Below are 144,179 nucleotides of genomic sequence, written 5' to 3'. Positions count from 1 at the left end.
ATTTTTCAATGAAAGTTTTGTGATAAAATACATTGTTCTTTATGTACTGTAATTTTCAAAACAAATTTCCAGCTTGTTCATTTTGAAAAAAGTAAGCAATCTTAACTATTTCGCTATGCCCCACATTCCCCTAATTGAGGAATGATGAACTTCAAACTCTTCCTAAATTGGTAAGTTTTAGCGCTGCAAAAAGTTTTGAACTTTAATTGTTACCCTATCTAATTTAACATTCCATTGAGTAACCTCTAGGAGCGGTACTTGGGAAAAACTTGTTCTTTAAAAAATATGATTCAAATAATTGAATATATAGTAGGTAATTAATCAAAGAACATCAAAAAAAGTTTAAATTGTGATTAAAAATTGTACATTAAATTAATGCAAAACATCAGTAGCTTGTGCTTCTGTTGCCATCTACCACTGCATTATGAATGATGACTAGGGTGTGTTTCACAAAGATTGTCGAATTCTCGCCACATTAATGCTATCTGTATTGCCATTCAATATTCATTTCTTTATAAGCTTTATTTAATTAATAACTAGATTGTCTACTACATGTATGTTATTAGTTTTCCGATTTTTTTTTTTTTTTTTTCTTTTTTTTTGATTCGAAGAACTTCCAGAGATGCATAGCGATACTTTTAGGTGTTTAAATCCTTCTTCTAGGAATACCATCCGCGTTAGAACGTAATGTAGTCCGAATTTCAGTTGGAGTTGCTATTCATTAATATTCATGACGTTTCATTACGAATTTGACTCGATCAATAACAGGTAGTTTTGACTTTAAGAGAAACCTGACAATAAGTTATCTCCTAAAGTTCTCATTATAGTAGGATCATTTGCGGTTAAAAGAAACAGGATAAATGAAAACAAATTCCACTACCACACTTGTGGCAATTTTTGAAACTGAACTCTTGATGAGCGAAAACTAGATTACTTGTAGAAGACATTCAGAGAACTTCGCTTGTTTTCAAACAATTCTATAGGCTTTGTCATTGTTTGAAGATAACAATGTGAAAAAAGTTGGGTTTTAAAGTTTAGTGATCTTACATTTTAATCCTCATTAGGTCTGCAAATACGAAGTAACTGGTTTAAACTAGTTACACTTGTCATATGGAAGGATATTGAAAAAGCTTTTTTTTTCCCCTTCCCAGCTACTTTTGAGGAGCTGTTTAAACCAGGGGTTCTCAATTATTTTCGATTCGTGGCACCCTTTGAAGAATTTTAATTTTTTCACGGAACCCTAACCTATCCCTGTCATGTTATATGTATTTATAATGTTGACATTTTGCGACACCCCCACCTTTCTCTGCGGGAGCCCAGGGGCCGCGGCACCCTTTTTGAGAACCCCCTAGTTTAAGCGTTTCCATTTACCTCATCATCATTTATATAATGGCGAAAGATCGAGTAACGCTGACGTCACCAACAATGAAACTCGCGCCACTGCGTGATAATTTGATAATAATTTTGATAATGTTTCGAATGCAGGGAAATTCTTTATCTTGACAAGGCTGAACTGGATCCGGTAACTTAACCGTTTTATTGGTAAGACTGTAATTTCAGAGGGATGAAGAAGTGAAAAAGAGGTCAACAATGAACGTTATCTGCTGGTGTTTAGTGTTAATCGATTGAAGTTAGGGTTTAAATTTCAACTGTCATAATATCACCAAACAGGAAATTGCTCCGTTCAAATGTAGGAGCAATTTTCACGCGTCATACCATGACGGGCGATTTTCTAATAAATAATAAACTCTGGGGTAAATTGAAACAACTATGATTTTTTATTTTTTATATCTTGATAGATGATTGAAATTCGATGTAAATTACACTTTCGTGTGTGTGTGTGTGTGTGTGTGTAGGGTTAAATCTTATGCGTATTTTGAACAAACATTAGTTCAAAACTGTTTTATAAAAAATGCCTAGTAGAAAAACTCCATCAATTAGTGTAATCCATGGATTGTCTTTAGCAGCTTTTTATAGAACATTTTTAGGAACATTATTTTCAAGTACTTTCTCACCATTAACGTATATACATCTGAGTAAAAAAAAATTCAAGTTATTGTTTTGTGTCATCAACCTAATTAATTCAACACAGCAGAATACGGGGCAGTTGGGAGGAATAGGATGGCAGGTGGAATGGGACAACTGCCTTTATTCCAAAATAAAATTCATCATCATTCGCTTGGCGTTTCTGGATGGACCCTGGCTTTCTCAAGAAGACGAGGCCATTCCTTCCACAACTTTCCAGTCCCTGACATTGATTGAAGCAAAGTATTTTTTGGAGGTAGTCCGCCCACTTCACTCCCGATTTCAAGCTTCTCCAGTGGATGCAGCATCTTTACTCTTGTCTGGTTCTAACCTGATTTACCAAAGCCCCTGATTTACGAAAAAAAAATTCTTGGATGTGTACTTAGCTGATAAAAATTTAATTAAAATACAAATCTGATTAAAACAAAAACAAAAAGCCAATGTGATTTATTTGTCTTAAATCATTGTAAATAATGTAATTTGAACTAGACACGTGTAAAATTTACAACTATTACTCCAAATCAATGTACTTGTATAAATTGCTAAGCCAAGCTGACGAACTAGAATTAGGAAAAAGTAGCTGAGTTAATAACTTGCTGTGGGAGCTAACTGATGCTACCAGGAATCATGAATTTGTACTAGTGACGGGATGGGATGGTAGAAATTCAAGTTTCTCTTACTGATTTTTTCCCCGCATTTCCTTTTGTTTGCATAAGTACGGTTATGGAAAGAGTTGAACCTTATACATTGAACATTAGAGGTGTGTTCTGTATTACATTTTATACATCTTTTCCCATTAATCTTTTTTTATATATATTTTTTTTAATTTTCCAATTTTTGACTTTTTTATTTAGTTTAAAATTTGTTTTCGGAAACATTGCTCAATATTTTACCTGACTGTTGAATTCAAGTGAAATATTTCCGAAATTTTTGAAATTGTATGACTAATTACCGAAATTAGTTGGGGGATCGTTGTTTAAAAATGGTTACTGAATTTAATTTTATGAAATTGACGTAGGGGAGACCGGGACAAGATGACGAGCCGGGCAAGATGACGAATACCTTAATTTTTCCGTTTTCCACTAGGTAACAGCATCAACTGCATACTACTGGCTCGCCTATCCGCTGTTCGTTCAGCAATAGTTTTGAGACGCTGAAATCGTCATACTTGTGTTAGTTCTGAAGCTTTGATTGTTCACCGTTGCCACGATATAACTTTTATGCATTTGTAAATAAGCTCTGCTACAGATACAGATAAGATATATCGTGTCTCTTTAGTATTTATGAGTAACTTAGTTTAAATTCTACCTATTACCATGAATAAATATCAATTAATCGCCTTCTTTTATGGCAATGGAGAAAAATTCGTTCAAACAGGCAGTCCGGGGCAAGATGACGAGCCGAAACGCGGGGCAAGATGACGAACTCTTCATCTTGCCACGTGTTTCGGAATTCATTAAACTAACTATGCTGTCCATTTTATTAAATCCTGTAAACGCTTATTTGTCTGTGTGTTTGTCCACGCGACCTTGCGTTTATATCTCCTCTGGGGCTAAAGGACGCATCGAATCAAGGGAGGGGTCGTTCGAAAGCGGGTGACCAGAGGCTATTTACAAACTAGTTACTCTAATGACTAGTTGCCTGAATTAAACAAAGCAAAGAATCTCCTGCTCTGTTGATTATTGACAATAATAAATCTCACATAACTTTACAGGCTATCTTATATTGTAGTGAAAATACATTATCATCGCTGGGTTGCCACCCCACACATCGGACCGTCTCTAGCTCCTGATGCGTTATTTTTCTGCTCATTAAAAACCTAATATAGTCAAGCATGTGACAACTTTATGGTCATTCATCTAAGACAAGCTATCACAGACTAAAATAACGGTGAGCTTTTGAGCACCGCTTACTTCAAAGCAATTACAGTTGGAAATGCCGATAAAGGATTTAAAGAATGAGGGATGAGACTCATTCTCTTGTTTTTAGCGAACTATGATGTTGTTGAGAATGAAACTGAGAATAATAGTGCTATATATGTATATATATATATATATATATATATATATATATATATATATATATATATATATATATATATATATATATATATATATATATATATATATATATATATATATATATATATATATATATATATATATATATTAGGAAGATGCTTAAAAATGAACATTGTAAATTATCATCGCTCACCCCTTAAAATTGTTCTTTGACCCAAAATAAATCAGCAGAATTTTTTTCAAATTTATAAAAAAATATTTAGGGGGCGCTACCACGTGTTAAAAAATCGAATAAATAAACAATTTAAAAAAAACCCTGAAATTATTAACGCATTGCAAATGCTACTATTTTGGATGAAGATTTGCTTTTTATGTCTTTTAAGCTATTTGGCTGTGTATACAATCGACATATAACCTCTACTTGACTGTCTGTCCAGCAGTGTGTGGACTGTGTAGTAGGGTGGGTCGAAATAAGCCGAAAAAAAATTTTTTTCGAAATCAATTTTTGGATAGCGCGCAAAAGTTGCGTAGTGAGCTAGTTAGCACTCACAAAAAATTTCTTGGATATTAAAAAATATCTAGCCGGCGCTATTTGACACTAAAAAACCGAAAAAAATGAGAAAAATGAATTTTTGTCGAAATTTTTTTTAAAAAACTAAATTCCAAATATTTTGCTGGAATGCACCGAAAATGTTATATAATGAGCCAGTTCGAGCCCATAAAATGTTTCATTGATTTTAATGAGCATTTAACCGCTCCTTTCCGACATCAAAAATTGGAGAAAAATGAAAAAATATTGAATTTCTTTAAAAACCAATGTGAAAATTATTTTTCAAAATTAAATCATAGACTAATTAATTAAATAGCACTATTAATCATAGTAATTATTATCACGCAATAGTATCATACATTTTCTAGAATTACATATAAAGATAATAAAATTTTGAAAAAGAAATCTTCAAATTTGATTTATAATACCTCATGCATAATGAATATTATTTTTTGGAATAATATTGTCCCTTGTTATCAAATGATGGAAGTTCTTTCCTAGCTTGAAGTTTGGCACGAATGTATCCATCTTGTGCAGTTTCACCACGAACTTATATTGCAGCTTCGGTTATTAGTTTCACACAACGTTTCACAGCTTCCGTGTGACAGGGAAATTTCTCGAAACACTCTGTAGGCTGTTCTTTGCACATTTCTTTCAATTGTTGGTCTTTTAGATGCATTGTAAGAGGTGGCTCTGTTGCAACACAGTTTGCCCAATGAACTAAATCAACATAATCAACGGCTTCAAAATTGAGTTTAGGACGCTTAAAAAATCGTACACCATCCGAGCTCTTCGTCTTCTTATTTCTAGAGTTCAGAATGCACCTAACAGCTAATTCCCGAATGTATTTTCTTGAGTCAAACAACATTGTCAACAGTAGCTGCTCAGGATGAGCGAAATATGCATTATTTGTTACCTTATCCACTTTTCCAATAGCCATTTTTCTTACTGTCCTTTGATCAATTAGAAATTGTTTTTCTCTATCAGGGACTTTTGCTTTTTTTCTGCAATTACACGAATATAAATCTGCGCATTTGCAGGCACAAACGTCAAACAAAGTCGTAGCCTCTGCTTTAAATTTGCCTAGCTTTGATTGTAAAAGTTGCGTCTTTATATTCTTAGCATTTTTTGTTGCGCTATTATATTTAGAATAATAAGATAAAATCATAGCAATCACTCTTCTTATGGAAACAAGGGGAAGGGAAGCACGTCCCCAAATATCAATAATTTTTTTGCAACTACAGCGGCCACACTTGCAGGAGATGGTTGCTTACTTCCTTCTCAATTTATTTGCATCTTAGTGATTTGATAACATCTGATAATGTCCTCATATGTTGGAAGAAATAAAGCATCGGGAGGAGGCAAATCTTTTCCAGGTCCAAATAGAAGACTACTTGTACTTGCTCGCGTTGCTTTCTTTTTGGCGCGTTTCTACATAACAGTCGTGTTGTATACCAAAACAAAGATAATAATGCAAGGACATTCGAAATGTCCGGCTTTCGTTTAAAAGACTTCAGAGGATTCACATTTTTTTTAATCTCAAGGGATCTATTTGTCAAACATATATAAAATAGTTATAACATAATCTTAGGAATAATAGAAGCAGTTGAGCGAAGTTTATTATCCAGGAGAAACAATTGGAACCGAAGATTAAAAAAATAGCATCTTATGTAACTATTTTTTATTTGAGTGTGTGCATTTTTTAAAATTGACGTACAGATGTCGCATAGAATTGATTGAATTTTCACTGTTTTTTCTAAGTAACGTGTTGCGTAACATTTCAGTATTTACTTATTTTGAAACTACTTTTAAACTTTTTTTTTTTTTTTCATTTTTCCCATGTGTCAGTCTTAAAGGAGCGTAGCTAAATATTCTACGAAATGTATAAAAGTCTTTGAGGATTTCAACTAATTCACTGACAGATACTTCTAATGTTTGCTGAAACTAGCTTCAAACTTTTATTTTTACCCCCCCCCCCCTTTTTTTTTTGAAAAAAGTGCATTTTTGCCCTTTTTTTCAGTTTTTCAAGGTCAAATAGCGCCGGCTAAATATTAAACAAATTTAGCGAAATTTTTTATGGGTAATAACGGGCCCATATAGCAACTTTTCCGCACTATCCAAAAACAGATTTCCAAAAAAAGTTTTTTCGGCCCACCCTACTGTGTAGCCTGTCTGTCTGAGCTTGCTTTGCTTGTTGCAACGCGCTCGCTAGCCCCTCCCTCTTCCCACGCCATTCAGTCTGCACTCCAGTCTCACTCATATCAGTTGTGTATTGAGTATCCTGTTTCAATATTTAAAATTAACTCTCTTTTATCAGTCTGTATTACCAGCTCATTTTTATTCGTTATAAAACTATGTTCATTTTTGGTTTGTGTTATTTTTTTTTTTTAAGTTAGGTTAGATTAACTCTTTTTGACTATTTTTCAGGATGGCTAAATGTGGTACTCAGGCTGTTTTGACAAGAAAGAAAACTGAAATATGGTTAATAGGTCCAGTTGCCTCTCAATTTAATGAAACAAAACTACCAACCATCAGGGAGGCCCTTTCCGTCCTTTTTCATTACAAACAAGAACAAAACCAGACAATTAAGGAATCTACTTATTCTACAGTGAATGATATTCTGCTAATCTGGGATAAAGCTAGAATACCTACTAGGCAAAAGATTCATGTCGTACAGAAGCTGGAAAAAATATTCAACGAATGGCAAAATTTGAAAAAGAATAAGGAAAATAAAGCAAAGAGGTCAGAGAGTTTGAAACAACGTGAAACCCAATGGCAAGATAAAATCGATGCATTATTTGACATAGCACATGCAAATGCTCTTGACATGATTCGAATAGATGAAGATCGACAGTTTTTAATAGCTCAACGTCAAGCAGGCCGTCCAGGAAAAATGGGTAGTGTTGACAAAAAACTTGCCAAAAAAGAGACTGAAATTGAGCTGAAAAAAGCTCGCTTGGAAATTCGACGGGAAAAGGAGTTACAACATATTAAAACTATGATAGATAAAAATCCAGCTGAGGACAATCTTACCGACAGTGATACTAACAGTGAAACAGAACTACCCGAAAAAACTGTGACATGTATGCCGGGGCGGGGGCATTCATCAAATTCTCTACCTAAAAAGAGGGGGAGAAAACAAATAGTCGGTGAAAAAGTTGCAGTAAGCTTGGATGTTACCAAGCTGAGTGATAGAAATGCAGCTTTGGTTCTCACATCTACCATTAAAGAGTTAGGATGTGATCCTGCCGATTACAGTGTTAACTATTCATCGATAAGGCGACAACGAATCAAAACACGACAGTCTTTGGCAGAAAATTTGAAAAAAGAGTTTTCTCCTGACGTTCCTTTAACTGTACACTGGGACGGAAAAATGCTAGAAGATATAAGTGGTCATAAAGTTGTTGATCGTCTTCCAATCCTTGTGTCTGGAGAAAATGTAGACCAACTCCTTAATGTACCGAAACTAGAATCTGGGTCAGGAGAATTGACAGCTACAGCGGTTTACGACACTGTTTTGTCCTGGGGACTATCGGATAAAGTTAAATCTTTGTGTTTTGATACGACAGCTGTCAACACAGGTTCTCGTAATGGTGCGTGCGTTCTAATTGAACAAAAATTTGACAAAAAAATGCTCTGGTTAGCATGTCGCCATCACGTTCTAGAGATCATGCTGGAAACTATAGTAGTTTCTGGACTAGGACCTTCAACAGGCCCTGAAATCTTATTGTTCAAAAGATTCAAAAATGTCTGGTCAGAAATGAAACTCCAAGACTTTCAGAGTGTAAAAACAGATCCATTAGGCTATGGTATTGTGAAAAATCTTGCACCAGAAATCGTTGAGTTTTCAAAGGATCAGCTGAAACAATACCAACCCCGAGATGACTACAGAGAGCTTCTTGAGCTCAGTATAATTTTTCTAGGAGATGTTCCAGAGAAGGGAGTATCCTTTAAAGCGCCTGGAGGAATGCATAGAGCTAGATGGATGGCAAAGGCTATTTATTCGTTGAAAATTTATCTCTTCAGAGGCCAGTTCAACATTACTAAGCGAGAAGAGCATGGAATCAGGGATATATGTATTTTCACAGTTGTGATATATATAAAGAATTGGTTTCAATCAGCTGTAGCCAACTACGCTCCTCTAAATGATCTCAATCTTTTGAAAGATTTGGTAAACTACAAAACAGTGAACGAAATCTTTGCTGACAAGGCGTTGAAGAAAATAAAGAATCATCTCTGGTATCTGTCTGAAACACTGGTTGGCCTAGCTTTTTTTGATGAACGTGTCTCAGATGAAACCAAAACTCAAATGGTGAGTGCTTTACAAAATGATGGACAGAAACATTTGAAAAAAAGAACTACCGTTGACCTAGAAGTCATATCTACAAAACGTTTGGACAACTTTGTCACGTCCAACACCATGGACTTTTTCAGAACTCTTGAACTTGATACAACTTTTTTAAGAAATCCAGTTCAAACATGGAAACAAGATGAAGTCTTCAAGAAGAATAAGGCTACTGTTAAGTCTTTAAGAGTTGTGAACGACATTGCTGAGCGGGGAGTAGCTCTCATCGAAGAGTTCAACAAACTTATTACTGCTCAGGAAGAACAGAAACAGTTCCTGTTACTTGTAGTGAAAAATTTCAGGAAGCAATTTCCAGACAGAAACAAACAAACATTGATTAAAATGTAGTTTCAAAGCTGTGTTTTTGAAAGTATCATAAACATTAAACAATCAAATAATTTAGCATGTAAGAATTATCTAAGTCTTACTGAATTTCGTCAAAGGTTGAATGAGAACAAATGTTATTGTTAATGGTATATTGTATATGTTATGTTAATGTATATTATTGTTGTCATACTTATCTATTATCTATGTAATACTATTTTCACATGTATTTTAAACCTAATTTTGATGAAAAGTTAACATGTCAAGATTATTATGTTTAAAATAATAAAGGAAGTTGAAATCCAGTTTTGAGGTTTTTTTTTTGAAAACCCCATAAGTTTAACCAATGGTAGCAACCCCTAAATATTGATCAAAAATTCTGAAAAAAATTACACATTCTTCCTTAGGTACAAAGACTAAAATAAGGGGGTGAGCCAAAAGAAATCTGACAAAAAAAATTTTATGGTAATGATAAGCATCACCCCTATATATATATATATATAATCCTCAGACCTAGGGAGTAGAAAACCAACATATAAACCCTAAGCAGAAGTTATGGCAAATGCTGATTCCGATGCACCAAAGAAGTCTGTTAGTCTTTCTGATTTCAATGCATTGTCTAAAGCAACACAATGTGAGAACCCAAAAAGGATAAGCAGAAAACTGAGCTCAAACATTCTCACAAGCACACCCATAAAAGAAATGTCAGAAGAAGGAGCAAAACGGAAGCAAAAAATGAATTATTAAAAAAAAAACAAGGAAATTAAGCTCGTGAAGCTCAAAATGGAGTAAAAAAACTCAAACTGAGTTCCTGTAGGCCGAAGTCTATACTATTCATGCCAAGCAATCCAGTTGAAACAACTTCAAATAATGGTGTTATAAAATGCCCTGCTTGTAAAGAGGAATATTGTGACCCTCCAACAGAAGAATGGATCCAGTGCTGTAAAAGACAAGAGTGGGGGCATGAGGAATATTCCAGTTATGAAAATAGCATTTTCATTTGTTAGCTGCACAACTTAACGGTTCAACATTACGCTACAATGTATTACGCTTAAATTGATACTTTGTAAGATGTAAAAACACAGTAATGATTTGTAAAGCTAAGTAACATATTCAAAACATACAGTATGTTCAACTTTTTTCAACGTCGTCATCTTGCCCCTAGGTCAAAGTCATCTTGCCCCAGTACTGGGACAAGATGATGATTTGTTAGGGTTATGAAAAAATAAAAATATTCTTCGTTATTTTTATTTGAAAAATTAAATGGTAATATATTTAATAGTTTAAAGGACTACTCTAACATCTCATGTAAAGTTAATTTTACTATCCTAAAAAATAAATTAATAAACAACAAAAACTGTTAACATAGTCATATTGCCCCGGTCTCCCCTATACAAACTTTTGTCAGTCCTTTTTTCAAAAACATTGTTTAAGAACAAAAATGGTTAACTATGGACATGGCAAAAATTAGTACAAAGTTCAGAAACTAATGAAAGTTGAAATACAGAGAAATAATTAGCTTTTTGCATTAATTTCCGAAAATGATTGATTTTTGTAATTGATTATGCTGATCTTTTTTTTTTTTTTTTTTTCATAACTAAACCTTTCATTTCCAGAATACTGAAATGTCAATATTTAACGTATTTTTCTCCTGAATCAAGCGCCTAGATATTATATTTGAAGTTGCATATTGACTAAGCCTCCAACTCCAAATCCTTCATTTTGTGTTTGACTTTGAAATAATACCAAATAGCAAGAAAATGAAATTCAACTGCAAATAAAATACATATATGACTCCTGACTACTGAATGAAACAACTGCTGCTCTTTTAATTTATTTAAAAAAATAATAAAGAAGTCGGAAATTACGAAGGTGAAATATACAATGTCGATTAAAGGAAGGGACAGCAGAAATAACGATAAAAGGGACATGAAAGAGAATTAGAGTTACGGCACCAGTAACTGACATGCTTCAGACATTGCTCTCAGGTTAACTCAAGTTTCTGAGCCTTTTAATGTATTTAGATTTCTTGAACTATTTTTCTCTCATGCAGTTACATCTCATCTAACGTTTGGCTGCTTCTGAATCCTCTGAATTCGTTAATTCTGTTTTTATTTGCTAAAATTCGAAAAAAGGTCGACCCCCAGTAACAGACCCCGAAAAATCTGACGATACCCATTAACAGATAGGATGAGGAAAGGCTGAGTAATAGACAAAATTCCCTTTTTCTCTTCAAAATGCGCATAAGTTCTTTATTTTTAGAACTAAAGCCTTATTAGTAAATTCAAATGAACGTGAAACGCCAGCTGACCTCGCGGTAGCTGTATTTTTCCACTACTGCCTTGTAAATACGAACTGGCTCATAAATTCACTCTGATAACACTATATGGTTGCACCGCATTCATGGGACACAGTAACATCAGTTTTACCCGCCTAAAATTCTTATTATTTAAATCCAAATAATTTTTATTTGTCTGTTAATGGTGCAGTTACTTTGTTATAGTTACACAGTTGACAAAGAAAAGACAAATTAACGATAAGTAAGAATCAAGAATGGTATTAAATGGCTATAATATAGTTAATTACCGTAATATCACTCACTTATGGAGAAAGTAGGCCAGGGTGGTCTGATTTGCCTTTGCTAAAGCGCTTAACTCATTACTAGATAATACTGAGTTCAATTCCAACCAGTTGAACATCCTCTGTGTTCGCTAATGGTGACGGGGACAGGTTAAATATATCGTGGTCACAAAGTTCGCCGAGCTCAAATTTCAAATCAATACTTCTCAGGGTTCTGAATAATGGGTTTCTCGGATCCAGGTCTAGACTGTATTCAGGACCGCACACATCCGGCTAAACCACGTATAGTGATAGATACGCAGGACCCTGGATTGTAGTGCTTTGTAGTGTAATAATACACAATGTTATGCTACTGTCAAACAATTTACGTAGCGATAAAAGTAACGCTAAAGGGTGGTTAATTAATAAGAGGGAAATATTAAAGTTAATTAGAATAAATCCTCAATTAAACAAGAATAAACAACTTTAATTTGATGAGAAAATTCGGTATTTTTTATTTTGTGTACAACAAAATATTTTTCATGATATGCAAATTGTCATCACTGCGATAATTATCGGAATTTGTTCATAAAAAAACAATATTAACTGAATTTCAGAATTCAGATACTTATTAAGAGTTCTAAAGCATAAATATATATATAAAACTCCTTTTTTATGAATGTGAACATTAGGTTAAGTTAATGAGTAAAATATTTCCTCTAATTGTAAAGTAATTTGGAGTTTTTTGAGAGCAAAGTAAGCCCATTCTTTAGCTAAGTCAATTTGCATTTACCCTGTTCAATTCTCTATAAAGCACACTTTTTACCAGAAAACCTTCAATCCTGATAACAATAACTTCTGATGTAAACTTTACTTATAACATTTTGATGTAATTAAGTTACTACACTGACAAAATTAACTTCTGTTTTTATCTAAAATTGAAGTTCGTTTTATATTTCATATCTTAATGAAAAGGCATTAGGCATAATTGACTCTCTATAAAATCTATTTTTTAAGCTAAAAGAACAAACTATGCTTAATTAGTGCATAACCAAAAAAAAAACTAAATCCATTCTTTTTTCTTCGGGAATGCTGTATTTCCTAATGGATTTCAAGATATTATAAGCTAAAGCAATGAATTTTACTCATTTTCATAATTAGAAACATTTCAAGACATATAGAACTTTTTCCCCTGATTATTAAGAGCAGTTAAAAAAGGAAAAAATGGTTCCTCAGCGATAAAAAGTGAAGGAGAAGCTTTTATGGAAATTGATTTTATTTGAGCGCCAAAAACTAATCTACTGATATCGGAGTGCAAATTTTTTCTTCGGCTCTTTATTTAAATTCCATTTTATCGAACAGTATGTTCCACTACATCCCCAGTATAGTAATTAGGTTAACATTCACATTTAGTACCAAGGATAATGTTTGTTTCTTCTCGTGACAGTTTTTTTATGAAGCAATTTAGTTATTGTACAGATTTCTTTTTCTAAAAAGATAATCTATGTTCGTGTATTTTTGTCGTTTCTTTCATACCATAACACAGAAAAGAAAAGGAAAACTCGTCAAGCAAAAAGCTGTATAGTGACGATAAAAAAAATGCTTTTAATTACAATATCAAGACATATTTCAAATATAAATCAGTAAAAATCAAAGCAAATAACGCGAGACGTTTATTTAAATCTAAGAAAACCTATTTAGTGGTAAATTTCCACTCCTAAGTCGGAGCAAAGAACTACGTGAAATATGCCGACTGCTCAGTTATCCCATCTGGAGACTGCAGTTTCATCCTTGTTTGGACTCATCAGTCAGGAATAGTAAATAACCGAGCTGGAGGCACATGCCATCTCATTGAAGTTGAGAGCGTCAACAAACTGGTAGGTAAAGTATCAAAAGGTTTTTCTTTGAAGCATAGAATAAGAAAATGCGTCTGTTAGATCAGTGGTTCCCTAACTTTTCCCGACTGATCTCTTGGTACCCTTCTAAATCCTAAAAGGACCACATACGATAGAAATAATTTCACAACAATTATATTAAGTAAAATGAGATAAATCCAACTGTTTTCTCTAATAAATTTAGTTACAACTATAAAAATGATCAATTTTCACTTGGATTCAAGGATTTAATTCTTTTTTTTTTTTTTTTTTTTTTGTAATAAAACCATGGGTTTTAATCTGTTCAATAACGGCTGAAAAAATGTTCAAACCAAAAAGTGAAACTCGGAACTGTAATGTACAGTTTTTATCGAATGCTATCACTTCCTTAAAAGTTGATACGGAAGGCAATAGATACACACACAGAACTAGACACACCTATTTCCTGCCTCTTGTAATTTTATTCCGTTTTCTAATTTTAAAGATTTATTCGGGTTTTTTTTTTTTTTTTTTTTTTTTTTTTACATGGGGTAAGTGACTACTTATGGATACACAACCATGAGCATGTTTGTCTTCTATTGTCAATATCAAGCTTTTAATCGATAATTCGATTCCTTCTTTTACAAAAAAGGAAGTATTGTATTCGCGAAAAAATTTTCACTCAAAAATCGACCTTAATTTCCATTTACTCATCCCCGAATTAATGTTGAGTTTTTGTTTCGACTCGACCACACGCGGATAAGTATAGAAACGCGATATATCCATTTTGACGATTCCCGAGTTAATTACAACGAGTTTTCTCGTGACGTCTGTATGTACGTATGTATGTGCATATGTGCGGATGTGCGTATGTATGTCACGTAACTCAAGAAAGGTATGTCCTAGAAAGTTGAAATTTGGTACGTAGACTCATGGTGGGGTCTAGTTGTGAACTTCCTTTTTTGCTTGCATTCGGGTGTTTTTAAAGGGGTCTTTTGCCCCTTGGGGGAAATCATTGTTAATTTCGATGTAAACTCAAGTGGTGTTATCATTTGGCGGACACTTGGCGATATATCGCCAGTCTTTTGGTCGCCAAGTTTCTTGGCGACAAATTTAACGATTTTTTTTTAAATCTGATTTTAATTTGGCCACTGTTGGTGATATTTAGAGAGTAAACTTTTGAATCACATTAAAATTGCCAGTAATGGGGAAATTACATTAAATTGGGGTAAAAGGAAGTCATGTGATGCAACACATCAGCCGGTTATTTTAAGCGAGCTGTCGGTATACTGCATACAAAAACTCTGTTTTTTACGAATGAGGAACATAGAATTCGTATGTAAAATTGAACGGTTATTGCGTAAATAATTTTCACAATGACTAGCCATCGCTTGCATTGATTATTTAACCAAACTATCTTTAGAAATGAATGTTTACTCCACTACTAGCAAAATATGTTAGCAATGAATGATTATGCAATGAATGATATTAGCAATGATGTTAGCAATGAATGATATTAGCAATGAATGTTTCCTCCACTATTTACTGCTTTCCCTTCCGTATATTTTCTTAATATAATGAGGGGAGACATTTTCACCGCAGGTCAATAATATTTAATTTCTCACAACAAAAACAGAACCACACGCATGAAGTTAAAAAATCTGTCAATGAGACTTAATGTTATTTTTTTTTTTTTCTAATACGAGTATAGGGTTCTTTTTTTTCTCGAAAATTTGTAAAAGAACTTCTCAAACTTTTGTACACTAAAGAAAAAAACGTAATACAATACAACTAAAATTTGAATACGTATAAAAACCTGAATCAATTTGAAATGAAACTTTTGAATATGATAATTTGTAGATTGAAATATTTTTAAAGTATGTTTTGTTATTGGAAAGAAACTTGCTTAAAGAGCAAAATAAAACTGAATTTAAACTAGCTACAGTAAAAAAAAAATCGAATAATTTGTTTATTGGGGCAATCTAATTTTCTTTTAAGATGGGAGAGGTGAAATTTCCTTCTCTTTTTATTTTAAACCAGCTGAAAACACTGAAAACAGCTTGAAAAAGTATTTACTTGCGAAGCAAAATTCCAAGCTTTTGATTGGGCTCAATTTTATTCGTTTTATTTATTTCCTTGACGCAAAAGCGAACTAAATCCGATTATGCTTTCAAAAAATTCGGAATGAATATACTATAGGTTTTATTTAAAGAAATCGAATTTTGTGCGCAAACTTTAAATAGGAGTTTTCTTAATTCAATTGAATAAATTTATAAAACAAAGTTAATGGAAATTTTCTTTTCGGGAATCCAACTTTTCTTTCTCGGGTACTTTTTAAAAGTACGCAGTAAATAACACTTCTCAAACTCAATTATCATAACTAAAGAAAAGGTGGTAAGATTCTTAAACTGCTCAAATGTTATTTGTATTGTTACCCATGATGTAACCATATTGTTTCTGCTAGCTTCGATAGTACATTAAACTCTTACAAAAAGGTACAGCTTTATAAAAACAATTATAGCTACATTAAGATAAAAAACACAGAGTAAACTTCTTAGGTAACAAGTAATATTCCTTTACCTTTGTTTGGAAATTAAATGTACAGAAAACGACATTGTGATTGGAAAACAATTCTTTCAAAAGTTGTTAAAAGAGAAGCAGGGTAGTGACAGTCACGGAAAAACGAAAATAACTAGCCAAATTGAAGCAAAGAAAAACAATATTTTTTAACGATGTATTATTCCAAAGCTTAAGAAACAGTTTGCGATCAAATAATTTCCCTAGAAGTTTTATGAACTTTTTTTTGAGCAATCACGATTGCTTATTGTTCTCACTTGACTGTTTTGAGTTCCTATGATTTTATTTTCCCCCCGCCTCCCTCTGCAGCACCACCGTCGGCCGGCCGCCTCACGATGCTGCTCCTATAGCGAAAGCCGTCTCCAGGTTGCGTCACTTACTCGCCTACACTTACACACACACATATACATACAAACACCTACACATACACGTACCCCCCCACACACACAAACACACAACTGCCCACACACACATAAACAAACATACACATACCCCCCCCCCCCACACACACACACAAACATACCCTCCCACACACACAGACAAACACACACGCCTACATACACACAATCGTGATTGCGAAAAACATAATTTGAGTTCAAAATGTCAAAGTTCAAATTATTTTTTTTTATTTTTTTTTAAATAATCCATTCTATGGTAATCCCGTTATCGTAGAGTGATTCCCATCGTAAAGTACAAGTTTGGGTACAACATTTAAGTACGAAAAAAGACACTTACGCAGTTGTATGGGCATATTCAAACCCCTTCATATGTGTGTTTCACGACCACTTTCTACATATTGTAGCCACATTATCCGCGTTCACGTGAGACTTTTGTACCTCGCATTTCCCCACTCCAGCTTCGAAAAAAAAAACAGTTGGGAAATTCACCGTTTACATGCGAAAAATGTTAGTACCCTGTATTCGAGAAACCGATTTTACCCAGCATCCATAGCGGCTATACCCAGTTAGTAAACAAACTTTTTTCACGAAGGGCATTCTGCTTTAAAATAAAAATAAAATAAAAAAAAAAACAAATATTTACTCCAGTTGATAGCAAGAAAAAGAAAGATCCACATTTACCCGAGAAACGACCAGAATGTGATTTAAAGTAGGTTTTCTCCGGGGCAGAAAAAGTCCATGTGAACAGGGCTATGAATGCTGCAAGCTCACGTATTGTTACTTTTTCCGAATTCCTCGCAAAAACAACGGATTTCTGCTTACATGTTCTATTTGATTGGAAGCAAATCATCTTGACCTTCCTCATCATGAAGTTGAGACTCATCAAATTTTTTTGTGTAATCAAATGGAAATATACTTTAGGACATAAATGATTTTTTAAAAGGGTTTTTCTTCGCCTTTCTTCATTGGTATTTTTTTTTTATTCGTGGGATCCACATTGAAGATTTGACATACATTTGAGGGTAGTATATCTATTAATACATTGAATGTAATGGGGACTGTTTTGAAAAGAATTATTAACATTTGGAGGATTAGTGCACAAAATCATTTTCGATTAATTAATGATCAATATTTTTTGATCAGTCGTTGTCGCATTCCCATTTAACAAGGATAACAGTTGAGTATGCGGCTCCCCTCGAAGAAACTAGTAGTTTTAATAACGAATCAGAGTTCCCCATCACATCGAGATCAATTCTGCACCTCAGAGCCAGAGGAACGTAAGTCATATTATGAATTATTTTACAATAGAGAGGGAAAACTTTTTTTTTTTTTTTTTGAGCAATCAAGCTTGCTTATTGCTTTCATTTGACCGTCCTTGATATCCGGTTCCTTTTTCAGAATGAATCAGGGGGCTCTGCAGCACCGCCGTCCACCGGAGGACGGAGCTGCTCCTCTGGTCCTAGCCTCGACTAGCAGCACTGTCCACCGGAATCCCCTCCTCCTAGGCGGTGGCGTCCATGTCCTGCATACACACACTCCTACATACACACACGTTTACACACAAACAAGTCCTTACACACTTACACACACGTAACCGCACAGGAGGAAGGGCGGGCTTGGGAGGACATAAGTTGTTTCTAGAAACAATAGCCTGCAATGAGTAGGTTCCTGTCGCAACTCGTGATTGCGAAAAACATAATTCGAATTCAAAGTGTCAGAATTCAAATTAGATATAAACAGTCGAACCTGTCTATCTCAAAAAACTGCAAATCTCGATTTTTTTATTTATTTATTTTTATTTTTTATTATTATTATTTTTTTAATTTATTTATTTAATTTTTTTTATTTTCATCTATGCAAAGGATGGGAAGCGCGCTCTTTTAACCCTGTTAAGAAATTTAAAAGGATATTTTTTTAAGAATGACTTTCACATGGCTCGACGCGGAATAGACTTCTACATACAATGCACTAATAAATAGAAAATCGCAATTTTTGGGCTTACGTCCTTCTGACTCTGAGGTACAGAAATTTACAGAGTGTCTCAGGCAAACCGCATAACCTCTGAAAAGTCAGATTCGTCTCTTAGAATACACCGAAAATTCTCCAAATTTATTTGCCTCAGTACGCCCTGTACGGCATATAGTTTAAGAGAAAATGCGACAGAAGAGTTTTTCACATCCGGTGCAACAAAGAAAACGTGTTCATAGTCTTAGCGTAAGTTTAATATGCATACGCACTGTGACCAGTTTTAACATCTTATGTGCAACATACGAGCAATACTTATTTGCAGTACGAATGTTCATGTTTCTAATAATATCTTTTTTTTTTGAGCAATCACGATTGCTTATTGTTCTCATTTGACTGTTTTGATGTCCTATCTTTTTATTTTCCCACCGCCAGCAATCACGATTGCTTATTGTTCTCATTTGACTGTTTTGATGTCCTATCTTTTTATTTTCCCACCGCCACCCTCCGCACCCTGTCACCGTCGTCACACACATACACATACCCCCACCCTCCGCACCCTTGCTCCTCACGATGCTGCTCCTATAGCGAAAGCCGTCTCCAGGTTACATCCATGTCCTACACACACGTGCATACATACGCAGCTACACACACACACGCACGCACACACACATACACACAACTACCCACACATTCATGCCTGCACACTGACACAAACACATATGCCTACACACACATACACATACCCCCCCCCACACACACACATACGCACATTCATATACACAACTACCCACACACTTATGCCAGCACACAGATAAACACACATGCCATACACATACCCCTACACACAAACACACATACCCCCACACACAAACACACATACCCCCACACACAAACACACACGCCTACATACACACACTTATGATTGCGAAAAACATAATTTGAATTCAAGATGTCAAAATTCAATTTTTTTTTTTTTTTTGAGCAATCACGATTGCTTATTGCTTTCATTTGACTCTTTTGATGTCCTATCATTTTATTTTCCCACCGCCACCCTCCGCACCATCACCGTCTGTCGACCGGGTCCTCACGATGCTGCTCCTATAGCGAAAGCCGTCTCCAGGTTGCATCCATGTCCTACACACAGGCGCACACATACACAACTACACACACACATACACAAAAACACATTCACATACACGACCATACACAAACACATACACACACACATACACACACGCATACATACGGACACCTACACGTACACATAAACACATATGCGTACACACAACTACCCACACACTTATGCCAGCACACAGACCCAAACACACATGCCTACACACATACACATACCTTCTACACACATACCCCCACACACACACTCGTGATTGCGAAAAACAGAATTTAAATTCAAGATGTCAAAACTCAAATTTTTTTTTTCTTTTTTGAGCAATCACGATTGCTTATTGTTCTCATTTGACTGTTTTGATGTCCTATCTTTTTATTTTCCCACCGCCACCCTCCGCACCCTGTCACCGTCGACCAGCTCCTCACGATGCTGCTCCTATAGCGAAAGCCGTCTCCAGGTTACATCCATGTCCTACACACACGCGCATACATACACAGCTACACACACACACGCACGCACACACACATACACACAACTACCCACACATTCATGCCTGCACACTGACACAAACACATATGCCTACACACACACATACACATACCCCCCACACACACACATACGCTCATTCATATACACAACTACCCACACACTTATGCCAGCACACAGATAAACACACATGCCTACACACACATACACATACCCCTACACACAAACACACATACCCCCACACACAAACACACACGCCTACATACACACACTTGTGATTGCGAAAAACATAATTTGAATTCAAGATGTCAAAATTCAAATAATTTTTTTTTTTTTTTTTTTTTTTGAGCAATCACGATTGCTTATTGCTTTCATTTGACTGTTTTGATGTCCTATCATTTTATTTTCCCACCGCCACCCTCCGCACCATCACCGTCTGTCGACCGGGTCCTCACGATGCTGCTCCTATAGCGAAAGCCGTCTCCAGGTTGCATCCATGTCCTACACACAGGCGCACACATACACAACTACACACACACACATACACAAAAACACATTCACATACACAAACACATACACACACACATACACACACGCATACATACGGACACCAACACATACACATAAACACATATGCGTACACACAACTACCCACACACTTATGCCAGCACACAGACCCAAAACACACAAGCCTACACACATACACATACCCCTACACACAAACACACATACCCCCCACACACAAACACATACGATTGCATACACACACTCGTGATTGCGAAAAACAGAATTTGAATTCAAGATGTCAAAATTCAAATTTTTTTTTTCTTTTTTGAGCAATCACGATTGCTTATTGTTCTCATTTGACTGTTTTGATGTCCTATCTTTTATTTTCCCACCGCCACCCTCCGCATCCTGTCACCGTCGTCACACACATACACATACCCCCACCCTCCGCACCCCTGCTCCTCACGATGCTGCTCCTATAGCGAAAGCCGTCTCCAGGTTACATCCATGTCCTACACACACGTGCATACATACGCAGCTACACACACACACACGCACGCATACACACATACACACAACTACCCACACATTCATGCCTGCACACTGACACAAACACATATGCCTACACACACATACACATACCCCCCCCCCACACACATACGCACATTCATATACACAACTACCCACACACTTATGCCAGCACACAGATAAACACACATGCCTACACACATACACATACCCCTACACACAAACACACATACCCCCACACACAAACACACATACCCCCACACACAAACACACACGCCTACATACACACACTTGTGATTGCGAAAAACATAATTTGAATTCAAGATACCGAAATTCAATTTTTTTTTTTTTTTTTTTTTTTTTGAGCAATCACGATTGCTTATTGCTTTCATTTGACTCTTTTGATGTCCTATCATTTTATATTCCCACCGCCACCCTCCGCACCATCACCGTCTGTCGACCCGGTCCTCACGATGCTGCTCCTATGGCGAAAGCCGTCTCCAGGTTGCATCCATGCCCTACACACAGGCGCACACATACACAACTACACACACACACATACACAAAAACACATTCACATACACACATATACACAAACACATACACACACATACACACACGCATACATACGGACACCTAGACGTACACATAAACACATATGCGTACACACAACTACCCACACACTTATGCCAGCACACAGACCCAAACACACATGCCTACACACATACACATACCCCCTACACACAAACACACATACCCCCTACACACATACCCCCACACACAAACACATACGATTGCATACACACACTCGTGATTGCGAAAAACAGAATTTGAATTCAAGATGTCAAAATTCAAATTTTTTTTTAATTATTTTTTTTCTTTTTTGAACAATCACGATTGCTTATTGTTCTCACTTGACTGTTTTGATGTCCTATCTTTTTATTTTCCCACCGCCACCCTCCGCACCCTGTCACCGTCGTCACACACATACACATACCCCCACCCTCCGCAGCCTGCTCCTCACGATGCTGCTCCTATAGCGAAAGCCGTCTCCAGGTTACATCCATGTCCTACACACACGTGCATACGTACGCAGCTACACACACACACGCACGCACACACACATACACACAACTACCCACACATTCACTCCTGCACACTGACACAAACACATATGCCTACACACACATACACATACTTCCCCCCCCCCACACACACATACGCACATTCATGTACACAACTACCCACACACTTATGCCAGCACACAGATAAACACACATGCCTACACACACATACACATACCCCTACGCACAAACACACATACCCCCACACACAAACACACATACCCCCACACACAAACACACATACCCCCACACACAAACACACACGCCTACATACACACACTTGTGATTGCGAAAAACATAATTTTAATTCAAGATGTCAAAATTCAATTTTTTTTTTTTTTTAATAGCAATCACGATTGCTTATTGCTTTCATTTGACTGTTTTGATGTCCTATCATTTTATTTTCCCACCGCCACCCTCCGCACCATCACCGTCTGTCGACCGGGTCCTCACGATGCTGCTCCTATAGCGAAAGCCGGACAGGTTGCATCCATGTCCTACACACAGGCGCACACATACACAACTACACACACACACATACACAAAAACACATTCACATACACACACATACACAAACACATACACACACGCATACATACGGACACCTACACATACACATAAACACATATGCGTACACACAACTACCCACACACTTATGCCAGCACACAGACCCAAACACACAGCCTACACACATACACATACCCCTACACACAAACACACATACCCCCTACACACAAACACACATACCCCCACACACAAACACATACGATTGCATACACACACTCGTGATTGCGAAAAACAGAATTTGAATTCAAGATGTCAAAATTCAAATTTTTTTTTTCCTTTTTTGAGCAATCACGATTGCTTATTGTTCTCATTTGACTGTTTTGATGTCCTATCTTTTTATTTTCCCACCGCCACCCTCCGCACCCTGTCACCGTCGAACAGCTCCTCACGATGCTGCTCCTATAGCGAAAGCCGTCTCCAGGTTGCATCCATGTCCTACACACACGCGCATATATACACAACTACACACACACACACACACAAACAAATACACACACATACACACACGCATACATACAGACATCTACACTTACACACGCACAAAAACATACACACATATACACACAACTACCCACACATTCATGCCTGCACACAGACACAAACACATATGCCTACACACACATACACATACAAAGCCCCCACGTACACACATTCATACACACAACTACCCACACACTTATGCCAGCACACAGACACAAACACACATGCCTACATGTGTACACACACATGGTATGTGTATGTGTGACACACACACATACACATACCATGTGTCACCATACACACACAGGGTGTCACACATACACATGGTATGTGTATATGTGACACAAACACACATACACATACCCCCTACACACAAGCACACATACCCCCACACACAAACACACACACCTACATACGCACACTGGTGATTGCGAAAAAAATAATTTGAATTCAAAATGTCAAAATTCAATTTTTTTTTTTTTTTTTTTTTTTTGGCAATCACGATTGCCTATTGTTCTCACTTGACCGTTGAATGACGTCCGTGCCTTTTTCAGTTTCGACCAGTAACTTCTGCAGCACCACCGACCATCGTCCTCTGCAGGCGCGGCCGGCTCCTCTGGTCCTGATGACCACTGTCTCGCGGAAACCGCTTCTCCTGCTCGGTGGCGTCCATGTTCTACACACACATGCTCACACACGCCTTCACACACATACACACACGCCCATGAGCATACACACAGGTCTACGCGCACATACAACTACACATGTAACCGCCCAGGAGGTGGGGCAGACTTGGGGGTACAGAAGCGGTCTGTAGAAACAATAACGCCAATGAGTAGGATCCTGTCGCAACTCGTGATTGCGAAACACATGATGTAAAATCAAAATTTCAGAAAAGTCATAAATTTAAAAATTTTGTTTACATTTTTGATTAATGGGGTCGTTTCCGAAATTTTGAAAGCATTTTTTTCCCCGAAACAGCTTGCTTAAAAACATAGTATTTGACTATTTTTTAAACAATTTGACAAAGTTTAGTATTTTGTAACAATTATTTTTTTTGGTGCACAGATTCAATTTCATTTTTTACGCTTCTGCACATGACATCACAATTGATGAAATGCCATTCAGTGATGCCATTAGCACAGAGCGCGATAGTTAATTCGCTCCTTTACTCATATGCAGTGGCAACGATATGGTTGATAGCAAGCGTAGAGCGCAATATTTGATTCCCTTCAGAATTTTTATAACCTGGAAACGCGGTAGACAGCCAGCGTAAACATTCTGCGCGCCAGTGGATTGAGTGTCAAAATACATTACTTGTGACTTCCTAAAGACCACGCCTTGTCTGAAAAATTGGACAGTTTAAAAAATTAATTAAAAATTAAATCTTTGGAAAATAAAAGTAAGTTCTGGGTCAATGTTTTTTTTTTCCTCATTCTATCAACTTCAGTGACTAAAAGTAGTACTTTTGACTGAAAGAAACAACCGTCTTGTAATATTCTTTTATCTATACTTTTAATGTTCGTTCGCTTAACCAAGAAATTACAGACATTTTTTTGTCATAAAAATGTATAAGACATAATAAAAAAAATAAAAAAATTCAATTCACAGATGCTATGAAACACATCAGCTAGATCAGTAATAAGTGGAGGTGCAAGAAAATTTACTTGAAAAGAAATCGATTACATTTCCTTATATATAATCATAGAGTGTAAAATGGTTGCTTTGCCTTTCCCTCTGCTTTTGCGGGCTCCCACAAAATGTTCATTCATTATCAGTCCAACAATGGAACTGAAAATCCCGATAAATGGTTTCGTAATCCACTTGAGTTTTTCTTCTTTGTAAAAGAAGTATGCGCGACTTTCAATGAAGATTGAAAAAGAAGTATTGGATTTTGGAGATTTAAAGTCTCCCTACAATGTTTGTGGTAAAATTATTCAATTTTGAAAGTAGTCATTCACTCGGAAAATTCGAAAAGAAAATCAAATGGGATAAGTTTTGAATCAAAAAGTTGCGTAGATGTATTAGAATTACCGAAAGAAGAGGATAAAATCTGCTCGATCGTGCAGAAGGTTTTCTATTATTTATTTTTTATTTATTTTTCTTTAATATGTTTTAGCATTGAACGTCGTTCAAGCTTCAAATAATATCAATGAAGTAAACACACTTTTTTAAATTAACAGTTTACAGCATAATTTTATTTTCTTTGAAACTACTACAGTGATGGCGAAAATTATAATGAGAAAAGCAAACTCTATAAATCTTGACTGCATTTGGTTGAAAAGTTGCGCAAATTTTATGACTGGAAACTAATGGGGAAAAAAACTTTTTTTTTTTTTTTGTTGCTTTTACTGAAAATACATAGGAATTTCATATTCATAGAATGAAGTTTGAATTTATAGATTCTTGTTCCACGGACAAAATTATAAGAACAATTAGACTTGTCTGTTCTAAAAAGCAAAATTTGCTTGTTTTTTGTTCTGCACACTGCACTACATAACGATATAAATGCTTAGTAAACGATTTGGAACGTCGCGTTCTATTTTTGCAGTCCTGCCGTTAAGTACTAAACTTAAAGAATTTGAGAAAAGGAAAGTATAGTTGCTTGAAAAACTTCACGACTTACTCTACGTTAAAGAGCAACAAACCTGAATAGATGGAGATCGGTCATTTAGAGCATTCTCAAAAATCCTGGCAAATAAAGACCACAAAGACGAACAGGCGGGAAATCTTCGATTTCTGTACGTGTGAGTTGATAATGATATGGAAAAAGAGCTTGCTCCAAAAAACAAACATCAAAAGATATTAGATGGGAATTCAAGTTACGATGCAGTTCTCGAAATATTCAACATGTTTTAGTAGAAGAGAAAAAGTTTCACGATGTGAAACTCATGTCACGACTGACTCTTAAAAAAGGCCATAAGAGACCAAGGGTTGAGTGTGCAAAAAACGCGTTGATATGGGTAAAAAGTGAGGATAATGTTATTTTTTTTAAGAGAAAAAATTCAATGTGAATGGACCAGATGCTTTTTGCTACTTCTGGTACGATCATTGTGAAGAAAAAAAAATCTCAAAGCGTACATTTGGAGGCGGCTCAGTAATGGTTTGAGGAAGTTTCGCAATGGACGGAAACTATGCCTGTATTTTTTGTCCAAGGAAGAATGAATTCTGAGAATAATGATGATGTACTGAGCAACATTTTTCAAAACCAAAAACACCGTTAAGTAACGAGTTTAAACATCTTGTTCCTGCAGGATAATGACTGATTACACGTTTCTCAAATCCCAAAATCATTGTTTGATGCTTATTTCGTGAAATTACTGTACTAACTGAACAAAAGGCTCGATCTAAGTTTAATGGAAACGTTGTGAGGCATTTTGGCACCCGAAGTATGAAAAAATGGTATTCAATATCGAAACAAGCAAGAACTCATTTTCTCCATCGAAAAAAAACAGGATAAAATTTCCAAGAACGTTCTTCAACTTCCATGAACTAAAAACTGATAAAAGTGGTCGAAAAAAGGGATATTATTCATTACTAGGGTTTTTCAGTGCAAAACGCTCGTTGTCCTTATATTTTGACTAGTTTAAAAAAACACATTTTCAAATTAATCACGGTAAAACATTTTTATTTTGTATTTTCAAATGTTCTACATTCCACATAGATTTCTAGTATTAAAAGGCATTTTGTGTATATAAACTTCACCGAATTATTTCAGAATTTTTTTTTCTGCAATTTTCTGCTGTCCTGAAAATTCTGACCACCACTGTACGACCCTTTACCTTCCCACAGTACTTCAGGCCTCTTTATAGCGGTCTACTGCTCAACACGTTGAGAATGAAAACGGTGCGTAGAACCACGGAACTCGCATAAAAATCGTGCTTCGCGTATTTTACGAGCAATAAAGCCAGTTAACACACGGCATTTTGTTCTAAATATAATATATTTATTCAATAAATGTTTGGAGAGCAATTTGGAGCGTCTGTTGTCCAAATTTCATGTCATTATGACCCATATAACGCTTTGCTCAACTTTCGGAAATGTAAAGTTAACTGTCAATGGAGTGCCAGAGTTATTAATTTCAGGTGGTAAAGGAAAAAAAGTTTGGAAACAGAAGACGACAACAAATATTTTACAGAAATCACTGCTAAGTTTAATTTTTGGCTTAAGTTTCTGTGCAGTGAAGTAGAAGAAAACGAAAACAGTCTCGCAGAAGAAAAGTGAGTTTAAACAGTGACATTGATAGCAATAGTAAAGATGAAAATCATAAGAATTCAAAGATGAATTTAGGGAAGAAAGTTAGATTTAGTTTTCAAGTTATGGCAATAATTCTCTATCAAGATGCTTTTTGTGCAACAAATATTGTGGTGGCAGAAAATTATCTATAATATTTTGGGCATTTACATCGCTTGTATTTGGTGCCTGAGTTTAATTGCATTACTCAAACTGGTATACCCTGCTGATTGGAACGATGAGTTTTTCTAATAATCATCCAATTTCTTAATTTTTCGTCAAGTATTTTGACATTTAAATGACATGCTAAGTTGCTTGATCATTAACTAGTTTAAGCCACTGGTATAGCATCACAATAACTACTTCTCGTATGGATTGTTATAATCTTATGTGCATTGTATTTAAAGATCCTGGTACAGTACAAGCTTTCAATGATACGTGATATGAATTAGTGTTTTGTTCCTAATGTAGGGGTTTACGTATGGATCAAATACTACAGTTTACGTATTCAAGAAATTACCTATTGATTTTTTTTTCTTTTTTTCTTTAAGTGAAGTAGAAAAGTAAGACAAAGGATTAAATAATCTTTTACAAGGAAAAAAAGTTAATGCACTTTAAATCCCATTTTTGAAAACTATTCAATGAGCTTAGGAAAAAGCTTAGCTTGTAATCTCACCATTATTTCTAATGAAACTTAAATATTTTTCTTTAATGCAACTGAGAATATCAAAATCAAATAAACTGGAAAATGAATTTACATATTTAAGTAGTAAAATGTTCAATAAAATACGAGATGGATCAATAATATGAAATCTGCTGTCTTAGAGTTAGTTTATTTTAATTATTATTAAAGGAATTAATTAGAATAGGAATTAATCATTTATGTTATCGCAGACAATGCACTTTCAAAAGTATTATTTATTTTTCCTACAAAGTTACAAAGCTAAGTTTAAAATCCTATGCCTCTGGGACTTCATTAATCATGTTTCCACCGTTCTAAACTACGTCCTGAACTTCTGATATGGTATCAACGGAAGTTTAAATCGGTTTCGCCGCAAAATAATGTTTCCTTTTGTAATTAACAGAATTTTCCCTGTTGTAAGGCTGGGCAGATTCTGTACAGCCAAATTTATAAAAGTCACTCTCATATCTTGGCCGTATTTGCTCATTGTGTTCATTACTTCCTTTTGCCGCCGGGCATTTAAATTTCCTACCGTTTGGGTTTTCAATGTGCTGCGCTGTTCCTTTTAAGCCTTGGAAAATTCGAAACAAAAGAATTGAAATAGAATCAATGAATGATTAAATATTATTTAAACAAAGTGTCACATTGAGAGATATTAATTAAAGTTTTAAGGCTGTTATTCTGAGCAAAGAGTTTGAAAGTACATGAAGACATAGCGGTACTATTTTATAAATATCTTATAGTAGAAAATCGCCCGTTGAGGTACGAAGGGGGAAAATTGCTTCTACATTTGAGCAAAGTAATTGTCTATTTGGTGATATTTTGATGGTTGAAATTTTAACCCTACTCCAGTAGATAGCGTTCATTGTCGAACACTTTTTCGTTTCTTCATTCTCGTAAAATGAGTCTTACCGGTAAAACAGTTAAGATACCGGATCCAGTTCAGCCTCGTCAAAAAAAAAAAGCCTTTCCCTGCATGTCAAACATTACCAAAATTTTAGTACCAAATTATCATGCTATGCCGCGAGTTTCATTGTTGGGGACTTCAGGAGCGTTACTCGATCCTTCGCAATTATATATATATGAGGATATACATACACAGGTTTCAACAAATACCTAGTGACATCTTGGCGACTAGTTTTTTCAGAACAAGAACCTTTCAAAAGTAATACTATACTTAATTCTTCTATAAGCGGTAAGAAATAATTTGCCTGTTACCTACAATTTTTTTCTAGCCTCCTAAGATTTTACAGCTTTTGCTAGTCTCTGTACGCTAGATAGATAGATAGATAGATAGACAGATATATAGATAGATAGATTGATTGATTGATAGATAGATAGACAGACAGATAGATAGATATATAGATAGGTTGCTAGATAGACAGATAGATCGATGGATATTCAATATATATACAAAGAAATATTAATAAAAGAAAAAATCCGATAAATTACAACAAAAAGAACACTTAAAATGAAGAACAAACAGAAGGATTGTTGTATCATCAAGGGGAAGAACCAGACCCATTTTCACAAGGTTCTTTCTGCTTTGGAAGTGAGAACGTGCCAAAACTTTGCCATCTCCCCCCCCCCCCGCCCTCGTGAGCTTAAAAAAATCAGAACAATCAAGTAAATGAACTAATCTGTAAACAGAACAGGAAAAAATGGAATACAACCAAACAACCCCAAGTGACGGCAACAATATGAAGTAGCAATGCCAGATGACGGATGCGAAAGTCAGAATAAAAAAAATATATAAACGCATATATAGAAGGGAGGAAATAACTTAAAATAGTTAAATAGGTGAAAAAAAGTGAATAAAAACAACAAACAGTTTTCTGAATTGTTCTTATTGTACCTTAATAGCTTGAGTGTTCCTACTGAAGTTAACTGCTTCATACTTCGTTTTAGTAAGCAAATCCCTATTTGTCCAGTGTAGAGTAAATAAAATAAGAATGGAACAATTTTAACATAGAATAATTTTCAAAAATTAAAACAGTTTTTTAATACATTCCTTCTTACAACAAACTATTTTAATTCTATTTCTTTCAATTAATAATTTCAAATTTTAATAGAATTAAAAAAACTGTAGCAGGACGGATTTTGTTCATAAATAGTTTGAATCACTAAGAATTTCTATAGATTCTACTGACTTGCCTCTCTCATTTACTTAACTACCTGAGACAAGTAGGGAATTGCTTACTGCTGTGGAGTATATAGTGTAGTTGCGTAATAGTGCAAGAGCCCATGAGTGCCAGATCTACGTCATAGGCCAAATTTTTTTCTGTGAAAGGATATCACAGTAGAAACTGCTGAAAAAACTAAACATCATAGAATCATTCTATTTCACGTGACCTGGTGGTCCCCGTCCAACCATCTCCGATTGGGAGGACATTCTAGAGAGGTGCATACATGCCTTTGAAACTAACCTATACAAGTTTTCAGTTTCCAAGACACAAATAATAAGGATCTAGTGTACCTTAAAAAGAGAAGAAAAAAAGGGCTCCAAAATGGTCTACAATGGGGGAACCGTACTAAAAGTGGTAATTCATTTCACAAAGCTAATCCACCCTTTTGGAGCCCTTTTCTTTATCAATCCTAAATCCCCAGGATTTGGGTCTAGGAAGCTGAAAATTTGTGTACATGAGTTTCATAGGCATATCTACATCTCTATAAAATTTCGATCAAATTGGATATATTCAGTGAGTGACAACGAAGTTACTTGATATGGAGTGACTCAGTTTTTGGCTCATCTTTTGCTAAAAGTTACCTATGCGACTATTCTTAATTAATAACGAACCTTTTTTACCTGCTATGATGTGCTTACGCAGAAATATTTTGGGCCTTTATACTACAACGTAGGCCTGGCTCTATAATTGCTGGTCACATAAGCTATCATGGTCTAGAGAGATCTGTCCTAAAAAGTGTTCAACTTTTGGTTACGTAATTTCTCCCTTACAAATATATTTTGTTTAACTTGACTTTTATAACCAACGCATGTTTGTTTTCTTTAATATCTACAGTTTTCCATTACTTATGTCCCAAATTACTGAAAACATAACCTCGATAAATATTTCCGCATTTGTAATGTTTGGGAATTTCTAATCATTTCATCATTTCAACACAGTTCAGTGGGAATTACATAGGATAGTTATTGAGCCCCAAGTTTTTACTTTTCAACGTTTTCCAAGTTTTCATAGGCACCTGGTACAGAGGGCAATTGGGACAGCTGCTCTTTTCTTCTAAATGCTTAAGAACCTCGCCCCTGCCCTTTTCTAAGTTCAAAATTAACTATCGATCGAAAAATTATTATGTTGATTTATTCAGATATTTAAAGAAAGAAGGATTTACATAATAAGTCTGTGTTCTACATTTTTTTTCAAGCGAACAAAAATATAAATGACACTTTGAATTTTAAGAGAAAGTCGACTGTTGTGGCAGCGTTCTGAATTTTTTAGCGATGGTCATTTAGTTAAGAATGAAGTTAAAATCCAATAATGTATCACAGTTTTCCGAAAGAAAAGTTCACTTTAGAGAGTCTTCGAACGTATTCCTCCCTCCCTCACCCCAGCCCCCGGTTTTAGTGCACCAGCTGCCTATGCTACTTTGACCAATACGCTGAGCGTTATGTGCATGCCATTGATACTGTATTCAACTTTCAGAAGAATCCTGAGGGAAAGGTCTATGTTTTTATCTGAATGTTAGCCAGTATAATAATTTATCCATCTTAAACCTCATAAACATATTTTCGCCATTATATTTCATAGACAAAGAGTATATTGAACAAAATGGTAATCATAAAGTGCACGGAAAGGATTTGACTGTGAAGAGAGCGACTATTTACAGTAGACCTGCCAGAAAAAGAAAAGGAGAATACAGAGCAGGAATGAGCGCTCAAAAGCGACGACAAGTTTTCAACTGAAGATCTGCAAATTTTCTGCTGAAAGAAGTAAATCTAAATTTCCAGAAAATAACTTTTTTCGGCTCAAACCTCAGCATTTCCAACCAAAATAATTTATGTAATGTTTATGCAAAGTCGCTAATAACTCGGGTATGGTTTCGATAATTGTCTAACCCTGATTAGTCATTTTGCATATTCTTCGTTTGCACGAAATGAATAACTTTGCGCCAAATAAGCATCATGAATACCTGATTAATGCACGGTCGTACAGACCCCTGGACCTGTGCACCTCAATTTTAGTGTCACCAATCTGGGGTAGATTTCTTTTTTCTTCCCTCCATTGGGAACAACAACTTCGAAAATGAACGAATTTTCTTGTGAGAGGGGCGCCAAAGTTTTAAAAGGACCTGGGCACCTCTTTGGCTTGATCAGACCTTGAGCGCGAATTCAGGTTTATTTTAAATTGAAAAAATTCCCCATAGCTTCTGCAGAATTTCTGCAGTCCTTCTTGACTGCCCGCACCCGCTTTATGTCTCTTCGCTCATCCCCTGACAGATAAAGCACTCAATTATTGGCTTTATAAATTAGAGGTGGGCAATGTCGTTCTTTTTAATGATCCGTTCATCAGAGCATCGTTCATTTTTTCATCCGTTCATTTAACTCGTTCATTTGAATGACTTCGTTCATTTAAAAAAGTTCAAATGTACGACATATTCACGTACATTTGATAGGTTTCATTCGATCAGTAACATTCTTTGAAGGAACGATAGCTAAAATTATCTTAAAGTAGGAAAATATACACATGAAAATGAATTAAAAAAACGTCATTAAGGTTTAGACGCATAAAGCAATTATAGTTCATTTTGTAAGATATTTCCATGGATATAGGAATAAATACTCCTACCTCCATGGATATTTCTCAGTTGCCGAATGGTAAAATATATTTTCCATTGCAAAAATATCAGGTTTTTCATAATATCATCCCAGAATTAGGTTCATATAGAATGTAAATGAATAGAATGCAAATGAATGGTAGTTGATAGGGATGTTACAGAATTTCAAAACCAGATCACCAGAAAAGTGGTAAAAAGTATTTTTAGAAATAATTTTGGCAACAGAAAGCTTGAGAAGGATTTTTGCAGTTGCGTGGGAGAGGGAGTGGAAAGTCCAATGTTAGTAGCCCAAACAAGTTACACAAAACATTACTAATGGATACATTGGAAAATTGCAAATAAACTGCAACGTTGAAAGAGAAATGATAAATAAAAAACAGAAAGTAAAAAGGTTCAAAATGAATATATTGTACTGCACTGAGAAAAAGGAAATTAGATTGATTAAGAGTAAAAAATTTGAAAATGAGTGGGTTTTTTTTTTTGCAAGTGCATCAATACAATGTTCCAAACTACTCACCGTTCAAAAGAACGGTCGTTCATTTTTTAAGTGAACGAACGGATCCTTTCATTTTTGTTGTTTTTGACCCGTTCGTTCATGAACGACATACCTCTACTATGAATGCACTCTTCTGTGAGGATAAAACGTTTCTTGTACCAAATAATCAAAATTTTTGCTTAGCCAGCTCTTGGTCATCTACGTTATACAGTCGGACCCCGATATAAACGAACCTCCATTTAACGAATTTCGTGATTTAACGAATTTTTCTTCTTCCCCTACTAAAATAAAGGCAAAAACCCCTATTTACGAATAATAAACCCAGAATTGACGAATTATTTTAACAGCCGAAAAAAATTTGTTGATTTGAGTTAGAAAATGCTGGATTGTTTTCCAAATGTTTTATCCAATAGAAAAAAACTCTTCTTGGAATTAGCAATTTTTGACGGGCGAGGGGGCAACCAACGAATATTGATTTTGATACAGAAAGCTATGATGAAACTCCTATTAAAACTTACTTTTTCAAATTTTTTACATGGCCTGGTAACTATAAAAATATTTCTCATGCTGCAGACTGCAAATGACTTAGTATTTTCTATTTTCCATATAGTCGAAAGAGAGCTATTTCCAATGAAGTATAAGGAAATTGTCAAACATCTATTACTCATTAGTTTAAAATATCAAATTAACTAGTGTGTGTTGCAGTCGTGAAATGCTGAATAAAAAGTGTGCACATTCAAATTATGGATATTTTTGCGAAGTTGCTTATTAGGGGTTTTAAGTAAGGTAAGTGCAGTTTAAAAAAAAAAAAATTCATACCCCGATATTACGAATAACTCCGATTGAACGTATAAAAGTTTCGGTCCCGATGAATTTGTTAAATTGGAGTCCGACTGTATTCCATTCACATCTATGATCTACTTGAAAATGCCATTGCATTTCACGCAGCTTCTTCGGCATTTAAGCTCAAGAACTATAGGTTCTAAGTTATACTGATAGTTTCATTCCATAATAAGCTTCTTTTTAATTTAAAATTTTTATAATTTCATTTCCCGTTAATTTTGTCGTTTTGTGAAAAGGATTTCCACTGTCTTGTTTATTAGTTACCTGTGAGCAGGGTTGGCAAGTTTTTGCCGGGGGCGGAAAAAACCACGGTTTTTACCGCCCGGGCAAAATAGGTTTTTACCAGTTTTTTTTCCTTTTATATAAAAGTATAAGCATGAAAAGATTTTGGTAAAAGGCTTTGCCATTTTCCGTAGAGTGAGCTAGTATTACTAAAGAGTAGAGTGAATATAGAATGCACATATTGATCAGCTTTTTTTTTCTTCTTTTTAAATTCTTCTCTTGGCTATCCATTTTCCCAGTAAGTGAGAAAAAATGCATTATTTCTTTAGTGAGGAAAAGTTAATATTTTTCTATATTCAAGTAAATATTCTGTTATTAATTAAATAACTTAAAAATCTTAGTGGGATAAAAAAAGTGATTAATTAAATATATGTATATATATATATATATAGAATTATCTTTTAATTAATTTACTAAGCTTAAGTAAACATTCTTTGTTTTAGCATTGAAGGAATTGGCTCATTCTGAAAAAATTGTTTTAGCAAACATTTAAAATCTTAAGTTTTGCAATCCCAACATTTGTTTTTTATTTATTTTTCACCTTATAAATTAGAAGTAACATGGAGAGACATAACTAAAATATTAAAGTACATTATTTATATTATATTGTCACTATATCTTGATTAACATTATAATGCTACTTTATTTGCAATTAGGTTTTCGCCGTTTTTACCATTTTTGCCGGTTTTTTCCATTTTTTGCCATGGTTTTTTCCACTGTCCCGGCAAAAATACCTTTTTGCCGGCAAAAAACCCAACCCTGCCTGTGAGTGATGTAAATCATTTCCTATGAACTGTTTACCTTTACTAATAATAGAACCTATAGTATAGTCTAAGAAATCTCCGTTTACTGCATTCCTGGTTGCATATATGCTATAATTTTTATCGTACGGTAAAAAAATATTCAGCACTCTCCGAATAGAGAAAATGAAAAACTTAGTTGAAAATCTTTTAATTAATTCATTCCAAAGTAATTACATTTTTGGGTATAGAAAACTAAGTAATTTCATTTACTCATTTGATTTTTCCTTCTCCGTGATTATTCTTTTGGTTTCCTCTCTGTGCGAATTAAACCATGAAATTTTTCAGTTGTCTTTTTCTGTTCTTTTTCTCTAATTAATAGCAGAACTTCTCTACATATTTTTATCTTATTTTCAAAATGAAATAGGAGAAAGAAAGGACAGTTCCAATTAGGAAATTATATGGCGATCAATGCTAAGTGTTTTAGGCTCAACTGCAAATATTGTAATTTGATATTTTTCATCTTTAAATCATTTAACTTTGATGAATATTACTTTTATCAACTTTGTTTTTCTCAGTTCCCGTAAAATAATTACATTATTGGCACTGCAGTGCAAAAGTAATTATTCTTAATTGCATTACAATTTATTGCACCTTTGAAAGAACAATGAAATATTATTTTGTAAGTATAAAATTTAATCAACTGCTTTTCCAAAAGTAAATTCATTGACGTTAATTTTTTTTAAACTTTAGTACATTTTTATATTTTGTTAATAGTAAAAAATTTAAATTAAAATTAATTAAAAAAGCGAGTACTGTAGCAAACGCACCAGCACCTTCTTATGCACTGCTTGACAATTGCTAAGGAACAAGTGATTTATGCAAATTTATACCTCAACCAGCTGGCCAATGGAAACAAATTCAAGTTCAGATGGCGTACTAGATCAAGACTCGTTATCTGTATAAAAGACAGTGCACACACGCTCAAGTTTCGTACGAAAATTCACGCTGTTTGGTTTTTAACAAAAATAGTGCTGGATGTTTAAAAAGACTTTTCTCTGAAATTCTGTTTGATTCTTGAAATATTTAAGAGTAAAATGTCAGCAAGACATCATTTGATCGTGGACGAGCGGTTGGACTACTGGAAGTAGGTCAAAGTGTCACCACTGTGACTGCTGCTATGGGTGTATCAAAACGTGCCATCTCCGGATTAAAGAAGGCCGCGGAAGGTGGAAATATTTTGCAAAAGCATGCCGGGGGTCGTGGTAGGAACACCACACCTTCAGTGGATCGCTATGTAGCCCTCATGGTAAAAAGGAACAGAAATTTCACTCCTGGACAGATAGCTGCAAATCTTACAACCGCTAATAGTACGCATGTTTCTGTAAGAACCATCTCATGGCGAGTAAATAATGTGGGTTTGTATGCACGGAAGCCCGTACGTTGCATCCAAGTTCAACCACGCCATCGTCGAGAGAGAGATTACGCTGGTGTAGACATGTTGGTTGTGATCGTCAAAATTGGTCTAGAGTGATGTCCTCTGACGAATCTCGTTTATGTGTGACAAGTGATTCTGGTCATCAACTACTGTGGAGAGAGCGTGGAACACGTTATGCACAAAAATTTGTTTGCGAACGTGATCGGTACGGCCCAGGCGTGATGGTGTGGGCAGGCATCATGCACAATGGCAGAACACCGCTTCACATTTTTGAACAAGAAAGCGTTACGTCGCAAATGTATTGCAGAGAAAATATGCTGAACCATGTTCGTCTTCTTAGGGGGGGCTGTAGGTCCGGACGACGATACACTGCCACACAAGAGCATTGAAGTGTCAGACACACTGCAAAGTGAAAACATTCTCCGTATGCAGTAGCCTGCTTACTTTCCCGACTTAAATCCAATTGAACTTGCCTGGAAGGACCTTGGCAGACGTGTTGCGCGAAGAACCGTCCCTCCCAGAACAGTACAAGAACTCTAATCCGCCTTGAGAGAGGAGTGGGAAAACATCCCCCAAGCACTCCTCAATAATTAGTGGGGAGTATGGAAAACAAATGTAAAATGTGCATTAGTGTCCCCGTTAATCATACATCATATTAAGGTACTCATGTTTCCATCATTCTGACCTAGATCATTTTTTGTGGTTGTTTGAAAATCATCTAAGTAGGATTATTTTTTTATTTTTAAGTTTTTACTTCATTGATGCAGTCTATCTGTATCTATCCATCTGTATTATTTTGTACTTATAATAAAGGCACATCATCCCTACTAACTATATACTTCGTTCTGTTTCTTTAATTATTATCTATTCTTAAGTATTCCAAAAAACGTAATTGTTCCTTAGCAATTGTCAAGCAGTGTATATATAATATCCGATGATCAAGTAACCCGCGTGTTTTAACAGTGAAACTCGCACCACGGCATGATAATTTGATTTTTTTTTTTTTTTTTTTTTTTGGTAATGCTTACCATGCAGGGAAAGGCTTTATCGTGACAAGGCTGAAGTCGATCCGGTAACTTAACTTTTTACTGGTAACACTATCATTTCAGGGGAATGAAGAAACGAAAAAATGGTCACCAATAAACGCTATCTACTGGAGTTTAGAGTTAATATACTGGAGACAGGGTTACAATTTCAACTATCAAAATATTACCAGACAGGCAATGGCTGCATTCAAATGTAGAAGCCATTTTCACCCGTCATACCTCGACGGGCGACTTTCTACTACCTATATAAATTTCGAATATTAGTTGCATAAAAATAAAAGAGTAACAACACACTGGAGTAGTCATTAAATTATTTTCAGAAGAAAAACAATCAAAAAATGAATCTTCATAGTTGTGGGGCAATTCCCCTCCACTGGGCACATAGTGAAATCAAATAAGTTTGAATACTGATTTCAGAAGATCACTTTTTCAGTTTTATCCCTCAAAATGTGCTGCTCTTAGCAATATACTTTGAAAAAAGTATTTTACCGTCTATTTACATTTCTTTAAAAAAATAGAAACAGCACAAAATATTTGTTTCATGAGAGAGGCAATCTAAACATGCAATCAGTCACTTGGCTCCTAGTTCACTTAAATATAGTACGCCATCTGGGAACTAAATGAATAACTACGCATATGGATCGTCTACTTCATTTGTTCTGAAAATAGTTTTATTTGCTTCCCTTTCTGAAAATTTGCCTCTTACTCTACTCGAAGTTTTATTTCCAGCTCAATTTTCATTCAATAAGTAAAAACCTAACCAAATTTTAAACTTAGCTTTACATTTTCAAAAGGAGTGTTATCCCCTTTTTCTAGTGCGGAAGGAAGTTTTAGCATTACCCATGAGTTTAGAAATTAGTTTTATAGACTGTAATTTCATGCTCATTAATTTAAATGAATCGTATGTATAAATACGCCTATAGTTAATAATGAATTTCTCGTGAAAATACTAGGTATGAATGCATTTTAAAAGCCTATTGTTTCATTTTACTGAATACAGATGCTTAAACCTTTTAGGGAATAAACGTGATTACCAATGTGTTTTGTTTGCTTTTAATCTATAATGTTTTGTGCTAACAACAAATTTAAAAGAAAATCAGACGTTCTGAAAATCGGTGAGATTTAAAAAGTTAAGTAAATTATTTTCGTAGGATACTAAGTTATATGCTCAGGTATTACATAAAAAATGCTTACTTATGAAATAATTCGTTACTCTGCATAACACATAAGAGAAATTTTTAAGCATTTGACTAAATTCCCTTTTACATTTTTTCACATTCAAAGCAAAAAAAAATCCAGTATAATCCAAAAACGAGTAACATCAATACGAAATTAATTTAAAATACAAATGAGTACATTCAATTACGCCATAATTCTTTCTTTTACTTGTTTTTTTCCCTCTTCCTAATTACCATTTTTTAATTAAAAAAATCTGTGTTTATCAGCTAAATCGGATACGAAAAAGAAAATAGTTTTACTTCTAGACGTATTAAGCTCTTTCGTTTTTTTACCTAAGGAAGTATAAAAATATATCTAAAACAGTATCATCATTTCCTTAAGAAAAACAAGACAATTTACATTAGGTATTAAACTACCATGACTAATAAAAAACGGTGTTGAAGTAAAAATTAAATACTTTCGCTAAAATAACGCCACATTTTTATGTGTGTCGATCTAAATGCTCCCGTTATTATCTATTAGCATAATCAAAGAAGAACGCGCAATTTTTGCAAAAAACATAATTCTTCCTTTACATTTTAAGAAATTTTATAAGTTTTAAAAACTTTACTTCATGCATATGTATTAACCTACTTGGAATGTACAGTACCAAAATTATGGGAAGAATATAAATATTTATTATAGTCATAGTAATAAAATATAGAGGTTTATGAATATTAAGTCCTCTATACTATTTAAATTATTCTTATTGTCTTAATTCATGTCTGCTTAAAGCCGTTTCAAAGAAGAAATTCAATATTGTGAAATAATTATTCAGTTTTTGTTAAGTTCTTTTAGTAAAAAAAAGCATTAACTTTTCACTTTACGCTGAAAAGATTTTTCATTCATGCAGCCGAGACGATATGATTTCTTTAAACAGGATATTTTTGGAAAGAAAATATTCCCTGCTTTTCTATTCCTGAAGTGAAAGACTTTTTGTTAAATGACGTTTCGGAAAAATGTATTGTACAGTAAAGGAATAAATTTTATTTCAAGTACTTAAAACTTTTGAAAATGCTCGAGACTTCATATCCTCGTTTCAGCGAACGAAGTGCTAGCATATGCCAGTGACAAATTTCGTTCTTTGAGGGATTTCCTTTTTTAAATCATTCAGATATCGTAGCTGAATTTCGAAAAAGATGATTTAAACATAATGCGGCTGGCAGTATAAAACGAAAATACAACACAAGAAAATCTTAGATATCAGGTTCTTCCAGGGAAATAAAAGAGCAAAAGGATTTTCGTTATTTGCTTTTTACTTCCTTTTACAAAAAAGAAAGTATTGTATTCGCGAAAAAATTTTCACTCAAAAATCAGCCTTAATTTCCATTTTTCTCACCCCCGAATGAATGTTGAGTTTTTTTTCGACCCGACCACACGTGGCCTCGGAACCTACAGACACCCGAAATATCCATTTTGACAACCCCCGAGTTAATTACAACGAATTTTCTCGTTGCGTCCGTATGTACGTATGTATGTGCGTATGTGTGTATGTATCTCGCATAACTCACAAAAACAGTATATCCTAGAAAGTTGAAATTTAGTACGTAGACTCCTAGTGGATCCTAGTTGTACACCTTTCCTTTTGGTTGCATTCGGGAGTTGCTTTTGGTTGTCAACTCAAGTGGTGTTATAATTTGTCGGACACTTGGCGATATATCGCCAGTCTTTAGGGCGACAAATTTGGTGATTTTTTTTTTTTTTTTAGTTTTAAATTTGGTTTCAATTTGGCTACTGTTGGTGATATTTATAAAATAAAGAATTGAATCACATTAAAATTGCCAATAATGGGGAAATGACATTAAATTGGAGTAAAAGGAAGTCATGTGATGCACACATCAGCTCGTTAGTTTTAAAGCGAACAATTTAATTTTATTATTTGTTGTCATACAGTCTTCATGTTACTGGCAATCACACGTTTTTCATTGTTACATTTTAAATTGTTACACCCTGAGGTACTTCTTAATCTTGTGTTATTCGGTTCTGCTTGTTCTAGCGGCTGTGGTATATCGGTGATTTAAACATGCAGCGATCAAGGCGTTCCATGTTAAATCGGATTTATGAATTACGTTATAAGGATTTACACTGCTTCATTTATCGTTATTGTTTATTAATCTAACGTGGATGCAATGGTCAGTGCATTCCTATTTGAATCAGATTTGAAAGATTTAAGTACTCAATTTATACTTTTAACCGGGAGTAGTCGCGCCTCCTTATATTACGTAAGTGATCGCTTTTCGGCCTTTTCCCTGCCCTAGCAATCCGTGAGAGTTTTAGGGCTTGCTTCAGCTAATAGAATAGATACTATTTACTATGCAAAAGTATGTGATGAAGAACAGTATTTACAGTGTACGCTGAAAGAATAAAAAGTTACAGTTGAACTCACTTTTAATGAGCACGAAGGGCTCCCGATATTTGCTCGTTATAGACGAGTACTCGTAAAAACGGGTTCATAAAAAAATCATAATTGTTTCTATATTTCTGTATAGTACCAAAGAAGTTGGTTATTTGCTTTGAACTCTCTTTTTTTTCTCTTTTTTTGTTGTTGGAACGTGCAGCCCGAAAAGCATCGTCATTTGCGTCCGTGGCTTCAAAATAGTCGAGGGCTATTGTTCTCAAGATTTATGTCTTATTTATAACTTTCGGCAGAATTCAAAACGTTTATGGAATTTTTCCAAAAATAGGATAATGTTTTCCGAGGTGGAAATCAGCAGAAATTTTACGAAATGCAAAAATTTTGCTCGCTTTAAGCGGGGTTTGCTTGTTAAAAGCGAGTTATGTTCTTATAGACTTAACATTGTACCAACCAAATATCTTTCATTTTCTCGCTGAAACCGAGTTTTCGTTAAATCAGGGCTTGTTATAAGCGAATTCAAGAAAACTACGCTAACTCGCTTGTCGCGCTGTTGGTCTAAATGACAAACATACATTTCCGAAAGCTAAGCAAACTTAAAATACCGAAAGAAATTCACAGAATTATGTGTGAGGGTTGATGAGTTACTCCGGATTAGATACACAGATGGGCCCCATTATCAATATAAGGGGTGGTGGAATAGAGCGAAATATAAGAAAACGTGCGGGGAACGACTACTTAAAGGTTAACTCACTGATCTAATGAAGATCCAATAATTGTTGCACTTCAAGTAAAATCGGGTTAAGTTACAGCATTTCATTTCTCTCAATAGAACAGTGATGTAGAATAGAATAGCATACAGCTATTATAGCACTCATGGTTGAATCAGAATCAATAACCGGATTATAAAGAAGATAGGGGGCGCAGCTTCCTGCTCTCGCCAAACCCCGTTCTCCACCTACGGTTGCCCAGTGCCGCTTGTGGCGTATGACAAGTGATGATTTTAATGTTTTTACCCCTTGATGCCCTGAAAACATCCTCAGAACTGGATGTCCGGTCTCTTATCTCCTGCCTTTTTAGGTTTAGAAGAGTGAGACAAAGCGAAATAGCCTCCCCTGGATGTCGTACATCGTACGGTGCCTTTGCACCGTTGCCTGGTATTGACTTCGTAAGCATTGCCAGTCCGAAGGAGATAGGGTTACAGACACACACACACACACACAGACTAGAGTTTTGAGAACAGAGTGGCGACAACAGCGGTGTTTTTTCCCCCCGGACAAGCGCGGCCGCAACTTTCGTCCAGATGCGACGAGAGAAAATTTTGACCGTTTGGCGATTTGCCACCAAGTGTGAATCGTTATCGCGGTTTTGGCAGCAGACGTGACTTCAGTTTTTGAAGCGTTTCGCAGAGGCTACTGAGTTTCTCTCCATTCTTTCTTTTCACTTATCCACCAAAAACAAATACATACATAAAATTTCTTAGAAAAACGAACTGAAAATGGTAAGCGACATCACCATTTTCTTTACATATTATGTGTGCGTGAATGAAAACAAGGTAAATGACAAATTTCAACTTTCACAAGAGAAACGAATCAGAGAAGAAGACCATTACTATAAAAATTAAAAATTTTAAAAAACCCCGCTTGAGTCGCAACTTTAGAATCAAGAGGGAAAATTGAAAATCCTTTTAAAAGCCTTATATTATTAAAAATCAATGTCACGTATTTTATTTGCTATTGAATAGAAACTGGCAACATATTAAAATATCATTTTAAATCATTGCTTTTAATTTCCTTGTCGGCCAACAATGAATTCGTTTATCAATCGCGTGAATAAAGGCTTAGTAGTTATTAAAATCTGCTTTTAAAAACGTTATAATTCGAATTCTATGAAATACGGAAGTTCCAAACACATTCTATCAGACGTGGGAAAAAAATTCTCTTTATTTTAGTAATAAATTAAAAAATTTTTAAACTATGTTTTCACTTCAAAAATTGCGAAAAACCTTTTAGACGGGTTTAATTAATATCTTCCTTAATTAATGTCATCCAAAGATGCAACCTTGCTAAGAACACTCTCGATCAGCTCTCCTTTCGAACAAGTTTTTTTTTTTTTCAAAATCTTTCCATCCGTTTAGGCGCTAGAGTGCCACTGACAGACACACAGATACACAAATACACAGACACGTCAAACTTATAGCCCCCTTCCATTGTTTGTCGGGGGTTAAAAATGAGTCTTCTTGAAGAAAAAAAAAAGCTATGATAATTGTTTTACAACGAGAGAAAATTCGAAAAATAAATAATGAATTTCCACTGCTTATTGTAACGTGCAATAAAAAAAGTTCCTCTTGAAGCAAATTAGGAAACATAATATATCTATAGCTGGGCGATTCAAGGCAAATCACCCGATTCAAGATCGAGACTTTTGCACTATCTTACTCAACATTTTAAAATCTATTTAGAAGTTCAAGAGAAATTATATGCGAAGATTTCAATGAACTAATTTTCATCCTATAAGCTCATAAATGGCAATCCAATCGAGTAATAAAAATTATCAGAAAAGAAAAATTTCTAACTCGTCTCTTGGCTTTGTTTTTGTGACTAAATTCCCTCTCCCTCCCAGGTACAGATACATGCATACGAATAAGTTTAATTAATTTCTGCTATATCCAATTTTTACGAAAATAAGAATTGTCAAGATCATAACAAACTATTAGCTATAGATAACTGAAATGTACTGTTTTAAAAATGTTGAATTGAGAATTCTTGATAAAATAATTTATTTATAGTTTTCCGCTGTATAAATGCAGACAAATTCTAAACAAAATAAACAATTCACTTCGAATGGTTATCGCAACGTATATTTAAAAAAAAAAAAAAACTTTTATTTCCGAAGAAATTAGAAAAAAATAAAAAGTACATCGTCAGCTGAATGCTATAACTAGATAACTGCAAATTTGCGGAAAGTTGAATGTTTTACGAAATGGTGGTTTAATGATACATTAAATTCGTGAAAAGATACTAATTCCTTGAGTTTTTTTCGAAACAGTATGAAAAATACTGAGTTGAATTTGCGTACTTTAAGATATACCCCACACTATGAATATGAATGATTTAAATTAATTTTAAACTTATTTAATTTGAACATTTACACTGCGAGTTATTGGAATCGAGTTTCACATCCCCCCCCCTTTATGGTTTCTGTGTGTAAACAATAAAAATGTGCACCAGTTTCAATTTTCTCTATAATGAATCATAAATAATAAGCAGCTTCATAGAATAAACTTTAAATAGTTTCCATATAATAACTAATATATATTTCTTTTTCTTACAAACAAGATGCATTTTATTCTCAGATAATTATTTCATTTGAGTAAAAATATTACGGGATGAAACCCATTTACAAGCAAAACTAACTTCTAAAACCCGAAAATCAAACGCTCCTGAAGCGGAGAATGGTTGCCGCAACGTTAGTGAAGCCAAAAAGCCTGCCAACACTATCGTAATCCAAAATCCCAAGATCAATGCTCTATAATTAAATCAATATCTCGCTTAGAGTTCCAAAAATGATAAAAAGTGATGGCCTATACATTTATGCACTTGAGACATAAGGTGAAATGTCACTACAAAACTGATTATTCACAAATAAAGCGTTTTTCTGAGACCCATCCAATCTTCCTATGTTAAGTCTACCAGACTTTCGTCAAGATGCCCTCCGGTGGACAGAGGCACTTCCCCGCTTCTCAGGGGGGATGTGCTTGTCGTCACTCTGATCATTCAACAAGAGGGTGGCGGAAGGCCAGGGCTATCGAAAAAAAGTTCCCTGACTTTTCCCTGATTTCCCTGATTAAGTTCTCCAAATTTCCCTGATTTACGTTGCCAATGATAATGGTTTTCTTTCTTTGCTCTGCTTGAAATCCATTGTATGTTTGCATTAAATGCAGTATTTTAAACGTTTTAAGTTGTGTAAAGTTGTTGAACTAAAGATATATTTTAAAAAGATGCTACTTTTTTAATAAAATGGTTAAAAAAAAACAAGACAATTTTTTTGGAAGGAAAGAAAAACCAACAAAAGAGTATATTAAATTTTTATACATGGAAAGATTATAGAAAATTCAAAAAAAAAAAAAAACTTTACTTCTAGAAACCACTTAGCATAAGAAATTTCAGAAACTATTAAAATTACTCTTAAAAACATATGTGTATTTATGATAGAACTAAAAAGTAATTGAAATTATTTTGAACTAAATTTTCAAACAGTGTAATAATTGTTGCAAGAATAAAAAGTAATAGTGAAAGAATAGAAGTAATGTAGTTATTCTTATCTAACTAATTGACATATTTATGAAAAACAGATCAAACCATTTGACATCCATTCATAGGGAGCTTTTCTATAATCAAGAATATAGGTTTTAATGAATGAATACATCATTTTAACAATAAAAAAATTAAAATATTTACTTAAGTTCACAAGTTAACTCTATTTCAAATGATTTTAGTAGGTATGTAACGAAAAAAAAAATCTTAGATTGCTTTCGTAACAAACAACTTTGAATGCAAGAAAAAAAAAGCAATTAGTTAATATCAAAATATATAAAAGAATACAACTTGGTTATAAAATTAAAAAATTACTTAAGTCTGAAGAAAAGAAAACCTTTACAATCTGCGGTGACAACAAATAGTATAACGGCAAAAAACAAAGTTTTTTTAATTGAAAGTACTATTTTAGCAATTAAATTAAAAACTCAAAGAAGTAATAACTTTTAAGCTTTTATAGTATTAATTCAAAAACCAAAGATTTCTTCTTGAAATCGTGATTACAATACTTAATTACTTCGAGACAATGGAATAAAGGCAAAGGAGCTAAGGCATTAATGAAGGCTTCCTCTTTGCCTGTATGGTTGTTTATTTTACGTAGCATTGAAAGCGTAAAAGGAAATTTCAAGCTAGGTAAAATAAACAACCTAACAGACACAGAAGAAATCTTAAAGTTCATCTGTGGTTAATAAGTAAAATTCAATACTTTGACGTTGAGGAAAAAAAATGCACAAATATGCGGCAGTGCATAATCGCACCTCATTAATTTTACTTTTTTGAACAGATAATTGGCGGAAAATGCGTAGGGAATTAGAGTATTTAATTTTGTAAAGCAAAAAAAAAAAAAAATTCTTCATAAAATGAATTTTCCCTGATTTTTTGTTATTTTTTCAAAATTCCCTGATATTTCCCTGATTTTTCCCTGGTTAATAAAGTTCCCTGACTTTTCCCTGATCTCCCTGATTTCCCTGATCTGTCGCCACCCTGTTCAAGGCACTCTAGAAGGACGTAAGTCACATTATGGTACTTTTATAGGAGAGAGGAAAAACTTTTTTCTGGCACATGCAAAGGATAGGACGTAAGCTCTTTCAACCCTCGTAAAAAATTGAAAAGGATTTTTTAAAATAAGAATTGCATTCACATAACTCAATACTGAATGGGCTTCTACATACAATGCACTAATGAACAGAAAATCGCAATTTTTTGACTTACGTTAGTCTGGCTCTGAGGTACAGAATTGTACTATCCATGATCTACTTTCAAATATAGTTAGGCAACTACTGGATTAATATTTTATGTTCATGCTGAAGTTGACAATTTTATTTTTCTCTGGTAAGAGTACAAAAATTCCCTTTACTTTCATTAATTTATGGAAATATTGAGGTTATACAAGCTATACAATAGGAGAAGAATGATTCCTGAAGTAATTGGTTTAAGTAACATTTAATTTGCATTAAAATATAGTAGGACAATTTCTTTATGTTTAGGCTGAATTGAAGTTACTAATATTTTGCCTTTTTTGTTTGTAAAAATACTATCTACCTGAACTAATTTATGAAATTACTATAGAGATTTTACAAACTATGCAATAATACAAAAAGTATAATGCAATTTCAAAAAACCTTTCATACTTTATAAAATGAAATCATTTAAATTGCACTCAATCAGTTATCCACTCTCAAATATTGGCGGTTACTTCCATCGATCCAGAACGTGTTCCACTCTCGGAATTGAAGCTGTCACACGACGCATGACGTCATCTTTCCGAAGTTTCTTACTTTGAAGTGTTTGGAATATTTCAACTTCAGTAATTTGCTTCGGAAAAGGGTTAAAAATTACCGACAGCAAAATATGTCTCTGAATTTCCGTTCCGATGCCGAATAGATTAGTTTCATACATCTGCTATCACGAAGAGAGCTACATTTTTGATTTAAATATATTATAAATTGTTCGGTACATCGTTTCAGCAACTTTTTGCATAAATTGAATTATGATTGTACATTTAGAGGGTTGATATTGCAAAGTGAATCAGGTAACAAATTTAAATATACTTGAAAAATTTTAAAAACTGAAATATTTTTGGTAAAAAAGTTTTTGAAATAATTTTATGAAATAAAAAAAAAATTACACGAATTACAGTGTTGTAGGCTATGTGACCAACCTCCAATGAAGGTTTGAACCTCTTTTTAGTTGTATCAGTGCATGTTACAGATTCATCTCCATGATTATTCATCAAAAAAAAAAAAAAAAAGATAGGAAAAAAAGAAAGAAAAAGTTAAGGAAAATAATTTAAAAAAAAAATTATAAATGGCGGAAAACAACTTGAAAAGTATTTTGACTTTTGTAAAGCATTAACGAATTTATTTTAAAAAAAACTCGTATAAAAGTTAAACATTTATGCTTCCACTTTCTAACTAAAATATATTAAATCAGTTTTATCTGTGTGAAATCAAGAACAATATGCACATATTTCTTACTAACATTATTGGCAATAAAGGAGAGCTCCAAAAACTTGGCACTCAATAACCAGGCTGAATCCAGAAAACTCTGCCACCATAGGACAGAAAATTCCCTGCCAAAGAACCTGTTGCATGTGCATTCTTGATAACCCAGCGTTTTCCTAAACTTGGTCACTTTTTGGTCCATATTAAGCCGAGTTTTCAGGACTTTACTGTATTAAAATTGTATAAATAAAAATTGCAGGCATGTGTTTCCAGATTACGAGAAACCACTTCTTGCAAACATTTTTGGTTTTAATGAAAAGACTGATTGTTACTTGCTCAATTGTAACGTTGTTATTATATGTTGTAACTTAATGTGCAAAAGTAAACATTTTAGTTGTCTATTATTTTCTTATTCTACGTTTTAGTTTTTGTAAAATCTGAAAGCTAAAAACTTGACATTATCAAGACCAGGTCTTAAAACCAGAAATTTTGAAAAATAAATAAATAAATAAATAAAAGAATAAAAGAAACTCAAAATGTTTACAGAATAATTTTCATTTGAAACTACAGCGTGAAATCCTGGGTTTTGTGTGATATATTTCCTAAAATAATTTGAAACAGGGGTGCCACCAGGGGGGGGGGGTCATGGCGCAGACTGCAGAATCGAAATTTTTAGGAAGTTGTTATTTTCTTCTTTTTAGGAGGGGCTGCAGATTTGAAATGGTCATCTTTTTTTTTTTTTGGGGGGGGGGGGTGCATTTGCTCTTAAAGGTATGGGCACCTCTGCTTAAAACCCGATTTTATATTTCAATTTTTAAATTTATTTCCCACTAAAATTGCACCCATGGCTGAATGGTATGAATGTATGCAGTTTTATTTTTTTGTAGGTACATATGAAAGGGCAATTTTATGAGTAAAAAGCTTTAGTTATGATTTATGCTAATACATTTGGCAGCATCCCAAATGCAAAATAACTGAGCAGCAGACACATTGTCTACTGAGTCAGTGGAGCTTTGTATCTTTTTGTTAATTTGTTTTTGTAGATAGATAGAAATAATAATAATAATAACAATAAAAGAGATAAAAGAGTCCCTGTTGGAGTTTTTTAGCAGGAAAATAAAGGAGTAGAATGTAAATATTGTTCCTTAGTGTTCCAATATTTTAAAGCTAGTAAAATGACAAAACAAATAGAATGATTGGAGTGTTCTCTGTTCTGTCGATATGATTTCCGGCGGGTTTTTTTTTTTTTTTTTTTTGTTAGCCCTTTTTCACCAGTCAGATAGCATTTCATTGAAAATAAATCAAAATGGATCGTTATTGAAACATTTGTCGACAGTATGAAGTTGGGAAAAAAATTAAATACATCACGGAATAAAATCAATAAAATCGTAATATCTCTTTATCAAATCTTCAATGTTAGAAGTTAACACTAGTGCAAGTAATAATATTAAATAGTGCATCGATTACGATGAGTCAGAATTTCAAAATACGGCTATTTCTTTTTTTGTTTGCGTCGTTGTACACGAAATAATTTACTGACCCCCAGTTTCGTTTTCAATATTTTTCATCGTATATTATAGCTATAAGTCCAAGTTATCAAAATAGTACAAAAATCAAAATATAAGTAAGAAGTTGTTTAGTTAATCAATAAGCAATACATTATCACAACAAAAAATAAATATTCGCTCCACTGACAGATTTTGTGCTCCATATTCATTAAAATGCATTGTATTAAATACGGAAGTAGTTTTTTTTTCTTTTTTTTTTTTTCAAATTTCAGACAAATTAAATGAACAACAAATTTAAAACTATAATATCGTATGAAATTCACCACTAACATTTGAGTACAGCTGTTTGGCAAACACTAAATATATGTATGATTTAGCCTTGGTTATCAAAGTATACTCGTAAGAAATATTAAAAGAACTTATTTTTTGGCGCTTCGTTGCTATGTGACTAATTTCAATCTTTTAATACTATGTTGCTGGAACACTTTCTTCCAGCAAAGTACAGATGACAAGGCGAAAACTAAAACGGCGTTAGTAAACAAGACGTAAAAATTGAAGACGCTCTGCGATTGGTTGAATCTTGTCCGGTACCGAAAAAATCGGGCAACCTTGCCCCCAGATGTCTCAAAAATACTCCGTCGGAAATTCTGGTGCGTTTGTAGTAAGCTTACGGTTTGCTCTTGGAATGCTGCTTCGGAAACGCGGTGTTCCAGTACCAGAACGCTACCGACTCGGAAGAAATCACGTATAGATGGAAGTAACCACCAGTCAGGCAACAACATTAATATTTTTATGGAAGCTGAAGATAAAACTACCATTTTTACACCATTTTTTTTACAAATTAAAACATGCAAACTGCTGAAAAATTGCAACACATTTAGTACAAAAATTTAAAAGCATTATTTCCTCAAATGAAAAACAACTTTTAAACTGTTATACATAAGATTATGGAAAATTCTGAATATTTTAAAAGTAGAGAAATATAAATCAAGAAAATAAAGCATGCAACAACTATCTTGAAAACAAAAATGAAGGAAAAAATTGCATTCCACATAAATACTGAAAATTTTCTAGCAATTACTTATAGGCATAAATCACAGCAAATAAGTAAAAGTTAAAAGCCATTTTTTATATTTCAAACAATATAGAGCATTCAAATCAATGTAAAACATGCACATCCGAGAACATTCCAAATGTAAATCTAGAACGAAAACAAGCAATGACTGCTTAAATTCACATATAAAAATAAAAGACTACATTTAGCACAACAGCTCTGGGAATTAATTTGTAGACAACTTGACTGAAATGAGTTCAGCAAGCTCTACAAAAAAATCTGACCAGAATTTCAATTGGATTCATGCTACAGACATCAGAAGAACAAAAAAAAAAAATCGACGTTGAAAGAATCAAATGAGACTAGAAAATGTTTATACCTATGATGGAGCTTTCTGAGGGCTGAATATTGCCAAAATCGAATCTTGAAGAATTTGAGCCATTAATGAAATTGTATGATTCTGTTGTACTGCTGGTGGCAACATGAACATCACTGTCTTGCGAAACCGTAGAGGTGGAAGAAAGAGGATAACTCACAGTGATGGCAACATTAACATTCCCGCCTTGTGAAACAGAGGTAGTAGACAGAGCATAATTCTCAGTGACAGAAGTGTTCAAATGTTCTAAATAGAAAGATATTTATGAAGAAAAACTTCTCCACACAACTAGGAAAATGATCTGCATATAAACATACTGATTAGTTTTCAATAACTTAGTTATCAGTAACATATTGATTAGTTATCTGCACCTGATGCAAATTTCTGAATCAGATTTCAAACTGTTTATGTTGACTCAGTGCTACTTTGCTAAAAATTATTCAGTATCAAGTCAAAAGAAGCAAACAACCAATTTTTTCCCTTTTTGAGTTTTTCTTTAAAAAAAAAGAAAAAGAAAAACACTTTTACCTACTTCAATGTAAAAGACTATCTTAACATTAGACGAATCCACATTTTTAAAAACACTCGTTTATTTTGATGCATGAATACTTAAATTATGACACCCAACTTGTGAATAGTTTGTAAAATAGGGTTAACATTTTATTTGAAAACTGAGGTAGTGAGAAGCAAAAATATGTAAGTGGACTTGTTAAAATTTTGAAAAAAAGCGCATGCAAAGTTCAAACTGTAGATAGGCTTTCATACAGAGGTTTGTTTGTTTTTTTTTTCAATAGGAGCACCTACAGTCTATTCATGGATTATATGGAATTGGCAAAAGTCCAATTCAGACAAGTCTATCTGAATGAGGGAGCAAAGTGAAAATTTGATGCGCATGCTCCGTTGATTTCAATATGACTCTGCTTAATTTAGAGGCTAACATACAATGTGCAAAAGCTGGCATCTCTGAAACCTCAACAGATGCATCCATTTCTGCCTCTAAACCCAATGTTTACCTTTCCATCTCATTGGTGGTCAGACTGTATCAGGGCTATTAATACCATCTCTTGCTCCAAAACAGAGGAGGATTTCATCTGCCAGTTGTACTAGTTATCTTCAAATTTTTAATTTTGACACTTACAACCCTTTTCTTCCATGTGTTTCAGTTCCATTTCACTTTTTTAATACACAATACACCATAATCCCCGAATAATATAATAACCTATATCAATATTTAACAGCATCTATTTCTAGTATAACATATCATGTCCATAAAAATGACATTCAAGAAGTATTTCAATCAGATCTGGCTACATCCTCATATATATAATAGCCGATGATCGAGTAATGTACGTGTTTCAACAATGAAACTCGTGCCATGATAATTTGATAATATTTTTTGGTAATGTTTAACATGCAGGGAAAGGCTTTATCCTGACAAGGCAGAACTCGATCCGGTAACTTAACTCTTTTACTAATAAGACTGTCATTTCAGGGGAATGAAGGAACGAAAAAATAGTCAACAATGAACACTATCCACTGGGGTTTAGGGTTAATCCACTGGAGTTAGGGTTACAATTTCAACAATCAAAATATCACCACACAGGCAATAGCAATGTAGAAGCGATTTTCATCTGTCATACCTTGACGGGCCATTTTCTAGTTTATTGGATATTGAGGCATTTAGTATCAAAACCAGCTCAAAGCATTTTTTAAAGGAGAGAAAAAAAAAAGCATTCCCTGATTGAGCTGTTGTCAAATCAACCTAAGCTGTTCTTAAAATCTGTTTCTGGCAACTATTTTCAACCTCATTGAGCTAGATGCTTCGTAGCATAATTTCATGTATCTACAAAGAAGTGCATGATTACAAAAGAAAAAAAAAACTTCCGAAAATTGATGTGGTGAGCTAATTTTTATACTGGACACCTTATATTCCACCTGATCTAAAATAAAGTAATGGATAGGTTAAAAAAAAAATTGCATTCATTAATCTACTTCAGAGTTCAAATTCTGTTCTTTCCACAAAAGCGATGTTTTTCATCATTTTGATCTACAACGGAGAATGCTTAACATGGGAAACATCAACTATTTCTTTGTGAATTTCAAAGCCGTTGCTGGTTGGTTTTTAAAACCATTATACAGTTGAGATAGTATTTTGATAAGACATGCAATTTCCATTAATATTTTGGTTTTAAGTAAACCACCATGTGATTTCTTTCATTTTACATAAGTTGAAAAAGAAATTATTTTGCAGATAGCTTCTTGGATCGAAATGACTCTTCTATGTACGTCTACACATTTTTAAAAAAAATTGTTAATGATCAATTCCATTTAATAAGAATAAATGGACAAATTGAGATATTATGTTCCCTTTAATTTGATACCAGTGAGCTGAATGTATTCTGCCGCTTTGGCCTCCCCCTCCAGTGTTACTTCTTTAGCAAAACAAAAATGCTTTTATTCAAATATGCTTTGTGTTTGTTGAGCTCTTTTTAAATAACTGTAAAGAAAATTCTTTACGTTATAGAGAAGTTGATTGAAAAATAAAAAATAAAATAGTTAAATTATCTCTAATGGCACTTTAGGGTCACCTTCATCTAAAGTTTGAAAATGTGAAGAAAAAGAAAGTTTTTGATAAAAAAATTTAAAAAGGCTGAGATTCTCGATATACTTGAACAATTACAAAACGTCGAAGGTAGCGCGACAATAAGTATGAATGAATCTTCCATATGTACAATTAAAAGTCAAAACAAAAAGATGTCTGTAGAAGTTTTGAACTTAATTTCAATATTGAAGCTTGCAGAGCTGTCTAGCAAAGTAAAAATTATGAAAATGGAAGCTGCGTGCACTCTTGCATTGTGGATTAATAAAAAGATCAGGTAGAGGAGATGTAGCCACAAATTGAAATGTTTTAAATAAAAGTTAAAGCGTATTTAAAAATGTATTGGATAAGAATAACGATCTGATCTTGGAGCATAAATCATCACTAGTATCCTCATTTTTTAACTCTTAAATATTACTACTGTATCTATTGTACAGTACTATTTTGTGCATCATTTTAATTTTACTGCATGCAGTGGTGATTTATTTTGTGCATCTTAAGTATTTCATGTTGAATAACATTTTTTTTTTTTAAATATAGTTAAAGTTCAGTTCTTTATGGAAGAAACTGTAATGGTTAAGGAATGCTTTAGAGCAGTTTGAGAGGTGTTTATAAGTGCCTAAAAGTATTTGGTATGCTTTAAAATATTTGTATGCGTATATTTTTCCACAACTTGAAATTTCAACTTACGCGAGGAGTCTTGGATCGCATCCCTCGCGTAAGTCGGGACTCGATTGTATATCTGTGTAATACTGGTGAAATAGATGTTTTTAAGAGCTACCATATAGAAGCATAAATACAAAATTCAGCAACTCCTTTCTAAACATGAAGCAAAGAACTTACCTTGGGTGATGCAGGTAGTATGATCATGGGCAAGCTCCATGCCATTTGGACAAGCACATGTATAACGAGGAGAGTTATCATTAATATGTGGAGTAGGTAAGCATAGATGTGAGCAGTGACCATTCATCTCACCACAATAATTCTTTCCTATAGAAAAATTGAAACAAATTTTAAAGTTTACTAAATCTTTAAAAAGCATTCAATGCAATAAAATATGAAAAACTCCTATTGTTAAAAAACTAAAAATACATCTTATATGCGAGGCAGTGAGAAGCAAAAGGATGCAAGTGGCAAAACTAAAAATTTGGAGATATCCAGTACAAATGGTAGGTGAACCCCTCCTCTATCTTGGGGCAAGATATAGTACTAGTAGGTTCCATTATACAGCTTGATTTAGAAAAAAAAATTCATTGAAAGCCTACCTAGGTTCTGATCTTTAAATGTGTTTTACTCAAAACTTCAAAATGTCAACTTGCATCCTTTTGCTTTTCACTGCCTCATATGGAAATGTAGCTAAAATAACAATCGATGCATAATAAGCTGTGATTATGGCCCCAAGCCAAGCTTAATGCAAAACTCCATGTATGTAGCAACAGCTCAGTTACAGCCTGCAGACAATGTAGTTTCATTCTTTTTAGAGAAAATCAGTTGGGGGAAATAACCATTGGGTAAAGTTTATAACCCAATCTTTTACCTTGGTTTTACGAGATGAGCCATAATATACTTGTGGACTCTCGCTACTGTGCTCAATCAGTTTTACATACCATTATGAACGCAATCTTAACGTCAATGACAGGATATCTGCCCCCAGTTTGGTACATTGTAATCTGGCTGTCAGTATATACTTGAACTAATATGTTAGTATTTTCACCCATGTGAATATTTCACTGAAATACTGTTGATGATATTTCAAAACACACAACTGATCAAGTTTTCAGGCCAGTATATCTCATTTATTGAATTAAATTCCACTGTGAAACATGGTACGCCCAATTACATATCATACAGTTAACTTTGATGTGAATATGACTAAAATCAGTTTCAAAATATTTAAACACAAAAATTGAATTCTCTGCTTCAATAATGAATTTAAAAAAATAATTCAGTTCAAATATTGTTAAGTGAAAATACAAACCTGCAGGTTGTTTGTAGGGATGATAAATGTGAATGTCCATAGGTGAGAAAATTCCAGTAGCAATATTAGTTATTTCACCACCAGTGAATTTATTCATTCTGTGAATTGCTTCAGACTCCCAATCTGTCCAGTAGATCCAGTCCTACATTTGAAATACAGAAAGTACATTAGAAATAACATATTTACAATTTAACTGTATAACATAAAACTATATCCTACTGTTGGAATTCTCTTCATCTTAAAAAGTACTTACATGTTATGATTGCTTATATGCAATAAAAAAGAGGGGTTAGGTAGCAATTTGATGGAAAAAGAAATTTTAGTGACCAGAAGGGGGGGGGACTTTTAGTGATTAAAGGCCTCTCGATCCTAAAGAAAATGAAGTCTGATATTTAGACAGGGTTCATACTCAACTTTGAAAATCAAAAGTAAGGAGTTTTTAAGGAGTTTCGCAGGAGTTCATTTTATTTTTTAAGGACTAGTTTCCTGTTTAAAGATGTATTTTTTAAAACTTATCTCAGAAAAAATATGTACAACTCTAAAAAATTTTATTTATTTTTTCATACAAAACATTGAACGCACAAACATACTACATAAATTTATAGTAAAATATGCATTTACTGCATTTTCTTTGACGTCAGCAGCCTCGGAATCAAATTCAAATACAAGGGGGGGGGGAGGTAAATAAAAGAATTTATAGAAGCAAAAAAAAAAAAAAAAAAAAACTTGAAAATGGTACTTTAAAAAATCTACAAGATGTTATTTTACAAATAGCTATCTACATAATCGTCATAAATTTGGAAAAAAAATTTTAGATGTGGGGAAGAAATTTGTCTAACGAAAAAATCGGATTTCCGGTATTAGCAGACGAATAAATAGCGGAATTTTGGTAAAATTAGGTACAACGTAATCACTCATATCGGATTGGAAATAGAAAAACATTTTTAAGGTCATGTAGAATAAAAAAAATAAGGAGTTTTTAAGGAGATAATAGCAAAATTCAGGAGTTTTAAGGGCCCTTATTTTCTTTTCTTAAAAAGCAGGAGTTTATAAGGAGTTTGTAAGGAGCGTACGAACCCTGTTAGAATTAAAGTTAAGTTTTTGCTTTGAGAAAAATCTTAATGCATACTTCAAAAACATCAATGGAGAAAGGATGTTTCAGAACTACAGGATTTGACAGAATTACTCTTCGGTTGTCACCATTGTAGTCAGCACTGCTCAGAATATGATTTTTGGCATCAGCCCAATAGATCTTCTTGGTAACAAAATCTAAAAGCAGGCAAATGTGCAATAGCATTATTAATCATTGAATCAAAGACATGAGATTAAAAGTAATATGTACCAATCAAAAATTAAGGAATTAATTGCTATTTCAAAAAAGTTTTATATGTTTCCAAATAACTATTATCAGCAATGTCATTTTTAGTTGGAACCAAGTTAAACCATTTTCAACAGAAAAAACAAGATTAATTTAAGAGTTAGTAATCTTTTTAAGGAGAACAAGAGGCACATAAAAGAATATACATGTAAGGTAGTTAACTATATTAATAATATTAATAATTTGCACAATAGTTACAGGGTTCATACTCTATTTGGATGAAAAAATTCCCTGACTTTTCCAAGACTTTTTCATGACTTCAATGAAATTTTTCATGACCTCGTTACACGAAGAGAATAGCCCTATTTAATCTCAAACTTGGTAATATTTGGAAATGAGCATTAGCAAAATGTCTATATGAATGCCTCAGCCTCATTGAAGCACTTACTCGTAATGGAAAAAATATAAGTGCACACTTAAAAAACTAAACACTATTCTTATTTGTCTTCATCATATAAATTTAAGTAAAGTAAAAATGCAGTGAAGCGAATATGATGATGCTTAGTTTGTCAGATATTTTTTTTAAAACAGGCAGAATGATATTGAATGGGACAAAGGTTGAATGAGTCATCACTAAGTTTCAATAAATTTGCTTCAAACGTTACCTTTTAGTGTCAACAGTGCCTTTAATCATCCACGTAACTTGACAGTATTTTGGTTCTTTAAAGTAAAAAGCTACATAGTTTAATTCTTTATGTTTCTAAACCAGATCTTTTTTGAAAAAAACCATTCAGTAATGAATCAATCTTCTGATTCAAAAGTATATTTGTTTTGTTTACAAATTTGCAAATTTTCAAATGCATAGAAATTAATAGGTTCAGAAATACCAGAACAAGTTTAATTCCCGACATTGAACGTAGCAGTGGGACGCATGGATTAGTTTAGTGTGCAGTATGTTGGGCACTACTGTTTTAGAGCATTAGAATTCCTCTTTTTATGTATTCTATCGCCTGACTTAAGATCTTTATTTTCTAAAACATTCAACAAATTAAGATAAACTCTGATAAATTTAATAATACAGTCCTTACGAGTGATGGAATCGAACTTGCATGCGATTGAATTACTTTTTTTGAGTGAGCGTGGGAAAACTAAGAAAGTGAAATTTTGCTACTACAGAATATGAAACATAAGAAGTGTTGAAAATAACAGAAAATTCAAAATAAGTGATGTCCAGGCAGTAAAATCACATTGCAAACTAGTATGTTGTGGCCATCACGAAACTTTCTTCTATATTTTTCTTTTTTTTTTTCTGATCCCTCCCCATGCTTGACGAGGAAGCAATATTCCCAACAAAAACAAAATTACACATGCAAAAACTTGACGACCATCCCCATATTTGAATTATTGATAAAAAAGCAAAGCAAAGAGTGAAAATTGAAAGTTATTTTAAAAGCCTTGCTTGAATTAATTACAAATATTTTATTTGTTAACAAACATAAGATGGCAACAGTTAAAAATTTTAAATCATTGAGATAATATTTCCAATCATTTCCATACAATTAAAATCACGAGAAATAAGCAGACGACAATCTATTACGATTTATCATTCTTATTGTTGCATTAATAAAGCTATTTTTATTCGCTAAAAAATAATGATAATAAAAATAAATCAGCACCTCTTGGCGCGATTAGCGCCAAAATTGAACCAAAGCCTGTTTACATATGGATTCACATATATTCCAAATTTCAACCAGAACGTAGCATTACTTCTTGATATAGGGCACTCACAATGGAAAAAAAGAACGGGCGATTGCGCTACCCCCTTTTTAGCTGTTAACACCAAAATAAAATCAGCTTTTATACCCACTAAGGGCTACTTGCCCATAAATTTTTCTTTCATTCCGTTCATTATTTCTTGAGATACAGCAGTCACAATTGACGACAAAAAACGTTCTATAGCTCAACCCCCGTTTGAGTTATTGACACCAAAATTGAATCAGCACCTGTTCCTGTTACTGGCAACATATGGACCAAATTTTGTTTGATTCCGCCAGTTACTTCCTGAGGAATAGCAATCACGCGTGACTCAAAAAACGTCCCATTGCTCCACCCCCCTTGGAGGGATTTGCGCCAAAAACCAATGGGCACAAGTTCAAATAGGGGCACATATGTGTATCAAATTTTGTTCGATTTCATGCGGTAGTTTTTGCTATAGAGCGGCCACAAAAAACTGGTCACACACAGACATGACACACATACACACACACATACACACACACACACACAGACATTTTCCAAAAACAGTCGAAATGGACTCAGCACACTTCAAAACGTTCAAATTCGTCAAAATTCGAAATTCGAAAATTTGCACGAATCCAATACTTTCTTCTATATCTTAGATATAGAATGGCAAGCGGCTGCGACAGAAGTGGATGCAATTAGATTACAAAATTCAGATTTGATTTTTGGATAGTTCAATTTTCCACTTTTAATAGCTTTTATGCGCTATACTGTTAAATCACTTAAGAGTTGTAATGCTCCTTTAGATACTGTCCCTTTCTCTTAGTCCAGGACATTTTTCCATGACTTGAAATAAATTTTCATGACTTTCAATGAAAATTTCAATTTTCCATGACTTTTCCAGGTCTGAAATTCTGTTATTTTTTTTCCATGACTTTCCAGGATTTCCATGACCCGTATGAACCCTGTAGTTAACACAAAGCCCAGCATTACTCTGCTTGCTGTACCACATACATTTTTACAACAGCACTTTAATATTTCAAACTTTTAACTAGTTAAAGGAAAATCTCCTACTAAGAATGATCAACTACCTAGCGCAATGCAACTCCATTGGAGCTGTTATTAACAGTTTTAAAAACAACTAGAGGAAATCCCTCATTAGAGTAAGATCCCACTTATAAGAAATTGCTAAAGCTGTGGTCTGATTGAAAAAAAAAAGCATTGCAAACCACAACAGATTTGCAATGAAAATTAAAATTGTCATAATTTTAGTAAGTTACCAACCTATGGCCAGGGCTAAGGCAGGAATACATGAAATACACGGCCAGCTCAGTTATTCCAGCCGAGGACTGCAGTTTTGTGCTTATGAGCACTCATCAGCCTGGCATAGGAAGTGACTGAGCTGGAGGTGGAAAACCTCTTAAGGAAGCCAAGAGTGCCAACAAACAAGTAGCTAATACAGATTTAGCACTGACCAGAGTGACATAACAGGGTGGCGACAGGAACTGTGAAAAAAAGTTCCCTGACTTTTCCTTGATTTCCCTGATTAGGTTCACCAAATTTCCCCGATTTACGTTACCAATGATAATGTTTTCTTTCTTTGCTCTGCTTGAAATCCATTGTATGTTTGTATAAAATGCAGTATTTTAAACATTTTAAGTTGTGAAAAGTTGTTGAACTAAAGATATTTTAAAAAGATGCTACTTTTTTAACAAAATGTTTTTAAAAAACATATCAAGTCAATTTTTTGGGAAAAAAATACCTACAAAACAGTATATTAAATTTTCTACATGGAAAGATTATAGAAAATTAAAAAAAAAAAGAAAAACTTTACTTCCAGAAACCACTTAGCATAAGAATTTTAAGAAACTATTAAAATTACTTTTTAAAACATGTGTATTTATGATAGAACTAAAAAGTAATTGAAATTATTTTGAACTAAGTTTCAAAAAGTATAATAATTGTTGCACGAATAACAAGTAATAGTGAAAGAACTGAAGTAATGTAGTTGTTCTTATATAACTAATTGACATATTTATGCAAAACAGATGAAACCATTTGACATCCATTCATAGGGAGCTTTTCTTTAAACAAGAACATAGGTTTTAATGAATGAATACAGCATTTTAACGATAAAAAAATAAAGATATTTACTTAAGTACACAAGTTAACTTTATTTCAAATGATTTCAGTATGTAACGAAAAAAAATCTTAGATTGCTTTTGTAACAAACAAATTTGAAACGCAAGAAAAAAAAATCAATTATTTAATTTCAAAATATATAAAAGAAGAATACAACTTGGTTATAAAATTAAAGAATCCCATAAGTCTGAAGAAAAGAAAACCTGTATAATCTGCGGTGACAACAAATAGTATAACACCAAAAAACAAAGTTTTTTTTATTGAAAGTTCAATTCTAGCAATTAAATTAAAAATGCGAAGAAGTAATAACTTTTAAACTTTTAAGGTCTTAAATCAAAAACCAAAGATTTCTTCTTGAAATCGTGATTACAGTACACTAATTACTTTGAGACAATGGAATAAAGGCAAAGGAGTTAAGGTATTAATGAAGCTTCCTCTTTGCCTGTATGGTTGTTTATATTACGTAGCATTGAAAGCGTGAAAAGAAATTTCAAGCTAGGTGAAATAAACAACCTAACAGACACAGAAGTAATCTTAGGAAGTTCATCCTGTGGTTAATAAGTAAGATTCAATACTTTGACGTTTGGTAAAAAAAATGCACAAATATGCGGCAGTGTATAATCCCACCTCATTTATTTATTTATTTATTTTTTTTTTTGAACAGATAATTGGCGGAAAATGCGTAGAGAATTAGTGTACTTAATTTTGTAAAGCAAAAAAAAAAATTTTCTCCATAAAATCAATTTTTCCTGATTTTTTGTTATTTTTTTCAAAATTCCCTGATATTTCCCTGATTTTTCCCTGATTAATAAAGTTCCCTGACTTTTCCCTGATCTCCCTGATCTGTTGCCACCCTGCATAAGCAATGGTTCGGTTCAACACTCGGGTTGTCACTCATCTGGTCAGTGCTAATTCTATGTTAGCTACCAGTTTGTTGGCACTCTTGGCTTCCTTAAGAGGTTTTCCACCTCCAGCTCAGTCACTCCCTATGCCAGGCTGATGAGTGCTAATAAGCATGAAACTGCAGTCCTTGGTTGGAATGACTGAGCTGGCGGTGTATTTCATGTAAAATCTTCATGGTTAACTTGTTCCTAGAATTACTCAACACTACTCAGATACATTAAAAATTCAATGGCATAGGAAGCACATCACAATAGGAAGAACCTGAAAATAATAAAATTCACTATGCATACCAATAGCAAGACCATTAGGCCATTTTATATCTGTTGAGACAATGGTTGCTCGGTGACTGCCATCCATGCCAGCACGCTCAATTTTTGCTGGCTCACCCCAATCAGTCCAATACATCCACCTAAAGCAGAATAAAATGCTATGTGTAATTTAGCAACAATTACAAGGGGGAAAAGTTTCTAGGGTGTAAATTTCAATGAATACCTGAACTGTTAAATTACCTTTCAATTTTATTCAAATGCTATCATGAATTCTTAAAAAAGTAAAAGCCATACATAATATTGTTTGAGTTTTCAAATTCTTTCAGAATAGTATACAGTTCATTTTCTGGTAGATTCTTACCAGTCAACATTCCAAGAAAAGATTCAGTGGGTGATTGAGACACAACTCAAGATCGCATTTTGCATAAAGTAGAGAAAGATAAGTAGGGATTTTTTGCTATCTTGAAAGTACAATCGAATGCAAGTTCCTTACATCATGTAGCAAAACCTGTTAAAGTCAACTGCCTTTGTCGGGCACAGAATTGCGTCTATATCACATATATCCTCCGTAAGTTGAGCACTAGTGTATTGAGGTGAAAGTAGTCAACTAACAGATTTCATAGTTTATACAATTGGAAGAAATGCTCAAAGTTCAGAAATCTTCTGGAAAAACTTTTAACTCTAGTTGGACATCTCTTCTTACAGACAACAAATGAGTTCTAAATTGCAAAGATAAAAAATGTAAGGGAAATGCAAATTATTTGTTTATGAGAGTTTGATAATGGGATCTGTTACTGGAAAAGTTAAAAGAAAATTCCTAGAATAGTAAATCTATTCTTTAAATCATTGAAATTCACAATGCCAATGTTTGTGTCATACATACCCCTCAAGAGGATCTAAAACAATAGCACGTGGTTCTTCTAAATCTCCACTTATGATGGTTTTCCGCATTTTCCCAGTCTTATCAATCATCTCTATTTGATTCTTCCCTGTGTCTGTCCAGTATATATGTCCATAGATCCAATCTACAGCAACGCCATCTGGTACTAACTCGTTGGATACAATAGTTGTTATGGGAGCTCCAGCATCAATTGGCACACTGTAAAGTATCACAACATTTAATTTCTCCATACATGAGCATAGTTCCAAAATAATAAAATAGATCAGGGGTAGCTAACTAGTCTATCATTATAATAAATTGTATAAGTTAAAAATGAGTCACAATTAACCTTAGAAATGTTTTGTTTGTCAGTGAAAGAGGGCAGATGAGATTACAATATTTTTTAACATCAGTTTTGGCGTATTATTAAAAGAAAAAGAAAGAAAAGAAATTATTGCACACATACATACTAAGAACTCAATCAATGAGGTCAGTGCCAGATCAAGGGGAGAGCTGCCCCAGGAGACACCTTATTTCTGTGTTTTCCACTTTACTTCTGTGTTTTTTATTTGAAACTAAATAAAAATGCATAAAAGAAGCTGAGTAAGGGCAGCAGTTTCAAGATTTGCCCGGCTCAGATAAATCAAAGATCTGGCACTGAATAAGGTCAAGCATTAGCAGGCCATATTATGAAGAGTCAAGAGCCTTCGATGTACAAAGCTGCCAAGTTAAAATTTTTACTTTTGTTTCATTTTCAGATTAAAAGAGCACCTAAGAGTCTAGAAATCATTCTTTTTGGCCAACTCTGAAATAGATGTAATACAAACCTTTTTATTGCTTCTTCAACCACATCAGACCATAGGACTGTTCCTGTACGATAATCATAATCCAGGGCAACAGAGCTGCGGAGATTGCTAACTACAGATGTATATGATTCTGATAACTCAATGTCAATTTTGCGGATGTCTTGACGATTGGCAAATAAGATGATGGTGCGACCCTCTATAATAAATAACATATGATAAATAATTTTGAAGCAAAATCACAACAGCATTGAAACATAATTTACTATTCTTAAAGGGTTATTATGCAATCAATTGGAGTTTTCCTATCGACTCCTTGAATTTACCTAATACAGAGGTTAAAATTTCAACACTATCTAGAAAATTGCAATTATTTACCAATGGTAGAGTATTACTACTAATTTCCATTTTACAATCTTCTTTAGCAAAATTTACTAGTGAGATAAACTAAGCACAGCACATTAAGGAGGGAAACATTTAGTTTTGTTTTATACCAAAAATGGCAGAACTACACAATTCCTACTTAACACCAAACCATTTTTCTTTTTGAAGCACATTTTGAAACTTCAGAAGTATTTTTTTTTTTTTTTATTGTAGTTTTACAATAACAACCAACCACTCGAAATCGTTAAATAATATTTTACAGAAATGCCGAGTCATTCCATAGGCAAATCTTGTATTGGTAAAATACAAAATTTTTAAATCTATGCAATTTTGTAAATCTTAGCAAAAGCAATGCCACATTAAAAAATACTTTGAGTTTAACCATACCTTATTTTTGTAAATATTTTGCTCAAAGATAACTTAGCAGTGGTTAAGTAAGACTAAAATTTAAAAAAAATAATAATTTGAATTTTGACATTTTGAATTCAAATTATGTTTTTTGCAATCACGAGTGTGTGTATGTAGGCGTGTGTGTTTGTGTGTGGGGGGTATGTGTTTGTGTGTAGAGGGTATGTGTATGTGTGTAGGCATGTGTGTTCGTGTCTGTGTGCTGGCATAAGTGTGTGGGTTGTGTGTATGAATGTGTGTGTGTGTGGGGTATGTGTGTGTAGGCATATGTGTTTGTGTGCAGGCATAAATGTGTGGGTAGTTGTGTGCATGTTTGTGTGTGTACGTGTATGTGTCTGTATGTATGCATGAATGTGTGAGTAGTTGTGTGTATTGTGTATGTTTTTGTGGGTATGTGTAGGTGTCTGTATGTGTGCGTGTGTGTATGCTATGTGTGTGTAGGTGTATGTGTGTAGGTGTGTGCATGTGTTGGTGTGCGTGTGCAGTCGTGTAGGTATGCGCGTGTGTAGGACATGGATGCAACCTGGAGACGGCTTTCGCTATAGGAGCAGCATCGGGAGGACCCGGTCGACGGTGATGCTGCAGAGGGTGGCGGTGGGAAAATAAAATCAAAGGACATCAAAACAGTCAAATGAGAACAATAAGCAATCGTAATTGCTCAAAATTTTTTTTTTTTAAATAGTAGAAAAAAATCAACAGAAACCATAAAAATCTGTAACTTCATTATACATACCACTGGCTCGACATCTCTTGTTATTATTTGGCTCCAGCATGTATCCATCCAGGCATTCACATTTGTAACTCCCTTTAGTATTAAAACAAAGTTGAGAACAAGATCCAGGTGTTTCACATTCATTGATGTCTGAAATGCATGGAGTCAAAGATTAGGTACTAAATATATTAGTCACTTCCATTAGAAATGAATCATAATGTGCAATGTATATTCTGATACTTTTACTAAATCAAGATTTACACTACCTTCACAAGTACGATTATCCGTTAACGTGAAACCTTCACGACACTGACATTCAAAGCCTATGGGAAGATTGTTGCAAATTTGAGAACAACCTCCATTATCTTGCTTGCATTCATCTTTATCTGCAATGGTATAAACACTCAAATCAACAAATATACAAGGAAATAATAAAATTTTGCACTTTGTGCCCAGGCTTTTTTTGAAAAGTAAATATTCTGAATAAGGGTTTAATAGAAAGTATGTAAACAGTACATAGAGACAACAAATATAAGCAATGACTGCAGAGATTTTACTCTCATATTAAAACTTTCAGTAATTTTTAACACTTGACAAAGGCACCTGCAACAACTATTCAATATTCAAAGAAACAAGATCGAGAGTTAAAAAAATTTAATGAAAATATGCTGTACAGTTAGAAAAAATATTAACCTGCTTTAACCAACCCCCTTTTCCCAAAGGGGAAAAAATATATATATATGCAATACCCTTAGAAAAATATAAAACTCCCCTCCCCCACAATGAAGAATAATGAATTTCATCAAAATATGCATTTTAATCAGAAAAAAAATGAAAATTCAGACCCTCAGAAGAAAAAAAACCTATTATTTGAAATACTCATACATTTAGAACAGTACCAAAATCTTACTCCTCCAGCGAGAGAAAATAAATTTAAGTATGTTTTACAATTAGATATGTTTTGCAATTAGAGCACAGTAAAAAGTCTCCCTTCCTTTCACAGAAAAAAAGAATTACAATCTGTATTTAGCACAGATAATACTTATGCTAAACAAAACTTTGATATGCAAAATCATCAATAATTAAGTTCAGTTGACAATTAAGAAATCCGAGATCCTGCTTATTGAGGAATATGCACAAACATTACGACTGTTAAGGATTTTAGCATGTACAAAAGATTGCAAAGGGGCTTAGATAAGAATGAATGAAACTTACAGCATAAATCTTGAGGTTCATCTTCATACTGCCCACAGTCATTGTGAGAGTTACACACCAGACTTAATGAAATGCAGTGATTATCGCCACAGTCAAACTGAGTCTTTGGGTTGCACTTAGCAGGATGCAATGCTATTTTTAAAAAATTTAATATTATGAATAAACACAAGTACAAGATATTCTCAAATAGAGATGTAAAAGGGTTTTTTTTAAATACAGCAAATAAAACAATTTGATAGCAAAATGTCAAACTTTCAAAAACAATTGAACTAACTCTGCAAAAAATTGTTGTAATTATTTAAAAAAAAAAAAAAAGATTTCAAATTTTCAAAATTAATTTGAAATCTGAAATTTTTAATTCAAATTTTGTTTTTCGCAATCACGAGTTGCGACAGGACCCTACTCACTGGTTACTACCCCACCCGCTTGTTTCTAGAAACGGTTCCTGTCCCTCCTTTTGGGCGGTTACTTGTGCGTAGTTGTGTATGTGTAGGCTTGTGTGTGTGCGTAGACCTATGTGTATGCATGTTGGCTTGTGTGTATGAGTGTAAAGGCGCGTGTGTGGATGTGTGTGTATGAGCGTGCGTGTGTGTGTGTAGATGACATGGACGCCACTGACCAGGAGCTACCAGGAGGAGTCGCGCCTGCAGAGGATGGTGGGGTTGAAAAAGGAACCAAACATCAAGGACGGTCAAGTGAAAACAATTAGCAATCATAATTGCTCAAAAAAAAAATTGCAATAACATCCTACAACTTTTGTCCTTCATGGAATCGTCACTTGCTCCATTTTTTTTGTTAATTTATTGACAGTTAGTTTTTACTTATTTTGTTTATTTACAGATCATTCAACTCTAGCTGATATTGCTAAATATTAAGCTAATTATTGAAAAATGAAGTATATCCTTATAGTAGTGTTACATAAATAGTAATTAAATGTGGACAGTTAATAAATCTATCATTTTAAAGTAATTTAATATACTGAACAAATACAGGGTTTATTAATAGACTTAAATACATTGCAAAATAATCAAAAATAGCTTTTATTCAGTTTCCTCCTTATGATTACTAATTTGAGATAATCAAGTGATTCTATTGATAACAAAACAAACTTAAAAAAACATTGAAATTAAGCTTATTGTAAATTTCCAAAAACATTGAATAATCAAATTTTAGTGATATATGCTTCAAAAAAATTGGAAAAACTGGTTCTTAAAAAACAAAATGGGCAATAAAGTGGGGTGTAATTCATTCCACATTATCAACATCACTAAGTCGTTACAAAATCTAAATTGTAAAATAAACCTAATTACATTTAATAAATAAATGTACCTGCAATAAAAATTTCTTAACCTGCTAAAATGGAAGGAAAATAATTCCTTGGGTTTTGAGTCTAGGGCATTAAAACTTTTATTGTCAACTAATGGGATAAGTTATAACAGATTGACTGTCCAGCAGAGAAAATAAAATCTTAATTGCAAAGGCAAATTAAGAGACAAGGACCAAAAGTTAATTCATATGAAGATTTTTTAAATATAACAATATAATTTCACTTTTATCAATTATTGTTAATTATATCAGCATTCAAACAAGATATATTTAAATTCCGTTGGTTTCTACGACTCAAAACCAGAAAACTATAAGCAGTCAGATTGTTAATATTACACCAAAAAATTCAAGCATTAGATGATTGCATAAAAGTAAATTAAAAAATTAAATTTTAAGACCAAAGATGATTGCCAGAGCAAAACAAATAAAATTTAAATGAACACTTAAGAAAGTGAGAACGTTTTTATTCACATTCAGAAGTATTATAACTTATGTTTCAAAAATATGGAAGCACTCATAACCCAAGGTGCATTTTAAAGGAAATTACAATAATTAAACACTAAGAAACCACTCGAATCGGCTTTGTGTTACTTTATTTTAAAAGGCACTAAACAGAATTTACAAATATGGCGAAGTCAACACATCATGAAAACATACTTTATGTTCTGTACAAATTTACAATGTGATCTGATATATGGCTATGAATCTACTTAACGTGGTTTAACTATTGTGTAAAGACACAATGTTTGAATCTAAGATACAGAAAGTTGGCTGACAACTGAATTACTTTCAACAGATGAAAGAATGAGATAGAAATGATTTAAATAACAGCAATATTTTTACAACACCAACTAAAGATTCCTTGAACAAACCACATAATCAAAGTTAAAAAAATATACTAACTAAACAGAAACGGCTGAAAGATGACATAAAAAATACTTGACACATATACAGTTTATAGAAATGAACAAGTAAGACTTGTTTTAAAAAAATGTCCTAATCTCAATTGAAAAGGACTAGAAAATATTTTCTGAGCACAAATGATAAGTAAGTTCAGCCAAAAATGTTCATGAAACAAGGTTTAAACTAATGTGTATTATTTTTAACTTTCTGTTTGAAAAAAAGTTAAATTTTCTTCTAAAATATGAGAAGTGAAAAGCATCAATGTAAATAAAAGTGGTAAGAGCTTTAGCTACTTCTTATCACTTTTACTTGTACTTGTTGACATCTTATTATGCATAATGCATATTAATAAGCATGCATTATCACATAATACATGTGTACTAATATGCATTAAGTGAGTGCATTATCACATAACGCATCGTACAGCTACATACAAAAATACGTATATTAAAGTGATTTGATGCACTTTTAGAAGTAGAAAATTTTCTTTTAAATTCTTTTGCTTAACAAAAAAAAAAAAAGTATGTCCTGGACAAGAAATCAATCTTATGTCATTTGCATCAAAGCATATTATTTACTAAAATATTTTTCAGATGATGTTCAATTTAAAAATGAGACAGAAATAACTATTTTGAAGCTGACCATTTGGAAAATAATAATAATAATAGTTGTAGAAAATGGTTACAAAACAAATATTGAAAAAATTTCAAAAAACTCAAAACAAACTGGTCTTTTTAAATACATTGAAGTTATTTCACAAAGAATTATTAATGAAAGCTCCATAAAAGGTAATAAGTCACTTTTTTTTTTAAACAAGTGCAATGAATAGAGAATATGCAAACCAAATTTAATTTCTAAAATGAGCTACAAATTGAATAAATAGTTTGCAGACCCCATGCAGACATCCATCTACTTATCAGTACACGACAGGTGTTATCGACTTGTTGGAATCTTCTCCTTGCAAACAACTGGAATTGATCCCTTCATTGTGACCATTTCTGCACTGAACTAATGTGAAACGAGGACTCAAAACCTTTTTGTGTCCAGCAAAAAATGACTGAGTAAAATTAAGCAGTCAATTAAGCATAAATATTTTATTTTACTATACAATTCTAAACTACTAAAAATTTGATTGATTTCAAACAAATATAAAATATGGAGTTACAAATCGAACTAAATGCTTAATGCTAATATTTGAGTGAGTTTAGAAGACCTATACAGCCATGCAGTAATAAGCCAAGTCATTGGCAAACAGAAAAAAAAAAGTGCTTTGCAGAAACAAAAATCTATTTTATCACTAGCTTAGCTACATGCTTAGTTGTGCCAGAAAAGATTTAGACAATGAATAAGCATAAGCTAAAACTTCTATATGTTCTGAAATCTAAGAATCTGGAAGTAATCTTAGAAAATTTAATAATTGAAGAAATAGAAAAACTTAAGAAAACTTAAAGTGGAGAAGTAACTATCATAAAACCAGAATGTTAAATACTAGTCCAAAACAGACAGGACAAAACTGTCGGAATTCCAGACAAACAACTGAAAATACATGGCAACAAAATCCAAATTAAAAGCGTACTAAACTTTTAGATTTTAATTATAGAACTATGTCAATTGTTACCACAATTTGTTTGGCTGGAGGAGAATTCATATGAAGATAGTATCGCTAAAGAATCATAATGCAAAAATTATGCCATGATTACAAATACAGAGTCTAGGTCTACAGCAATGGTTGCACCAATACTATGCTTACAATTAAGTCATTATAACTTACTTTATAACTTAAAAGCAGATTTGAAACAAAATAACTTGAAAGTATATTCAATTCATTTTTTACAGGATTTTAAGTAGGAAATAATAAAGGAAGACATTTACAAAACGTATGGAGAACAGCACTATTAAAAAACAAAAACACTAATTTGCTTGATGAAAAAAGAAAAACAATGGAGGAGAGATCAGAAGTCAGCCAACTTTTTGTTGTAGAATGGTAATTAAATTTTGTATGCTTAAGAACAGATATTTGTATGCTAAAGCCCATTGTTTGAAGAAACAAAAACTATAATTATAACATTATTCTTGTAAAAATTGAAATCTTTTAAATAAGAATATTTCCCACACCATATTGGCAAAATCAATTTCCAAAAGATCGTCAAGAGTAGAAAGTCATGTCATTCAATTTCAATATAACACGGTGGGAGACTGAATTCAGTGCATAATATAAAATGGTGACTAGAAAAGTGCTGTATAGTAGCTTCATAATAAATAGGCTTCTTCAGCATTTAAACTATAAATGCAGAACTTGATGATCTTATATTTATTAGTATATTCTCAAGTATAGTCTATTAGTATATTCATAGTATGTTCTCAAGTATTTATTTTCAAATCATGCTTATAGCTCAACATAAAATATTTTCAACTAAAGTCAATTAAAATATTTCTATAAATTATGGCAAAACCATATTTCACTATGTTGACTTTTTGTGCACACGACTGTTTTAAAATATTTAAGGTATTGAATACTTAAGAATATTAAAAACTTCATGTAGCTATGAGATGAAATTGGATGTTTCATACTATCACTAAATCTTCACTTTGAAGATATTTCAAAAAATGCTCTGAAATTGATAAGGCTTGACCAGCTTTGGCATAAATTTTATGATAATCGGCCAAATAAAATTTTAAAAAATGACAATGATCTTCCTCATGAAGATGATGAGCAGTAACGACTTTGCTCATGAAGGTGATATGGTGCTCATAATGACCTTGCTTATGGAGGTCACTCATGAATGTTAATGCTCTTGCTAAGTAAGAAGCATTATCCAGCTTTTTCTCCTTAAAAAAATATATATTTTACAAGCAATATGATACTGCTCTTCGGTAGTGTTTTACCTTAATAAATTCTTCATTAATAATTATCTGTACATATATTTACAAAATATATTGCATGGCATCTTTCATTATTTCCATTGTGATACCCTATTGAGACATACATATAAATCGCCGGGTACATTTTTAAAAAATAAAGCTCGTCCTTTTGCTTCAAAGGCTTCTTCCCTACATTTGAACCAAAAATTAAATCTTTGGTATTACAAAGATGTTTTTGTAACTAGGAGTATTTCAAACTAAGATTCAGAGAAATGCTAACACAGTGAACTTAGTTTTCCCCCTGCCCCCTTGGAATGAAAATGTGCATGTATAAGATTTTCAGCCAAAAAGTACTTGAATGGAATAAATTAAATAACCCGATCATTGCATGTGCAATCCAAAATGCAGGACATTGTACTATGGCAAGACATCAGCACATATGAATACTGTAATCATGAAATTCTAAAATTAATTTTGAATAACCAAAATGGCTGAAAGTTAATTCAGCCTGAAGGCACATAGAGAAATAAAAACTTACGGCTCTAGATATTAACTAGGCAACAGATTATTTTCGGAAAGAAAACTGAGTCATAGGTATCGGATTTATGAAACTAAAAACACTTTTGCTTTCCCAGATGATCTGGGGGGAAAAAGAGGCAATTTATTTGAACTAAGACACACACAACCTATCTCTTCTAAAATCAAACAGCGGAAACTTGTAATGATGTAAGGCACTGTGAAACTCATTTACCAACTTGGTTCTGCCTTTTCAGATATCAGAATCTGAATAAAAAGATAGTACAATGGACCTAAGGTCACATATAGAGCAACATCTGCAAAACTTTTAAATCAGTGATTTAAAGGCTGCTCCTAGATGAGAAAAAAAAGTGGCAAAAAGTATACATTCTCTGAAAGCCATTCACTATTCTAACTTTTAAACTTTTAGACTGTTTTCTACTATTGAACAGCAGAGTTCAAACTTAGGAAGTAATTGTGCAAACATGCATGAGTATCTGAGAGCAAAAACAACAGATCTCACTACATAATTAAAAAATAATAAAAAACACATAGCTATATCTTTTATGAAACAGTTGTACTTACATTGAAACCATATGGCAAAAAACAATTGCAAGGTTGCTGCACAAGTTGAAGAAAATGACTTGTCCACTACTACACATTCATACAGTGTTATAATTCTATATCTTACATTATCAAAAAGTGAATAAAACATTGAGCTCTGGCACAAACTGAATAGTTTACAGAAAAACTAATTTATTTTCTTCTAATTTATGTTCAAACTGTAAGCACTGGGGTTTAGTTTTGAAATTTTTAGTCATTATCTCCAGTACAGTATAAAACCTTCATTTCTGAATCTGTACAATGAATAATTTCAAGTCTGTTTATCAAAAACATTTAATAAATTACTTTGGATACCAATAATGAAAGATTCATAATGACCTTGTTAGAGTTTTTGGTGTAAATTCGACTTATGTGCATATTGACTACTGCCACTATTAATAGCTACAATAATGATAATCATAGCAATATATACAATAATAATTATACTTGTTTTTAAGTTAAGCTCAAATATTGGTGATTCGGCAAAACTATGCCTTAGTTTGGATGTAGAATGGCTACAGAGAATCCTCATACTTTCAATAAGTACTATAAAGGATTAAATATGAAATAATGCCCTAAAACATACTAAAAAATTTAATTTTTAGAACATCTTTACGCTTCTTATTTTCTCTCCGTAACTACAATTAAGAAAAAATATGCATCACAAAACTATGTCTTTGCATTATAGCTAAGCTCTTTCATACAAATTGCTATTTCTCTCTATTATTATTTATTTTTTTCCCAGAAATCCAACTTCCTGTGGAAGAACATTTCCTATATTTTACAAAATATGATAATTTTGCCCCCAGGAGGATTAAGAAACCAGATATTGAGCATGAAAATGGGTAAAACAATAATTCCTTTTTGTGTTCAAAGGTACGCAAGGCATTTCATTTTTTTTCTCTCTTTTAATAGATTGTAAGGTAAAGAGCACTAAAGCTGACATGCAAAAAACAGCTTTAAATTTGGCATCTTTAAAGAACAGAAATATTTAAAATAATTAAGAATTAATTTTTACCTTTTTTTGAAAGAAGAAAAACTCATTCTGAATTATTTTAGAAAATTAGTAATGCCTTAAATATTTGTTTTATTTGAAGACGTCAGCATTAGGAACTGTTTTCGGGGTGTCAGCTTTAGGGCACTTTACCATGATTTATGTTTTTCAAAGTTCTAATTAGCACATGTCCTTGAGCTGCTTTAACTTATTTGTTGATTTAATTGTTTATCTAAATTGTTTATCTATAAAATGTTTTATTTGTTTAACTAAAAACATATTGTTTCACTGGTTAAAAGCAAAGGTATTTCGATGCAAGGTAATTATTACATGTTATTTATATAGCAAACATGAAGTGTACATATTTAACTTTCCCTCCAACCTTCCCCTCATTGCACTAGTTGTTTAAATTATAACAATTGACTTTTGTATGATTATGGTTCACATTAAAGAAATCACTCTTTTCTCCATTTATGCCAATTTTTCTTCACTAGACTCTGATTCTTCTAGAATATCAAAATCAAAATTTTCATATCCTTCATACTCTCTCTGTAGCCACCCTGAATTAAGTAATATGTAGTTTGAAAATGCAAATAAATAACAAAATAAGAAAAATAAGGAGTAAAAAAATAAATTACATTCACAATTTTCTTCATCCGATCCATCAGGACATTCATCCATACCATTACACTGTAATTGTCCAGGTATGCACTGCATGTTTTTGCACTGGAATTGATCTGGTCTACATGTATTTGTGCCTGTAAAAGAGCATTTGTTGTTCATAACGCAAAATTTATCATCATTTTTTAAAAATTGAAAACAATGAATATAAAATATCAAATGTAATCTTCTTTACTAATAATAAAGCTGAAAGTCTCTTTGTCTGGATCTCTGTGACACGCATAGACCGTTTGGCCGATTTTCATGAAATTTGGCACAAAGTTAGTTTGTAGCATGGGGTGTGCACCTCAAAGCAATTTTTCAAAAATTCGATTTTGTTCTTCTTCTATTTCAATTTTTAGAACATTTTCCGGAGCAATATTATCATAAGATGGAGGAGTAAATTACGAAATTATCATGACGTGGAATGGAAGAGCGAATGAACATAGTCAATTGGCGAGAAATTCGTCATCCAATATTTGTTAATATACAGGCGAACCAAATGACCTTTTAATTTTCAACTATGGGCAAAGCCGTACGGGTACCACTAGTTTGCAATAAACAAGGATGTTTTCAAAATGAGATGTGGATTTACAATACTCCAAACGTTGCAACAGTGAAGGTCACATGCCAAAAATAAACAACAGAAAATACTGTTTAGGTTGGTTCACTTCATCTGTAAACATTAATGTTACATAGTGCAAAATATTTCACAAATTGTGTGGGCTTTATATTAAAATCTACTTCTGTCATGGATTTATTAGTTCAGTTCTCCAGTTCCTTATCTGCACAAAGTGTTCATTGTGGGCCCCTAAAATTACACCCCCTTCCCCTCATATAATGAATGCATCTACAAAATAATGCTACCAATTCAATACTTAATTGCTAGTTTTAAATATTATTAATAATTATTTATTTATTTTTGGCAAATTATAGTAATTTTTATCATGACTTGCACACATTGCAGATGTTAGCAGAAGGTACCCTGTTAGTACCAGTGGCTAACTTTTAGCAAGGAACATTGGGAACATTAGTGCATAGTCAAAAATGTGGAATACACACTATTTTGAGCAATCAATTTTTCATAAAAATGACCAATGTTTAAATATTTTTTCGTAACGCCATGAATACCCTGCCATAAATTTTGGGAAATTATTTAAAAAAATTATTAACAGCAGCAAAAAACATTGCAGTATCATTGAGAGTACATTCATAATGAAACTTCAATGTGTTTGGGGGAGGAGGATGATGACAAAATTTGAAAACGATTTAAATAAAGAAAATAAATGATGCAACATGTACTCAACGTGTATGCATCATGTTGCAGAAACTCTTATGTTAAAACTCATCATAAACAAAGGGGCCAGTAAAAGTAAACTTGTTGAAAACAAAAAAAATAGGGGGGAGGGGGGCAATATTTCCAAAAATTGCTGGGAGATGGGAAAAGCGTTGGTCATATTTGGATTCGGGAGGTGACTAAACATAAGAACCAGCAGCAATAATGTTAGACACATTTTACTTGCTTCTCAGTGTAATTAATTTGTTCATAATGAAAAATTTAACTTCAAAAATCATTGTTTTTGAGTACTATGCAGGAACCTAAAATATTAGCATAAGAGCAGAAGGTTTTTTTTTTTTTTTTAGCAATAATGTTCTAATAAAAAAAGTAAAATTTTAAAAAATTTCCTTAATTGAAAAAAGATATAAAGAAAGGATTATTTTGTATTGTGCTTATGCAGCATGCCTAAATTTTTTTTTTTAAATATTTCATTTGAATAAAAATTTTAGTGGTATATGTGAGTCTCTTATCAACTTAAAATTTTGAATTTATAAATAAGTTTTCTTTTTTGCTACACCCTATTAGGCAGTCATCTATACACAAGGGGGGGGGAGGTAATTTTTAGAAATCATATGAACCAAAAAAAAAAAATTAATCAGCCAACATTATGCAAGGTATATATGAAAATTAAACTTAAACTACACTTATCAGTGGCGAGTAAATCATGCAATTTCCCACCTCTGCAGTTAAAAAATTAATACAAAATTTCACTCACAATTGAGCTCATCAGATCCATCAGGACAATCTGGATCCCCATCGCAACGCCAACTTATGTGCACACAGTCCCTTTTATTTGCACACATAAATTCTCGGCCGTTACACACTGAAGCTTTAGGGGTAGGACAATTTTCTTCATCAGATCCATCAGTACAATCATTTGACCCATCACATTTCCACTTATCAGCTATGCACTTCCCATTACCACAAGCAAATTCAGAAGAGGAACAAGTAACTTGAGCTAAAACAGATAGTTTAAACCTTGGTTGACAATAATTACAAATTTCTTACGATTCAAATAATTATGTCAAGTATAATTATCATTCATATGAAAGAGCAAAATTATGCAATAAATTTGAAATTTATAAAGAGGTCCTTCAAAAAGAATAAACTTATTTTATTAATTTGCCGAACAAAAAGTATTACACGACTGCAACAAAGCTACATGAATTTGATTGAGGTTATAAGTGTTGTATGACCACAGCCCAAAGCATGGATCACAGAGACATCAGCCTCCAAACATGATGCAGCATGATAACAAATAAAACGCTGATAACAGGTGTCATCGCTTGCTAAGGTACTGCAATGGATATTGTATGTTCGCCACTCTTTACACGAGATGACAGTAGAGACAGCGAATAATCTGTGTGATCAATTCAGTGACTCATGATATGCCAGAGTATGTTTGGGAGAAATTCCATCTTTTTGATGTAGCCATGTAGCTAGCGGAGGTTCATATTGAATACTTAATGGAGAAAGTACAAACTGCTTAGTGTTTTTTTGTTTAACAACTGTTAGAGAAACAGAGTTTAATAAAATTGGTGCATTCCTTTTGAAAGACCCTGTATATTGGTAGGAATCAAATGAAATTACAGGAGTTAGGTGTTATTACTACCTTTTACAAAAAAGGAAGTATTGGATTCGCAAAAAAATTTTGACCCAAAAATGGCCCTTAATTTCCATTTTGCTCGCCCCCGAATGAATGTTGAGTTTTTTTTTTTTTGACCCGAACACACATGCATATATACCTAAAAATGCATAAATGCCCAAAATAACCATTTTGACGATTCCCGAGTTAATTACAACGAGTTTTCTCGTGACGTCTGTATGTACGTATGTATGTCGCATAACTCCAGAACGGTGTCTCCTAAAAAGTTGAAATTTGGTATGTAGACTCCAAGTGGGGTCTAGTTGTGCACCTCCTCTTTTGGTTGCATTCGGATGTTTCAAAAGGGGTCTCTTACACCTTTTGGGGGGGGGGAAATCATTGTTAATTTCGATGCAAACTCAAGTGGTGTTTTAATCTGGCGGACACTTGGTGATTTATCGCCAGGCTTTTGGTCGCCTTTTGTCGCCAACTTGGAGACAAATTTGGCTTTTTTTTTAAAACCTGGTTTTAATTTTGGCCACTGTTGAAATGCCATTTGGCAACTGTTCAATTTAGTAGAGAATTAACTAAACTGAATCACATTAAAATTGCCAATAATAGAGAAATAACATTAAATTGGTGTAAAAGGAAGTCATGTGATGCACACAGCTTGTTCTCTCATAGGTGCAACAATATTAACATGTAAATTAAACTGTCTACTTGTATTTCAGACCAAGAGCAAAGTAAGAATTTTAAAATTTTAAACAATCAATTATAGGTTGATTGACAAAGTTTATTCAGTTTATGATTAAATTTTCAAACTACAACTTTTTTCCGTAGTATATTATAAAACTTGAAACTTTTCAATGCAGTTTTGGTACACCAAACTAAAAGTTTTATTTTTTAGAAAGTATAAAATCTTCATGCTAATACATATACCGTATATACTCACGTATAGGTCGATCTCGCGTATAAGTCGACCCCCCCTTTTTCAGAGAAAAAATCCAGAAAAATCTAAAACCCGGGTATAAGTCGACCTCCATACTTTCCAAAAACATCGCGAATTATTTTCAAAGAAATTTCAAAATAATGAACACATTTATTTACAAATAAAATAGGAATTAAATAGGAAAACATTTCTAAAAGCCTTCAAACTCGGATTCCGAGTCGGACGTAAAAAAAAAGTTCATTAACCCCTTGAGGACCAGCGCTCGGAAAACGAAGCGCAGCTACGGGACCGAACGTTCTGAAATGGAACGTCGCCATCGGCCCGAGCATTTACAGCAGTTAAGCCTAACTGAACAAAAATATTCATATAAAATCAGCATCTCAAAATAATGGCTTGAAATTTTAATTTTGTTTAAACAATGTACTACTGATTACTAATTACTAATATAAAGACTATTACATTATTAGAAGGAACGAAATAAGTAGAATACTAAAACTTTAACCATGTGCACAAAATTAAATGATATGTGCACAAAAACAAAGTTAGAGTTTGACATCGTGAGTGTGGAATCAAAGAAAAAGAAATGTAGCAAAAAAATATGTTCCTTATGTAATTTTGATTAAAACAACTTAGGTCAACGAATTTAAACTAGTTATATTTCCCACGCGACAAGTTTCAAAACTGCTTCATAATTCACTCGAAAACATTCCCTTTCACTCACTTCGCTAATCATTTTTATTGCAGTTTCCCATCCCCAAATGAAAAAGAATAAATACAGAAGAACAATATCAGAAAGGATTCAAAAATAATCATAAACTTCAGGCCTCTTGAACTCATTCCTGTACTCTCATTGAACGGGGAATCCCAAAAGTCTGGAACACATACGCAAAAATATTTTAACCTTCCTTCCCTCCCCCATAATTTATTCAGCTAGATGTATATCTCTTTCAATTACTCGTAAAAAAAAGAGAAGCAAAGATATAAGCAAGAGCAATTGAGACCTCATAAATCATATGCGCAGAGCAGTGATTCACTGTTGTTTACATAAAAAAAAAATCTATCCCATTGAGAGGCCCAAATAAGAAACTAAAGCGTGTACATGAAGGTCAAATACCATGTGACTCGAATATGATCAAAGTTATAGCCATTTAGCGCCATCTAGTATCATTTAAATATTCAATCGTTCCATTTCGAGAAAGCATATACGTGACGCTGGGACTACAGCGTCGATCAGAGCGCGTAGCGGATAAGTGACGCTGGGCTGATAGGAGAGGAATCGTTGCGTAGCGTCCGCGTGACGCTGGGTGCGAACGGGTTAAAGTCCGCTTCCGTCATCACCGCGTCATCGTATACATCGGCGGCTGCAGAATCGTCAATGATATCAGAGGTTGCGTTCGACGAACCTCACCGGTAAACCGGTAAGTAACCAGTTACTAACCGCGGCGTTCTATGATCAACCGGTTACCGCAGCGGTTACCATTCTAAGCAGTTGATTGGTTGATTTGAGCACGTGATCATTAGCTGTCACGTGATTCACTAACCGGTCGCTCCCGGTCGTGCTCGTCGAACGCACTCTCAGTCTGAATGGCGTGACTGTTGACGATAAATATTTTCATACGTTTCACGATATTTGTTAATTGCTGATTTGATCCTTAATAAAGAAGAATAAAATTATCTTTATTTATGTGTATTATTTAAGTTTTTTTAGTTATTATTTTGGAATAAGTTTACTTTTTCACACGATCAACTTATCAGCAACTACCTGTAACCGCACATCGGCATTTCTCGTAGCTTCCCAGCTCTCCTTAATCGGAAAAATTTTTTCGGAAAGACCCGCGAATTTCGAATTTGACCCGCGTATAAGTCGACTCCCCTTCCTTTGATCTCATTTTTTGGACAAAATTTCTCGACTTATACGCGAGTATATACGGTAACAAACCTAAAACGTATTCAAATATAAATATATTGTATACTATTCATATACAAAAACTAAAATGAAAAGTCTTCAGAAAAATACAAAAATTTACCACAATCTTTTTCATCACTATTGTCTCCACAATCATTGTCTTGATCACAAACCCATCTTTTTGTAATGCATTTATTATTATTGCAAGTAAATTCTTCATCTGAACAAGTAATCTGACCTGAAATTGGTTAAAAAAAATAAACAAATTAATTTTGTCACAGAAGGAAATGAAACATGCAACGCTATATCAGATCTACGTTTTAACTCTTTGTAATAATCTATTATACTTAAGGGTTTTTTGTTTTGAAATAGCAGTGTTTGAAATTTTATGGGATTTGATGATTTTATGTGTATATGAATACTGTGTACAAATAATGTTCAAAACAGAAGGGGGATTCCTTTGAAAGCATGTTAACATTTTTCTTACATATAACACGTGATAAAGGAAAGTTACAAATGCATTATACTAAATTTTTAAAGCAAAATCAATTAATGAAACATTAGTTAAGAACTTTCTTTGAATATTTTGACGATAAAATTGTATGTTTTTTCACTTAATTGAAATTAAATAGTTTCATATCATTTTTTAAAATAGAAACCCTATCAAATACAAAAAACACAACAATTTATTTTCTTTTTAACAATTCAGTTTTATGAACAGTAACAGGTTATGCTGCTCTATCTAGCATTTAAATAAGACAAATTACTTAATACATTATATATACAAACAGGAGTCAGAAAACAAGTTTCCCCGCTTGACTGTGGTCAGAGTAGTGTATAAGAGTCAAAAAATAGAATGAGACATTACAGATAAGACCTAACTTTATTTTTCCACAGAAGAACCAAGGACATTGGGACATTTGTCATACCACTCGATAAGATTCAAAAAGACCCCCGGGAAAAACTCTGGGCTTTGCATACGGAAGAAACATTTTACAGCTTGTTCGACTTCAGCATTGCTTCCAAAGCACCTTCAGCTGAGACTCTTCTTCAAACCCAGAATCAGATAGAAGTCACTTGGTGTGAGACCAAGAGTGTAAGGCGCTTCCAACCAAAAACTGCAGCAAGGTTTTGAGTTGTCATCAGCAAGTGTGGTCTTGCATTGTCATCCGATATCAGAACACCAGATCAGAGAAAGCTAAGCTGCTTTTACAACATTGCTTCTTTCAATTTCGACAGGGTGTCGCAGTGCCATGTAGTACCGTCCATATGCAAAGCCCTCATGTTTTTCTGGAGGGCTTTTTGAAGCTTATCAAGAGATGTGACAAATGTCTCAACATGCTTGGTACTTAGGTTGGCAAATAAAGTTGTGTTGTCTCCTTACAGCATTTTACTTCTATACTCTTCTTCTCCACAATGCATTTCCAGGCTACTTCTCTGCCCACAGCTGCTAGGGAAAAACTTTTCTTTCAACTCCCCCTAGTATTAAATCTTTTCTTTTTTTTTTTTTTTCATTTTTCTTGCAAAATTAGTTAAATTTAAAAACACACAAAAATGCACTTAATAAAAGTAACAATGAATAATAAACTAAAGTGAAAATATGGGGTTTTTTTTTGCTAAATTAATGTATTTTAAAAGAAGACAGGATGAAAATATAATTTGAATAGGGTACTTACTGCAGTCTTCTTCTTCATCTGATCCATCTACACAATCTTTTTGTCCATCACAATGCCAAGAAATTGGAATACAAGCACCAGGTGGGGAATTGCATGTGAACTGTCCTGCTTGGCATGTTCTGTTACCTTTAAAACAGAAGGAAAAAAAATTATTTGGATTTGATTCCCATTGAATCAAATATACAAGTAGCAAAGAGTTGACCAATCATGGGGAGGGCTCAATAGAGGCTGATTTTACTACCGTTTTTTGGTAGCTTCACAAAAATTCTACATGTAAAACCGGTACTTTCACAAAAATGTGATAAAATCGCTATCTTCAAAAAAATTTAGAAAATTTGGTTATTCACAAGAAGAAATTTTGAAAATTGAGACTCTCACAAAAGTATAATGCAATTATAAAAGCTCACAAAGAAAATGATTTGGGAGTTAGAAAGAAAAAATAGTTATAACAAATATACTAACTGCAAATACTAAGATCTTCATCTGATTTATCACCACAATCATCTTCATTATCACATTGCCATCGACTTGGAATGCACTTTCCATTATTGCACACAAACTCTGTATCAGAGCATGTTCTTACCTCTGAAAATATAAAGAGAAATAACTTAATTTATATTAATAATTTAAAACCTGAAATATAACACAGCAGGTAACAAATGATGCAGGTTTGATGTATTTCATTATTACTTATTTGCATTCTGTAATGAGGGACAGTATATTGTCCCTCATTACAGAAAATATTACAACATTTTGGCTTACTGTCCAACTTTATACCATTAATAAGCAGGGTTGGCTTTCTGCCGGCAGAAACTGGTTTTTGCCGTGCCAGTGGCAGAAACTGGTTATAACCGGTAAAAACCGGCAGAAACTGGCAAAAACTTAAAAACATCTTTAATTACTCAAGCGATTGCTAAATGATACTCGTTTAAGTAAACTAAAAATTGAAACTTCATTTCATCATTTAAAAAAAAATCCTATGCTAATGCCCTTGATTTAGTTCGAGAAGGGAACTTTTCAATTGCAGATGCTCGTAATGTTTGGATTAATCTAACAAAGGACGAAAAATCATATAGGTGCTCAGGAAAGAGGAGAGACATACAGAATTAAAAGGCATTTCTGATTTTAATTTGTTCACTCATATGCTTCATCTAAATTGTTTGTGATCGAAATTATCACGTTCTTCAAGAAGAAAGTGCCTGAATTTTACTTGCCAATATTAACATAGATTTTGTACCTAATGTCACAGTTTAGCAAAATAAATTAGCCCTATTTCTCGAAACTTATTTTTCCAGTTGAATTTCTCCCACTACCCCAGTTACTACATGGTGAACCAGTTAAAAAAAAAAAAAATTGATGAACGTTTCATGAACATTGCTTGTTCCTTCATGCATTGCCTGCTAGCTCTTCTGTTTCAGGAATATTCTAAAGTTTCTCATTTGTACATATTAGATTGAGAAACTGTTTAGATTTTAGAAACCACCTTTTCTAAGAAGCAACTGCAGTGTACAATGTAACATTTGATTTTAAATTGTGGTAATATCGTAATTAAATAGTGCTTTGGTTAATACTTTTTTCCGTGCACTTCCTATTGCAGTCAATAATTTAATTATTTTTTCATTTTGTGAGTTTTTGCCAGTTTCTGCCGCAAATGTGGCAGAAAGTGGTTTTTGCCATGCCGGTTTTAACCGGTTTCTACCAGTGGTTTTAACCGCCTCGGCAGAAACTTGCCAACCTTGTTAATAAGAAAAATCATTTCGTTTTGATTTACAGTGGAACGTCAGAATCTGAACTAAATGGGATGTAAGGTAGGCTTGCCAGATTTCTGAAAAGTTCAACCAGGACACCCGGAGTGACAGCCCCCCCCCCCCCCCCCCAGCATCGTGAGTATCCAAACGGGTACACAGTACACACAGGGCTGGTTTTAGAGGGTACCGTATATACTCGCGTATAGGTCGATCTCGCGTATAAGTCGACCCCCCCTTTTTCAGAGAAAAAAATCCAGAAAAAATCTAAAACCCGCGTATAAGTCGACCTCCATACTTTCCAAAAACATCGCGAATTATTTTCAAAGAAATTTCAAAATAATGAACACATTTATTTACAAATAAAATAGGAATTAAATAGGAAAACATTTCTAAAAGCCTCCAAACTCGGATTCCGAGTCGGACGCAAAAAAAAAGTTCATTAAAGTCCGCTTCCGTCATCACCGCGTCATCGTATACATCGGCGGCTGTAGAATCGTCAATGATATCAGAGGTTGCGTTCGACGAACCTCACCGGTAAACCGGTAAGTAACCAGTTACTAAACACGGCGTTCTATGATCAACCGGTTACCGCAGCGGTTACCATTCTAAGCAGTTGATTGGTTGATTTGAGCACGTGATCATTAGCTGTCACGTGATTCACTAACCGGTCGCTCCCGGTCGTGCTCGTCGAACGCACTCTCAGTCTGAATGGCGTGACTGTTGACGATAAATATTTTCATACGTTTCACGATATTTGTTAATTGCTGATTTGATCCTTAATAAAGAAGAATAAAATTATCTTTATTTATGTGTATTATTTAAGTTTTTTTAGTTATTATTTTGGAATAAGTTTACTTTTTCACACGATCAACTTATCAGCAACTACCTGTAACCGCACATCGGCATTTCTCGTAGCTTCCCAGCTCTCCTTAATCGGAAAAAATTTTTCGGAAAGACCCGCGAATTTCGAATTTGACCCGTGTATAAGTCGACTCCCCTTCCTTTGATCTCATTTTTTGGACAAAATTTCTCGACTTATACGCGAGTATATACGGTAGCTTGTTCATTCTCAATGCTAAGAATAAATATGGTTACTAATTATCAGCCTAAACGAGAGGTTATGATAAATGACACAAGCAGATAAATTTAAACATTTCTCATTTCGAACATGCTAATATTTATAAGTTACTTCAGTAAGAAGAAGCACTTTAAATGAGGAATAAAAATTTGAAAAATATTTACATGTACTTTTCACTTGCTAGGACTTTTTTTAGAAAAACTTTTTTGGTTTTAATCATGTTGCAAAATTTTCACAAGCAAATCCGATATTCATTTTATAAGTCAATGTTTCAAATGACAACCCTAACAATTATCCCAAATTCTCCTTCACAATTATTTTAAGACTTTTTTTGATCACTTGAAATCAAATTTATCTTTTACATGGACGTGAAGTAAACCAGTCGGGACACCTAGATTTTGTCTAAAACCAAAACTGCCCAGGTAAAACTGGGATGTATGGTAAGCATTATCATAGTTAGTTCAGATTTTTGAAAGACCCTAGAAAATACCGTTTAGGGAAATAGTACATGGTTGTCCTATTTTGTCTGACCCGGACAAAATGTCATTTTGTCCACTTCGTCAGTAAACTGGAAGTTTTGAGTTAAAGATTTGAAGTTTGAAAATTCTATATAATTATATAGATTTTTCCTATTCAAATAACATTTTAATATAAAAATAGCATACATAAATCTGCATATAAACAACTGATTGTAAAATATTTTAAAGTGAAAATAAAAAAAAGTAAGATCAGTTGAAGTTTATATAAGTGTGTTAAAAATTCTAATGAGTGTTAAAATAAATTATAATGCATGTGATAGCATTTATAAAACAAGCACATCAGCTGTAAATTTTAAGATGTTTATCTGTGATATGGAAGTTTATTGCCCATAATAAGTGCATTTACAAAATTAAAAAGTAGAAATAAAAGGGTTTTAAAGGTTGGAGTTTCAAAACATTAAAAATACTATTTAAAAAAAAAGAGAGAGAGAGAGAGAAACTACTTGATATTAATAAAAGAACTGTTGGCATGAAGTGAAATCTGTTCTTGCAATACAAATACAAATGTGATGATCAGCAACATGCTCTGACTAGGCTGTTCCTAGTCCATTTATTAGTCCCCAATGAAGAATAATGGCCCTTTTAAAGCTATCTACCCTCTTGCTTATTACAGTCTCTTCTGGTACACTGTTCTGAGTACCCACAACCCTACTATAAATCTTTGTTTTGTATGTATGTCTCGAAGCATTTCATTTGACTTTCCCATTGAGTTTATTTTCTACTATTGTATATAATAGTCTAATCATGCCCGTATTCACATTGTTAAATTTTATTAGTTTGAAGTAAATAATGATCTAAAATTAACTGCACCAATGTGTAATTAAATTTTTTTTTCAGATTTATGAAATTCTAAAGCTAATGATCTTATTTTAAATAAATGTTTCATTCATAATAGAAAACGTATTAGAATAATATACTAATATTTTTACACCACAACAATTAATTTATGCAGGTATAATCAGTTTATTTTTCATTTCGTCCATTTTCTTCCGGCGTTCCGGACTTTTTACAAAAAAGTGGACAAAATAGAGACACTGAAATAGTATGCCATTTAATCAAATGAATTGGAAATACATTTTGTATATCAGTATATAACTGCAATGATTTTTTAAATGGAATTTATCAAAAATTAGTAATTTTAAAAACATGTGTATTTTATATTATTTTTCCTTCTTATAAGTATGCATAAAACTTTCACTTTTAAAAAAAGCATTTCTGTTTTCTTTCTGAAGGTAAATTTCTAGATTTAAAACAAGTTGTTTTTCCTTCTACTAATTGATGTTATGGATATAATTCTGTCATGTGTAAAGTAATACAGTTTTTGTTTGAAAAGCTGCATCTAACACTTTGGTGTACCAGGAAATTAAATTGTCTTACAGCTACAATTATTGCTAAATTTAGTATTTTCATGTGGGATGCTGAACATTAAAGACAGATCTAAAGGAAAAAACCATAGCAATGTAAATATTATAAATTTTGGAATGCATTTTGTGCAAGAAATTGCAAAACATCATATACTTTCAAGCCCATCATATTGTGAAACAGTTTGGAAGACAACTGCAGGCTACTTTTTTAGGAGGAGATTTAATAACATAAGTTAAAATTCCAAATCATTACTAATTAAATCCATATTTTAAATTAATTAGGTACATTATGATAAATTAATTTTTTCACTTTTCAGCGTTTTGGTTCGAATGAATTGCTTCTAATTGCGAGGAAATGTAAGAAACTAATAAAACGCGTATGCTTTCAAAATTAACTACACAACTTTTGTGTGTGTGGATCCAGTATTTTTGTCAACACAAAAAAAAGGAAACAATTTCATGACGCTAGCGGCGGGGAAATTCTTCGGATGGCAAAACGTCATCACGCGCCATCGTTACGTCATCTCTTGCGAGTTTCCAAGACCAATGAGGAGAAACTGGAGGTGTGTCGTATACATTTCCGTGTGCTCACGCAATGGCGGTAGTTGGGATTTAAATAGGTCTTGTCGCCAACAAGTCTTGGCATCGTGGCAAGGGTATTTCTAGGTTAGATGAAGTTCCTTTTCTCTTTCCACGTAAAGATTTTTTTTTTTTTTTTGCAAATGGAATGCGAAGAAGCCATAGATAACTCAGGTTTAAAAGTCAGACCCTGTCCTTTTAAAAAAGATTTCAGCGGGGGGGGGGGGGGATATATTCTATGTAGCATACTAACTAAAAAAAAACAATGAACATTTTAAAATGCCCTAACTTTCTGAAAGGGGTGGGGGTCCCAACGGAACGTAAAGGGTATGCTGAAAGGAAAAACTTTCGCTTCAGTTTCTTTAAAGAATTCACTAATAACTACCCCAGATAAGGGCGCTCACGAGGGGGGGGGGGGCGCAGATTGTGTCAATGAACTATTTTGGGTATGTTGTTTCGGGGTTTTATTTACTTTTGTGTCGGGGGGGGGGGGCTAAATTTAGTATAAACTCTAAATTTTCCACACCTGCAGAAAAAACACATAAACATGTTTTAAAGAAATTCATTTTGAATCGCGTACTTAAGGATTGGATTTCTGCTCCAGTAGCGTAACTATAGGATCAACCCCCCCCCCCCCCTTCCAACACAAAGGATAGCGACTCCCTTGAGGAGATCCTCCACCGGTAATTTTTCGATATTGAAATTTTAAAAACGCAAGTTCAGACCATCTTTGATGATGTGAGGACTTGCTTAGAATAAAGGAAATCCTAGGCTCTTCCTCCGAGATATTTCGAAATTGAAGTCCGAAACATTTGAAATCCAGGAAACGTAGTAAAGTGTTTCAAGGAGGTAGTATTAATACAAACCAAAAGATTGGAACTTGAAAATTTTCAGGTTCCGTATCATCTGAGTTGTTTAAAATTGGGAATTATGCCCCCCCCCCAAAAAAAAAAATAAATAAATAAAGCTTTCAAGTCAAGTACAATAGTACTAGAAATGATAAAAACGGTAAGAGTCCGTTTTTCGAGTTCATAACTGCGTTGCATCCGCGTTTTTGAATTCGGAATTTTGTGCGGACGTCCGTAAACAGAATTGAACCCCCGTATTTATTCTGTTGAACAAAACACGGACAAAATCGAAAAGTTGGAAATTTTTTCCTCACATAACAAAGAAAACTGTTTATATGTCAGTCGAAATACAAACAATTCTCAAAGCACTTTCCTTTTCGCAATTAAAACCTCCTTCCTTAATGATCTGCGGAGACATTTTAATATAGTTGCAGTGAGGTTTTTATCAATAGTCCGCGTTGACGCTGACCGACGATACAGACCTTGACCTGTCTCAAGTTTGAAAACCATCACCTTCTCCATTGTAATAACCGGCTTGTGAAACTCGGGTATTGCAAAATATATTGGCAGAAGCACGCAACATATTATCATCCTTATCATCCGAAGAAACAACCATCCACTTTAAAATGATGAAAAATTAAGATTTTTTTTTTATTTTTTTTCAAATCTACTTCCCAAGTAGAAATTAAAATAAGGAAATTTGCTGAGGAAGTGAACGATAAACAAAGTTAGGCAGAAGGAAAGGCGTTTCAAATATGTTTCTTCACCTGTTTCGCGGTTTACTTAAAATTATAATCATAAGAAATTTCAATAGCATAAAATATTATATGCTGTTTTATAAAGCGATTTGACGTCAGGATTTCAAATAAGAAAATAAGAATTTTGCCGCAGAACAGCCAATTGGACACAAATTTTAGCACATGTAAAATCATGAGTCAAAACAGAGATTCGACGTATGTTTTATTTGTGTAAAATTTACATTAAATTAGCTGTTTTATGCGGTTTATTTCAAAATTGCAACAATCTGGGGCGGGGGGAGGGGTATGGAGATTGGTTGCTTAATAGTAGTTCAAGTTCGTCACTATCAGCTGAATTCTCGTCTAAATCTCTAAATCGGCAAAATAATACTGCTGGATAAATAAATTTCTTTATTTAGTAAAACATAAGATACTTCAGTAGACTACAAGAACAAATATTTGCGAATAAATTTAATGGCAATATTAATATGGCTAGGATTTTTTAAAAAATGCAATTTGTAAAGGGGTGAGCAGTAAATATTCGGGAAAATGCTCAAACGCAAAAAGTTAACTTTTTGAACAGTGCCGTCTTCGCTTAGGTGAGCTGAAACGAAAAATTATACCCTAACGTTGAAAATAAGAGCCGTACATTTTTTTACGGCATTTTATTTTTTCTCACCCCGTGTTTAATGTCATTTTCGAACATTCAAATGCTGATAAGTTCATATTGATCTCTTGAACCATAAAGGAAAGGCACCCAAGCGCGCATCCTCGTTCCCTCCCACGGTTTACGCAAAACATGTAGAATCTTTCATTTTAGAAGGAAAATACCATTTATTCGTTCGCGCAAATACTCAAGAGCTTTTGTTTTAAGCGTTAGCCGTGCATAACCGCTAAGCTGTTGAAGTTATCACATAGTAACCGAACTTTGGAAAGAGAATTTCAAAAAATGTATAGAAAGGGGGAGTTTTTTTTTAATAAATCAAGGTTGCTTTTTTGAACGTATTCAGTCGAGCATCACTTTTTTCTGCAAGGATATACATTAAGCATATTGGACACAGGGAAATTATAAACTAGCACCAGATTTAGTCTTTTTTTCCAGCCCTAACCAATCATTTACAACTCGAATAAACATGTTCACTACATATGCACAGTTGAATTGTGGTTAAGGTAAGGCACAATCAAATGGTAAGCATGGTACTAAGAGTGATTTTATTTCAAATTCGTAATGTCGTTAAAATAAGCAGCATTTGGTACATGACATAGAAAATATTTTTATTGATGTGTTCAATAATTTAAAAGAAAATTAACTAGGTTAACTTTAATGACTCTGCTTCGGGTTTTCAGAGGTTTTCGTGAAGGTGCAACTGCTCCAGAAAAAGGGCATCCCTATAACCAGTGATTAATCACAAATTTTTCTAGTCGTGCCTCTTGGAATTGTTTAGAAGAAAATTACTGTGTCTAATTCATCCGAGACAGGGGATGAATTAGACACAGTAATTTTCTTCTAAACAATTCCAGAATTGATCCCCACTCAATTCTGGGGGAAAAAAAAAATCCCTGTGCTTGCCCTGTATGAATATGCAGCATTACAAACAAGCGAAAACTGGCATTTGAAAAAGAACAGTGATTATCTTGAAAATTGTAGAAAGATGCATCGGCAAAACGCTTAACTTAAAATGCAGCCTAACTGCAAGATAGGTCTATCATTCCCATCCCTGGAATAGACAGACAATCTCCAAGTATTATTCAACTCATCCATGGCCAACGAGAAGCCATGTCTTTCTAGTCCGACACTAGGGGTTTAACCCTTGAAGCGGCTCGAAACTGGAGTAATATAGATCGGGGCGTGGAAACTTTTTTTTTTTGAATTTGGAGCGCAAAAAGTGTGGAGCATCAGAGTGGTGAGGAGAAGTTCCACGGAAAGATCTGAATGGGAAATATTCTTACATTATGCTTTCAGTTGAGACAGCATCGCACTTTTACTGTGGAGGCGTATTTTTCAAACAGCCGCTAAATCAGAATGGGAACTTAAACTGGCCTGCAGGCTCGCCCGATTTAGCCCCCCGTGACTATTTCCTGTGGGGTTATATCTGTCGCAGGATCGTCCATGAACCCTGGAGGACTTGAAGAACCGCATCCGAGCCAAAACTGCCAATTTACCGGTTGACATGCTCCTAAGAGTTGACCAAAACTTTCGAGTTCGTATTGACAATGGAGGCAACACTTAAGAGATATTGTTTTCAAAACAGTGTGAAGCATATCTCTCATTATATGCGACAAGAAAAAGATAAAGAATTTTTATATATGTGTGTAATTTTTTTTAATTCATTTTCAAAAATTGAAGTTCAGGGTGGCGACAGGAACTGTGAAAAAAAGTTCCCTGACTTTTCCCTGATTAAGTTCACCAAATTTCCCTGATTTACGTTACCAATGATAATGGTTTTCTTTCTTTGCTCTACTTGAAATCCATTGTATGTTTGTATAAAATGAAGTATTTTAAAGGTTTTAAGTTGTGTAAAGTTGTTGAACTAAAGATATATTTTTAAAAAATGCTACTTTTTTAATAAATCATAAAGTTAATTTTTTTTGGGAAAAAACAAAACATACAAAAAAGTATATTAAATTTTTCTACATGGAAAGATTACAGAAAATTAAAAAAAAAAAAAAAAACTTTACTTCCAGAAACCACTTAGCATAAGAATTTTAAGAAACTATTAAAATTACTCTTAAAAACATGTGTATTTATGATAGAACTAAAAAGTAATTGAAATTATTTTGAACTAAATTTTTAAACCGTATAATAATTGTTGCAAGAAACAAGTAATAGTGAACGAATAGAAGTAATGCAGTTGTTCTTATATAACTAATTGACATATTTATGCAAAACAGATGAAACCATTTGACATCCATTCATAGGGAGCTTTTCTCTAATCAAGAACATAGGTTTTAATGAATGAATACAGCATTTTAACAATAAAAAAAATTAAGATATTTACTTAAGTACACAAGTTAACTCTATTTCAAATGATTTCAGTATGTAAGGAAAAAAAATCTTAGATTGCTTTTGTAACAAACAACTTTGAAATGCAAGAGGAAAAAAAGCAATTACTTAATTTCAAAATATATAAAAGAAGAATACAACTTGGTTATAAAATTAAAGAATCACTTAAGTCTGAAGAAAAGAAAACCTTTATAATCTGCGGTAACAACAAATAGTATAACGGCAAAAAACAAAGTTTTTTTACTGAAAGTTCAATTTTAGCAATTAAATTAAAAACGCGAAGAAGTAATAACTTTTAAGCTTTTATAGTATTAATTCAAAAACCCAAGATTTCTTCTTGAAATCGTGATTACAGTACACCAATTACTTCGAGACAGGGGAATAAAGGCAAAGGAGCTAAGGCATTAATGAAGGCTTCCTCTTTGCCTGTATAGTTGTTTATTTTACGTAGCATTGAAAGCGTAAAAGGAAATTTCAAGCTAGGTAAAATAAACAACCTAACAGACAAAGAAGCAAACTGAGGAAGTTCATTCTGTGGTTAATAAGTAAGATTCAATACTTCGACGTTGAGGAAAAAAGATGCACAAATATGCAGCAATGTATAATCGCACCTCATTCATTTTACTTTTTTTTTTTTTTTGAACAGATATTTGGCGGGAAATGCGTAGGGAATTAGAATACTTAATTTGGTAAAGGAAAAAAAAATTTTTCTTTATAAAATCAGTTTTCCCTGATTTTTTGTTATTTTTTCAAAATTCCCTGATATTTCCCTGATTGATAAAGTTCCCTGACTTTTCCCTGATCTTCCTGATTTCCCTGATCTGTCGCCACCCTGAAGTTCCAGCGCCTCACCCTGTTGTATAAATTTTATGGGGGAGGACCCGGCGACCTAACTAACAGGGGCCCGCCTTGGCACTCGGTGGCCCTCAAGTCATTGTTTTTGTGTACTTGCATGCACATAAAAACAGCTTTAACAGATTTGGCGGAGTCAACCAGTTTTTATTTGAAGAATCCACAGCTGACACACTACTAAGCTAAGAAGTGCATGCATTCATCCGCCACACATTTTTCATACGTCAGTCGTGTCAGTGCGATACGGAGGGAAATCAAATAAACAAAGGCAGTATGCAGGAAAGCGATTTCGATGAAAAAGCCGGCTGACTCTTTTGCTACCAACAGGTGATACAAATAAACGTTACAGATAGGAAACGATTTCATTGCCGACAGCTGATGAAGTTGATTTCCGCTTCGGTATAAGCGAGAGAAACCGAGAAAACGGAAGGGGGTTTCGTTTCCTGAAAGTTGAAAAGTCGTTCCCCGAAAGTTGACGAAATTCGAATACAGAGCTAGACGGCTGGAAAACTCGGGGCTGTGTGTGGTAAAGTTGGATTCGGAGGGTTCATTCTCATTGCCGGAGGAAAAGGGCTTCAAAAGAGTCAATATTCGGGCAAAAATGGGGGGCCTAAGTCCCGGAAATGATGTTTTGGCCAATCTTTGGTCTTTTCAGGGGGGAAGGTCATGACCCTCTAGCCATGAATCTTTCTCCTCATGGATCTGCCGCCTGTAATGAGGAGGGAAAACCAATTGAAAATTTCACGAGTTCCTACGATCGCGGAAATTTTTATACACACATAGTTGCGTAGTTAGAATTAAATCTACTAGTTAACTTACGCAGAGTTATTGAAATTCGGTACAAGCATGGTCAGGGAGGGGCACAGTGTGGGAAGGCTCAACTCCAGAATTCAATTGCTCACTCAAATGAACAATTTATATGCTTGTGAAGACTTATCACGCACCCCTCATACTCCGAAAGTAAATTCTGGCTGTGCTAGAAATATAGATCAAAGGGAAAAGAAATATGCAATAAAGGCATGTCCATGAAGGACATCACTTTTTCTCATCGTATTTGACCCCTTTCTCTCCTTTGTAACAAAGTCTCACACACCTTATCCCCTTCCCTTCCTTTATTACATGTCAAGCTATATGACACATTATTATAAAAATATATACATATATTTGAACCAAAATGGGTGATGAAACACTTCTTAATTCATCTTTTCTCCCCTTCTCACAAACTGTCACCCCCCCCCCCCCCTCAAAGCGTAACATCATTTTTGGATGACCCCTAAGAAAACTCTAGTTCGAATTTTTTACCCTCAGGTGAGAACTTTGTGGCTCAGATATCAATTGCTGCAAATAATCAAAAAAACTTTCGCGATACTGTAGCATACACGTTAAAACATCCTTGAACATGTGGTTGAAGCAAATGTTCGAAGGAAAGCACATTTTCCGGGGGGCAAACCCTCGGACACCCCACTTCTATCTGTTCTTTGTAAATTAGCCGACTTAAAATTTCATTACAACACAAATGTAGTTGTTTCTGAATTGCATGACTTTCATGCATTTTTTTTCTTTTGCATCTGTAAAGGGGGGGGGGACACACCACAAATTACCGCCCCGGGTGCTTAAATATTACTTTATAGTTGAGAGACTGAAAATGAATAAACCCACCTAGGAAGAAAGGAGGAGACAAAAACGCATGTTGACGACACGAGGAAAGAAACTTCAATAATTAACTGGAGCAATGCTAAAGTCGAAGCACCGCACATATTCTATCCATCACAAGGATTGACATGATTGAAAATTTAAAAAAATAAACAAATATGTTGCGATGAATAAAAAAAACAACTTTAGGGAAAACCATACCAAGGCCTTTTTAAGAAGGAAATAGAACTTCAAGGAAACTTTCCTACATATTTCCCAAGTCGGAAACCACTAACAAAAGAAAGTTTACCAGTGATCTAAAAAAGGGGGACAAATTAGCAAATACAAGCAGGTAACCGTCAAGATAGAAAAAAAAATATATGCACACTTTTAATGATTAAAAGGGGCTTTCTTGAATGTTAAAATTGTTTGACGAACAATTGAAGCATTCATCAATTTCCTTAAATATGATCATAAATAAATAGTCTAGAAAATGTTTATACAGTCGAACTCTCATATAACGAGCGCTGATTTAACGAGAACCCGGATTTAGCGATTAAATCAAGATTTGGTTGGTACAATGTAATAAGTCTATGGGAGCATAACTCGCTTTTACGAGCAAAACCGTTCAAAGCGAGCAATATTTTTTGCGATTCATAAAATTTCTATTGACTTTCAGCTCAGCTTATCCTTTCTTGGAAAACTTCCTGAACAAATCCGAAGTCAATGGAAAGTTGGTGATGAGTCATAAATCCTATAAGAACAAGTGATGAAGGTCCTAGTTTTTAATTTATGAAAGTATTGGTTTGTTTTCTTATTGGTGAAAAAAAATCATTAATAAGATGTTTGTAGCTAAATTTAGTTAGATTTAACCAATTTTTTGGTGAAATATAGAACTTGATTTTTAACTAGTGGTACCCGCACGGCATTGCCCGTAGTAGAAAATTAAAAGGTCATTTGGTTCGCCTGTATATTTACAAATAATGGATGATGAATTTCTCACCAATTCGCTATGTTCATTTGCTCGCCCATGATCGCATATGGTAATTTGCTCGTCCACGTTATAGTAATTTGCTAGTCCATGTTATGGTTATTTGTTCGTCCACGTTATGATAATTTGCTCGGTAAAATGTTATTAAAATTGGAATAGAAAAAGAACAAAATCGAATTTTCGAAAAATCGCTTCAAGGTGCACACCCCCAGGGTACAAACTAACTTTGTGCCAAATTTCATGAAAATCGGCCGAACGGTACTCTAGGCGCTATGCGCGTCACAGAGATCAAGACAGAGTAAGATCCCGATAAGATAAATAAATACCTTTGTGCTGAATAGTAAAGTCTGAACAAACAACGTAAGTAGAAGCACAAATTTGTAAATTACAGCAGACACGTGTTTCGGCGTTACAGGGAACGCCTTTTTCAATGCAAAAAATAATGAGCTTATGGATTCGGATGTCTTTTCATCCATAAGCTCATTATTTTTTGCATTGAAAAAGGCGTTCCCTGTAACGCCGAAACACGTGTCTGCTGTAATTTACAAATTTGTGCTTCTACTTACGTTGTTTGTTCAGACTTTAAGATCCCGATATCTAGACAGAGAGACTTTCAGCTTTTTTTAGGAAAAGGATAACATATAGGTAAGTTCCGAATTTTGTCTGGAATAGGTTTTTTTTTTTTTTTTTTTACTTTTTTAACGAGGAAATTAACATTTTATTTTGCAATGAATACTTCCGCCTCGCCCTGGAATTAGAAGTCCAGCTAGTACATTATGAAAAAAAATCGATGACCGGGCATTCAATTCTAAAATAAGAACCACTATTGGTATCATAAATTTAGTAGCGCAATTCTCACGGGAAATAACGAGAAAGATCGTTTTATTGATTCATTTTGGAACTGAAAGAAAAATATCCCAATGATATCTAAAACTGTGAGCGCACATTGAATGAAGTAATGTAACAATCGTGATCTTCCCGCGATCATCAACTGAAAAGTTTGTTTTCAATATTATTTCTCAGCAGAAGGTCTAGCTGTAAAGTGCAAGAGACGCAGAAAAATTCAAAATTATAATGTAACTTCAATTAGTTAATGAATTCTAGTTTTAGTAGCAGGCAAAAAGCGGGTTTAGATATTGATATCATTTACTCTTTATAGCAATTTGCTAAACCCTCAAAACAAGAGAAGTTATTGTTAAAACTTCTGTTTTCAGCCAGTTCAGCTTAAGAAACATACCCACATTTAGTATAGGGGGGGGGGGGGGGATAATAATATGGTATTTCATTTTCTATGGAACACTCACTCTTTCAATTCTGTATATGGGGGGGGGGGATTTATAAAAAATGAAAACTACAGTAAAATCTCGTTTAACCGCATCAAATTTGTATTATTTCAAAAAAAAAAAAAGTTTAAAAATATAATTTTACTTATGATAGCAAATTCGTAACAAAAAGTACACCCAGGGGTGCCTTCGCCCTCAAAGAGCAAGAGCGCCCCTCCCCCTAATATCGCGGAGACCCACCGCCCCAAAGTGAAATTTACCCCTTAAGCCCCCCTAAAAGTTTTGATATCGCAGTCTGCGCCATGATCCTCTCCCTAGATGGGCGGGCACCTCTGAGTACACCGAACACTCGCTTTTCATTTTGATTAAATTTACAGCTCTTGCATAGATTGTACATTAAATTATATTAAACAAACACCATTGCAGTGAAACTATAATGATAAAACGTCAGCATGATCGTTTCGCATTCGAACACACGTGTTTGAACCATAATTGGTTGAACTAGAACTTATCTTGGTTCCAAGACAGCTTTGGATCCAACCTTGTTTCTAGTATTTATAAATACGTTATAATGTTCGTTGGTTGATATGTCGTAAAAAAATTCATGATAAGTTGATAGAAATACCACTTAAGGTAAATCTAGAAAGTTAACTTAGTTTACAAATTCAACCAATTTTTTTTTCCGGAAATGTGAAACCTCATTTTCACACCTTATTTCTTCTTCATTTATCTTTAAATCTTCTTCATTTACAGAATAACATAATCAAACATCAATTAGGCAACACATCTAAAGCTTGGACATCAGTTTTCTGCAACGAGGTTTTTGTACAAATACTAATTTTGTCCCCTGACAATTTTGGAAACAAAATGTCGGATGAGTCAGCTCCCCTTATACAGTGGCCTTACTTTGAACAAGAAAACAGTGATCTAATTCTTGAAGAAATTACATGAAAATTGATTTTTATGAAACAATTCTATTAAATTTAGCTACAAAACTTGGTTTTCTGTTGTAATGAACGGCGAGTTAGCTTATTTAAAGATTTATTTTGCTTAATACTGAAACTACCCGAATTTTCGATAAACCGGAATGCCATTGGTCCCAATTAGTCCGGATGAACGAGGTTCTACTATACTAACAAAGTTCTCTAAATTAAAAAAGCAAGCATAAAATAAGTTACTTACCGCCGGCCGCGGTTGCATATGCCTCGGTGCACACGTTTCTAAGTTTTAGAACCTCCTTCTTTAGTACAAGCGAATAAATCCGAAATAAGTATGCAAATTTTCATTACATCATGTTTTCCAAATAGCCCCTCCCAGCAAAAAAAAAAAAAAAATAATAATAATAATAATAAATCAATACCATTAGTATCCGTCCACACGCAATAACATTGCATGAAAAAAAATGATTTCAGTAGTCTTTTCAATTCATTAATTACTTTTGAAAGCAAATTTGAAATAATGCTTCTTTTCATTGCTTATAAAATTAATTTTTAACGTTTATGCCTGTAAGGGGCCTTATTTCTGGCCGATTTGGTGCTTTTTATAGACACCCAAGCAGTTACATAATTTTTTCAAACATAAAACAGTTTATGGAGCCATTCTTTAGCATGGACTCCCTAAAATGATTGTATCCGCCGCTGACAAGGGATGATACTGTTGCCTAGATAGGTGCTGCAATAGAGCAGAATTTCGAAAAAAATATAAATAAATAAAAGTCTGCCTACGGTTTGAACTTCATTCATTTCACTTCGTTCCACTTACGCCACTTTGCTTTTTACTGCCTCATAATTCGAATTCATGAACCATTTTTCGTAAACGATATCGATTTTTTTTTTTTTTTTACATTATCAATTTGAGCTTATCATTTATTTATTTTTTTGTTAGTGCAAAAAGATTCTTTCAAGAGTGTGAACCTGATTTGGACACGCGCCTGTGTATACATAAAACGATAAGCTGGAAATATACTCCAGATAAAGCGGCCTATTTTTAGTAACCTTTATCAAAATCATTTTTTAATGTGTCAGCGTTGCTCTTTTCTGCTAAATATAAAACTCAAGTACTTGATGTTAAGTAAAAAAGAAGATCAGTTGATTTTTCTCATTTATAGCCCTCGAGCTGAAATTTTCAAATTAAAAGGAGAATCATTAAGCATTTGACGGTCCAGAGATTTTCACGGGGTCCTATTGTTGTAAATTTATAAAATTGTGCAAAATGAAATTTTTTTGGAAATTTTAAAATGTAAACCAAAAAACCGTCAATATAGATTAAATTTCCGATTTACGTAATGTTCTTTGAAAACTCCAATTTGGTCGATCGGAATTTTGTGGAGTTCATTTCGGTTCATCAGAATATTATGCAGGGTCCCTTTAAAGGGTTGGAATTTTGTGAAGGGTCCTTGTGAACAGACAAATTTCCTTTGGCCAAACCCTTGCAATATCAATGGGAACATTCTCTATAGAACAATATAAACGAGATACCCACTTTGATTAGAAGAGTCATTTAATTTTCAGTTTCATTAAAACTTGATCAAAAGCATTTACTTCTTTAGTTTCAGCCTCTCTTTTCAGTTTATAAACTCAAGTTCATGATGCTATCTCAATAACGGAAGTTAAAGAATAAGTAGAGAAGAAGCTCCAATTCGCCATTCATCATCAATCGTCATCGTGTGAAAATTTTAAATCCGACGGAGTTTCATTAAGCAGGAGTGCCTACAAGGGGGATCCATGGCGCAGACTAAGCCATTCAAATTTTTAGGGTTGGGATAAATTAAGGGGAGTCCTGATTTCATTGGAGGGGGGGCTCTCATTCTGGAGGGGTCTTCGTTTCGTATCATTTGCTTAGATCATTTGAGGATGTGGCCATCGACTTAAGGGGAGGGGGATCGGCACCCCTGCACAAATACAATTTCTTTCTCCACAGAAGACAATAAACAATATTCTAAGTTTAATTAGAAGAATGAAACTATTTTCAAAACAACTATAATCTCTTTATAGTAAATAAAAGTAAGGTTTCAAAGAATATTTGGAAATAAGTCTGTGGCGGATGTGCGTCTAGGAGATCCCATAGCACCTACAGCCTTGAAATTTTGTACAAAATTACTTCGAGCCCCAGGGGTGTGCACCTGGGGTTTTATTTTTTTAAATTGGAATTAGCTTTTATGTAATTAATTTTTTATGCTGAAATTTCGCGTAAATTGCCTATTATTGCCTATTAAAGGAGTGAAAAAATTACTTGCACATATTAATATTATATATCGTTGGAAAGGGTACAATTTTCCGCGTTCTACGCAATTTATTTAAATGCCCTAACTTAAATACGGCGGAAAGGAAAAAAAAGTTACAAGCCGTTAAAATTCAAGTAATAATCCTCATCTCCATGAAAATTATTGATGTTTTATTTTGGCGTTGCGATAGTTACGTCTTTTCGATTCGCATGTTTCTTCTTTCTCTAGTTCAAACTTTAAGGGTTTCGATTTTAACGGAAAATCTTAAGCTCAATTCATTTCAAGCCCCGAGCTAAAGAGCAGAATATGATACCATGAATATACAAAACTGCAGTTTTGCAATGCTCAGGAGCCCCTCAGCCCTTACGGCTCTGCAAGTTGGTCAAGTTATTCTGAAACCCTGGGAAGGGGGTGCTTTTTGATCCAAAAGGAGCTCTTAATGCGTTTTTAATCTGTTTCTTTCTATTTGACGATTTAAATCTTTGCGAATCAAATAAGATTGCGAAGCAATCTTCGAGGGTTGGTGAGCGTTAGCGAGCAGGGGGCAATGCCCCTCTAGTTATTAAAAAAACAAAACAAAAAAAAAAAAAAAAAATAACGCACAAAAAGAATTTTAAACGTTAACCATAAATGCAACGTTTCAGTATCCAATTTAATCTAAAATAATTTTTTAATTCAAGCCTAATGTTGCCACATGGTTTTTCAATCCTAAATCATGTTTGTATTAAAATAAGATATCCTTTAAGCATTTCCCCTACAACTGAAACAAGAAAAAAGTCCACGGCACATTATAAAAACTTTTTGAAGATCGAGAAAGAACTTTTTTTGCTCCTATTTAAAGGAAGGTTACGCCAAATCATAAAACAAAATCGTCTAGAATGCCGTCTGCGAATTTCAGAATGCAAATGAGATGAAGAAAATGGAAACGACCTAGAAGTAAAACGCATGTGAAGAAAAAAAAAAAAAGACCACGGCCCAGAAAGATCTGCGAGATAATTAATAGCTCTAGAATGATTCGAATAATAGGAGGAAAGGGGGATGATGAGATTAAGAGCGAACAGTTCAATTGCAAGAATCTTCTCAGCATGATTAATTCAAGTCACATTTCAGACAATTGCTAGAGAACTTTTCAAAGTGAATAAACAAAGTGAAAGTTAAAAAGTAAACAGAATCACACCCAAATATGAGTAGTTTTTAATCGTAATTTTTCTGCAGGAATTACATTAATAATTACTGAGGGAATAAAAAATTCGAATAATAAGATTTGAGGGCATATGTACGCAATTTAATTACATGATCATATTAATTACATGATACATACCGACAGCCCGGTTATCACATCAGTATATTGCACGCAGTTTTGCCTTAACCCCGAATTCAGGCCGGTAACTTAGCAATCTATATTGTGTCATATATTTGATTTTATGCAGGGTCTAGTTTGGTTCAATGCCCGCAGAGATAAATCACCTATGATCAGTACCGAATTAAACCCAGTGGCGTGCACAGAAATTTTGGGACCCGTCACAATCGACTTTTACGCCCCACCCCCTTTCCATATTGTTTACCCCAACGTCCTAACATATATTTTATCCATCATTTAAAAAATTTGGGGCCCCCTTCAGGTCCGGGCCCGGGACAAAAAGTATCCCTTCTCCCCCCCCCCTATGCACTCGCCTGCATGGCCCTTACAAGGAGAATACTAGTGGAATAACAGCAATAAGGTCTTGACTCAAAAGGAACCCCGGCATGAAACAAAAGCGATTAAAATTTATTTTTGTACACCTATCCTATTTGATAAAAATGGAAGTCAGTGTCACGATCCGGCAAAGAGATCCGTAAATGTGGGGGGAGGGGGGGGGAGCATGACTTATCCATTATTTGTTAACTTGATAATTTTAGTACAAAATGTTCTTGATGTCAACACAAGTTTTCATCAATTTGACGCCTGAGGTAGTCAAGTTATATTATTTCCCTAACATTTTCAAAAATGAACGTTTTTACACCCCTACTGACCAGGCGCTGGGGTGCTAGCGAATGCGGATGAAATTTTCTGAACTGCGCATAACTTTTCCTGAAATCTGGTAATTTGTGCAATTATATATTTAGAGGAAAAATTTTGAAATTTGAAATTTCAATTCCTGTTTAGGATCCAAAAAGAAGATGGCATGTAGGTGCTGTACAGGCTTCATAAGTGAAAATTAAGGACTTTAAGGACTCTCAAATATACTCATCGGAAATAATTAGATAACTTTAGGTACACCACTTCAAAGCTTTCCGGGGGGAAGGGGGGCAAAGTACTTGATACAATATACACATACACAAATGCATAACATTGTTCCCAAAATGCAGGGAGAGGTGCAATTGACTACGATGCCACATTATCAGTGAATTATATTTTTTAATTTCATACATCACAGGGATGAGAGTGGTCAGAGAGCAAAAAGAAGGAAATTCAAAAAGAATTTTTAAAATCATGCAGAAAAGGGAAGAGATCAAAATAGCTCCTGTATGACATACCAAAATTCAACAAAAAGTGGCTAATTGACCAGTTTCAAGGATAATACGAATTTTTTCCCCAATTAATTATGTTTGAAATAATTGGGCAGTAATTAATACAAAACATGACACATATACATGGCATCATTTTTATTTTTTAAAATTTAATTATAAAAAAGATCAGGAAAATGGGGATAACTAGAAAATTATTTGCATTTTAAAATTTATTAGAGAATTATTTGCATTTGAAAATTATTTTATTTGAAGCATTATTTTTTTTTTTAATTTTTTTAGCATACGTTATTGGAGTGAGAGGCAAATTGAGGGAAAAGAAATAAAATATCTTTTTTTCAAGACATTTAAACTATGGTTTTCTTATTATTGCTTTTCATTTATTTGTTACTAACATGCCATTTTGAACAAATTTGCGGCATTGCACCATTTCTTGCAAGTTTGTTTATTTTTATATAAATTTAAGTTTTTTAAAGAAAGGCAGCAATTTCTAACCCCCCGAGTCCTTGAATAAAGGGTTGGGGAACCAGAGTTCAATCTTGGCTGCATCATTCAATAATATCAATTTTTCATATTTATGAGAGAATTTTTTTTTTTTTTTTTTGATTAAACATTTGAATTAAAGGTATTGAAAATGAGAACATTAATTTTAAAATTAGGTTTATTTGTAAAGTAAGAATTTACAACAGAGTGAAAAATCTAAGTTTTCCTTATATGGCAGAACATGCTTTTCACAGCAAAAATTGAAAATATATATATATACATAAATAATTAGCTAAGCCTTTTCTTCGCATTGGAACTCAAAGTTTGGCTTAAAAAGCTTCATAATACTATTTCAGGATCAAAAGAACTTGAAGTTGCTTCATTAAACCATGAAATTCCAAACACAATTTACAGGCTGTAAAGCTTAAACAATTACAGATTCACTAGACACTTTCTTAAATTACACAAAAAAAAAAAAAAAAAGTAACCATGCCAAGTTTTAATACAATCTGAGATTGAGAGTTGGAACACAATTTTTTTTTTTTTTTTGACCGACTTTTGCATTTTTTCTAAAATAAATTTAAGAAATAAAAATATTATTAAAATATAATGAATAAAATAAGCAGATAAAAAGTAGCATATGGTGAAAAAAACCTAACATTAAAAATGATTGAAATATTTGCAGGATGCAAAAAGATTGAAATCTCAAACAAGGCATGCAAATTTCGGCGAAACACGTGTTTGATAGCGTTTGCATGTTGCCCAAACATACGTTTTCGGCATATATCGTGGAGGATGAAGATTTAGGGGGGGGGGAGAGAAAAAAGAAAATGAGGTCCAAACTTGACATAATTTTTAAAAAATTAAGTACTTTAAGGTTTTTTTAGGGACCTTAATTTTGCTTGATTAAATTAAGAGCTAATAACTGATAAATGTAACAGGATAAAAAAAAGAGGGGGGGAGAAGATGAAAAATGAGTAAGAGGTTGTCCACAAATTATGTCACGTAGGGGAAAGGGGTTCGTGAAATTGCGAGTACGTGACAAGGGGAGGGAGGGGCGCAACAAGAAGTGTGACATCACGCTTTTTTATAAGAACACTAGTGGTACCCGCACGGCTTTGTCCGTGGTAGAAAATCAAAAGTCATTTGGTTCGCCTACATATTTACAGATATTGGATGGTGATTTTCTAGTTAATTTGCTATATTCATTTGCTTGCCCATGTTACGGTTCCACGTTATGACAATTTCGTAACTTAGTCGTCCACATTGTGATAACTCGCTCGGTAAAATTTTCTTAAAATTGGAATAGAAGAACAAAATCGAATTTTTGAAAACTCGCTTCGAGGTGCAAACCCCCCAGGCAACAAACTAACTTTGTGCCATATTTCATGAAAATCGGCCGAACGGTCTAGGCGCTTTGCGCGTCACAGACATCCAGACAGAGATCCAGATATCCAGACAGAGACTTACATCTTTATCTTTACTAATAACAAAGCTGAAAGTTAAAAAAGCGTGACAAGGGGGAAGGTGAAGTGATACTTCGTAAAAAAGAGGGGAAGGGGTGAAAAATGGCGAGGTAAAAAAGTGTCATAATTTATGAAAGCTCCGAGGTCTCCATTTTTTATTGAGCAATCACGATTGCTTATTGTTCTCATTTGACGGTCCTTGGCGTTGTGGTTCCTTTTTCAGTTAGGACCACTCCTGGTCGGTGGCGTCCATGTCCTACACACACACGCGCATCGTTACGCACATACACACGCGCATAAATACATACACACAGGTCTACGCACACACACAAGCCTATACATGCACGCACGTACGCCTACACACACACAACTATACGCACGTAACCGCCCAGGAGGAGAGGCAGGCTTGGGGGGACAGCAGCCGTTTCTAGAAACAATAACTCCAATGAGTAGGGTCCTGTCGTGACTGCGAAAAACAGTTTGAATTCAAAATTTCAGAATTCAAATTAATTTCATTCTTTTTTTTTTCTTTTTTTGAGAATAAGTGCATGAATTTGCGGAACAGGCAGGGCAAAATTTTAAGGAAATTTCGGAAAATTAACACCACTTGGCTAAGGGTTTGCTGGTTTGAAACAGTAAAACTGCAACACGTTTACATCTTTCAGTTGAAAACGGACAAGCAAAGAAGCGAACCAAGTCGAGTAGGAGTACGTAAAACTCGGAATAAACCAGGTGACCCAGGTCGAAAAGTGAATAAGCAAGCACCACGTGCGCGTAACAAGAAATTGCGCAATTTCGCTCACAAACAGGGGTCAAATCATCAGCAATTATGCATGAATCAACCTTTCACTGGAGAAACACGTGACATGTCAGCATTATTTTTAAACACAATCCGAAAAACAAAAAATGGGCGGTTTCGAGTGCATCTACTTTCTTTGAATATATCGCCTGCAGCAAAAACAGGTGAGAAAGCTACAAATTGTTTTCCGAATTGGAAAAAATATATATACAGTCGAGTCCTGACTTACGCGAGGGATGCGTTCCAAGGTCCTTCGCGTAAGTCGAAATTTCGCGTTGTGGAAAAGGGCTTGTGTAAAAACTTTTATAAACGTATCCAATTATTTTAGACACTTGTAAACACCCCCTCAACTGTTAAAAACCATTTCGTAACTAAACATTACTGTTTCTTACATAAAGTGAATGTTTACTTATACAGTGAAACCTGTGTAAGTTGACCACTTGCGGTGCAGTACTTTGGTGGTCAACTTAGACAGGTGGTCAACTTATAAAGGGGGTAATGATTTTTTTTTTTTTTTTTTTTGTAATTCTTGCAATTGACACCTGCTCTTTCTGTTTAACTCACTTTCATTGCTTAGCATTACTTTGAAACAATAATTTAAGATGTTATTCAAATATTTTTAGAGATTATTTTCCCAGAATGACGTATAATGTGTCGTGGAAATTTAAAATTTCAGTAAATTGATCAAAAAAATAAAGCCTTATTGTTTATGAAAAGTTACTCATTTTATATTAATAGTTCCTAAAATTTATAGCTAATCAAAAATTACAAATTTTTCGCTTAACAACAGAAGAAAAACAAGTTTGGAGAATAAAAGGGTTCTTAGTAGTTTTCCATGTGGTTAAACTCAAAAGGAGGTTTAGTTATGCTGCTGTTTCATTTAGTTGGTAAAATGCTGGTCTGGCATCAGAAATATTCTTGGAAAGCGTAAAAAAAAAATAATAATAAAATAATTTGCTAAATAAAATTTTTAAAAATAAATCAAGTGGTCAACTTACAAAGGGTTTTTTACAATACTCCAATCCAAACTTGGTGTTCATTAGTGGTCAAGATAGACAGGTGGTCAAGATAGAGAGGTGGTCAAGTTACAGAGGTTTTCCTTCATTATATAAGATAGGACTAATTCCGTTCCTGACAAAAGCGGTCAACATAGACAGGTGGTCAACTTTACAGGTTTTACTGTATTTATAAAAAAAACGTTTTATTCAACGTTAAATACTGCTACAACGCACAAAATCAATGATCAATGGGAAAGAAAGACAATTAACCAATATACGGTGCGTACATACAGTAAGAAAAATGCACTATAGTTGTACTGTACAGTAGATCCAGTACTAATGATATTTGTAACTTAAAAAAGTGAAGATGATAATGATTTATGCTGCGTAATCAAACCGTTAAACTAATATATTTTTAAACAGTTGTTTCACTGTTCAGTGATGCGAAAGGGATGAAGGTCTTTTTTCACGAAAAAAATATTGTAGCCAATTACAAAGAATACTTACACACCACGATTCCCCTCCGAAAAATTTCGCGTTGCGGGTGAGGAATTCGCGTTAGGCCTAAAATTCTTTACTGGTGAAAAAATCGCGTTGTAGCCATTTCGCGTAAGTCGGATCGCGTTGTAGCGGGAGTCGACTGTATATTAATTTGAATTTTGACATCTTGTATTCAAGTTATGTTTTTCGCAATCACGAGTGCGCGTGTGTGTGTGTCTGTGTGCAGGCATGAGTGTGTGCGTGAGTATGTGTGTTGTACAGTCTTGAGCAAAGAAGAGACCGAGGGGACATGATTCAGTTGTTTAAATTTATTAAAATGAAAGATGTTACGGGGCTGAAGTTTAGCACTGAAAACAGGACAAGGGGTCATTGTTTTAAGCTATTTAAATCTCAGGCTAACATGGATATTAGGAAAAATTATTATTTTAGCAGGGTAGTGGAACCTTGGAACAGCTTACCGGAAGAGGTGGTGGTAATGAGCAAGGGAGTAGATAGTTTTAAGAGGGCCATTGATCTTCACTGGGGTTTGTAAATTGACTAGGACCAGTCTAGCTGGGCCCAGAGCCTGTTGCTGGTCGTCACTTTTGTATTTGTGTTTGTGTATGTGTATGTGTGCGTGTAGGATATGGACGCAACCTGGAGATGGTTTTCGCTAGAGGAGCAGCATCGTGAGGCCGGTCGATGGTGGTGGTGCAAAGGGAGGCGGGGGGGGGGGAATAAAATCATAGGAATTCAAAGCAGTCAAATGAGAACAATAAGCAATGTGATTGCTCAAAAAAATCTTCCATGGTGTCCAAGTTTTAAGCACGGCATTTACGTTCGAAATTTTTGAGTTAAATTGTATTTGTTTTCTAATTTTTAGAATTACGGTCGAAAGGGCTTCTGGAATCGATTACTATTTACTCACAGGGTCCTTTATTTGTTTCCTCTTAACATTCTTTAAAATCGGGTGCATCATTTGTGCTGACCGTCATGTATTTCGCTGACGTATTTCCCATTTACGTAAATGTTAATGATTTGTATTTCTAAAATAAAAATGGTTAAAAATGCAAAAAATATAAACGCTCTGCATTACCAATTGTATTGAGAGTAAGTCAGGGTTGCCCACTCCGCGTACGAACAAGAGCCCTTACCCTCCCAAGAGCATGAGCCCTCACCCAAGTAAAAAATACCCCCAAACCCCCAACAATTCCCCCTTAAAATCAAGCAACCCCCCTAAAAATTTCAATGGCGCAGTCTGCGCCATGACCCCTTCCACTTCACCTAGGGACTCTTGAGCAAGGAAATATGAGAATATGAATTGGAATAATCCCTCCCGCCCCGATCGAAAAGATTTGGGGGAGGGGTGTCGACGAATTCGGGAAATAGTTTTTAATGTAACTGTTTCACGAAAATGTTCATTTTTACTTCTATTTCTAATATGCTCACTATTGTTGAGCCTGAATGGGGTTGTTTCCTTCAGTCAAAAGTACTACTTTTAGTCACTGAAATTGATAGAATAAGCAAAAAAAAAAAAAAAACATGGATCCAGAACATTTTCATTTTCCCAGCAGTTATTTTTTGATTAATTTTTTAAAACGTCCTATTTTTCAAACAATGCGTGGTCTTTATGACGTCACAAATGATGTACTTTGGCGCATCTTTCTATCGCGTTTGCACGTTATGATAACCAAGAAGCCAAGGAGCGAATTAAAAATTGCGCTCAACGCTTGCTATCAACAATATCGTTGCCAATACACGAGAGTAAAGATGCGAATTAAATATTTTGCTCTGTGAATGGCAACAGTGAATTTCATTTCATCATTTGTGATGTCACCGGCAGAAGCGTAAACAATAAAAGCGCATCGATTAAAGTATTTTTTTAAAAAATGGTCAGATCCTATGTTTTTAAACATGCTCTTTCAGAAAAAATATTTTTAAAATTTTGAAAACGATCCCATTATACGGAAATGCAAAGCTGCGTGTGCAACTGCACATTTTCCTTACGCGCCGTGCTAAGGCCCCTATATATATATATATATATATATATACACGAGCCGATGGATCAGCTAAAGATATTAGCCATTTTGGATCGGAGCGCGTATTTGAGTGGTTGTCTTTTCTTGCGAGTTATCGCGTTAGGTGATTGATCACTGTGAACAATTATTAGCGGCACATGAATTATTTATTAAATAAAATATTATTTTTGGCAAATTTGGCGAAATCCGAAACTTTGCTGTGATAACCCTAACAGTGCAACAATGAAAAATCCAATCCATAATGGCTAAACTTAAGCTGATGCGTCGGCCTATCTACAGTGAAACCTGTGTATGACGATACTGTCTATAACGATAACCTGTCTATAACATTTTTTTTTTTTTGACCACAGCAAAATGTCAGCATGAATAATGAAACTGTCTATAACGATAACCTGTCTATTACGATATTTTTTTAGGTCCCAACAGTGTCGTTGTAGACAGGTTTTACTGTATATAGCGGCTATACGCCGCGACGTTAGTGCGGGCATAAAAAAGGCAAGCTTTTAAAATAAATCTGCCAACTTTTCTCTTCGTAAGTTAAAGAATTTGCAATTATGCTTTCAAGATTTTTTGTGCATATAATCCGGACTTCACGTGATAACAGACTCGAACACAGATGGCGCTGAACATCAAAACAAAGACTTCATTTCAATAAAAATCATCAAGTATCATTATCTCAAAAGGCGTTCCTTCTGCAACTCATCAGCTGATGCATCAATGAGTTTTTTTCACCTCTAGTTTCCTAACGTTGGCCACAGGAAAAAGTATAATAATATGAAGAAAAAACCGCATAATTATTACTCGTTTGTATCATTTCCTTCTCACACACCTATACCCTAAAATCTTTTCTACCAAGGCAATAATTAGAATTTCGGAAAGCCAACATGAAAAATAATGGAACTATCTTTTCATTGATGTGAAATCATTAATCTCATTACATGCATTCCAACCCCAATTTAGTTAATAATAATAACGTTATACATTAACATTGTGCTCAAATCATTTAATAGGCATGAACGTGCACCCTTCGGGACGAAAGTTTTTTTTTTTTTTTTTTTTTTTTTTTTTTTTTTTTTTTTTTCCTCTTCGCTGGGAAGAACCATCTCTGTGAAGAGTAAACTTCATTTTTAGACAAAAATTTTAGATTTTTCAGTCCTTTTGCTTGGGTTAATTCAAAGCAAATAAATTGCAATTGACTTTTTTATTTAAATGAATACTTTAGAGACATTTGAAGAGCGCAAGTTCACTAAATTTTATAATATACCACAGCGATATTTATAACTACTAAACATAAAGTAGTCCAGTCATATTAGACATTGAAATCGCAAAACACAATAGTTATGTTTTTTTAATATGTTGTTTGGGTCAGTTAGGGTACCCTAAATCTAAGTTTGCAGTTTTCAAAAACCTGTGCTCACTGCGTCGTAATTCGCGAAAAACTGCGAAATTTTCGGACTTTTTTTAGTTTTCTCTTAACTTCTAAAGTATCCAACTTTTGATCTTAATGTGAATACAAGTATTAAAACACATTAAATTTTGAACAATTTAAGCTCAAGTAGGGTTCTGTACGACCAATAGATTAGGAGATATCGCATTTCAAAAACTGGCCATTTTTGGCGAAAAATGAAAAAAATATGCTTTGGTCACATTCCACGCCAAATATGGGCATGAATTTCCACTTTAAAAAATCTGGATAAACTGTTATAGTACGTTTGATTGGCTTTCATTTAAGCCAAAAACAAAGTCTGTAGATTCAATAGTTCGTTTACAATCGCAAAACAAATAATATGAAAATTCGATTTTTGAAGAAATGAGACAAAACTCTTTTCAATACAATATAGAAGATCCTATTCTAAAAAAAGGGGGCAAAGAATGATATAATAAGACTCTAATGTGTGTTTATGTAAGTTATGTGTGCTGGCAAAACTGGGCGGTTATGAAAAAATTAAACAGGCCAATAGTTGATAGTCCTATGCAAGTAACGCAAACATTCCTTCACCTACTTATCTGCCTTTTACATTGATGAATTTTCGACCGTATTTCGTTTCTCGATTGGAAAGTTATCTTCCGAGTTTGATTTTGAATAGATAATATTTTTGACTAAAAGATTTTCACTACAAAACACTTCCCATTAGAATGAGAGATATGGACAAAATATTAAAAAAACAATGATTTCAAAAGGGTGAAATTATTTACATGTTAGTTTTATCATTAAAACGTATCTTAAAAATTAACTACACTTAATGTCTTGATTGTATGGTGTCTTTGATGGGTACGATCGTACTCCGGAACAGGAAAAAAGAAGGATTTGTGGATTTTTTCTTCATTTTGTCATTTTTCTTTTTTGTCGATTAGAATGGCAAAGATGTTGTGTGCAGTCTTTTCAAATGGCAGATTGCACAAAGCTGAGCAACTAATATCAGTTCTACAACAATAGCATACTCCCGTGTATCCCTTCTTGCACTAAAATAAGGAAAATCTGAAAAGGACGGATGAGGCTGGATCGTTTAATGTATTGATTGGTGACAAACCAATACCAAAATTGATGCTGGTCTTCGACCAACTACACTCTGAGGCGTCTTTCTCCTCTGCCAACCATTTGTTTACTTGTCGGTACCTGCGATTCGAATGGAACGAAGCTACTCTTTTGGTTGAAGACTAACAAAGACGGTTCACAGTTGCATTAAATGCTGCTTTGAGGAACAGGTGGAACTGAATACTGTCGCATAATATCGGGGATGCCTCATTTCCATACAGAGCAACCAGATCCATCTCTACAGCTTCGGGACTCACTTCAGGAAGGAAAGCTATGGTGGCCTGGTCAACGTTGTACCAGTTCGTTTGAATAACACCGCACAGTTTTGCTTTTCCTAGCCAAACATGGGAAGATGTTGTAACACATCCAATAACAGCGTGAAGAAAAAGTACGTATCTAAGAGTTATTTCATTTTTGAAAAAAAAAAAAAAAAAAAGGATAGAACTGAATACAAATTAACTGGACTTTGACACTTTTCTGGAAGGAAATATTTTGAATGTTTGAGACAAAAACAGCAAAAAAAAAAAAAAAAAACGCAGATCCACATCCTGTTCATCATCGATTACGATCTGTTGAGATGTACTTTATTTGATGGCGGTTCAGTTTCTCTAGTTGTTTTTATCTTCTATGCCCTCAAGTCCAAACCTAGGGAGTAACTTATAATTGAGGTGTCATTTATTACACAATTTGGAAAAGCGTTTCCTCAGAAGCACTCTGATGTTGAGAAGTCAAATATAATCATAATCCTCTAGCGCGCAGTCGTTCTGATGTATCCGCGAAGACAGTAAAAACGTCCCTGAGTCACTCCAGTTCTTCAAAATAATTTAACATGAACCTAACTCATTAAATTCATTGAAAAGCACACAACTGAATTGTTTAATAAATAAGTTACAATTATGGATTAGTTCTTTCAGGCTGTGAAGTTTCTCCCAGTTCACATAAAAATCCTTTGAATTCATCCCGTTTTTCACATCTCTTGCAAATAAAGGCGAGAATTTTTTCCGTAGAAATGGACACTTGCTAAGTGAAAAAGTGGAAGCATTTTGGTTAATGTTTCTACGTGCATCCCTATTTTCCATACTTTCTGCTTGAATGATTTTTCAATAAGTATAAACATTCGACAATATTGCGCTTGAAGTGTATATCCAGGTTTTTTTAGATTAAAGTGGAAATTCATTTTTTCATTTTTCGCCAAAAATGGCCATTTTTTTTGGATGAGAACGATATCTCCTAAACTATTGGTCGTACTGAACCCCACCTGAGCTAAAATTGTTCAAAATTTAATGTGCTTTAAAACTTGTATTCACATTTAGTATCAAAAGTTGGATAGTTTAGGAGTTATAAAGAAAAACTTTAAAAAGTCCGAAATTTTCGCAGTTTTTCGAGAATTGCGCAGCGAGCACAGATTTTTGAAAACTGCAAACTTAGATTTACACTATCCTAACTGATCCAAACAACATATTAAAAAATCAGAACTACATCTTGTTTTGCGATTTTAGCCCTTGTTTAGTATAATATGACTGAACTAAAAGTATATGGACGGGGCAGACAGAGTGATATGGGCAAAAGCCAAAAATTTTCCAAATTAAGCATGAATATGGGCTTTTCTTTAGTGGCGCTACTAAGCGTACCAGTTGCGGAAAACTATAGTAACTAAAATATCAGCCAGTAGAAAAGCACAACACAGAGCTAAACTGAGAATCACAATACGTCTGTTTCCATACCACGGATTGGTCCAACACTAAGAGCATTTTTTAAAAAATCGAATTCATCTTATTTTACCTAATATTAATTGTTGTGAGCATATTATTTCGGTCGTATGTAGTTCAACTAAGATTGGGAAGCCTACCTAAACGGGGGAGGGGGAGCGCTGCGATATTGAGAGGGGGTGCGTCCTTGCACTTGGGGGGGGGGGGAACCCAATGGAAAGGATACCAACTGGTCCTCAGGTAGTGAAAATGTCAAAGACCAATGTGTTGGGGGAACAGAGAATATTGATCTTACTAGTCTTACTAGGTAAAGTAAGATCTCCGTGTAGGGAAAACATCTTTAATTCATTAGTCCTAGCAAGTCTTTGGCTTTCCTTCAATACGCATCGGAAGTGTAGAATGACAGTGCAGTAAATCATTTCAAGAAACCCCAAAACAAGTTATTACCAACTTTTGATAAAAGTTGATGCATAATGTTAACTAAAAATAAAAATTGTTTAAATACACAAATCTTTCATCAAGTCAAAATTTATGCTGTCTTTAATTTTCCTTTTTTTTACAAAAAACTTCAATTATTCGAAATTTACGCCACTTTCACTCTTAACCGCGTGTATGACTGAGAGGCGTATGTTCCGCCGAACCAAATGGCAAGTTATTAGTCCACCTTTGTTCGCCAAAAGATGACTGGATTCATCGAAAGGAGACAGTGTGTCATGCCAAACATGATCTCTTCTTTCCAAATAACTTATATTATAAATTACAATTGACTAGCTCCCAACTGGCACGAGATCAGAGTCTAGAGCCAGAGCATGTTATTCTTATGAAAATGCAATCAACAATATTTTTTGCAGAATCATCTACACTCCTAAATTAACATTGGTATATTACATTAACCAGGACAAATTTATTTTCTCTAAAACTGTTGAAATAGATTTTTTTTCCCCCCGGAATCCCCCAGTAACGGCAAGTGTTGTAATTTACTAAAGAAACCCAGACAGACATCAAAAGGAACTGAAAATCGAAATTTTATTTCCCACAAACAAAACCGCGGCATCCCTTAAAGAATTAAGAGTTTTCTCAAGGCACCAGCTTTTGCGGGGGGGAAGGAGGAAAAGAGTATACACGCAATATAAATTATACCAAACAACAGCAAAACCTACGACGACTTACATGTTAATACAGTGATTTGTTAGAGCCCGGGGGGAGGTGCCCGCGATTCACCCCACCCTCTCCTGATCCCCATAAATGACAAGTCTGTCCTTCTAGTATGTCTGTATTGAATATTATGTTACCATAAAAGTCACAAATATGGTAAATGTCGACATCAGTCGGTGAATATCAACATTCTCATGCCAAAGGCCCCGGCGAAAAATCGAACGATTTCCAGTGAATCACCGGTGAAAGTCGACGTTCTCCAATTTTAGTCTTTCATGGTCTACGTCACAGGGGGGAATTATTGCGCAAGTTGCGCAATCAAAATTTGGAGTTGGGGGGGGGAGAGATTTTTTAAATTTCTTTATTGATTTATTTTAATTTAAATTATTTATTTTATTTTATTTTGTTATTTTATTTATTTAGTTTGTGTGTGCGTGTTATTGGCGTACACAGAACTTTTTTAATAAAATAATAAAAATTATTAAAATAAATAATATCTTTAAAAAATAAAATAAAAAAAGAGACTTAAAAAATAAAAAAGAGGAAAAGGGTGGAGATTCTTTTTGTGTTAGGAGGGGGGGAATTGCACCATTGAACTTGGGGGGGGGGCACCCCTGCTATGTCATGGATACTAATACCGTGCACAGTTCGCAGCACCCACGCCTCTACCTATACCCTATGGCACCCCAGGGGTGCTGCAGCACCCACTTTGGGGACTCCAGTGATAACGTATTCGTAGGAGAAATTTGTGATAAAAACAAAAGTATATGTAAGCACTATTTGCCGGGGAAAGAACACAAACCTACTTCTAGGACAGTGCACAAAAGTTAAAAATAAAGATTTCAGCTGGCATATCATCAAAACAATTTCGCCACGCGCTGAAGAAAATCACCAATTTTAGATTCTAGCAGTTAAAATTTTTTTGTAGATACAGAACTCTCATTTATGCTTTCCCTTTCACTCACACTTAAGCGTTCCTCTTAGTTGTAAGTGGGTGGGGGGGTGGGGGAAGGTAGCAGGTAACAGACCTTAAATGCACAGGCGATCGACGATTATTCGGAATTATTTCCTGATCTGTAACATATATGTATATATTAGCTGTACCCAGGGGCGTGCAAGGCGGAGGGGGAGAAGGGACACCTGCTGCCCCGGGGTCCAAGCCTGAAGGGCGGCCAAAGATTTTCAAAAAGAGGGGTGAGATCTATGTAGGACGTAAGCGTAAACAATATGGCAACATAAAATAAAACAGTTATACAATGGAGAAGAGGTTTTTGAACTACAGTAACTTTTTTTTCGAATTGAGAAAGAATGTTGAATTTTCGACAATAGGTTAAGTTAGATCCGGAGTAAAAAGTTCTCTTTCCAATGATGTCAAAAATAAAACTGCTTTGACTTTTTATTAATGATTTTAATGAAAAAAGTAGTCCCATTAATCCAGCGACGCCTTAAAAAAACAAATTGCATAGAACACAGAAACATCTGCTCCTTTTGACGCTATATAATTCGCAACTCCAACGCTCGAATACGCTACCTTGCGGTGATTTACAACATTAAAGAAAAAGGTAAAACATTGCATTCTACGTCTGTTGGTAAACATAGGCAGTTTGTTACGAGTAGTTATTAACGCATTCGATGTATCTTAGATTGCGTTCAGCAACAGAAACTGTTTCGTCCCGAAATGGTATTCTCGAGCATCTCAAAATAATGTTAGTTTTCTCTAAAAAGTGAGTTGATTTTCACAAGAAAACTCTGGATTAACAAACTTTGCATTATCAACAAATATGCTTGTCTGTTCGATGCATTTTATTTTATTTATTTTTTATTTTTTATTTATTTTTTATTTATTTATTTATTTTTTTTTTTTTTTTGAAAAAGGATAACGTTATACCAGGTAAATTTATTTTTATTGTTTTGTGTGATTTTGTAACTGAATTCGTATTTTTTTTGAGCAATCACGATTGCTTATTGTTCTCATTTGACCGTTTTTGATGTTCCGTGCCCTTTTCAGCTTGAACCAAAAGCCTCTGCAGCACCACCGCCCACCGTCCTCTGCAGGCGGCACAGCGCGGCTGCTCCGGTCCTAAGCTATCCGCTTCTCCTGGTCGGAGGCGTCCATGTCCTACACACACGCACGCACGCTCACACACACGCCTACGTACATACACACAGGTCTACACATACACACAGGTCTACGCACTTACACACACAACTATGCACACGTAACCGTCTAGGAGGAGAGGCAGGCTTGGGGGGGGGGGGGACAGGAGCCGCTTCTAGAAACAATAACTGCAATGAGTAGGGTCCTGTCTCAGTTCGTGATTGCGAAAAACATAATTTGAATTCAAAATTTCAGAATTCAATTTTTTTTTTTTTTTTAAACCTTAAACTAGAAAGCAGGATTTGCTAACATTAGCAGAAGAAATAGGGCTTTCATCCTTGCCTGGTATCAAAGGGCAATTGCCTGGTATCTTCATCCTAGTTCAAAAATAAGTAATTTAACTAACCTTATTTTACTGCAGCATTTAGTTGGAATGGACACTATGCAAAATATTTTCTTGAATATATTACCGTAGAACGAAATGAAAAATGTTTAACGCTGAGAATTTTCATCGCCAAAATAGTGCGTCAACTTTACTTTATTGCTTACACTATCAGCTGAAGAGTTTCGCCAAAAATGTTTAGAGGGACAGTTTTAGTATTGTGCTAGCTAAGAACCCTTTGCGAGATTTCGTAAGTCAGTTATAAACCATTTTTATTTTATATCATGTGTGGATTAAAATGGTAGAAATATTACAGAAATCGGTAAGTTAAAAGAAATAATGGTAGATCAATTAAAAAGAAAACTACCACCATATATCAGTGAGAATTTTATTGATGATTTGCATAGCAGGACAGAATTAAATCATAATTCAGAAATTAGAAACGTACGAAACAGAAAAAATAAAATTAACCGATTGGGAAATTTGAGAAATAACTCTGCTACAAATGTAAAACAATTTGCGCTAGCCAAACAAAACAAAGAAGTATCATCTTACTCTTTTGATAACACTGGTAAACAAAGATTTTATCACATGAAATATTTATCGTGTTCATATGGCCACAATGAAAATGTAGTTCCATCAAGAATTGATAAATATCGATTTCAACGTCGTGGAAATGGCAGCTTACAATTACGAACTACTAAATTTGCATTTATTTCCGACACTTAGTATGCTTCTTGAACTGCTCATTTCTTTCTACGTGGGCCAGAATATCCACAAGACTTCAAAAATTGATTTTCTTTATCTTTACTAATAATAAAGCTGAAAGTCTGTCCGGAGGATGTCTGTGACGCGCATAGCGCCTAGACCATTCGGCCGATTTTTATGAAATTTGGCACAAAGTTAGTTTGTAGCATGGGGGTGTTGCACCTCGAAGGGATTTTTCGAAATTTCGATGTGGTTCTTTTTCTATTCCAATTTTAAGAACAAAAATATCATATGATGAACGAGTAAATTACGAAATTATCATAACGTGGAACCGTAACATGGGCACAAGCCAATTGGCGAGAAAATTCACCATACATTATTTGTAAATATACAGGCGAACCAAAAGGCCTTTTAATTTTTTCTATTACGGGCAAAGCCGTGCAGGTACTACTAGTAAAAGAATAAAAAGTCATGCATACAAACAAAAATTATAGGCTTATTAGCATTTTCTACGCTACGGTGTGCATTTGTTTGTTTCACCTTTTTCATCCGCGATTAGACGGTGGCTGCAGTGCCCCTATAGTTTTTTGGAGTTGCGAATCGAAACTCGAACCGGTCTGCAAACCTTTTCCGGAACGAAAGAATCAAACTGTGAACATTTCAGTGAAATCGTCTGGATAGTTCTCGAGTTTTACGCGTTCATTTTGGAAAATTCATTTTATACAATGTAGAGATGGATATGTTTAAAATTTTAAATTTTGCTGGAAACCATGATTTTTTAAAATGATTCAAATCATGATTAAAAATCATGTGTGATTGTAGCTACAAAATTCTATTTCAAAAAAGCCCTGGCCTGGAATCCAAGCAGCCGTGTAATAAGACGTAAGTTTCTTGAATAGCATTTATCATCTCAAGTTCAACGATCTTGATCAGTTAGATCTCATCTAAGTGAGTTTTAATTATATTATAATGATGCTTTAAAGTACCGTCGGTACATAAAAAAAATCTTGAAAAATCTAGTTGAAAATAAAACACGTTTCTTTTTTCTTCCTGGAAATTCGCAAAATTTTTAGCAGTGTAAAAAGCAAAAGAAAAGCAGGAGCGCAATCAACGGAATAATGGTTTCCTAATATGAATTCAAGCGTGGAAAGTAGAGTTTTAGAAAGCGATGTAATATTAGTATGGTGGGAGGGGGGGGGAGTGGTAATGGTCGGTGAGAATAAAAGTGATGGTAGGGAGTGGGGAGGGTAAGAGCGTCAGGCGATGTGACGTCACTCCGATCGTTACTTCAGACGCAAAGGAGCGGTGGGGTGATATCACGTGATACATGAAATATCGCGCTTTCGAGAGAAATGAACAGGTTTAGAAACATACTGATCAATATAGATGGAACTTGACATCTTTGCGTAATACAATATCTACAATAACTTGCCAAATAGTATTTTTTCTCTTTCACCAATCATTCCTTCGTTCGTGAAATGACACAGAAATAGAGGGGGTTTTGATACCTAATAGGCATGAACTATTACAATCATTATACAGATCTATTAACTTCATTTTGATAAGAAAACCTTGAAAATACTAAGTAATAGTGATGCTCATCCACCGACGAACGACGATCCGGTCTCAGTCAGGATACTGCAGAAAAAATTTATCGAGGTTCAGAATATAAAAACCCTCATTTTCTCAACTAACCTTTAAAATTTTCTAAAACACTAAAAACGTGAAAAGTGGCGCCTAAAGATACTGTAGCGAACACAAAAATATTTTCAACTAATTTGTTCGTGTAATTTATCTATACTTTCAAAAAACATTTTTGGCGGTCCAGGGCAGGATCTCAAGCGATCCGTTATTAGTCGCTGACAGTTGCTCTCGAGTCGAGAACGATAGACCTTCTCAATAAGAAAAAGACCCTCTCAAACAACCTAAAAATTCGGAATTAGGTCTGCCCTTCTGACTTAACTTAGGGAATCAATAATACTTAAAATCGTTTTTGTGATCGTTACACCCGTTTTTGATGCAATGCACGCCCCCCCCCCTTTTTTTCCCTTTGAAACAATGTTATGTCTCAAAAACTTCAAATAAATTTCAAAGAACGCAAGGTTTAGCCACGTTATAGTGTAAAATGCACAACATGTCCCATGAGCTTCCCTACCAAAGTCTTCATACTAAATTAGAATCTCTGATACATTCTGACATTAAGCTTGTTTATCTATCCACTTTTCCACACAATAGCAGTAAATTATATAAAGAATCTCTCCCCCCCCCCCTCTTCCCTGAAAAAAAAAAGTCAAAATCTTTTAGTCACATGTGACTAACTTATTTTTATACTATAAGCAGGACTTCATTAGTAACAAAACTGCAAGAAACCTGTTGTTTTCAGAACCTATTTTCATATGCATGTAGTCTGAATTCTCTCCAAAGTGTGAAAAGTGACACAAAATTGAAAAATTACGCGAGTTTAGCTCCCGTGAGCTCCCATGAAAATTAAGCCCTGGTATTTGCATTGGTATTTGATCTTTTGGTATTTATAAGTGCTATTTCAAGTAGAATAGTACAAAAGTCGAACATTAGCATTTTTAACGTTTTTAGCAATTTGATTCCAAGCACGTTTCTAAAGTATTCAAAAAAAAAAAAAAAAAATTCACCCGCACGTTAAGAGAAAATATTGTTAAGATTCATAAAATAAAAAATTCTACTTCCTGCTAAAGAACTAAAGATGTAAGACTTCATAAGTTTACCACATTCATATGTGACTTCAAAATTGAATAAGTTATAATCAGTTTTACACTCTTACTTAATTTCTTTTATTTGTTCAAGTCACAACCATCGCATAATCGCACTAATGACCGAAAGCAAAATTAAAACCACAAAACATAACGTATCACAAATGAAATAAAAATAGAACACTGTGACCGATTAAGCCTACTTAATATGAAAAAAGCATGCGGCCTTAAGTTTTTAGGCGCCCAATTCCGGAACTAGCTTATTTTCAAAAAGTTGATTTCATATCGATCCATTCCTGTACTAGATTAGATTATTTTCAAGGCATCGATTTAATATTGACACTGTACTGTGATTTCCCATTTTCGACTGCATAGTGTTAATTCATACAAATCTTGTACAACAATAAATAAATTCAACGAAGTTAAACGCATGTGCACAAGAAGCGAGTCCAAAAACACAAAACTGTACATAAGCACTGACAGTAAAAAGACTTCTTAGCCAACACAACAGCCTTCGTTTGCGTTTCAGTATCGGAAGAAGACATCCGGAAATAAAGTGCAAGGGCAAAAATAATACGAAAAAAGTTCTAGTGTTTTGGAGCTTACATTCTTGGAAACACCTTGCTCTACTAAGATGTTTGGCATCCATTCAAAAAAAAAAAAGCAGAAAGGTCTCAGGTGATGTACCTTTCTTCGATCCGAACATTCGAAGTTCAGTGACGTCAAGCAAGACATCTGATGGAAGTCCTGCGGCATATCACGTTTTGTTCTTTTACAACCGTTCACATGACGAAGGAAGGTGCTTCTTACTTTCGAGAAGATTTTTAAAACATATTTTTAAATAGGTTCCAGTAACACTTTTATTGGCAGAGTTTAAAAGGTGGAGTTATAGGGGTAAACTCCCCTTTGATAACTTTTTAGCTCCCTCAAAAGGAAAACCTTTATTCAAAGCTTTTTTCTACATGTGTATCCGATATTTTTGTTTTTCCAAAAATAATACTTATTCGATAAAAGTTTTTTGCTAAGCATTTCACATTCCAAGAGGTTTTTCATCTTCTCTCATGCCCTCCTAATATTTACACATTGAACGTTCGTTGTTGCTGCGCGAAAATTTTCTGGAAAGACCTCTTAAACTCTCTCGCTTCCAATGCGTCACCTAACATTAGTCCTTCAGTTTCGAAAATTTTCCGAAGTACCTTCTGCCTTCCCTGGAGCAAAAAACTTAAAAATTCGTTTTTAAAACTTCAATTCCAAAAAAAATATATATATATGAGACTATCACCCTAAAGATAGCCTGAACTTGAGCCTTTAAGATTTCACTTACAAAATATTTCAGAAAGGGATCGCTATCGCTCCCTCTACTTACCTAACGCTTCCAATGGTAGCCTAAAATTGCACATTTCAATCTTCAATTTCGAAAAACTTCTTGGGAGCGAACCTTCCTTTTCTTTCCAAAGGTACCTTGAAATTGATTTCAATTTCAAAAAAGATTTTTGGAGGTAACCAAACCTCTTCCCTTCTTTCTTTTACTGGTACCAAACAATGGCTTCTCTTTTAGTGACGTTAGGCGGTTAGGGTATTCTCCTACGCGAGCCCTTTCTTTCAAAGATCCTGAACTGTTCAGTCTATTTTTTGAGAAACTTATTCTAAAATTATGTTAGTCAAGATTTAACAGTAAAAGCTTCGAAAACTTAAGAGAAAACTTAATTAATGCTCCTTCATTTTCATTGTTCCCTAACGTCATAGACTATCGTCATTTTTTCTCTTTAACTAAAAAATTTCCGTGAGAGTATTAAAGCCTATCCTTTATACTAATGGCATCAAAGGTGTCCTACAATTGTATCTTTTGAACTTCAAGTTCGAAAATTTTCCAAAGGAGAGTTGTAAATGAACGTAATTTTGAACGCTTTATGGCGACGTTAGCTGAAGAAGAGCTTCGGGTCCCACTCCCGAAATTTTTTCGAAATTTAGATCTAAAACAGTGCTCCTCAACCTTTTTTACTTTGCGGCACACTTAAGAAATTTCTAGATTAACGGGGCACACTGAACTTAATTTCGCAATGGTAATATAGAAATGTTTTTATCATTCACTGAGAAAAAGACGGGGAAGGAGAGGAGGTGGACTTTTTTCATATGAATAAAACAATTAAAACAAACGCAGTGTATTTAAATTATTTAGAAAGCAGAAATATTTCGAATGTATTGAGGTTGATAATGAACAACAAAACTATAGCTATTTACAGAAAATTATGCTTCATATGTTTCAAAGCATTTCTGTCAAACATGTCATTAAAGTGCACACTCAGGGCCTGATCAAAGCACGGTCCTGCAGGTCCGTGGACCTGGGCACCATAATTTTTGGGGCACCAAAATGGGGTAAATTTATCTTTTTTACATCCTTTTTAAAATTTTTACTTTGAAAATATACGACATTTCTTATGAGAGGGGCACCAAATTTTACCAGGACCTGGGCACAACTTTGGCTAGATCGGGCCCTGTACACTGCAGTTAAACGATTTATCAAATAATGTTTTAAGACAGAAGAAAGCAAGAAATTAAAACTAAGCACCTAATTTCCGTTTGACACTAATTTTTGACGTTTGATGTTCGGCTCTATGCTGGAAAGAGCTAACGAAATTCTTGATCCAGGCTCTTTAGAGATGATCTCTTACTGTTTTTTTTCTATAAGTGCGAGGGCTGAGAGGCTGAGTTTGCAAATATATGTGGTTGAAAATGGTAGCAACACATCAATAGCAAGGCAAGAGATAGTGGAATACTCATTTTTTACCAGGAACCAAAACTCGTCCAGAGGCACTTCGCTCAACTTAAGTTAAGAGTACGGTCGCTCTTGAGGTCCATAAATTCTTCTCGTGCCTTCAGAGAAAGGTCTTCAAGTGATGCATCCGCAGATGAAGAGAATGGATCGCGAGTCCAGTCATACTGTTCCATGTTACGATTCTTGAAATAGTGCTTAAACGTGTCCTGAAGTATGACTAAATGTTCTGACACCCCATTCAGCAGCTTTTCTTCCATGCCATTTTCTTCACATACCATGTTGACGGTCCGTTTGAACATGTCCAATGAGCCACGAACTACTTCTTCTCTCCACAGCTGAATTTTTGATTTGAACCTGTTTGGGCTTGTCCATACATGTAACCCCAATTCTCTCCTTGTACTACGATTTCCGATTCAATTTGTTAAGGTTTTCAAAAATGTCAGCCATGTGCGCTAGTTTTGTCAGCCAATATTTGTCTTGCAACAAACTGGCGTACTGCATTTCGTTTTTTAAAATCAAAAACTGTCGTAAATCTTTCCTCAATTCAAAAATTTTTGATAGTAACTCACCACTTGAAATGCAGCGAATCTCTACATGAAAAAGTTGAACTGCCCCCATTTCCTTACTAAGTATAGAGAAAATTCGAGAATTACGCGGCATCAATTTTATGAAATTCACCACTTAGGCTAAAGTTGACTTCAGCTCATCTGGTAAGTCTTACCATGAGAGCTTCACGATGGAGGAAACAGTGCATGGTTTTAATTTCTATTTTACTAAGTCTTAGAACCGAGCTCTGAGAAACTACGATAAAAGGAAATTAATATCGGAACTCGAAAAGAGGAAAACGAAAGCTAAAGCTGGGGCTAAAATTCCTGGAGGAGGGAACGATACTCCCGTTTGCGAAAGATTTAGAAAAATTCTATATTATTAGTTGATTTCGTGTAAATTTAAATCCGTTTTCAAAAACAGAAAGTAATAGGATCACTTCAAACCCGAGGGTCTCCTGTTCCTATCACAGTTGTGACTTGCACAAGAAGATTAAAAGAGGTGGGGCAGTAAATTCCGCCTCTCCCCTTGTCGGGTATGTCTTATTGCACATAATCGAAAGGGTCAGTTGAGAAGTTACTTAACGATACAAACGCTATTCGGTTGTCACTTAAAAATAAAATACGTCAAGGCTCTTTCTTTTTCAATAATTACGAAAATACAGCGGCACACCGGGTTCATTATCGCGGCGCACCAGTGTGCCGCGGCACACCGTTGAAGCCCTGATCTAAAAGACGTAATTTTAGGACATCTATGCTTATATTTGGAGAAGGAATGGAATAGGTTCGAGGGAGCAACTCTGGCAATTTTGAAAAATATTGTAGCTTTAAAAACGAATTTTTAGACCATTTTTGGTGAGAAGAACAAGAGAGGTTCGCGGGAACTTTCGCCGGAATGTTTCGAAATTGATGTCTTAAGGAATAACTGCTGGCAATTTTTTGAAACTGTAGCTTCAAAAACATACTTTTATCAATCTTTGATGATGTTAGGAACAGGAAAAGTTTGATGGCCTTCCTCTGGAAATTTTTCAAAATTGAAATCCTAAAAAACGCGATTGTGTTGATCATCTTCGTAACAAAAGAAAAGGTATGGAGTTTAGGGAAACACCAGATTATTTTTCGAAATTTTAGTTTAAAGACGCAATTTTAGACGTTCTGTGGTGATGTTCGGTGGAGGTGAGATTAGGCACTTCCAAATACAATAAAACCCCACCTAACAGACACCCCTCAAAGGCGGACAATTTTTAATTCCTCAGTTCCAATGCAAATAACATTATTAAACCCCTGTCCTGCGGACACCTCTCTATTGCGGGAAAAAAATTGTCCCGTTAGTGTCCGAATCAGAGGGATTTTACTGCATTTCAAAAACCACTAACTTAGATTATCTTTGGTGATGTTAGTAGGAGGACAGATGTAGGGTCCACATTAAGTAAAATGTTCGAAAATGAAGTCTTAAAACCCCATATATCAAATTGGAAATAAATGAAGTGTCAGGTCTATTTGCTGCTACCTGACGGTGCTGTCGCCTGCAGAAAATGTCCCCTCAAGACTAACATTAGCAATAATTTTTTTACTAATGTAATAAAACTAAAAAAAAACATGAAAATTGATAACTGACTTAAGATAATGTATGAATTTTTTACATAAACTCGCATTCAAAAGGGAAGGAGGCCTTAAAACTCCCCTCCCCCTTGCGTGTACCACTGATACAAAGAATTAATTTCATCCTTCACACAAATGTCATTTGTTACAAAGACAGTTAATCATAGACAGAAAAAAACAATATTTCTTGTGAAATTTTTGTCTTTATAAATAGTTTGTGTTTTGAATTAAGGGAAGCAGTTTTTATTTCCAGTTTCATTTATATATATATATATATATTTGAGTAGTTGCTTTAGGTTAGTTAAATGGTATGTTGAAGACACTGGCCATGATAGGAGTCAAGTTCATGGCTGAAGAGTTATGGACTTAATATCGGCTGACCAAAGACTCTTTGCGTATTCTAATTTGACTATCACACACGAGGGCGGACACAGGGTTTCTTTTTAGGGGGAGGGGGATCACACTCAAAAATTTAGTCTTATAAACCACAATTTCCTTGTTAAATTGTATTATAACTTGCTCTAGATCAGTATTTGCAAGAGCCAACACAATAAATAAATATTACAAAAATCTAATAAAAATTAAATGTTTCATGAACATGATAAATTTAGATAGAGTACATGGGTGATAGTGGAAACAAGAAAAAATTCCTGAAGACTGTGAAATTTTCTGAAACAATGCGGAAGCTAACTGTTTTGTACTTTTAGTGGGACATTCTTGAGTCCTGGTTTTAAGGAATGAAAAGAAAAAGAGCAAAAATATGTAAAATAAAATTAACAAGACAAATGGAGTCAATTAGCAATTTTCAATAGATGCTAGGGGGCTCTGCCCATGCTCGCCAACCCTCGCAATGCCAATGCCGCCTGCAGCAGGTGACAATTGATGATTTCAATGTCTTTTACCCCTGAAGGTCCGGCCCCTTATCTCCTCCTTATCCATCTTATCTCTTTGAGGTTTAAAGGGGTGAGATAGGGCAGAATGGCCTGCATCCATCAAAACCAGTTCTGACCTGGTAGACTTAGCCAGTCTGGAGTAGATAGGGTTACACACAGATACACAAATAGGGTTACACACAGACACAATCACAGAAATTAATATTACAGATGTCTGAGTGACTGAAAAAGAGCAGGAAGCAACAGGTATAGTTTTGTTCACCAATGTTGTTCAAGGAACTAAGCAAAGAAAATTTTAATCTCTGTTACTGTTTTCGGAGGAAAGCAATAAGGTAAAAAACAATATGTTTGTGGTAATTTCTTAATCTATATATATTCTTGTAAAGAAAACCTATAAGCATAGTAAATAAACGCAAACTTTCTCTCAACAGTTTCAAAAAATGATCATTCTATAAATTTTTTTTAAAAGAAAAAATTGGAATAAAACTTCAAAGTCCCAAGGTATACTTATATTCTGCTGGTCCAATGGATGTTTTTGTTGTCTCCGGCCAGAGGACCACTGTTAAAGTCGAGCCCAGCAGGAGTATTTAGTGAAGTATGTTAAGGACTACACGAACCTCATTCATTTATATGAATAATCGATAGTTATGCATTATTGCATTTACCAACATCTGGTGTTATGGCAACATTTCAACCAGGGGTGGATCCAGAAATTTTTGAAAGGGGGTCAAGTTTTGATGGCCAGCGGTATACTGCCTACGTGAAAAAGCATCAGTTAAGCAGGAAAGCCAATCTAACCAAGAGTGATGGCGCACTTTTTCATATGCTACATACCTTTTCGAATTATCTCCCCCTCCCCCCATTTTTCAATGCCGCAGCCTGCGCTATAGATCATATTCCTTTAAATTTTCATCAAAAGTCATATTTCTTCAGGTTGACAGGTTGAGGTTACCGTAGGTTTTGAATGTACGAGATTAAAGTTATAAAATAGTTGGAAGAAGCACACACACACACACGACATGTGGTTTATAAGGTGGAAGAGTGCTCAGAAAAATTGCTAAAAGCTCAGTGGAGATGATTTTTCTCTAGAAAATGAACAAAAAACTCAAAATAGCATTCGTCCAGAAAACAAACACAGTCAATTCTTTGAACTATGATGCAATGAGAAGAAATACCTACAGAACAAAGTAAAAAACTTTGACCCTCCCCTGAATTCGCCCTTGATTTCAACCAAACATATTAAATCAAACAGGATGCAACCTGTTGTCTCCATGGAATGTCAAATTTATGTATTTTTGCAACCAAGTTGGAGCCATTAAGAATCATGGCAGAAATTTTAATAATGCATAGGCGCTGGAGGGCCATTCCACGGAAAAATGTCATTTTGTCCCACACAAAACACTTCATGAAATTCATTATTAATAATTTAAAAGGACAATGGACAAAGTTTTGTTGTTTAAGAAATTACAAATGTATGTGTGACTTCTTAGCAAAAAAAAATTGTCATCACTATTTAAAATTATTTCTTTTTTTCTGAAACATAGGAATTGTCAAGTGAGAGACAAAATGACCATTTTCAGTCAAATGGACATAGATAATATTTTTTTCTCAACAGTTTAAACTATTTTATTTCTCAACTAATGAGATATGTTTTCTTTGTGTTGGACCTTAGCTTTCAAAACCTATAGTTTATTTCTTCATTGTTACTTTAAAAGAGGAAAAATATTAAATAATTCATATAGCAAACTATAAGAGGTTGACCTTGGATGTCAACACCAACAAAACTGGCAGTGTCTGGATGTCATAGTCAGGCTGTTGGTATATTGCATATAGATTTATTTCCTGATATTTTTGCAGTTTGTGCTTTTTTTCCATAAAACTGGGAGACACCCCGACCCCTCTAACCCTTAGCTACCTCCCCGGGCCCAATATTTCTATATTGAATATATTTTGGTATAACGTGTCATTCAAAGAAGTTATGAGCATAAGAATACTATGCCACTTACCACAACTTAGTTCATCAGAACCATCACCACAGTCATTTTCATCATCACATTGCCAAGTGATAGGTATGCATTTATTATTCCGACAACTAAAATGATGAGATGAGCATTGAGCTAAAATCAAAAGAAAAAAGAAAAGTCAATAATAGTTTTCATTAAAAGAGCACAGTAAAGTGGAAATCTGAAAACATATTGTCATCATACAAGACATTTTACAAGATTTTTCAGGTGTGCCCCCCCCCCCCAAGAGCAATAGCGTCCCCTCAAATGTTGCAGTCTACCCTAGAATTAATCCTCCCCCCCCCAAAAAAAATGAGATTAAAATCCCAATCAAGTTACTCCTCCCTTACAAATTTTAACGGCGCAGCATGCGCCATGAACCCTCCCTAGTGGGCACCCCTGCTTTTTTAAAAACTGAAGACTGTTCTACTAAAATCTGCTTTCTTTAGCCATTGAAGCAGGTCCTTCATTGAGGGGGTGGAGTCATTTGCCCTCACCCCCCTTTCTTTGAAAAATGCTTTTACCTTAGAAAAGGAATTAAAATGGAGGGAACAAGTCCAATTATTGGCTTAGCAGAAGCTGAACCAAATACCCCAAGTCACGTAACTCAACAACGACGAATGGTTTGCACGTTTTGAATGAAACAAGCGAGAGAAACCCGATTTCTTCCAATGCTTTGCTTTAAAATTTATCACGTGACTCAGGGTCTTGGTTTTATGAATGAGCAGAGGCATGCACAGAAATTTTGGGGCCCGTAACAAATGACTTTTCCGGACACCTCTCTGTATTGTTTACTCCTATATTTCATGCCTACTTGTAAAAATATTGGGCCCTCTTCAGGCTCGGGCCAACAGATGTCCTCCCCCCCCCCTGCACGCCCCTGTGATTGAGTCTTCACTCACTCCATTTTATCTCTTCTCAATAGTTTTTACACATTAATGAGCATGGTTTTTGTTGTCTTGCAAAAACATTTGCCTTGAATGTACACTAGGGTGGAGTGATAAAAACGAAATTGAGAAATATGTAAAGCCTATATACGAAAAAGTTGCCTCTTACCAAGCCTATTTATCATACAAAATTTCAGCTAAATCAAGTAATATCTTTAGCTGCCCATTTGACTTTGAATTTTAAGTAATTAGCCTGATTTTTCCCCAAACTGGTGAAAATGGAATGATAAATTATAATTACCTCTCATTTGGAACTTTGTGTGCTTGAAATGAAACCCTTGATAAATAAATACTTAACCCGTAACAGGGGAGGTGAAAAAGTAGGACGTAACAGGGGACGTGAGATCTCAGAGACCGCTCTACTTTCAATTTTTTTTTAAATCGTGTAATTAAGATATATTCCTGTATGTTCTCTTAAATATTCCTTGCACTTTTTTTTTATCACAGGGGAAAATATTTTTGAATTTTGAACAGAAATATACCTTTTCCGAGGAAATTTAACAAATGCCTAAAGATTTTGAGAGAAATCATATGCTGCAGTAAATAATTTATTATTCGTAATAAAAAATAAATTATTATCAATTAATGATTTTATTTTAGTTGTTTAATATATATAGGACATTTTAATACCAAAAAATTGATTACATCACATTACAGGAAAATTTTGACAGTCCTTTAACTATTAGCATTTCACGTCCAATTTCCAGAAATAATTCAGCCTTTATTGTTCTCAGAACTTCATAACTTCTGCAAACATTTCAAACAATTCTCAACCTCATCTAGAATTTTTTGCAATTTTTCCGCATAAAGATAAATGAACCTCCTATATCCACGATTCCAACATTAAGAGCCATGTCTACTACTGCCGAAAGTTGTAACACTGAAGGGGAGGAGCGGTCTCACAGACCGCATCTAAAGAAAATGAAATTTGAACCAGATGCACTTGCCAAAACACCCTGATAAGCAAGGAATATGTTCAAGGTCACAAAACAGAAAGCTATTGGAGAAAAACCATTCAATCGGACTGAAAATAAAATAGGGGTGGTGGGATGAACTTTTGAGCGGTCTGTGAGACCGCACCTCCCCAGTTAAGGGTTAATATATAGTTAGTTGAATTACCTAGGCGAATGTGACCTTTACCTTTCAAACATGTGTTAAGCGCGCTAATCACACATGCTCTACCAGCGACTTATTGCGTTTACTGATAGCAACTGGGTTCTTTGTTCTAGTTGGTTATCTCTCTCTTTTAAAGTAGTTCATTTAGTTTGAATTATTTCAAACTTAAAATTATTACTTGAAATTAGAGACGCATCAGTACTTGGTAATTACCGGCTCGCATACTTCGCCAATTTGCCAAGTACTCGGTACTCGGCCAAATTCTGATCAGATACTCGGCCAATACCGAGTAGTTGCAAAAAATTGAATATTGTCCAAGACAGATACCAAAATTTATATTAAAAAAAAGCAAGCATTATATTCTGCAATAATTTACAATTAAAATTTATAAGTCAAATTTAAATTTTGAGAATAATGAAGTTTGTAATGCTTCAATGGTATAAATCTTTCTTTTAATGTCCCCAAAGTTTATTAAACTTGTTTATTAAAAATTATGCAAAAAAAGGCAAGTATAGAAAATATGGAATTTTTATATTAAAAATGGATATTTGATACAAACAAAAATTAGTTATAAAAAATATAAAAATACCTTTGCTTAAAAAATTAAAGGAAATAAAACAATGTTAAAAGCACAGTGTAGGAACACTGCAGATACGTGTTTTGGAAGTTACAAGGAATTCCTTTTTCTATGCACAAAATGGGAGCTCGTGGATTTAAAGGCATCCGACAAAAGTTGGATTTTTTTGTTGAATGTCTTTACCTTCTCTAGCTCACATGTTATGCACTGAAAAAGACATTCCTTGTAAGGGGGGGGGGGCGGAAACATGTGTCTGCAGTGTTCTTGCACATTTGTTTTATCTGCTTAAAAAAATATTTATGTTTGGCAGACTAGAACTATAATTGATTGATATACAGTGAAACCCCTCCTAACGGACACCCCTCTTATGCGGACAATTTTTAATTCCCCAGTTCCAATGCAAATAACATTATTAAACCCCTGTCCTGCAGACACCTCTCTATTGCGGACAAAAAAAATTGTCCTGTTAGTGTCCGCATTAGAGGGATTTTACTGTAATTTGTTTTAATTCCAACTTGATTAATCATACCTTTTATTTATTTATTTTTAATTTTAAAAATCATTTTTTGGTAAAATTTTTGACAAACAAAATTGTTTATATAATGCGTAATTAAATTTCACCAGGAATTTAGTTTTAAAAACTATTATATGGACAAGGAGGTCTATACTACTATTCCAATAAGTTCAAAATTCATCACATGTGTGTCGGTGGTTCTTGTTAAAACATAATTGGTACTTGGTAACTCGGCCGAGTACTCGGTACTCGGCCAAAGTGCTACTCGATGCCTCTACTTGAAATATAAATTAAACAACCTAAAAGGAAAAAAGTAAAAACGCAATTATAAGTCAAAGGTTTTTCTGTAGCATTGTAAATGAGATCAGCGTCAATTTTTATGTGCAACAGAATTCCAGTCACCTTAAAGTCAAATAGTTATCTGCATTGAAATTTATTGTGGGAATTTGGAATTCTTAAACATAGTTATCGAGTTTAGCCATTTTTTCCCTTTTAAAGCAGTTAAAGGCCCACGTTTTATATTGTTGATCAGCATTGACAATGGAATGTTTTCTTGGCATGACTACGTTATTTTATTATACTGTAAAAGTATTCACTTCCAATCGACACGATAATTTAGATTTAATATTATAAAGTATATACTCTAACAACATATTCTGTTGAAACTTTCACTTTGTTTGATGAGCATTTTCTCGAAACCGAACAGTTCTATTTGTTGTCAGTTAATCTTCTACAATTCCTGTATTCTTTCTTAATAAGCAGAATGAAATATTTTCATTTGAAATTCCATTCCACATTTTGTAGATATACCATTGATCTGTAGTAAGTTCATCGGACGCAACCTCTGCCAAAGATATATCTACTTTTTAATAGTTTACGACAGCCATATCTTCAAAGGACTCTAGGTTTTTTTTCCCCAATTTCTAAACCATATCCTTTTGGTTCAGCCGTTATTTCTATTCAAATGTAGGAGTAAATGGTGTTATTGTGATTCATTGTATAAAATTCCTTATGACTCCAATTTTCCTTAAGATTCCACTTTCAAAACCTGTATTACAACTGTTTGCACTTAACCTATAGTGCGTTACTTAGAAATATCAATAATTTTCTGTCAAAAAGTTAATATGCTTTTCAACTAACTATATATTAAGTATATTTATTTATCAAGAATTTCATTTCAAACACACAAATTTTCAAATGAGAGGTAGTTATATTTTATCATTCTATTTTCGCCAGTTTGGTGAAAAATCAGGCTAATTACTTAAAATTCAAAGGCAGCTAAAGATATTATTTGATTTAGCTGAAATTTTGTATGATAAAGAGCTTTGGTAAGAGGCAACTTTTCCGCATATAGGCTTTACATATTTCTCAATTTCGTTTTTACTGCAGCCTAATGAACACTAGGGTGGGTCATCGTCCTATGGTAAAAAAGTTTCCGATTTCCATCACCCAGGGCAAGAAAAAGGTGCCAAATGACGTTTTAAGGTGATATATAAAATTTCATTCAATGAGGAGTTCATTTTTTGCTACTGGATTGAGTTTGAAAACCCTGTATTTAAGGAAAAAAGTCTACTTTTTATTTTAAAAAAAACTGAAAAAGAGAATTACAAATATGTATAACAATTTAAGGTTCTCCAAGTATTAATCATTCATTTACAAAAATGTTTATGATAATCATTAATTTACAAAATTAAAAACATTCATCTTAAAATAGCTTAAAAATCCTTAATATCTAGTTTTTTCAAAAGTTTCCGGGACTCCAGTTGGTTCTTTATTAAAGCTTCTCTTTTTGCACAATGTAGTCGAAACTTATATCAATTTTAACTGCCCTTCCACAGGGGTGCCCATTCCCATGGGTGATGGCACCCCCCCCCTTTTACATACTGGGAAGTACCCCCAGAGCAAGAGCAACCCCCCCCCCCCCAAAAAAAAGAAACAAGGTCAAAAATCTATAAAATCAACCTTAAAAATTTTAATGCCGCAGTTTGCGCCATGAATCCCCCTCTTGGTCACCCCTGCCTTTCAATAGCCTGTGTGTATGGCATGGCAGGCATAGTAAACAGTTCTTTTTTGCTTGAAACAAACAGTTGAATATCTTCTTCAGAGATTAATTTCAGTATTGGTGTATCAGTCACATTTTTCCAGTCATTGAGATCAATTTAAGATTCTGCATCAAACTTAACAATAAAAATGTGAAAAATTTGTCTTTTGGGAGTCTGTTTTGATGAATACTACAAGCTTCTAAAATCCAACAGGCTGCCAATTCACGGATGTGCTGTTCCAAGTCTGTCAGCATTGCAATAAATTAATTTTTAGGACATACAAAAACACTTTCTTTGGATTGCAGGATCTATTTTGCACTTCAACTCAGTGGATAAATATCTAGTTGCAGCCATTTTGAACAACTCCAAGCCAATCTGCACATAAAGGGTAACTTTTGATAGCAAACCAGATTGGAAAATAAACGTTGACAACTTATATTGTAAGCATTATTAAATTTTCAGGAGGAGATTCCACCGAAATACAAAAACGTAAAATTCAAATAGCACAAGTTAGCCATAGAACAAGAGACATTTTGCTAGGCTTTGGCTCTTGCCAAGGCAGATTTTCATGCTATTTTGCGCTTCCGATGAAGCATGTTTTTCTCAATAATTTCTGAAGTGGTGGGGTGAAAGTACTGCTGAAGCAATAGCTACTCCAGCCACATCGGATACTTGTTTCTATCACATGTCCGTGAAAGCAAATTAAAATCCACTGTATTGCTTGTAGTATTAAATTTATCCCTATAAGCGTTTGTAGTTTGAAGCTTGTAAAGGTCCCTTGAATTGACCCTCACTGTTCGTATCCGATAAAAGAGATGCGATGAAGTAATGATACTAAAACTGTCTTCACTTTCTTCTTGAGGCTGAAGCTGCAATTTCTCTCCCTCTCTCATGTTTTTTTTCCCCAGACAAATGTAGTCGTTAATATCTTTTGCATTTGAAAGATGAAGTGTCAAATAGCAATTTACTACTGGGTAAAATGATTCTGATTATTTTCTTAGTTATTTTCGGATAGGATTTCAAAAGATTTCTGCTGCAGTTCAAGAGGTAGATTTTTAGCATCTCTTACTCATTTACGTTGCACAGTAGGCAGGGAACGTTTGACCTAATTCACACATTTCAGTCAATTTTAACACCTAAAACGTCATGTGTGAATTTAAACTAGGTGCAAATTGAAAGTTTCATCACTTGTTTCTGTAAACGAAGTAACATTTATTGTTATTGCAATCTTACATGGAACGTGGTAAGGAAATCCAAACTTCAAACTCAGTCCAGAGGCAAAAAGACTATCAGAATGGAATAAAATTTCACACATGCATTTAGTAACTTTTTAATCCCCTGCCCCTTAACATTTTGGAAAAAAAAATTTTGACCCACCCTAATGTACACCGGGCAAAAAATCGAAATGATAAGCCTGCATAGAAGTATTTCGAAAATGAAATTTTAATCGGATGCTAGGGCGCCCATATGGGGGGAGGGGGGCATCAAGTGGTTCCCCCCCCCCCCTTAGAATTTAGAACTTCGTTGCTTTTAGTCTTTTTTTCATTGCAAAAATGTAAAAACATTTCTTCTCCAGCCATTAATGAATAAATTATTTAAAATGTCAAATTTTAATAACTCTAATCTGCACTGAAATCAGTTTCCATGGGGAAAATATCAGAGTCCTAACTTTATACCTTGCAAAAACTATCTCAATGATCCATGTTGGTGAATAATGCATTCAAATTGATGAATTATTTATATAGACTGTAGCCACAGGGATGCACCACTAGGGGAAATTGTGGCACAGACTGGGGCAGTGAAAATTTTAGGGGTATTTTTCTCTTTTGAGGAGGTGCACATTGCTAATGGAAGATGAGCACCCCTGCTTTTGCATTAACTTTTTTTTTTTTTTTGGCATAACTTTGATTGGGGGGGGGGGGTATATCAAAGTAGTTCCAAATCATTAAAGTTTGTTTCAAAGAACAATGCTATTTACACACAAAAATGACCGAAGAAAAATCAATGGTGGTACCGAGTTGTCATGTCAAACTACATGACAGGTATTTTATGATCCATTAATGCCTACACGAAGACACTATTGATGCATGATACTATGTCATAAAAAGAAAAACTTGTCATGTCTGATCAAAATCTCTTAAAAGCATTATAATGAAGAAAAAAAGAAAACATCAGTATTAATGATTGATGCATCTTCGAGCGTTAAATTTCAGTGTTGCGGAATATTTAACGATGGTTTTGAATTATGAAATGCATTTCGCGTAAAACTGATACATGCACAAAAGCAACAAATACCAGGATCATCTTGATGTAATGCAAATACAGATTTAAAACACTACTTATTCATTCAAAATGTGGAAAAAGTGCATTAGCACAAGCTCTAAACTTCATTATTAACTTGAAGATTGCATTTAATCAATGACTCAAACCTATCAATCTCAACCAATCAATCAAAACTATTACAGAAAATGAACAACAATAGCTGTAAATATTCGCTCAAATGACATCCAGATTAAATGCTGCCGGCAAGTCACATCAAGGGCGGTCACCATGTGTTCGGAGAAAAAGCATATATTAAGATGGAATATTGAGCAAAAGTACATGCCAACTTACCATAAACTGTCGTAAAAACTGGTAAAATGAAAATGAAGACAAGTATGAAGTGATAATAATCCCAATTGCGCGAAAGCCCCATGGTGAGGGTAATTCGAAAGCTACCTGATAACTCTGATGGTTCACCCAAAGAGTGCTAGTAGTAGTAAAAGATGCACTATTGCTCTTCAGCTACCCACGGCAGTATTGGTTTCCATGACGTAGACAAGCGGCAAATGCTGCCACATTTTCCTACAGCATTCGAAATTCCGCGTTCACTCCCCTCGACATGACATAAATAAGTTTTTGCAATGGAACGAATTTCATTTTCAAGTCATACGCATATCAAATTAGAAAAACTACAAAATGTGTTACTTTTAGCGCTCTATTCCGCAACAATGTCAACAGTACTTTTGTTATTTTGAGTTTTTGAATTCAAATAACGGTGGGAAGAATAGCGAGAGATGGAATAACCTCCTGAGCATCACGCCACCGGTAGCTCTATGTGATTGGCTCGGCGGGTCTCTTTTTGAAGGAAAATTGAAGGTGTGGACTTAGGTGAGAGTAGCCAGCGTGTCATTCAGACATGAGACTCGTTCGTAGACTGGAGGGGATAAAAGTGGGGGTTTGTATTTGGAGCGCAGACAAGTGGCGAAAGGTATCGTTCACAGGGCAAGTTTATGGGTCAGGAACCCCGTTACAAAAGAATTTTCTAGAGTTAAAATTTTATGGCTCTCTGTTGGGAGAGAAATTAATTCTTTTTCTTCATAAGGAAACTGAACTAGACCTTTTTTTTTCTAATTACGTTCAAAATTGTTTTCGCAAATCGATATCTGATGCCTTTTAATATTTACCCCTTTTGCCCCCATTAAAAAAATAATACAAACCAATCTTTTATGCATTACAAGCAGGTTTTGCGAAAAGGAATTTTGGAGAAATATGTTTCGTAAAACAAGTTTTAATTAGCCAAAAAAAAAAGTGGCTTACTTAGGGTTTTTTTTTTATTTTTTTTTTTTTTTTAAGTTGGTATCATTAAATGTTACTGTTTTGATATTGCTTTCCAATTGTCCTCCATTTTTCCGAAAAATCAATTCACATCATCAAGAAATTGTTATTTTTTTATATGACTATGCTATTCGGTGCGTACGAGGGGGTGGATCGTAAAACTACTGCACAATTTTTCAGCGATATTTTTTCGCTTTTTGATAGAGGTGTGGGTTCTCGCCGCTCTTCGGGGGAGAGAGAACCTTAGATTCGAGAAGGATTATAGAAAGATATAAGATTTTCTCCTGAGACGGGAATAATCCATAGATCAATAACCCATTTGGAATAACGATCAACAGATTCTAAGAAAAAAAATTCGAAATCAAATTTTTAGTGTCTAATAAATTATATTTCATTTTATATTTACTTGTAATTTTCCTCTTTCCTCCTCAACTATACTGATCTAAACTTTACTCTCAGAAAAGTATGGATTGTCTTTTAAAAAAACCGAAAAAATGATGACTATTTTTTTGATTATATGAACACCAACTCAATGGGAGGGGGGGAGGGTCCAACTCTATTCCGTATGCATTCAGTTGACTTTCAAAAATTACCGATTCACATTTTAAAGTTTTCTCCCTTTTGTAATTTAAATGACCTTAATAAATACGAATATACGTATCATGTGATCAAAATAACTTTAGTTATAGGTATATGTATATTTTTAAAACTATAAAAGAAAAAAAAAATATTCTAGAAACCATAAAATATGGTGAGTATTATCTTTTTACATAAAGTAAGTGATGAATTCATATCGTGGAGATTTGATCTCCGATGAATTTGTATCACAATAAACTGAAATGCTTTTTCTAAGTTATGTTAAAAAAGAGAAATCGGTTTCATTCAAACCACAAATAAAATTTTTTTGATGACTCAATAGAATTTAAAATTATTATTTGCATCACCGCTTCCCAGGAAAAAAAAGAGAAAAGCAATTTTAAAAATGTAACTTCGTGCTCGGAAAGCTGAACTTAGTCCAAGGGTGCCCCCTCCTGTCCTAAGGGCAAGGCGCCCCCCCCCCCCGAAAAATATGAGAAAAATACCCCTTAAAACAAACCTCCTAAAAAATTCAATGGCGCAGTCTGCGCCATGACCCCTCTTCCCCTTAGGTGTGCACCCCTGGATTAGCCAAACATAAAGTGCCCAAGATGCTTCGTTGTTCAAGTTAAAACCAACGATATGTCTGTTTTAATCTGGCAACCTTCTAAGGCTTGGAGAAATTACAAAGCGAGGGATTAAATAGTGGTGCCCATTCTCCCCTCCCCCTCCTCCTCAAGAGCTATGGATGGCACGATTGGCACCTCCCAACAAGAGGTACGGAATACCTCTCTATAGGACGAGACATAAATTTTTTTTAATCTAATGCAAACTGCATTCAGGGGAGCCCCGATGGGAGATCACGGAAGGTCATTCTGACCTACCAAAAATGTCCTTACTCGGCACATTTTGTTTGACGATAAGGCAAAACTATCATCATTCGACAGAATTTGGATTTTTATGCAGCAAAATTGTCACCATTCGGCAGAATTTGGAGCTCCATTCGCCAAATTGAGACCTTCCACTCTCCTAAAAATTTCGAGGCGCGCCCCTGACTGCATTAGATCCAGAAATTCAATCAATTTTTCTATGTCACAAAATTGTAACTTCATTACTTCATTGGCTGAAGTATCATTAATTCTTATATTATATTAAGAAATACATATTAGTATTTTTTTTTTTTTTTTTGAGCAATCACGATTGCTTATTGCTTTCATTTGACTGTCCTTGACGTTACGGTTCCTTTTTCAGCTTGGACCAGGGCTGCAGCACCACCGTCCACCGGCGGCGGCGCGGCTGGTCCTGAGCACTGTCCACCGGAATCCACTTTTGCTGGGCGGTGGCGTTCATGTCCTACACACGCATGGTCATATACACTCCCCTACGTGCGCACGCCTTTACACACATACACACGCCTACGTGCACACACTTAAGCCTACACACACAACTATACACACGTAACCACACAGGAGGATGGACATGCTTGGGGGGGGGGAGCCGTTTCTAGAAACAATAACTCTAATCAGTAGGGTCTTATTGCAAATCGTGATTGCGAAAAACATAATTTGAATTCAAAGTTTCGGAATTCAAATTAGAATTAATTGGGGGAAGTAGGTCACAGTTTTTTTTAAATATTTGTCTCCTACTAAAATTTTCCTTCCCCCCCCCCCCCCACCCCGCTGGAGTAAAACGAACGTCGAATAAACATGACTGCGGAGTCGGTGTAGGGTTGACTTAGGGCAAAAGAGTTGGAGTGTTGAGTAGAAGGCTCTAAGATTCCAGGGGAGTGGGAGTCGATCATTTCCTCTCCGTCTCCGAAGCCTTGCGAAGGAAATTGTTTCGTAGTTTCGTAAAAAAGCCAGAAAACTTCCTTTTTTTTTCCTTGCATCGATAAAGCATAGCTGACAAGTTAAGAAGAATGCAATCATTTGTCAAAGCGGAAGCACTTTATATTTTCGCTTGGAAAAGCATAATATCTGACTATCTGAGAAAATCTTTTTTTAGAAATGCATCAGACTTTCAAAGACAAAAAAACCTTTCTGTGCTACTAGCATTTCCGAAACGCTGTGTAATATAGTTTGGATGTAATCATTTGAATGTAGGGTTAAATTGATTGTAGTTTTTATAACTATTTTTTATTTTGCATATTGTCGCATTTATTTATATTAGTGCTGACTTGAAAATAGTAAAACATTCAAAAGTCATTCATTTTCATTGAATAAGAAAATTATTTTTTTCAACTTAAAATATTTTTTAAATAAAATCAAAGGACGGACGAACGAATAAAACGGTCAAGTTAGAACAACAAGCAATTCCCGATTGCTGAACAAAAAATGGAATTCCGTCTGCAGACTTCAAAGATTTTAGAATAATTACTCTTTCAAACGTAAGAAAAATACGCTATTTCTAAGACGTTGCAAAAGTTCTTCCGTCCATAATATCTTTTCACCATACAGCCACTCAAAAATACGTAAAAGAAACAATTTACCAAAATTTTAATCTTTCGACGTAGTATGCAAATTCTAAATAAAATATTAAAAATGTGTTTTTTAATTTTAAAGACTGCTTCAAAAAATCAAGATAGAAATTGCGTGTGTTATAAGTGTTTTATTAATCAAGAAGATTAGAGACTTCCATGAAATGTTTGCATTCCAAAACAGGGGTGATCAAACATGCCTATGGTTTTATTTTCACTGATATTATCCCCCAACAACAGGATTGGTTTATCGAGTGGTCAATTTGATCTTTCTTACCGTTGTTATTATAACCAGGATTGCGGAGTAGGATTTGTAGTCGTAGAGTTTGAGTTATACCGATTTTGGAGTAAAGAAATCTCAGTTAGGAGTCGGGGTCGGAGGTTTTTAAGCTTTTAGGAGTCGGGTCGATCATTTTGCCTCAGAGTCTGCCATGGCTACAGAATAGCAGTCGGAGTTGGATTGATTTTGACGTAAAAGAGTCGGAGTCAGTCAATTTATCTCCGAGTCACTCTGCAGTAGGGGTGCCTTCCCCTAAGAGAAAGGGCGTACCCCTCCCCAAATATCGCGAAGACCCACCCACCCCAAAAGCAAGAGTTCTCCAACCAAAGTAAAAAAATACCCCTTAACCCCCCCCCCCCCTCGCTTAAAAATTTCAATGGCGCATTCTGCGCCATGACCCCCTAGGTCATATTGTTCCCTGCTCCGCAACGCTGGTTATAACTGCTAATAACTTTCCAGACACGGATCTTTCAAAATAGTCTTTCGCAACGCCCGAAATAATGGGATGACATGAATTATTGTTCGCGTGCATGGTGAAATCATCTTCATTAATAGCTTTCCTTCTTTAAAATTAAAGCGTAAAGTAATAAAAGTAAAGTAGCAAGATATTTTTATTTCTAGACGAATTCATGTGTCCCGCGTTTACAATTCCATAGTTGACTCACTCAACAAACATACTTTCGTGGCTTGAACTAGGATAGCATTACACATTTGCTGCCTTGTGCGGTCTACTTCGAAAATAAAAGTTGTGTCAAGTGTTCAACAATCAGGCTGAAATATAAAAGGAAAAAAAGTAAAATTTTGAGTCAACGTCTAGAAAAGAGCAATTATATTGCTCGAAATTTCCCATTAGACTTTTTTTTTTAATCCAAAAATTTAGTAATTGTTTCTAATAGGATTTAAAATTTCGTTTCACGGATTTTCTGGTGCCCCTAAAGGGAAGAACCCCCTCCCCCAACCCTCTTATGTGAATTTCTGTGCATCAAAGGACCTCTGTGGCAAATTTGGCAAAAATCCGACGTAAACTGGATTTCTTTAAGGGACACCACACACATACAGCCATTTTTATATTTGCAAATCAAACTAAAAACCCTGAAAACAGAGACAGTACTAAAATTTTCAGACGATGTTTCAAACTAATTTCGGGTCAGTTAGAGTAAGTTGAAACATGTTGTAAATGGGAACAAGAGATGAATGGGAACAAGCTGTGTCAACACACTTGTGGAGATTTTTGATACTGAACTATTGGTATAGAGCCGTGGTAGCCCGATCGGTAGAGTGTCGGATTCGGGGCCGGAGGGTCCTGAGTTCGAACCTTGGTGGTCGAAGATCCACCGTCGTCATTAAAGGGGACTGGGCGACGTTAAATATAATCGTGGTCTCAATGTCCTCCAAGTGAAATGATACCTCTGGGGGTGCGAGCACCAGGTAGCTATTAGCTCCTGGACTAGTTCTAAATTCTCATTAACTGTTTGATCCGGTGATGATGCTGCCATCTATCGGTCTAAAAAATAATGGAGGCAAGGCACTTAGCATGCAGTCCTCGACATAAATACAGTTGTAGTCAGTTGTGACTCGGAATCGGAAACGGAACTATTGGTGAGTGAAGACCCGGCAACATAGGAAGGATTCTGAAATCGCATGTTTCCAAACAACTGAGTAGGCGTCATTGTTGCTTGAAGATCACGCTGCGAAAAGAGTTGTTTACTATAGAATTTATAATTTAAACTCTAACATTTTCCTCTAGGGGCTTTCGATGAATGATTTCACTTTTTTTCACCAATTTTGACCCCCTCCCCCTCTTTGTCAAAAAGTGTCACACTTCCCTGCCTTCCCTCCTTTTGTCACATAGCACACTATTTTTCATAAGGAAATTCTTGTGAAAAAATGCGCCATATCACCTTGATTATTACTTCTCCCTCCCCCTTGTCACAATTTCATGAACTCTATCCCCCGAAGAGGCGAGAACAGCTCTTTGACAGATCTGCAAACGCGAAGTCTCCGGTTTCAGCTAGCTTTATTTGTCATGTGGAAATTTACTATAAGCATTTAATTTTGAATTACATCTGCCATTTGTTATGTGTGATATACGTATTTCCATTGAACCCCATACGAGCTGTATTCTGCCGGGTTAAGCAAGAAAAAGTCGTACCTGCACTTTTCATCAAAATTGAGTTACAGTCACCAAGTGGTTCTTTGTCACATATTTCACCTGAATGCAACGTTTTGTGATCATTTAAATTGTCAATGCGAAATATGTTTTGAAAAATTGTGAAAAAAGTTGCATCTGAATCATATACATGGTGGCGCAAAACATTAAACGGCATTTTCTCCTTTTGAACTCAGCTGCAGATACGACTTTTGCGCTTAGCATGGCAGTAATTCTGGTGCACATGGAAACAATTAAGCTTGTCATTCTATGATATTTTTGGAAGATTAGATCTCGATATGAACTTTACTTTCCTGAATGTTACGAAAAGTTATCGCATAATTTAAATTGCTGTGAGATTTTTCTTTTTAAATGACTTCAGATTACGCTTTGAGGATTCAGCAGATCACATGCCACGTATAGGCCGCAGTTTCAGTAACGGTACCAGGTCCATCATTTAGAAGATCAAGGGGGGTTCAATTGCCCCCCTCCCTCCCTGGCTTCGAACAATTAACGACTCACATATAATGCGCTCCCCTGGCAAAATTCGAAAATTGAATCAGTTTCCATTTATCTCCAGCATACACTGTAAAAAAAAAAGAAAAAGAAAAAAACCGTTTTTGACATAACGGAAGTGTTTGGAAAAAACAGAACCCTCCTGTCAACAGCAGTTACATTGATATAACTGCCAGAAAGCTTTTTTCATTTTTTCAAAAAAGTGTGAAACCGCAATATGAAACGGCGGAAAGTAAAATTGCATAGTGCCTGGAACAAATGGAAACTATAGTTGGGGCAAACCTAGCCAGGCAGCGCCGTAATGCTTAGATTAGGATCTGTGTAGTCTTCACAATGCTGCCAGGTTAATTTGCCCTATTTATAGATTTCATTCGCTAACAAATAGTCATAAAATCAAATTTTGATACCTAGTTTCTCTCGGGGAAGGCCCATCATTTAAAGGGGGGGATTTAAAGAGTCAATCCTCCCTCCTGAAAAATTAATCTTTTTACATAAAAATGGGCGTGGTTTTTCTTTTTTTCCGATAAAATTTGAATTGAATACACACCTATCCTCGCACCCCCCCCCCGGAAAATTCGAAATTAGGGGCCTGTCAAGGAAAGTATTATCTTGTGTATAGGGCACAAAATTATTTCACTCCAAGAATCCAAGGGGAAGTGGAAAATTAACTATTGAGATTTTGTTTCTATTTCTCCCAACCTTCCTCTGTAATATGAGCTAAAGTTAACCGTGATTTCTTCATCAAGCCTTCGATTACGGTATTTACAACAAACTCGTTCAAGTGTTTTTTCTCACCTCTTTTCAACAACCAAGCAATCTGTGTTTCCTTTTGCTGATAGCATATCTCGTATTTATTTTTGCTCGTTTCTTTCTTTATTTATACGACACTCTTTGAAATGTAAATATATCGTAGAGCGACGTATTGCCTTTCGCTGATAAAACGGAGGCAACAAGTAGGACATGTTTCCGTTTAGAAACTTACACATTTGCTCGTTACTCATATCAGATTTCTGAAATGTTCAACCGGGACACTGTGATCTCCACCCCCCCCCCCGTATCACAGGTACTCAAAAGGGTACACAGTTTTAGCTGATTTTAAAAGTGTTTTAGAGGGTGGTTAATTCTCAATGCTGTGAATAAGTGGTAACTATTTATGAACCTATTGATAATAATAAATGACACAAGCAGAAGAATGAAAAACATTTTTTATTACATGCTGATATATATTTTTTGTTGTGGCACAAATGTAGTTGTTTCTGAAATATGTATGAATTTCATGTCTTCAGGAAAACTATAGACCCCCCCCCCTTTTTTGCGTCTGAACGGGGGGGTGACATCCCAAATTGCCACACCGGGTGTCACGAATGCCAGGAACGCCATTGAATTATTAGTCGGTGGAGTTTGTGCAAAAACATTTCACTTCCGGATACCAGTATGAAATTTTGTACAGCACTTATATTCATATAAGAGAGCAAAAAAACGCCGGGAGGCAATTGATTGGAGGTCAAGACCTCCCTGTGGTGACGTCATCAAAATGGCCGCCATGTATTGGTTAGCATGTTGGTTTAACTGCTTAGAACTACATAATTGGTCATAATTTTGTAAAATTCAAATACATTATCTGAAAGCCGTTTAAAAAGGCTCTTCAACAGCGCTTAAATATATTTTCTACTAACG

General features: G+C 34.4%; 1 protein-coding gene across 1 annotated transcript; it reads right to left on the bottom strand.

Moving 5' to 3' along the window:
* Nucleotides 1–48,395: 48,395 nt before the first annotated feature.
* LOC129233585 (very low-density lipoprotein receptor-like) lies at nt 48,396–135,684 on the bottom strand. Its single transcript, XM_054867595.1, has 18 exons — nt 135,522–135,684; nt 127,716–127,826; nt 82,391–82,513; nt 81,929–82,054; nt 80,374–80,490; nt 76,528–76,770; nt 74,452–74,571; nt 66,610–66,741; nt 65,661–65,780; nt 65,416–65,544; nt 63,915–64,089; nt 63,091–63,306; nt 62,229–62,347; nt 56,965–57,104; nt 55,836–55,977; nt 54,701–54,847; nt 51,262–51,504; nt 48,396–48,448 (listed from the first exon to the last, which is right to left on the bottom strand). The coding sequence occupies exons 1-18, from the start codon at nt 135,601–135,603 to the stop codon at nt 48,396–48,398; spliced, it is 2,538 nt and encodes an 845-aa protein (XP_054723570.1). The 5' UTR covers nt 135,604–135,684.
* Between the last annotated feature and the right edge of the window lie 8,495 nt (nt 135,685–144,179).

This window comes from Uloborus diversus, unplaced genomic scaffold (assembly GCF_026930045.1).
Source record: "Uloborus diversus isolate 005 unplaced genomic scaffold, Udiv.v.3.1 scaffold_55, whole genome shotgun sequence".
NCBI classification, from domain to species: Eukaryota; Metazoa; Arthropoda; class Arachnida; order Araneae; family Uloboridae; genus Uloborus; species Uloborus diversus.
The sequence above is the reverse complement of the archived record's forward strand: the minus strand, read 5'-3'. Positions and strand labels throughout refer to the sequence as shown.

Coding starts and splice junctions, on each gene's coding strand:
- LOC129233585 (XM_054867595.1), bottom strand. CDS start 135,603: ATGGGGCTTTCGCGCAATTGGGATTATTATCACTTCATACTTGTCTTC. Junction 74,572..76,527: donor TGGATCTGATGAGCTCAATT/GTGAGTGAAATT, acceptor GCTCTTTTACAG/GCACAAATACATGTAGACCA. Junction 54,848..55,835: donor TCCCTACAAACAACCTGCAG/GTTTGTATTTTC, acceptor ATTTTTCTATAG/GAAAGAATTATTGTGGTGAG.